General features: G+C 46.6%; 2 protein-coding genes and 2 long non-coding RNA genes across 6 annotated transcripts; 2 read left to right on the plus strand and 2 right to left on the minus strand.

Moving 5' to 3' along the window:
• Positions 23,060-87,191, minus strand: LOC102158473. 2 transcript variants are annotated; one of them, XR_002338949.1, is made up of 8 exons: positions 87,033-87,191; positions 72,975-73,073; positions 66,615-66,776; positions 64,738-64,803; positions 62,083-62,223; positions 40,461-41,309; positions 32,753-32,861; positions 23,060-24,474 (listed from the first exon to the last, which is right to left on the minus strand). It is a non-coding gene; the product is annotated as an uncharacterized LOC102158473 (long non-coding RNA). The 2 variants fall into 2 exon arrangements; XR_002338950.1 differs by lacking the exon at positions 72,975-73,073.
• On the plus strand, positions 73,886-78,221 carry LOC110256878. Its single transcript, XR_002338951.1, has 3 exons — positions 73,886-75,057; positions 75,580-75,700; positions 77,787-78,221. It is a non-coding gene; the product is annotated as an uncharacterized LOC110256878 (long non-coding RNA).
• Positions 106,847-107,720, minus strand: LOC110256820 (translation initiation factor IF-2-like). Its single transcript, XM_021073692.1, has 2 exons — positions 107,315-107,720; positions 106,847-107,253 (listed from the first exon to the last, which is right to left on the minus strand). Exons 1-2 carry the CDS (start codon positions 107,718-107,720, stop codon positions 106,847-106,849), a joined length of 813 nt encoding a protein of 270 aa, XP_020929351.1.
• IRF2BP2 (interferon regulatory factor 2 binding protein 2) lies at positions 107,627-112,966 on the plus strand. Of its 2 annotated transcripts, none has more exons than XM_021074287.1 (2): positions 107,627-108,769; positions 109,359-112,966. In XM_021074287.1, exons 1-2 carry the CDS (start codon positions 107,719-107,721, stop codon positions 110,072-110,074), a joined length of 1,767 nt encoding a protein of 588 aa, XP_020929946.1. In that variant the 5' UTR covers positions 107,627-107,718; the 3' UTR covers positions 110,075-112,966. The 2 variants fall into 2 exon arrangements, with proteins under 2 accessions (XP_020929946.1, XP_020929947.1); XM_021074288.1 differs by having other exon boundaries at positions 107,627-108,721.

The raw sequence follows: 144,179 nt of genomic DNA on the forward strand, positions 1-144,179 counted from the left end.
TGGGATCCCACCTCTCTGTCCCTCTCCAGCTGGTCCAAACCAGCTTTGTCATCATCCCCCTAGGAGACAGCGAATCAGACACAGTGGGGGTCCAATCTCAGCTCTACTGTTTGCTCAGCAAGTGGCTTTGGGTGTGCTCCTCTTTGAACCTCACTTTTCCCATCTGGAAAGTGGGGATAACAATGCCCTTCTCCACAGAAGTCATGTGAGAATGAAAGAAAGTGCAGGGCACCTGACACTCCCTAGGAGTTCAGGGTGTCATAGGAGAGCCTGAAAGCGTGACAGGCCAGTCCCACCCACAAGAGAACCAGCACGCTGAGGATTTTTCAGAAGGAAATTGCCAAGTAATTGAACAGGCCTTGTCCAGAAGTGGTGAGGTATTCAAGGAGAAATTGGACCACTACTTACTAGATTGAATGGCCATCACTTCTTTTGGCTAAGATCAAGTATAGACTGAATGGCCAGGCTCTTACTTAGGCCTCTGTCTGTCTAAGGTCTGTGACAGCCATGAGGTTGCCCTCTTCAACAACCACCCCTACTGTAAACTTGACCAAGCTCTTGGCATTGCGGAGGCAGCTCTGCCCTCTCATGGTTTCTCTCGTGAGATGAAGGCACAGAACAAAGACAGTTGCTCAAAGTTTAAATGTGATGGACCCAGGAAGTTTAGTAATTCCCTATTATAGATGCAAGGTTGAGTACAGCAATATCAAATACGTAAGTGTAATTAAAGCATGTTTGGAGGAAACATGCAACAGCCTCCTGCTTTACTTAGGAAAGACAGACCTAGAGAGCCACACTGCATAATGGAAAGTTGTGAGCATGGGAAAAAAGACTGGGAACATGCCTTCCATTTGGGAAAGTGTGAGAGTTTTGGACATGTTTCATGACTGCTGAATATGCAGGGGTAAGAAATGCATCTGTACCAAGAATGCTTCCAGAAATACAGAAAGACTCGGCCCAAACTCACACTGCTGTTTTCCTGATGCATCCCTGTGATTCTTTGCACCATCCGCCTCCCAAAAGTGGTCCATAACCAGAGTGTGTTGCCATAGCAACAGGCACAGTAGGGGAGCCGCTCAGCAGTACCCAGTAATTCACATCTGTGCTTATGTCTCTCCCCCTCTCTCCTCTCTCCCCTCTCTTTTTATCTGTAAATGGAAAGCAGCTCATGAGTGATGCCACCTCGAAGCCGACAGTTCCTAGAAAAAGAGAAGACTTTCTTGGAGGGGGATATCCCACCCCCCCAAGAGAGTTCTTTTTCCCTCTTCCCTCTCCCTGGGTTGCACGCCCACACCGGGGGTGGAGGAGCTGCCTCGGAGAGGCCCGAAGCTGTGGGGGGTGTGCAGGCCCCCAGGGACAGCAGGGAACCTGCCATGGCATCTGACCTTTGCTGCAGGAGGCTCGCCTCAGAAGGCTAAGGAATTGGCCGGCAGGCTTTTACAAGCTCCTTTGGCTTCAGGTGGGGTCACGCACATGGAGCTGAGATAGAGAACTTTTACCCCCTCCCCCCACCGGCTATGTCCACGACCTTGACTTGATGGCCTTGACTGCTTGCTCTTGCCTCTCATCTTGATCTTTTTCTTTCCTTCCTTGTTTTTAAATTCTCTTCCTGACCTCCATACCAAGGCCCAAAGCAATGGACGACTGAGCAGGCTGGGTCCGGGATGGAGCCATTCAAGGCTGACTTGGGGGGATGCCAACTGGGCAGCAATTGTTCAGCCCTTGCTCCCACCGCCCCTCTGTTTTCACTGAATTCTGTGAGGTCACAGGCAACAGTTCAGGGTCAACCCACCCACCTCTTCTTCACCACTTTTCCTTCCATTAATTCTGGTCTGTGCCCGATGGATCAGGATAAAGGCCACCCAGCAACTCTGAAAGAGGGGGTCCCTATATCTATCTATTTATTTATTTATTTGTCATTTTGTCTTTTCTAGGGCCACTTCCCACAGTACATGGAGGTTCCCAGGCTAGGGGTTCAATCGGGGCTGTTGCTGCTGGCCTACGCCACAGCCATAGCAACACAGGATCCGAGGCGCATCTGCAACCTACACCACAGCTCTCAGCAACGTCAGATCCTTTACCCACTGAGCAAGGCCAGGGATCGAATCTGCAACCTCATGGTTCCTAGTCGGATTCGTTAACCACTGCGCCACGACAGGAACTCCGAGGTGGTCACTATAGAAAAGTATTTGAATATGCCCTCCAAATCTGAGTCTGATGGGGTCGTCATTGTGATGGCCTGTGTTTTAGGAAAATCATGCACTGGTGTGGTCTACAACTTGGATGATTTCACATCTCTGTTTTTGTTTTAAAAAAAATCCCATCTTTTCTTCCTAAATAAACTGCTTAGTCATGTGAGCAAGATTTAAAATATTCCAAAGACTTGATTGTGAAAAGTCTCCCTCCAACTCATGCCCCCAGACACCAGTTCCCCTTCCAAGAGTCAACCAGCGTGACCAGTTTGTACCAGAGGTACTTACTGTGTTCACAAGTGAATGCATTTGTATATTTCATTTTCTTTTTTCCTTTTAATATGGGTTCCTAGAAAGGAGGGTCTTAGGATTTAGAAGGTCCTACCCGGTGAGCATACCTTGACCTGTTTATATCTAATTTACCTCCCCGATGAAGTCTCTACTTGTTCAGGTATCTGTTTAAGGATTAAGTAAGTAAATTCTTGGGTAATCCCAGATCGCTCTCCTTTTTTAAATGTTAAGAATCACCTCCCTCCCAGGATGACAGAAAAGAAGCTCAGAGAGCCAGGTCGTGTTTCTTCCTTTCTGCCAGGTGAGGAACAGGTGTGCAGGACTCTTGTCAGGTGGAGGGGCGGGATGGTGTGAAAACAGCCATCGGAAGCCTTGAGCCAGCTCAGTTTGGAGAATCAGGATCCATCTGGCAAATTCCAGAGAGAGCGTTGGCTCCTTTCTGGGAAGAGCTGGGGCCTTTGCAGCCTTGCCTTCCATTGTGAAGGAAAGATCCCACAGGAGAAAGAATCCCCGGCTGCACTGGGAACGGGGGTGGGGAGGAAGGAGAGAATCGACCAGACTGCTTAATCTCCTTCAGCGGACTTTGTTCGTATTTCAGTCAAAGCTGCTCAAAATGGTTCATGTGGGCAGACAGGGCCTGAGTCAGCCAGTCGATAACATCCACCGCGCGTTCCCCGGTACAGAGCACCGAGTGTGGAACCAGAAACAAGAAATCTATGGTTCAGTCCCTCCCCCAAAGAGCTGAGAAGCTGAGGGAAGCAGAAAGGGCAGCCTGGAGAAGGGATCCAAAAGCCCTCAACACAAACACAGTAACCAGGAAAAATGAACACAGAGGAGTGGGGCCAGCCTGGGGTCCAGGCTGGGCCTGTGATGATCTTCCTTCTGTGGAATTTCTTAGGGAGCAGGGAGCAAAGATGCTCTGCCACATTCCCATGTCAGAGCGGTGTAGGCAGTCACTGATGGAGCTGCTGTAAGGAGGAAGGTTCAGGCTTTGCGGAAACGGCCCTGGGATGAATTGCTCTCTGTACCACTAGTTGTGCTCTCTTGATTTTCTTCTAAAGCTATCTGAGATCTCTCTCCCCAGTCAGAACTGGGGGGCAAGTCCTCACCTTACAGCTGTGGTGAGATCTGAGGATGCCCAGTGCTTGCCCAGGCTAGCCTAGGATGGGCACTCAGGGACTGGCCACGCTCATCATTATTCTGGCGACTGTTCTAGAATCACACCCACTAGATATCCACATGGAAAAGCCTCTCTCTCCTCTCTTACCCCCTTTTAGCGAGTGTGTTTCTTGCCTTCTTCTTATTGCCGCCTCAGCAGGGATGCCCACCAGCTAGGCCAGTTCAGGTGAGCCCTGCCTGTTTGGACAGGGCCCAGCATTGGCACCATCAGGCCAAGTCAAGCAGGAGGGTCCTGAAAGCCACTGGGCTGAGGGAGAGAGCTGAGCTGAGAAGGAAGCCAGGAGATGGAGGCAGCCAGGGTCTGACCCCCTGCCTAGAGCCGGGCTTCTCCCACCCCATCCCTGAATGCCCATTCCCTTTATCCTGCTCCATTTTTCTCATCACCTCTTAACAAATGATTTTATTAACTCTTAAAAAAAAAAAAAAGTTACTCCTTTGTGTGTCCTCCGTTCTAGACAATAAGCCCCAGAGGTCAAGGATTGGGTTTATTTTGTTCCCTGATGTGTCCCAGGCATCTAGAACTTGGCACATAAGAAGCTTGATAAATATTTGTTGAATGAATATTATTTTATTTCTACTACATTTGGCACTACCACTGAGACTTATTTTGATTTGCCAGGCTCTGTGCTGGGCACTTTAACATAATAGTTCACACTCAATTCTATGAGGCAATGATTGTCCTCATTTTTATTTTAGCCTATTTTATTTTATTTTATTTTTTTAGGGCCACGCCTGTGGCACATGGAAGTACTCAGGCTAGGGGTCGAATTGGAGCTTCAGCTGCTGGCCTACACCACAGCCACAGCAAAGCAGGATGTGAGCTGCGTCTGAGACCTACACCACAGCTCACAGCAACACCAGATCCTTAACCCACTGAGCAAGACCAGAGGTCGAACACGCATCCTCATGGGTACTAGCTAGGTTCGGTACTGCTGAGCCACAGCGAGAACGTCCTAACTGTCTTCACTTTAAACAGGAGGAAACTGAGGCTCCAGGAAGATCAGCCTCTTGATCAGGACCACTGAGCTGGGAAGTGGCTAAGACAGGCCCTGAAGCCAGTTCGGCCAGGTGTCAGGGTCCCTGTCCCTCCAGGTAGAGCATCTCTGTGGCAGGAGGGCCAGAGAGGATGTCACATGGGTAGGCGCCACCTGCATCAGGTGATGAGGGCCCCGCTGAACACACTCCAAGCCCATTGAGGTATCGCCAAGGTCATGTGAGAGCCCCTGCAGCAGCCGCTGCTGTGACCCTGCCAGTATCCTCTCCCTCACTGGGACCCCAGGAGGAACCTCCTACCGGGCTTCCTGCCCACATGTGGGCTTCCCCTTGGACACTTCCACGTAGCAAAGTGACATCTCACCCTTGTAAACCAAACCCTCACTGCTTCTCTAAAGCCCTGTAACAACTGGGTTCCCAGCCTGTTCAGAACGTATACTGAGAGTCCTACCAGCTCCCACCAGCCTCCCACATCCAGGGTCTTTCTCGTACACACCAGACTCATTCTTGCCTCAAGGCAGTGGACCAGCCTTCCCCCCGGTCCCTCCCCCCTCTGGATTTGGCTCCCAGAGCTGGCTCCTTCTCCACCCAGGCCTAATGGTCACCTGTCCAGGGAGCCTTCATCGACTGCCCGATGCCTTCTCCTACCCACCTGGTTCTCTGCAAGGCAGTCAGCATTGGGTGCTCTTCCCAAGCTGCCAGGTGTGGTTAGTTATTTGTTCTCGGAGTCCACCTGCTAGAGGGGGAGCCCCCTGGAAGCAGACACTTGGTGCTCTGTGCTGTCTCTCCAAGCCCTGGGGCAGTGGGTGCTAAATAAAAGAGGCCTCCCTACCTGAGGAGCCATGGCCCCAGGTGCTCTGGGCGGAGGGAGAGAGTGAGGGTCCCGGGGGGTATCTTAAGTAGCCTGGAACAGGGACAGCATGGCATCCACTGTGTCCTGGGAAGCCTCTGAGGGCCCAGGCCAAGAAGCTGGGTTTCCATAAGGAGGCCTGGAAGTGGGAGCGAAAGCCTGCGCAATCAGGAAATGGGAAGTTTTGGGAACACAGGTGCAGGTAGGAACTGGGCAGATGGAGAGGAGGCAGAGCAAGAGGGCCACCCCTGACCAGGTCCTGAGCCCTGCACAGGACTGGCTGGGCTGGGGGCTTCATGTCCGTGTCAGGACCCCCTCCTTCCCCAACACCTTCGACACACAGGTACCTTCTCCCCCTTGTCAACACGCATACAGAACATGCTTTGGCAATGAAAATTTGAAATTCCTGTCCTTGGCATTGTTCTTCCAACTTTGAGATTATTGATTCTAATTACAATCCAGTGTTTAAATACTTCTGTGAGTTCTAATGGATCCCATAGATGTGAATATATACAAATGGACCCTTTCTTGTGTTTATTCCCAAGGGAGGACATCAGAGAGAATGTCGGTCAGATTTTCATTATCTGTCACCAGTTAAAGCCGCAGGCCCAGGTCATTGTAAAAGCATGACTCAGCACCAGGAAAACACTACTAGTCTCTCCTGGTGGCTCTAATTCTTTTCATTTTTTCTCCTCCTGCTGGTCTTACTGCATTCCCCTTTGATGGTAAAAGAATCAGATCAATGCAGGCATCAGCGGATTTGTCTGGAGGGGGCCTTCGTCACTGCCTTTGTCACAGCTGATGTGTGTCTGATGTGAAGAGCTGGGGGGTGACTGAAGCCTCCTTTGTTTCTGGCGCTTCCTTGGGTTTTATATTCACATTCCCAGCAGTCTGGTTTTGAGCAGCAGGAATGGTGTGTGGCAGGGACACGTCCTCCCGTGACTGAGCTCGCAGCTCCTAGAGCTTTGGGAGATGGTGACGCGAGTGCATTGCTGGAGTTTGGTTGGAGAAGGTCCCTTCCCTCTGGCCATTGTCTGGTCCAGCTCGACCCGTTCTTCTCTGCGTTGTAAGGACCCCTGATTTGAGTGCCTGTCTGCTCTGGGGCCTGCATCTCCAGGAGAAGCATCCTGGGGCTTCCACGGCTCTCACTGGAAGGAAGCCTGTGAGCACCCTGAGGCGGTGCACAGAGCTCTTGGGAGGGGGGCTGTGGTTGGGTGAGCCTGTCCCCAGGGGGAAGATGTCCTGGAGGAAGGAGACATGCCTCCTTGTATCCCAAGTAACCAGTCATCGGCTCAGAAACTGCCATCTCTGGTCTGCAGGCTCCCAACACTAGATGGGCTTCCCTACCACTCAGGCTCCTCGGCTCCCTGCAACATCTCCAAAAGTAGCCTCAAGCCTGGATGGCCTAATGCAGAGCTGTGGCATGTCCCCTGAGAGGTGGGCTAACCATCTCCAGCTTGGGGTGTGTGATGGGTGTCTTCTCCCCCACCCACTGCTGCCTCAGGAGAGTGAAGTTTGCCCCAGGGCCAGGCAAGGCAGGGGGGCCGTGGACTGTTGTGCAGGGTGTGCACTAAATATCTTGGGGCAGGGGTGGGTGGGGGCGCCACCAACAGGGATGATAACCCTGTTCTACCACACCTGACGGGGTCTAGGCAGGAATCAGCACCTGGAGACCAGTCCCCGTTCTCCTTTCTCACACTTTCATATCAGCATCCTCCCCAAGAATCAAGGCAGGCTGTCTTCATCACTTTCCTTTTTCTTTTTCTTTTCTTTTTCTTTTTATGGCCACACCTGAAGCATAGGGAAGTTCCCAGGCTAGGGGTTGAATCAGAGCTGTAGCCGCTGGCCCACACCACGGCCACAGCAATGCCAGATCCGAGCCATCTCTGCAACCTACACCACAGTCCACCACAACACCAGATCCTTAACCCACTGAGCAAGGCCAGGGATCAAACCCGCATCCTCATGGATACTAGTCAGATTCGTTACTGTTGAGCCAACACAGGAATCTTCCCTCACTTTCCTTGCCCCCCTACTCACCTGTGACCTTCCTCAGGTCACATTCCCTGCCGGGTGGCTTTGCACATAGGGGTGTGTAATAAATGCATACAAACTGGGCAAAATCCAGGCAAAGCCAATTCTGAAACTTTTGCTGGAGCCTCTTTACTCACCGGAACTAAACTGCAGCAGAATCGACCCAGGCACAGAGGTGATTTTTAACTTGGGAAACCGGAGCCCAGCCCAGCGTGATGAGCTGGGGGCTGGGTGTGTCTGTGTCTCCCAGCTGCTCACCCTCATCTGCCCTAGGGTATTCCTAGAGCAGGCAGGGGCGGGCATGCCAGGGGCTGAAGAGCCTGCGTTTATCCTTTTTGCGGGATACTTCCTGCAGTTTGACGTTATCTCATGCCGTTTGAAAGGGATGAAGATAAACATACGTGTTTGCCTTTTCCTGATTACCAACAGAATCACTTGGCTGAACGTCCACACCGGCCATAAGGATACATTCTCGATGAAATATGACAGACTTTTCTCATTACCTTTAAACACACAAAAATAAAAAACCCCAGCCTCTCTACTGTGATGACACATCAAGTGACCTGAATGTGCCAGCCACTGCCCTAAAAGCCACAGTTAGCAGAATTAAATGCTCCAGAAGGGGGCCAGGGCTAAACAGCATCCCAGAATGGGTGGTTTTCTGGTGTGCTTGCATGCCCAGGCCTCAATGGGGCAATGGATGGCTGGTTGACCCCTGCAATGGCAACTGTCAGGTGGTTCCACATCGCCCTGAGGCCATTTGCATTTTCGGCCACCTGTACAGCTAAGCTTGATTTTTCTGAGACACTGGCATGCTGAGCCCAGCGTGAGGACTTCCTCAAGTCTAGACTATGTGCTGAAGATCATGTGTATCTCATAGGGGATATGTCTCGTCTCTCAGGGTTCAGTCTACCAGGAAGAGATTTCTGGAGTTTCCAGTGAGACCCTGGGTCCTGCCAGGTGCTATGCAGCTTTGGCCCCGCAAGAGCTCAGACACGGATGGGGTTGGAAGCCAGGAAGCATTAGACAAGTAGCGCTTGGATAACTGCTCCGGTGTGACTCTGCACCTGTGTGGCTTGATGGTGCATCTGCACGTGCGTAGGTAGAATGTTCAGGAACGGCACCCTCGCCCCAGTGGTGCAGAGCTGGGGAGGGCAGCCCTGGAACCAGCAGGATTGGGAAGAGCTTTCTGTCCTGGGAACGCTGATGGCCCCCACTACTGGTCTAACTCTGCCACGTTGCCATGGGTGATTTGTGATTTAAAAAATATATATTATTTATTTATTTAGTCATTTTAGGGCCACACCCACAACATTTGGAAGTTCCCAAGCTTGGGGCCAAATCGGAGCAGAAGCTGCCAGCCTGCGTGATAGCCAGAGCAACACGGGATCCGAGTCAGGTTTGCAATCTGCACCACAGCTCAGGGCAACACAACGAACGATCCTTAACTCACTTAGTGAGGCCAGGGATCCAACTCGCATCCCCATGGATACTACTCGGGTTCGCTACTGCTGAGCCACCATGGAAACTCCCAATTTGTGATTTTTAAGTTTCTCTGCCACCTCAGTCATCTGACAGTGGAATCGTCACATGCTTTGGAGACGTCACACACCAAAATGGGGACGTTGAGACAACTGGAGAGGCCCGTGATACCCCCAAGGCCACCAGTTCTCCCTTCGTCTAGGGGCTGGGCTGGAGGAGGAGCAGTCAGACTGTGGTGTCTCAGCAGGGGCCCTGCCATCTCTGGAAAGGGGCCAAGTGACCCCTTCAGCTGAGCCTCTAGAGCCCCCAGCCCCTCTCTGCAGACAAGTGAGAGAAAACGGCCTCTTTCCCTTTAGGTCCTGTCCTGAGTTGATCACCAACAGGCCAGTGCAAGTGTGTGTGACATCAGCACAGATTTATGCCCCAGGACTCGTTCTGTGGCAAGAAAGAACATTCCTGGTTTTAAGAGACGCCTTCTTGAATAAATAGCAAAGGACCAGGAAGCAGTCGAAGAATCAGTGCCACGATTGCAGTCACAAGACACTCCTGCTAGCCTCTGAGCTGGGCTTTCTGAGGGAAGGAGCTGGGGCCTGAAAGGGTTTTCAGTGTCGCTCGGGCCCACCTTGGAAATGGCCCCCGGGCCTGCACAGGACGCCCGGAGACTTGGGTCCAAAGCCCACCACTGCCACTCCAGTTCCATGGCCTTGGCCAGTCAACCTGAACTGGTGGGAGTGACAGCAGCTGCCCCCATGGCCTCTGTGACGTTGGGAGGGTCACACACACAGGCGACTGTCCCTGACACACAAGGCTGGTGGGGCTCTTCCACTCTCCATCCTGCACTGGGAGGCCTCGACACACCGGTAGAAAAAGCCGTAGAGCCAACAAACACATGAAAAAATGCTCAACATTGCTGATTATAAGAGAAATGCAAATCAAAACTACCATGAGATACCACCTCACACCAGTCAGAATGGCCATCATTAATAAATCCACAAATAACAAGTGCTGGAGGGGCTGTGGAGAAAAGGGAACCCTCCTGCACTGCTGGTGGGAATGTAAACTGGTACAGCCACTATGGAGAACAGTTTGGAGATACCTTAGAAATCTATACATAGAACTTCCATATGACCCTGCAATCCCACTCTTGGGCATCTATCCGGACAAAGCTCTACTTAAAAGAGACACGTGCACCCGCATGTTCATTGCAGCACTATTCACAATAGCCAGGACATGGAAACAATCCAAATGTCCATCGACAGATGATTGGATTTGGAAGATGTGGTATATATACACAATGGAATACTACTCAGCCACAAAAAAGGATGACATAATGCCATTTGCAGCAACATGGATGGAACTAGAGAATCTCATACTGAGTGAAATGAGCCAGAAAGACAAAGGCAAATACCATATGACATCACTTATAACCGGAATCTAATATCCAGCACAAATGAACATCTCCCCAGAAAAGAAAATCATGGACTTGGAGAAGAGACTTGTAGTTGCCTGATGGGAGGGAGAGGGAGTGGGAGGGATCGGGAGCTTGGGCTTATCAGACACAACTTAGAATAGATTTACAAGGAGATCCTGCTGAATAGCATGTCTAGATACTCATGTTGCAACAGAAGAAAGGATGGGGGAAAAACTGTAATTGTAATGTATACATGTAAGGATAACCTGACCCCCTTGCTGTACGGTGGGAAAATAAAAAAAAATAATAATAAAATTAAAAAAAAAAAAGAAAAAGCCGTAGAGATAAAACGATGGACCTGTTGACGAATCCTAGATGTGTCCGGGTAGCATGATTTTAACATGACTGCCCAGGGTCCATGCATGTAGGCATCACCTCACCCACTGCGAGACGTCCATATCAGAACACAGAAATCTCATGAACCTCCACATGTTAGTGCAAACCTCCAAGTTTCTAAAAATCCTCAATACTTGTTTCCCAAATGGCAGGATTGTTTTTTTTTTTTCTCCTTTTTTTTTTTTTGAAATTGAAGTAAAGTTGACTTACAATGTTGTATTAGTTTCAGGTGTACGGCAAAGGGATTCATATACATACATACACATATATACATATGTATTCTTTTTTCAGATTCTTTCCCCTTATAGGTTATTACAAGCTACTGAGTAGCGTTCCATGTGTTATACAATCAATCCTTGCTGGTTATCTACTTTATAACCAACAGTGTGTATCTATTAATCCTAACCTCCTAAAAATGGATTTGTTTTCTTTTTAGGACTGCATCCACGCCATATGGAAGTTTCCAGGGTAGGAGTCGAATCGTAGCTGCAGCTTCCAGCCTACACCACAGCCATAGCAACACTGGATCCAAGCTGTGTCTGCGACCTACACCACAGCTCACAGCAACGCTGGGTCTTTAACCCATGGAGCGAAGCAAGGGATTGAACTTCCATCCTCATGGATACTAGACTAGACAAGTTCTTAACCTGCTGAGCCACACTGGGAACTCCAAAAGGGCTGTTTTTCTAACCCCTCCTGCTAGAAATAGCTGGAGCAGGCTTCTTAGGGCCCAGCCAATTCTGCAAGCTCCACACTGATACTGCACAGAACTGCCGCCACCTGAATTAGTCTTCAAATTCTCCAAGCCTACCTGGGTGGAACTAAAAAGACCTTTAGTGAACATGGCCACTGTCCTTCCCGCCCCATGCACACAGCCCACCCTAACCCCCTGGGGAGAGCTGCCTGCATGGGGGGGCTGTGTCAGTGGGGGTGAAGGGCGCTGGGGCCCCCAGGGCCTCACCAGTGTCCATTTATGTCCCTACTTCAGGCTTAGGCTCCAGGTAAGGAATCCTGCGCCCATTAAAGCAGCAGCAGCACCTTGGAGCTGGCACCTCACATTCGAGTGTTTTATCCTGGTCATCATCCTAGCACCCTTCTCTTGGTGAGCACACAGGCCCTGGACTCTATGTCAGCCTGATGGGACTTTCTGATCCCTGACTTGCCTTAACACACAAAGGCTTCTCTCCAAGAGCTAGAAGGCTGGTGACAAGTTTCACTCATCTGTCTACCAAGAGAAATATTTCAAATGCTTTCTATTTATGGCTGTGAAGTCTTGTGATGACCCAAGGCGAAGGTGGACTCTCTCTGTACATTGATTTTTAGTGCAGGCTTCGTGTCTGTAGGTAATTATTTTTACCATGCAAGTGAAGCAAGAAATTAAATTGGGTTTCTTTAATGAGGGGGAAAAACTAGCACCAGAAATGAAAGATCACAGGAGAACCTGAGCAGGTAACCTGTTTGCAAATACTGTTCTTGCTTTGGGTCTCTGTGGCTGCTAAAAAGGCATTTACCATTTCTCCATCCCCCTCCTCTCCCCAACACACACGCACAAGTGCACACATGCAGCGCTGTTTTTGCTTTCTCTTGGTTTCTCAGGAAAGAAAAATCCCCTAGGATCCTCCTTTTCTGTCTGCCTGACAAACCCAATAGGCAAGCTACATTAATCTATAAGTGAAGGTAATGGTTTTTCTGCTGTTTCATACATGCAATGTCAAATTCATGGATCCAGAGGCAAGAGGAGGCCCTGGGAGGGCAAATCCTCCATTTCATGGTTACCCGCCAACCCGCAATGCTGGAGGGATGTCCAGGAGCCCTCTGGTTCCCCCACCCCAGGAGGGAAGAGACTGTTCCCCCCACCACTCGCCCTTCTCCACTTCAGGACTGCGGAAGACAAGGCTGGATCTCTGAAAACAAAGGCCCAGAGAGTCAGATTTCCACCCTTATCCAAAGTGCCATGGCAGCTTCAGACATCCTGGCCAGAAGTGGCTTTGCAGGCTGCCCCTCCAGGAAGGAAGATGAGCGCCCAGGGTCAGAAGGCTGTGAGGTTTCATAGGCTCAGACACACCATTACTGTGACCTCAGTCTCTCTTATGCCAAAATGGACAGGGAGCCGTCTGACTCAGTGCTGTTTCTAGAAACTCGCCAGGGAGCATTTTCCTTCAAGTCAGCTCAGAACACAGGGACGTGGCCCAGCCAGGTCCTGCATGGGGTGGCAACTGCAAAATCCATGGCACCCTGGCCCCCATCAGGGCCACTCTCCTGATTCTGAGTCACCAGTTAAGGCTAGGGGACAGGAGTTGCCCTTGTGGCTCAGCAGATTAAGAATCTGACTAGTATCCATGAGGGCACAAGTTTGATCCCCGGCCTTGTTCAGCAGGTGGAGAATCTCTGGTGTTGCCGTGAGGGGCGATGTAGGTTGCAGATGCAGCTCGGATCTGGCATTGCTGCATGGTGCTGTGGGTCGGCGGATGGAGCTCCGATTCGACCCCTAGCCTGGGAACTTCCATATGCTGCATGTGCAGCCCTGAAAAATAAAGGGAGAGGGGGGCTGCTGCGGTCCTCCTGCTGACTTCTCCCCTGATGCACCCTTGGCTCTTTCCTCCCTGACACCACCACTTCCAGCCCAGGACGGGGCAGTGAGCACGCACACTCCTGAGGGGCCATGACCCCTCTCAGAGGGCCCGCGTGGTCCATCAGAAGGAAACGTTTCACAGTGAGGCCGCTGCGGGCCTGGGAGAGCAGTCCCTGCCAGAGCCTGGCCTTCCTCCAACAAAACGGCCCGGTTCGCCCCTGCTGCAGAAACTTCTAGAACGAGAAGAGGCCCTTCCCAGCATCCTGCTGCACCCAGGGCTAGGAGTGTCAATTTATACAGTGAGGGGAGCCAGCAACCCAGACCCCGCTTCTACGTCACCTGCCAGCTCTCGGTCTGGAGACTTGCCTGTGGTCACCATGTGTCACCTCCCAGGAGATGTTCCACTTTCCAAGCAGGTGAGACAGGAACCCTGTTAAAAATAGCTGGCTGGACTCTTCACAGAGTCCCCCTTATAAAGCAAAACCACTGGCGCTCCTCCGTCCCTGGCCTCAGGTTCCCTCTGGGACTGGGTGGGCCTGGTTCCCGCTGCACTGAACCATCACCACCACCACCTCCCCCTGCCAGTACGCTCTGGTGTGGCACCCCAGCACAGTCCAGCCAGGAGTCACCGCTTGTCTGTGTCCCAGCCGCCCACAGGGCCCTTGGGCTGTGGCCACTGAGCAGCTTTTGCTCCCTGGGTTCACCTCGGTGACCGGGGGCCGCTGGGACGGTCCACACCCTCTCCCTGCCTTCCTGCTCCCTTTAGTGTTTGGCGGGCCAGGCTTTCTGGAGCTTTCTCAGAACTGTGGATGCATTCCCAGTGGAAATCATGACATTTTCCGTTTCACATTACGCACTCCACAATGCCTCAGGAAAAGAGAGAGAGAAAGAGAAGGAAAACAAGGCCTGGGAGCCAGCCCCTCTCTGTCAACAGCCGGGCCAGGCCCTCTCTGTTTATCCTGGAGTCACCTCCCGGAGCTTGACAGCCAGCGCTCCGTGTTTGCTCCTTCCGTCGGAGGACTGATGAATAGGTGACCTGCCTTTTCTATCTGCTCCTCTGCTCCCGTGGCACCTCTGGGCCCAGGCATGCCTCTCGACTTTGTTGTGTGTGGCTTTTTTTTTTTTTTTGAAACTTTACTTTCGACTGCCATGGTAACTGCTGCATGTTTGGCAAAGGGAAAGAGGAAAGAAAAAAAAAAAAAAAAAAAAAAAAGCTGGGAGAGAAGAAAAGGAGCTCTCAGCGCGGGGCTGGCGGCCGTCCAGGGTAATCATGCCGCAGAGCTGAAATGAGGCCTCTGGCGGGCAGCCAAGTTACAAAGAACAAAGCTGTCAGTTCCTAATGTTGACGGCAAAGCCTGCTTGGCACCCTTATATGGTTTCCCAGAACCCCCTGCCTTGGCCGCCATCCATTCCCTTCAGGGCAGCAAACAGGATTAGCCCAGCGCCGAGTTGTTTTTCTCCCTCTCCTCCAACTGTTCCAATGACATCATCCCCGCTGCATTCATTTGCCAGCAGGGTGGTTTTTCTCCCTCTCTCTCCACCTCCCGCCCTCCCTCGCTCCCTCCATCTCTCTCTCACACACACCTCCACTCCCACTTCCTTCCTGTGGCCGCTCCCCGCGCCTCTGCCTCGCTTTAAACGCAATGTTTTAGGTCATTCCCCTTGTCCGGCATCCCTGCAAAATTAAAAATGCCCTGGTGCTCGTACATTTCGCTGAATCAAGCCAGACGTTGTATTTTATTTTTATAACTGAATTCCTGTGAGATAAAAATCTCATTTTCCTTAGCAGGCTGTAATCAGCACTCGCAGGGCTGTGGTTTCCAACTGCCTCGTCTTGTGCTTCCTTATGAAGCTCCGCTGAGAAATGAATTTGGCTCCCATTCAGGTTTAAAGGGCCCGAGGCCGGTCATATGTTGCTCGTTCACACACACACACACACACACACACACACACACAAAATGTGTGCACAAAGACCATTGCACACGTGCGAGCACCTGCACACACACCCACAGCCACGCAAACAAAGGGTACAGAGATACCCACTGAGACAGACGGACACGCAATCAGCACCCAGGGTCACTCTTTTCCTTGCAAGCAGGAGACCAGGTGAGTAAGTAGAAGCCAAGAGCGTCTCCCCCGCCCCTCCCCCAAGGCTGGTTTCAACCAGCAGGCAGGCAAGCATTATGCAACTAACGGCTGGGTTCATGAAAGGAATGGAGGTTCTCCGACTGCACAAATGGGCCCCCGCCCCCCCACCTCACTCTGATTCATGAACTAGTTTTCAGATTCATGAATCACTCGGGAGCCAGCAAGAGAAAAATGAGTAGTATTGATCTCATGGCGATGGAAATGGACTCATTTATGGCCGTGCTGGGTGCGGACAGCTTTCCACCAGCAGACACTCGTCAGCGTCCAAGGGCTGCAGGAGGTGCCTCCACCTGGAGGGGGCAGGGATGCTTGAGGGCTTCTGAGGAGGCTCCCCTCCTCTGATTGTTTAATGGACATAGAGAGACCTACTGGGACATGGACTGTGGCTAGACGCCTCTGTTCTCCTTGGGTCGGTCAGTGGCCCTCTTTTGAGTATTTGCCACCTTTTTTCCTTTTTTTTGGTCCACTTTGAATGAAATCTTTTAAGAGGCATCTCAGAGCAAATTCTTTTCTGGATTTCTGGTGACTTCTCAAGGACTACCTAAAATAGAAATTCACCTTCTACTAGGTGAATTTAAGTTCAAGTTCAACTAGGATGTCTTGGGGTTTGCTTCTTTTGCAGCTTTAAGGCAAAGAGGTAGCTTTGACACTTTTCAGCCCCTTGCACGTTCTTCAGCAGAGAAGCCCTGGGGATACAGACTCTCTAGATTTGGAGTGATCCCATTTATGTCAGGAAAGGCCATCCTCCCACTGGACGAGTGTCATCATACAGATGGGGCTCCGGGATTTCACAAAATCATTCTTTTCCTGCCCAAATGGAGTGATGGTGCTCTGGACTGACTTGGGGAGGTGGGCACTGAGCTGGGGTCTGGTGGCATCACAGACAGGGCCCTCCAGTCCCTGGCAGGTTTGTGAAAGGGGACACTGCTTTCCAAATACTTTCGTTGGGCCCCTTGAGTTTCAACTCAACCACTTTCTCTCTTGACACATGCCCCTCAGCCCAGTCCTGCTCAGCTTGTTGGACTCACCTTCAGGGGTGGGGAAAGCTTCCTTTCCTCTCTAAAACGCTGCAGTTGAGACTGTCATGGGTAAGCAGATCATGATGGCGATTGGCTCTGATTTGCAGCTTTGAAATGGGATTTTGTGTGGTTTTCTGTTCCCAGGTCTCTCCAACCACCCCCACCCTCCCAGCTCTGGGAGATTTAAAACAACCAATTGGACATAGACTTTTCAGAAACTGAACAAATGTTGGCAGCCAACCACCAGAAAAGGATTCGATCCTGAGCTGCATCATTTTGGATCAGGGGTTTGGAAATTAGATTCTCGCCCATTGACTTCAGATGGACAGTCGCGCCATCCAATGCATTTAACTTGGCAGGGATTCTGCGTTGTGACCTTGCCCTCATTTATTTCTGCAGTGCCCAGAGAAAGCGGGAGCAGCCCCGAGAAGGCCGAAGAAGATGCATTTGTATGAATTTCAATAAGCTGTGGGTGCAGAGGTGGCAAGGGCGGCTTGGCATTTCATGAGGTCCGTGAGAAGGTGCCTTTCAGCTCTGAGCAGCCCCAGCTTTCTTGTGCTGAACCTGCAGCTAACTGGAGTCTCAGGCCTGCCGGGACACTGCGGGTTAAAATCACTCCCATGAATGTGCTGGCTGGCCTCGGAGCAAGCGGGGATAGTGGGTTGGCTCATGTTTTGCATTAACTCGTTGGCTTTTTTTCCACTGCAGCCTCACATTCTCTGATAAACTTGAGTTGCTAGGAAAGCTTTATGTAACACCCACTGGCCTCGGCTCCTCAGAGCAGCAAGTGTTCTGTTTCCAGAATTCCCCATAAACCTGGCAGCACATCAAAACCTCTGTTTCATAACAGACCAGAAATAGGATTTTCTAATAACATTCTGAGCACTGGACGGATGGTGCAGGGGTCTGGACTTTGATAAATCATTAATAGTTCACTAAACAGAGACCCCCATGATGCCCAGCCTGCTACCTCTGGGGCAACGGTGGGAGGTAGGGTCGGAAGAAGCCTGCGGTCTCTACATCCATGATCTGTTGGCTAGTGACCTGTGGTCCCTTGCAGAGAATTTGCTAAATAATCTCAAACATATTGAGGATCTTACTCATGTTTAAAAAAAAAAAGAGAAGGTGGGGGGGGACTACCTTCCTCCTGCTCCTTCCTTCATTCATGAAGAATGTGGTTTCCTTTTATTTTGTTGCCAGGCAGGCTGACAGTTACAGATTTAACCCCCAGCTTTCCCCTGGGAGAGGGCAGAACTCTCTTCAATGGACACACCTAGTGTGGGGATTCAAGGATCCTCGTGCAGTAGACGAATGGCACATTTAAGCCTCAACCCCGTGGGTCATGGGCTGACGAGACAAAGAAGCGGGGTGGCCCCGCCCTCCCCCTGACACCCATGTGTTGCCACCCCTCCCAGTCCGGTCCTGGTTTAGATTATGACAAGGGATGGGAGTTCCCTCCAAAGGGCCATTTGCAGCCTATTTAGATGTCACTCGGGAAAATTCTTCCCGGAGGTCCCAACTACATCTCCTTTTGTTCCACTGTATCTGTCCGTGCCTTCCTTCCCGCTCTGCCCTCCATGCACTGTCAGCATGTGGACATCATTGCTGAACAAAAGAAGCTCCAGGTATGGCAGGACTGTTGAGACTCACCTTTGGGGAGAAGTCAGTGTGACTCATGGCACAGCTGCCTCCAGCCCTGAGGATGCTGCTCTGTGGACACCCTGCATCCTGGGCTGCATCCCCACCACCTCCCTCTGAGCCTCCCAGGGTCAGCTGTCTGGATTCATCTCAACCACTCAGGGGAGCCTGGGCTGACGGCCCCTTCCCTGAGCTCCTCACTATCCGTTCTGGTATGTTTCCCTGTGTTAAGCTTACTTGTCATCTTTCTCTCCCAGATCCCACCAAACAATCCCTGCATTGTTCACCTTCTCATTTGGGACTCTCGGGCCCCCAGAAGTACTAACTCCGGGGTTCCCAGGATAACCCTCCCCAGGTTCTTTCCTCCACTGCCACTGACATAATTTCTCTGGTCTCTCTGGTGTTTGCAGCTCTTTCCCATTTGGTTTCATCAGTGTCTCAATGACCTGTTATTTACCCTTTCTTCTGGGTCATTAGTAAACATAATCAAAAAAATGCTCCTCCGCCATCCGGCTGTCCCTGTGCTAAGCAGGGCCCTAGGGAAGGCCACCCATGTCCCCTGGACCCACCCAACAGCCCTCATCCTAAAACAGCGCCTCGGAAATGGCAGTCGGGCGGCGGGGTGGGCTTTCCTTCCCAGGCTGAGATTTCATATCCCCATGATCCATTTAGTGTCTGGACACCTGGTTGCTATGGAGATGGTTGTCATAAAAGCACACTGATCTGTGGAGAGATATAAAACCGAGCCTGCGGTACACGATCATCGGGCGCATCAGTTCAGAGAAATGGCGGGCTGCTTATCACTCCTCTTTGTTGACACAGGGCCTCTTCCTTTCAAACGCATCCTGGGTGACCTTCTCAGAACGAGGCCAACGCCAATCCATTTCGGTTAATATTTCGTAAGGGACAATCAAGGGCTTCACCAAATGCCAGATGCCCCGGTCTTCCTGTCCCAAGCTGAGTCAGCCCAGAGGAAGAGGACGTTCTTCTCTGGCACAGCTTGTTCTTTGCTGACTGTCATCGATCCACCAGCACAAGAGAGCAGGCAGAGTGAAAACACTGTCCCCAAGGACGCTTCAGATCAGGTGGCTGGGATGAGTAACAGGTGTGAGCAGGGGAGACCTTGCATGCACTGCCCAGTCTGGAGACGCAGAAACTGGAGGGACCCCCAGAGACCGATCCAGGAGGTAACCCTGTGTCTGTCACCTGCCAGCTTTGGACAGAGTGATTCAGCAAGACACACACACAAGGTGTGTAGGGCCGTCCGCTAACCACCATCACCTCCTTCATTTGACTTCTCAAAGCACACTTTTGTTGTTCACTAGCTTAAGGTTAATTTCTCCCTTGGTCTGGTCTATGTGCAGAAACCACTAAGGCATTTCCCTCCTCTTGCTTGGCTGTGCAGCTCTGGCAGGTGCAATTCACAAAGCATAGCTAGAGTCCACCTGAGATTTGCTTGGAATGGGGACTGAAAGAATGAGCTGGTGTCCTGATTTTTAGCTCTGCCACCTGGGAGCAGGAAAGGGGCTGGAAAAACCAGCTCTGGCGGTGGCCGAGTCGTGGATGCAGACCAAGGTCCGCTTCCAGGCTGGCTCCCTGCGCTGGTGGCTTCCAGTAGTGAACCCATCTGTATTCGCACCTGAGACCCAGCTTACCTCTGTGCGCTTTCTTCTTTTGGAAGATGTCTGAATTCTGGAAAATGGGTCATAACTCAGTCGTTGACTCAGTCTTGGATCTTTCAACCATTCCCTTGATTACCCAATGCCTCAGTTTCCTTTTTTTTGGGGGGGAGGGCAGGTTCTATTTAATACTAAACAGCATTTTTAAACTCCTTTTGCTTTAGTTAAGCCTCTCATATTGTTACTGAGAGAGGAGGTAAGGATAAGACCCAGACTAATATGTGTGACTCTGAGAACAGCAAATGCATTTATCATGCATCACAGCAACGTGAGATGCAATGTCGTGTTAAGACACCTGTGTTTAGTACCCCCTTTGCACAGGATGGCATTAAAAATAATTGCCTCTAGAAAACAATCTCACAGTTACTAAAGGGGAAAGGATGGGGGAAGGGTTACATTAGGAGTTTAGGATTAACAGATACACACCACTATATATAAAATAGATAACCAACAAAGATTTACAATATAGCATAGGGCATTATATCTTGTAATAACCTATAATGGAAAATCATCTGAAAAAGATATATATAGAAAGATATATCTATATAAATATAAAAGATATGTGTAAAAAAATATATATATATATAGGAATCACTTTGCTGCACTCCAGAAACTAACATAACATTGTAAATCAACTACACTTCAACTAAAAAAATAATAGTAATTGCCTCATAGTGTCGCAAATTCTTGAGCCTGTTCCACTAAATACCCTGGGATGCATGTGTTATTTCAGCCTCTCATTTGCATATCTTCAATTTCTCTAAATACTCCTTTAACCCCTCCTTATCAATAGTTTATTGACAACATCTTCATTATTTCCCAATTGTCCTTAGCCCTTATCTTCATGTTCCTGGTTTAAGATACTTTTTAAAGAGCCATCTAGAAGCTCAGCTAATGTGGAACCGTCTGTCTAGCTTTCAACCCTCTCCTCATTCATGAAATGGCCCTATTTTTTCTTTTTCCACACTCCTCCCCTTGAACAAAAAAAGAAAAGAAAAAAAAAAGCAAATGTGTTTAAAAAAACATGTCCTCTTCCCCTTACTTCCTTTAGCTGTTCTGCCTGGTGTTTTTTTTTGTTTGTTTGTTTGTTTTGTTTTTTTCTCTTTCTTTCTTTCTCCTGCCCTGTGTTTTTCCTGAAAACTTTAACTTAATCCTGGTGATCTTCCTCATTTTCCTCGCCCTCTGTCTCCATTTCTTGAACACGCTAAAGAAGGAGTTGCTCTTTTGATTTTTTTTTTTTCTCTCCTGGCTCAGCTGAGAGCACATGGAGCTCTCTTTTTTTTTTTTTTTTTCCCCCGCTTTTGCTATGTTTCGTCCTGTTTTTGTGGGGCCTGCAGTCTTGGCCCTGCAATTATGGCCTCTTTCATGTTATCTTTCTCCCAAGGCAACAGCTCACATCCTGGCAAAGCAGACAATGGCAGTGTGTGTCTTTACTTAGCTTTTATACCTTTTGTTTCAGAATGCAGGATTTCCTTATGGTTTGTTTGGGCTTTTCAAAAAGCCTATTTACTGATCCAGAGAGGTGCCAGACTCACGCCCTGAGGAATACAGGCCAAGTTTATATGTGCCTGAAAATACGCCATCATGCCCAGGCCCATTTGATGTTTGGGGCCAACTTAGAGGCTGATTTGATTGCAGTGTGTTCTGTCCTGCTGTTTGCCAAAAAAAAAAAAGAAAAAAAAAAAAAAAGTGGCTGTTAAAACAGGCCAAATCCTTAGCTCTTGTGTAGAAAGAACAGGGCTAGAAATCAGACCAGGATAATGGCTGAATGGAGAAGAATGATGATTACATTTTAAATTATGATGTTTATATATTGGTAGGCAACTCTAATCATTCATTTGTTTAAATTAAGCTCCTTTGCCTTCATTCAAAGTTGGGATTATAAAAAATCACCCAACTCTTTTTTTTTTTTTTTTTTTTTTTGCTTTTTAGGGCCGCACCTGCAGCATACGGACATTCCCAGACTAGGGGTCAAATCAGAGCTGCAGCTGCCAGTCTACCCCACAGCCACAGCAAAAGGGGATCTGAGCCACATCTTCCACCTACACTGAAGCTGATGGCTCACCAACCCACTGAGCGAAGCCAGGGATTGAACCTGCATCCTCATGGATACTAGTTGGATTCGTTTCCACTGAGCCACAACGGGAACTCCCTCATCCACCTATATTTAAAGTTCACATTCCTCTTTTTTTTTTTTTACCGAGGCCCTGTCTTTCTACGAAATTTTCAATATAATCCAATAGTTTCAAAAAACCCTTAAATCGAGACGTGAGGTCTTTCTAAAAGAGAGACGATAGGGTCTTTGTGATGGAACTCCAAGCAGGACCCTGCAACATGAGTATATCATAGGGTTGCTTAATTACCTCTCATCAGTGTAGGCTGACATGTTTACTGTCCTTGAGGCCAACAGGACATTTTGCCCAAGGATGCACTAGGGGAGATTCGTGGAAAAGACACACACACAAGCGCCCCTCACAACAAAGGGCAGGCTTGTTCTACTGCCTTCATCACAGAGCCATGGGAGGATGAAATGTTAATGAAGTCTCCTGGGTGTGGAGCCAGCCTTTGGTCTAAGAGCATTTAAGGAGCCTGAATCTTGGTGACCCAAGAAGACATAAAAGGCTCAATTCTAGGAAATTTTCCAAGAAGCCTGTCTCTGTGTTCTAGATTCATCCTTGATTCCTACTCCTGTAAGTAAAGACAGTGTGACCAAAAGTTTCTCCTAAACCTTCTCCTAAAACATCACATCCTCTGCCTGAAGTGACCCTCTCTGCTATCCCACTAGCCTTCATTCCCATTGTTCAAGGTTTGAATCAAATGCCACCTTCTCAGGCAGACCTTCCTCAAGCTTCACTTAAAAGGTATTTGATTTTTTTTTCTAGGTACCCAAAGTACAATGCTCCTCTCCTAAAGCGTTGTCCCCTGTGTTGGGGGTTAAGGTTAGGGTTAAGGTTAGGGTTATACTAACTATAACTGCAGACACATTATAACTGTGGACACACTAAATGGCTGTAAGGGAGTTCCCGTACTGGCTCAGTGGAATCTGACTAGCATCCATGAGGACACAGGTTCAATCCCTGGCTTCACTCAGAATCTGGCATTGCCATGAGCTGTGGTGTAGGTTGCAGACACAGCTTGGATCTGGCGTTGCTGTTGCTGTGGCTGTGGTGTAGGCCAGCAGCTGTAACTCCGATTCGAACCCTAGCCTAAGAACCTCCATATGCCATGGGCATGGGCCCTAAAAAGATGAGAAAAAAAATGGCCATAAGCTCCTTGAGAACAGGTTTGTGTTTTTTCCCTCCTAATCCTGTGCTCCATCCGCCTCTGTCCAGAATGTATGACTTTGCATTTTGATATGTCTGCTCATATGTCTCTCTGGAACCACAGATGGAATGCTCTTTGGGCATGTGGACTTTGTCTTATTTATCTTGATATCCCCGTGGCTGAACAGATTGTCACACTGAAGGTGCCTTAAAGCCCACGGTATGATTGAAGCAGTCCGCCCCGCAGACAGGAGCGCCCCATAGTCCACACAGCTTTCTCGACACTGCCTCTCATACACACACCTTCCTTGCTGTTTCCACTCATTCCCCTCCTTTTTAACTCACTGAAATCTGGCTTCTCCCTTACCTGTAACTGCTTCATTATAACTGCTCTTGCTCCAAAAACTGCACCTCCTAAATGCATCTTACATTGTTTTGCAAGTTTGGTTCCTGATCCTTCTTCTCACCTAGGCTATGGGCCCTCAAAGGCACAGTCCCCTTCGGTCTCCATTTTAAGAGTTACCATCTTTTACTCTTCTCTCCTTAACAATCGGGGGCACATGGCCAAAGAGAAGAGGAATGTCCAGAACCCCGGGACCCTGTTTCTCTGGATCCTCTTTGCTGTTACTTGGTTCACTGGAGTGAGAAACCAAATTCAGCTGAATTCATTACAGGCTCCCTTGCTGTTGATTTTGGAGTAGCTTGACAAGAAAAATGCAGTCTTCTGCGGAATGTGCTTTAAGAAATCCTCCCAATTATTAGGCTGGAATCTCCTTTATCCTTGCTTCATGCTGAATTGGAGGCCAGAGAGGAAGAACCCAGAAAATCATCTCCTCCCAGTGCCTTCAGTGTATTTATTCACACCTACTGAGCTCTACATCCAAATCTTTAAGGGCCCACCTACAAACTCACCCTAGGCATGGTTCCTCCCCATGATCTTGCCATGTTTCTCAGCCCTGACAGTGGCCAAAGCTGTGAATCTGCCCACGTCCCCTACCTGAGAATTCCTAGAACTCCATCTGCGTTTTCTGTTTTACTCCTGTCACCAAGGGGGAGCAAGCATGAGGGTCTCCCTTTTACACACATGCAACCTGGAAGTGACCAGGCAGAAGCAAGACAAGGACAGTCCTCAAGGGAAGCAGAGGAAGTGAAGAACCAGCAGGTCACCAACAAAGCCTGAGTTTTGTGTCCTACCTTACGGTTGTCTCAGGCCATCCTGCTGAGTCCTGGCGTGCATACAATGAAGAGGTCAGCAGCATGTGCTGGGCCTTTCCTGATCCTGGGCAGTGGCTCCACATGGCTTCACTATCCAGGAGTGCTGCACCTGCTGTGATTAATGATGAGGGTTGAGACGGGACAAAGAATCCAGTGGAGGCCTGGGAAGATACCACCTCGGCCTTACGCTGAGGTAGAACCTGCCCTTTTTGGGTTTTATCAAAGAAGTATTGAATACATTCTCCCTGGCTTTCAAAGATTCCCCAGTGCATTTTTCTAATACAGCAGCTATTTCCATTATACTGTATTCTTGATTCATCATTTTCAAAGGCAGCCTTGTAGGTTTAAGGGCTGAGAAGAAAGACATAGGGCTGGGGGATGGTGAGGAAGATTACTTCAGATGAGTGGCACTGCTATAACTCTTGAAGTAAAATTATCTTTGTGAACTAAATGGTACCTGCATTTTTTTAAATGGCCATGCCCATGGCATATGGAAGTTCTGGACCCAGTACTGAATCTGAGTCCCAGCTGTGGCAATGCTGGGCCCTTTAGCCCACTGTGCCATGCTGGGGATTGAACCTGCACCTCCGTAGCAACCCCAGCCACTGCAATTGGATTCTTAACCCACTGCACCACAGTGGGAATTCCAGTACCTGAATTTTATTTCGGGTGAAAAGCTAGGCAATTGACTGCGATTTTAAACCATCAGTTTTCTATCCTTCGAATGTTCTGAAACAGGGCTGTTGTTGCTGTAATATCCCAGGGAACACACGCAAACTGATGTCATTGCTTTGTCTGAATAATTAAGGGCTGACTGAATAATTGGTCTGCAAGTATAAAGCATTCTGTTGGGGTTACCTACCATTCTTTACCACTAATAGTACACAAAATTAAAATAGACTTAAAGTGTGCAGGAAGCATGTAGGTTAGATAATAAAAGAGCAAAAATCCTAAAATATCTAATGCTTAGTGGATTTTCAAAGATTTTTGGGGGGGGAAGTAGGAAAAAATCTGAGGGAAAAATAAATAGATTGGAAACTCCCTTGTGGTTGTTCACTGGAAGCGTAGAGGCTGTACCACAGGGTAGAGGCTATACTACAGGGCACAAGCTCTCAGACTGTGGTCTTGGGAAGTGTCCTGTTATTTGCTTCTTTTAAGATGCTGCTCTGCTCTGCCCGTGGCTACAGAGCCTGATGTAGGTTTCTGATTGGCTCAGAAGGCTCACAATCTAATTTCCTGGTCTGCACCCTGAAGACACCAGTAGAAATTAAGCCATGATGGATGATTCCACTATGTATCCCCTTTCCAAGAGAAGATGATGCTGGTTGGGGCCCTGATGTGTTGAAAACACACACCTTTCTTCTTTGTATTCTTTTCCTTCAGAGGACCCGACTCATGCTCTGGGAAGGAGTGAGTGTCACCACCTTACCACTATGGGGGGGGGGCCTAGGGAGAAGCAGAACAGTTGGGGGGCTGTCACCCCCCTACATGCATCACACTCTTCATTGAGGGGGTCCTGGGGGGTGCTCTACTCTGAGATGGGGCAACGGTCTATGAACACATCTTGTAAGGTTCTAGAAGTATGAACCAAGCTGGCAGGTGTTGGCACAACTCCCAGCAAGAAGGCCAATGTGGATATTTGCTCATGCCCTGCTGCCAACCACCAACCTCTGCCCCCTTGGAAAGGACTGGTCTCTCCACCCTCAAACCCTTGTGGCCTCTACCCATGCCTGGGTATCTGCTAACTGGCAGTGAGTGATGGCAACACCAGCCAGGCATGTATAGAGTCTGTGTTGAGCTGGTAGCTAATTTCACAACCTCCATATGCACATGAAAGTGGCAGCTACCTTCTGAGCAGCCAAATCTTCTGTGCCATGGAATTCCCATTACGGGCCAGCGGGTTATGAACCTGACTAGTACCCACGAGGATGCAGGCTGGACCCCTGACCCTGCTCAGTGGGTTAAGGATCTGTTGTTGCCATGAGCTATGGTGTAGGTCACAGACGAGGCTCGGATCTGGCATTGCTGAAGCTACGGTGTAGACTGGCAGCTACAGCTGTGATTCGACCTCTAGCCGGGGAACTTCCATAAGCTGCAGTGCAGCCCTAAAAAAAAAAAAAAAAAAAAGCAAATTTTCTGTACCTCTATCTAGGTTGTTCTCAACACTGACTGCAGAGAGGAATTTCCTAGGGAGCCTGGAAATAATACCCATGCCTGGGCACACCTTTCCTGGCCAATTAAGTCAGATTCGCTGGCAATGGGGCCTCTTAAGAAGCTCATCAGATGATTTTAACGTGCAGTCTGGGTTGAGAATCACTGAGAACTCCTGATTGGTGGCCATAATCCCAGGAATAGGCCCCTGCCAAGGTTTGAGCAAGTTTTCACAACATTAAGGAGCCCTACTCTGCACAGCTTCCATGCTTGGGCTCCTCCGGCAATACATCAGTGCAGCCTGCATGGCACCTTGGCATGTTCATGAGGGATTCAGAGATAAAGGCTGGTTCCATACCGGCAGGGCAGGCTCTGAGCCACATTCAGGGAGCATGATCAGGTAGGTGCAGGGACTCTGCCATCCCAGAGAGAAGTGAAAAGTTCCCTGCCAAGGTGGAAGCCAGAACAGCTTGTATTACGAGTGGGGGTCTGGCAGAGGGAACCTGCCAGCGGAAAGGACGGTGTGTGGGGGTGAAGCAGCACCATTTGTCAGGGGACTAGGATGGCAGCGCCTGGAGAGCTGGCTTTCTGGGTCCTCTCTGCTCTTTCCCAAGAGCCTTGACCTGAGCTGGACACCATCCGGTACATAACAAATATTAGTGGACTGAATGAATGAATGAACACATGCACCTGACCTTCCTGAGCGTGTATGGGATGCTGGGAGATGAAGCTGGAAGACCAGAAGGATTCCCACTGAGGAATCCTGCACCACGTTAATTAGACTTTACCCAGAAGCCAGTCCTTCTCAGCGGGTTCCACAGTGAGGACCCAAACCGAGCAAGGAAAAACATCCTCTCAGACCCTCCCATAGTCAAAGTAGTACTTTTAGTGACACTGATTGGGAAAATGCATCTAGACTAAAAAATTACTGCAAATTTTGTGATTTTTTTTTTAAAAGTGAATTTTATTTGTGATCACAGCAGAAACATACAAGTAATATACTTCTCAGCACTGAAGGGTAAGGAATGTTTTACCTTTATTTTTCTAAAGCGAATCATGACCATTTGAGCTCCTTCTAACAAAAGTAGATGAGAATGTCTTTCTTTTTTTTTTTTCTTTTTTCTTTTTGTCTTTTGTCTTTTTTAGGGCTGCACCTGCAGCATATGGAGGTTCCCAGGCTAGAGTTCGAATTGGACCTGTGGCTGCCGGCCTATACCATAGCTACAGCAACACTGGATCTGAGGTGTGTCTGCAACCTACATGACAGCTCACAGCAATGCCAGATCCTTAACCTGCTGAGCGAGGCCAATGATCAGACCTGTGTCCTCATGGACACTAGTCAGATTCGTTTTCCTCTGAGCCACAACAGGAATTCTGAGACTGTCTTTCTCAGTCACTTGTCTGGTTTAGAACTTGTAAAGAACTCCAGGTCGTGTGGTCCAGCCTGGACCCATCTCCTGGAGGTTCCCAGAAACGTCTGTCCCTCATGGTCATCTTCTAACCTCTCTGCAAAGCTCCCCACAGAACCCCAAGACCAAGGTTCTGAGGATCCGGTCTCCCTCGGAATTCACAGATCCCTCGCCCACACTGGGTCCTGAATGTTCTAAGTCATATATCTCTGTTACCTGCAGAGTTGCAACTCCCTGGCCCTCTTCCCAGTCTGTCTGCCCCCACCTCGTCCCCTACCCCCAACCCACCCACCAAACCCAAACAAACAGCACAAGCCATTTTCCCACTGGAATTCCATGGCTAATTTGGAAGCCTGGGTGGTTCACAGTCTACCTTTTCTGGGGCTAGGAGTGTTCGGTCTTTCATGGTCCAGAGGTGAGTTCCAGGCTTTTACTAACATTATGCACTAATACTTACGGAGGGCCCTGGTCATGTTATCGAGGCATTTCATCCTCGCCTCCACCCAGTGAGGTAGGCACTGTTCTTTCCTCAGTCTTACCAAGAGGAGGAGCAAGACCAGGGGAATACATGGCGAAAGCAGTCTAAATTGATGAAAAGCTGGGTGGAGGGAGGAGAGAGGAAGAGCAGGGTCCAGGAGGACTCCCAGGCTCTCCTTCCATCTATGGAGAGCTGCTACCAGAGCTGGGAGCACAGGGGACCAGCTTTAAGCCTTGTTAGTAACTTCACAGTCTTTGACCTTCCATACTTATTCCTTCAACTCCCATTTCTCTCATACTACATTTCCTACATCCACTTATAAATCACCCATCAGTAATTAACCGAAGTATTAACTATCGATTAAATTAAACCCAGCCAAAGAGATAAAATTTTGACACGGACTCTGAAAAATGGATTATCTCAACTTCATTCTTATTCTAGTTTTTCACCATGACTATGGTTCATTAGTGTCAGTCTTTAACTCAGCCTCAGAAATGCAAGGAGAAAAATCTATGAAGCCCAGGGTGTGCTCAGCCCAGGATACCAGCTGTGCTACAATCTGGCCCCAAGGACCTGCTCCCAAGACAGCTGTGTGGTCACTGGGTTTCCAGGTAAACAAGAGCATCTTGTACATTGTCAAGGGGCTCTCACCCCACTGCTGAGCCAAGACCATGCTGTGACCAAGAACCAAATGCAGCACAAAGTTACTGTTAAAATAAAAGCTTCTGGGAGTTTCCTGGTGGCTCAGTGGGTTAAGGATGAGGCGTTGTCACTGATGAAGCTTGGGTCACTGCTATGGCTCAGGTTTGATTCCTGGCCCAGGAACTTCTGCATGCCACGTACATGGCCAAAATAAATAAATAAATAAAAGCCTCTGAATAAAATAAAATAATAAAGCAAAACAAAATCAAATTTAGGCTTCAACTGTTCCTTGCCAAAGCATTTCTACAATTCAATTTATCAATCACTCGGAGATTATTATTTGCCTTTTCTGTGCAAGCCCCTGTGCTATAAATGACCATAACAGAAAACTGGAGTGTGGGAGACATGGTGGAGTGAAAAATAAAAGCAGAGCCTGACTTCTGACAACTATGAGTGCATGCCCAGGAGCTCTGGCAGCTGTGATGCTTGGGCTGAGAGCCGTCCTGGGCACTCTGGAGGTAAGGCAGCCACAGGTACAAGGTGAGTGATCCCTGCCCCCTGGGAGGGCATATTTCGCTCAGACTGCCCCACCGTTAGAGGAGTAACTGCAGCCTCCCTGCCCCCTGGCTGTAGGGCCCCTGGCATTACCTCAAGTAGGCCCCCTCGCCCCCCACCCCCTGGCCTTGGGAGGCCTGGTGGGGGTTTTGAACATGTGCCTGTGAGTCCTCTTGTAGCCCTCTTGGCCTTGCTGCTTGGTGGCAAAACCACCTGAGGGCAGTGCCCAACACCAGAGCCCCTGGTGAATACTCTGGGCGCCCCCTATGAACGCCTTGTGCTCCCCCATGAATGCTTCGTGCCCCCTCAAGAATGCTTTGTGCCCTCCTCCCTGGTCAGTCCCTGGCCTGGAAATCTGCTGGGTCCTGCACAGGTTCAGGAGGCTGCTCCTCTTTCCAGCCCACACTCGTCACTTGAACCCCAACCAAGGCTCATGCCTTGTGGAAGAGCCGTGGCTTCAGCCTCTGCCCTCCATGCGCCCCTCCACAGGGCCTGCTCTGGGGTACCCCTACAGGCCCCTGCACCTCCCTACACCCCGGGAGCCTTCCTGCAGCTGCCTGTCCCCCTTCACACAGTCATCGAGTGCAAACACCCCAATGAGGCTCAGGCTGAGGCTGAGGCTGACTGGGGAACAACCAGTGTTGGGCCTGGTGACGATAACAAGCAGAGACTCTCCTTGACCCTGACCTGCCTCTGCGTCAAGAGGCGCAGTTATGGGAGGGGCGGGGCATGGAGAGAAGCCCGCCTTAGGCCTTCAGCCTGAGGCTGGAGCCCTTCTCATCCTGACCCAGTGCAGGGAGCTGGGACATTAACTTCCACCCCTTTTGTTCAGTCTCTCTCACCCTCAGGGTGACCCTACCCAGTAACCCTTTGCCCTTGGACCCATAACACCCATCTCAGCGCAGGAAGCCCCGGGCACAACTCAGAGGCCAGAAAGGAGCAGCTGGACGGGGCCCCTGTGATCCCCACTGCCCACAGGACCAGGACCCAGTCCTCAGCTGGCCCCTCGGGTGCAGGCAGCCAGCCCCCACTCCCCCCAACTCCATGTCCCCATCCAGGCTCTCCCCTCCAGGCTTTCCCCTCCTGACCACGCCTCCTCCGCCTGACTTTGTGTGCTGCAGTCTTCCTGGCTTTGTTTATTGTATTTCCTTGCATGGAGTAGACTCCTCACCGTCCTTGACACTGAGAGGAACCGTCCTCTGGCTTGTGAACTTCCCTGACACACATCCCATCTGTGCGGCTGCTTCTGCAGGTTCCCTTTAGCCCCCTCTCCATGCAGGACCGGAGCCATCAGAAACCACATTCGGGTGTCATCATCTCCCTTCCCAATGAGTCTGCATAAAGCCACATAACCCATGGCCATGGTCCTGCATCCTCCCATCCCCGCCCCCTCTGTATCCCCCCTCTTCTGTCTAGCACCATTGCCTGCTGCTGGTTCTGGGTCTTCCCTCTCGCCCCAGGTCCTTTGCACAGGCTCCCTTCTCCTTTCCTGGTATTCTGTTCTCACTCCTGGCATCCAGGTCTCAGCCTCCTTCATGCCTCTCTGTCTATGGGAGGCTTCCCCCGTGGTTTCAGTGCTGCACTCGGCACCCCTAGTCCTCATCTATTTCCTCCTTTGTGTACCTTAATTCTTCCCACCCCCCCTTATGAGACTGGGCACAGCGAGGACAGGACCGTCTGTATCACAGCAGAAGTGTACCAAATGTGTGAAGCATTAGTTACATAGTCACTGATGCCATAAGGAGCGTGTTTCCCCAACTGCACTGCAAATCCCTTGGACCTGAGACCCTGCATTAGGAATCTTTGTGACTTCCAAGTACATACATATTGTGGCTGGGCCCCAAGTCCAGATATTTACCAAATATTTGAAGAGAACGTGACTCATTTTTGGAATGAACTGCAGAGGAAGCCCTCAGTGCTTGAGCCCTTTTAACTAAGCCTCTGGAGTAAACCCAAAGCAAGCCCTGGGCCAAGGGTCCGGGGCACTTCCTGGATGTTGCAAGTGACTGAAGGCAGCTGTAACCACCCTGAGCAGAGCTGAGGGGACAGACTGGGCCTGGGACAGCTCCTGCCTCGCCTCTGGAGTTCCTCACCTCTGATGCCCCTTCTTCAAAGCCAGGGCAGCCCATGGGGCCAGTACAGGGCCTCCATGCCTTCCACCAACCCACAGCCCAGCTCTGGTAGGAAGTCCTGGTTTCGTGGAGTTTGTTCCCTCCTTCTGCATTGTTTCCGGTGAATCCTTGCCAGCAAAGCGAAGGTGGCCAGGAATCAGGAGGACACTCCAAACGGGTGATTAAAACAGACAAACAAGGAAGTTCCCATTGTGGCTCAGGGGTAACGAGCCTGACTAGTATCCATGAGGATGCAGGTTTGATCCCTGGCCTTCCTCAGTGGGTTAAGGATCCAGCATCGCCATGAGCTGTGGTGTAGGTCACAGACATAGCCTGGATTGGGCGTTCCTGTGGCTGCGGTATAGGCCGGCAGCTGCAGCTCCGATTCAACCCCTAGCCTGGAAACTTCCCTATGCTGCACATGCGGTCCTAAAAAGCAAAACAAACAACCAAACAAAAAACCCACATAAGACAGAAGAGACAGAAGTTTTCCCCCAAACAGAGATGGCGTGCTGGGGGGTCAGGATCACAGGCTCAGCTCAGCCTCTGAGGAGGTCTCATGGTGTGAAGAACTGGCCCCCAGGCCTCTTTCCCATGACCAGGCCTAACGAGCACCATGTTTAAGCTCTGTACAACCTGAGAACAGCCTCATGCCCTTTGCACACATGCTCCAAGATTGGGAGACAATGAAATGAGTGCCTCCTGTTCATGAAGAGCTAAAGCCCCAGAGAAGGTCTTCTTGGAAACCAGAAGCCCCTGCCCTCACGCATACCCTCATAGGGCACTTTCATGGAGGTGCCAACAGTTCAGTCTCTCGCCAAGGTGCCGAAGGGGGCTGGGTCGGATATAATGCTGTCACACTGACAGGAAAGCAGATTTACTCTCAATGTTCCAGGATCCAGAAGGCACGGGGTCAGCAATGACACCACACTGTCCCCTAATGATTTCCTGGGGGTTCACTCAGGTCCACTTTTGGGAGGTGGAACCCTATGCCCCACCCCCTGTACATCCATTCCACTGACCAGCCACACAGGAAGTACTCACATGTTGTGTCCAGCGGGTCACCCCCACTTCTAGGCTCCACATCCTAAGGTGAATTCTCTGTTCTGTTCCAGCTTTGTTGATGCCTTCTCCGTAGAGGAGCCAGTCAGCCCTAGACACAAGAGTGGAATGAATGATGCCAGCCCTCGGAGGCATCCTCTTCCCTTTTCTCCCCCTCATCTGACTCTGTATATGCTCTCTCCCTTGAGGGCCCAGGGTTCTCTCGCAACTCAGGCTCTTCATGGCCTACTGACACCCAACTGTGTATCCAGACCCTCTGCAGACCAGCCCTTTGGCAACCCTTCATTCAAACACAACAGTCCCAGCCCTATTTCTGCTCTCTGTTGAATTAGGTCACTGATTCCACTTCCGATTCCTTTTCTAAAGGATGATCAGATAAGGACCAACACAACTGAAAGTGCCATCTGCCATATTGGTGTATTGAGTGACAGCAGAGAATTTCTAAAGTGACACTGCCCACATCTGGACCCCGGCGTTGATTATCTGTTTGTTTTCTCATCTCCAGGGTTTGGCACACAATTCAGACTTCAACATAAGCAATTCTCATCTTTTGGGCTATTTTCATATGGGTTATTTCTGTCTCTCTCAATAGATTTTAAATTCTAAATCTACTATGTCTTAGCTCAGGGCTAAAACAGTGGTTCACTCCTAGGAATGATTCTCTAATGTGCATGGTCAGGAAGGGACCAAGACCCATTAAATACTTGAAAGTTTGAGTGGGGAGGACCTTACAGAATCTAATTCAGCTGCCTCATCCTGTAAGTGAGAAAGCCAAGTCCAGAAAAGCATGAACACATGAGACAGTGGACCATTTACTCCTCCAAGAACAAATACGCATTCAGTGTCTAATCCAGTTGCTGTGATAGGAACATAAAGATGAATCAGTTATGGACCTTGTTCTCCAGGAACTTGGGTTTAATGTGTAAAGGAGATAAGATAAGAATGAACATCAATGACTACACTATGAGACGGGAAGCTATAAGCACTATTAAGGTGCGAAATGGACTATAATCAGGTGCAAACAATGAAGAGGTGCATTTTAAATGTTGTGAGTGGGCAGGAAGGGAAAAGCTGAGCCCAGGTGGCTACAAAGAGGAAACTTCCTAGCAGATCTGTGTTAAATATCGAGCCAAAGCCACGGGATGAAGCCAAACAACACCCTGCTCTTTGCTTAGCTGGCGAAAGCTCACAGACTCACTTTAGCTGAATGTTTATGGGAAGTATACTGTGTGCCCTAACAAGACTAATAAAGAGACATGGAGGGAAGCTAAAAGAGCCAATGGGCCAAACTGACACCTTAGGTCCACCCAGCTCAGCCTGACTCTAAACTCTAAACAAGATAGTAACTTAATGCTGTATGATCCAGCAATTCCTCTCCTGGGCACCTATCCAAAGAAAACTAAAATTTGAAAAGATACACGCACCTCAATGTTCACTGCAGTCCTATGTACAATAGCCAAGACATGGAAGCAACCTGAATGTCCATCAATAGAGGAATGGATAAAGAAGATGTGGTACATATATATAAAATGGAATATCACTCAATCATAAAAGAGTGAAATAATGCTATTTGCAGCAACATGGAGGGACCTAGAGATTATCGTACTAAGTGAAGTAAATCAGAAAAAGAAAGACAGAGAGACTATATGATATCACTTATATGTGGAATCTAAAATTTGTATCTAAAAGATACGGATGGGAGTTCCCACGGTGGCTCAATGGATTAAGAACCCGACTAGAATCCATGAGGGTGCGGGTTTGATCCCTGGCCTTGCTAAGTGGGTTAAGAATCTAACATTGCCATGAGCTGTGGTGTAGGCTGGCAGCTGCAGCTCCACTTTGACCCCTAGCCTGGGAACTTCAATATGCTGAAGGTACAGCCCTAAAAACAAAGCCAAAAAAAAAAAAAAAAAAAGGACACAAATGAACTTATTTGCAGAACAGACTCATAAACTTTGAAAAACTTATGGTTACCAAAGGGGACAGGTCAGGGGGAGGGATGGACTGGGGGTTTGGGACTGGCATCTGCACACGGAGATGTATGGAATGACTGGCCAACAGGGACCTGCTGTACAGCAAAGAGAACTCTACCCAGTAGAGCCAATGGACCAAGTATTCTGTGACAGCCTATGTGGGAAAAGAATCCGAGAGAGAATGGATATGTATATATGCATGACTGGGTTACTTTGCGGTACAGCAGAAATGATCACAGCCTTGTAAATTAACTATACTTCAATGAAACTTAAAAAATAAAAATATGGAGTTCCCGTCGTGGCGCAGTGGTTAACGAATCCGACTAGGAACCACGAGGTTGCGGGTTCGGTCCCTGCCCTTGCTCAGTGGGTTAACGATCCGGCGTTGCCATGAGCTGTGGTGTAGGTTGCAGACGCGGCTCGGATCCTGCGTTGCTGTGCCTCTGGCGTAGGCCGGTGGCTACAGCTCCGATTCGACCCCTAGCCTGGGAATCTCCATATGCTGCGGGAGCGGCCCAAGAAATAGCAACAACAACAACAACAAAAGACAAAAAGACAAAAAAATAAAAAATAAAAAATAAAAATATGACACAAATTAACCTATCTACAAAACAGAAACAAACTCACAGACATAGAAGACAAACTTATGGTTACAAAGGGAAAGGTGTGTGTGATGGGGGAGAGAGCTAGATTTGGAGTTTGGGGTTCTTTTACTACATATAAAATAAATAAACAAGAAGGTCTTATTGTATAGCACAGGGAACTAGATTCAGTATCCTGTTATCAACCATAATGGAAGAGAAAGTGAAAAAGAATATGTAACTGAATTCCTTTGCCATATACTGAAACTAACACAACATTGTAAATTGACTATATTTTTTGGCTGTGCCTACAGCATGTGGATGTTCACAGGCCAGGAATCGAACCTGTGCTACAGCAGTGACCCAAGCCACCAAAGTGACAAATGCAGTTCCCTAGCCCTCTGTGTCACAGGAGAACTCCAGTAAATAAACTATAATTAAAAAAAAGGCATATAAACAAGATAGCAACTTAAAAGAGAGGAAACGCTTTCTTTCTTTTAATATCCTTTCTTTTCACTGAGTAATTATTATTTTTCAACTGTAAGTTGAGTTCTTCTCCTCATCTTATTCCTATTAAATTCACTCTGGCAAAGTGTGCCAGGTCAATACAAATAACCTTTAAAGGCACAGCCCAGCTCTCAAGAGATGAAGAGTGACTGGTACTCAGCGCTTTGTAAAGACTTGCTTGGATAATCTTTTTTGTTGTTTTTATGGTCACGTCTCAGTATATGGAAGTTCCCAGGCCAGGGACTGAATCTGAGCTGCAGCTGCAACTTACGCTACAGCTTCAGCAATGTTGGATCCTTTAACCCACTGTGCCACAGTGGGAACTCCTTGCCTTGATAATCTGAGATCTCTCTTTCTCTCTCTCTCACGCCCCTCTCACACACACACACACACACACACACACACGGTCCTAGGAGCAGTGGTGTGTTTATTGCTTGATGGCACTACCACCTTGCCCAGCTTCTCATCCATCCTGCAAGCCCTCCCTCAGCCTCTGAAAATGAAGGGTTGCGGCCCTTTAAAGGATGCTCTGCCACCTGACCCCTCGCCAGCCCCTCCCCCAGACCTCCTGCTCCCTGCCATCATTTCCACTATTTTGAACTTTCAATGCTGTCTACTTGTTGGCTCCTTTCCCATGTCCTTGGAACATGCCAAGGACATCCTGCTCTAAAAAACCCCTCTCAAATGACTGCTCCATGTCATGCCTTCCCTTCACCATCAAGCTCGTTTTTGAAGAAGGGTACCTTCATGGCCTCAAGGTCCCCTCCTCCACCTGTTTCCCTGCCTCTGAGATTCAGCGTCTGCACCCACCCCGCCTCCCCAATACATGGCTCTCTCATACTCAGAGCCGCTCTTGGGACATGCAGGATCCCTATGTTTTGGCCTTGGGACCTGCCAATCACCTTCTGTGGTGACCGTCTACACTCCTGGCGGATGACCCCCAGATGCAGTCTCCAGTCTTGATCCGGATCCTGGGGTACAGAGGCTGTATTTCCAGTGACTCCCTAACCAGTCTATTGGGTCACCCCGTGAAAACCTTGACACTCAACTTGCCCCAGAGGGACCAGCCCCTTCCTTCTCCAGCCTGCCCCTCCCCTAGTCTGCTGGTTTATGTTACCAGGCGCCTTGCCAGGCCGCCTCCAGGCTAGAACCTCAGGATTATTTTAGATGCTTCCTTCTCCTTCCTGCCTCATAATCAGTTGCCTCCTAATCATCTCCTAAATCTGCTATCTCTTGTCATCCTGCCCCTGATCTTTGCAGTCTAGCTGACCCATCTACAAGCTTAGTCCTGGCCTCACCCCCGCCCCCCCCAAGCTGTGAGTAGTAGCAATTTTAGGCAAGAGCCCCAGCTTCCGCTTCACTGGTCTCAGCTCTCTGCTTCCTGATTTCTGCTTTGTGTACCCCCCCACCAACACCAGCCCCTGCCGCCCCCACTTGAGTTTTCCATTTCTGGCCACTCAGGCTCCCCTGGTTTTAGATTTCCAGGTGCTTTTCCACAGTGACTCTCCACCTGGCTTCTACTTCTGGTGTGAGGTATCAAGTCACACCTACTGTCGCCTGGGTAACATCTTGGTCCATTTCTCCTCCTGTGGAGCCTACCAGCCAAGCCGGCCTTGGGTCTCTCACCTCTGTGCTGTCACAGTAACGTTATTCTCTGCATGCCTGTTCTTTCACTGGACTGTAAGTCCCCTTGAGGACAAGAAGGGGCCATTATTTCCTTGCCTCTGAGTTTCGTTCCAGGCACAGCGTAGGATTAGGAAAATGGAAAGAATGTGGTATATACAGGAAACATTTAAGAATGATTCAAGGCAATCCATGTCCTGGAGAAGGACAGGGAGGGAGGGGCTGCTGTGGACTGAGTCAGTCTAGGAAGCTGGATCCCAAGCTGAATGCAGACATTGTAATTATATGCCCTAAAAACAGGAAAGTGCTGCTTACGCTGATGAAGTCTATCTTTGAACTCCGCCCAGTGCCCTGAATTCTCCACTTACTCTGTTACCTTTTCTTAACCCAGCTGGGATGACTAGGGCCTGTAAGGCCAAGAAGGCTGTCATGAGAGGTGTGGCCCAGCCAATAAGGGGCCAGAGGCCAGCAGCTTCCTGCGTGTTAGCGCCAGGAGTGTGGGAGGCCGTCTTCTGTTTACTTGGGGACCTTGGGACCTTGGGGCTTCGCTTGGCCCCAGAGGAGCTCAGAAGTGTGCATCACTCCTCTGAAGACACATCCAGGGAGTGTTTGATTGTGACTTCTCCCTAGAGCCGGCCTCCAGCCAAATGTGAATAGCCCTTGTAGAATCCTGGCTGGTGCTCAAGGCCTTCTTGGGTTTTTCCAAAGAAGTGTCCTGGGCCTTCTCATTGGTTTCTCCATTTACTGTTTCCTGTCATGCTATCATGTGATTGGAAGTGCTGTCCTTAAGGCTGTGTCCCTTTGGTACCATGAGCTCAAGCTCTGCTCCCGCCTAGCCTCACCCCTAGCCAATCCCTTTGGCTGAAAGATCCCTGGACTTCCCTGCAGCATCAGCCTGGACTGCGGTTTTCCCTAAGACCCTCTGCTAAGCTGTGCATTACAGGTCGGGGAGGGCCCTGTTTGGATCTGGCTCATTCTGAAGGAACTCCGGCCCTTAAGAAGGAGGGGGGGTCATGCTGGCCATCTTCTCAGTTGAGTTTTGGCAGCCTGGCCCTTCTTCATCACCAGTCCCTTCTTCCTTTGGACCACTCCACTTGCCCAGCTGCTGCAAGTCCCAGATGTTCCAGAAGAGCTGCTAGGAGCTGAGAGTTTGTGTGGGCAGAGAGACACGGGCCAATCCCACCACAAGCAGTCTAAAAAAATGGTGCCCAAGGGAAAGCATGTCTTGACTTTGGCCCTCTTCCACATGGGTCTGTCCCCTCAAAGATGCGTGTGCCCCCTGGATTTCACTGAATTCTTAAGCTTGCCGCAGAGGTATTTATAGCCCAAGAAAGTTGCTCAATGGTCTTATTCATGGCCTGCATGCAAGCTCTCACGAAACCCTCTGCTGGATTCCTTGGTTCCTGGAAAGCCTGGGTGAATTTCACGCAAAAATCATTTGAGCATATAGTCGCATATTAACGTGCGTGTTCAGAAGCCAAAATCCAAGTCGTAATAGGGTTGCTCACACTTTGGGATTTCCAAACCTAAAAGAAGGCTCTTTAAAAAGAAAGAAAGAGGGAGTTCCCTAGCAGCCTAGTGGTTAAGGATGTAGAGTTGTCACTGCTGTGGCTCAGGTTCGATCCCTGGCCAGGAAACTTCTGCATGCCATGGGCCAGACCAAAAAACCAACCAACAAATAAATAAAAAGGAAGAAAGAAAAAAAAAAACAATGAGACAAACACATAAATAACAGAAAACATTCTAAGATTCTCAAAAGCTTCTGTGTCTATATTCAATGCATATCCAGGTAAGTGCTTTCTTTCCTTGCCTGACCCAACCTTGTCTTCAGCAATAGACAGATTAGATGGAGAGAGAGATCCAAAGGGAAAAAAAAAAAAATCGCAGTCTTGCTCTCCTTAGAGTAGTTCATCACGTTATGGAGAACAGCCCAGCTTTTTCACATATACTGAACTTGCTAGGTGATGGCTTGGAATTTGTACCCTCTCAGTTGATACAGTCACCAATCACCCTGAGTGAATCCTGGAGACATCAGTCCCTTGGCAAATGTTCCGGGGATAATGCAATTCATTAATGTGCCACTGGGCCGGCTGCTATGTTAAGCCAACCCGGGCCAGGTCACCTTGAAGAATTTTCATGGCTTTTCCGCAGTCTGGCAGCAGAGCCTGTCCTGACCCGTCTTCTTCAAGCCTGTGGACTTGGAGCTGCCCGCCTAGTATGGAGGGGTCCAGAGCCTCGTTCTTCGTCCTGGTTCTGTGCCCCTCAGCCATCTTTCAGTCCCCCCTGCTCCCAGGCTGCTTTCCAGCTGCATCAACAGGGGTTCCCCCCAAGAACCAGTCTTAGATCATCTATACATGGCTGGGCCTGCAAATCTTGACAAAGCACTTTCTATAAGCCACATGAGCGGGGGCAAAAATAACAATAATAAATAATGCCTCTGAGTCATCCATTAACCTCTGCGATGCCGCCTCCATGTCAGCTGTCATTTGCTAACAGTGTCACCCAGAATCCCTGACTAGGCCAGACAAGCTTTGGCATGTTCCCTCCCCAGCAGCGCTGAGCAGCCTCTCCTCCCTGCCCATCTGTCCTCTTCTGCCGGGCCGGGCCTGTTTCTTTCATGACTGCTCTGAGCTGGGCCCACCTGATTCTCACTTCCATGTCCATGAAAGTTTCCATATCCTCTGTTCCCCTCCGGTCTTGCCTGCAAACCACAGTGTTCCCTGCTTGATGATGCGCTGCTTTGCTAGCCTGCCTTAGGAGACTTCTGTGCCCTGGATTTTTCCAAAGTCTCTGGGTGGGGTGTGTCTTGAGAAACCTCCACCCACCAGGGCCATGGGGCTCCGCCCACCAGGGGCGTTGCTGCAGAACCCAATGGGCCCGTGCCTCCCTTTTCCCACCTGGCTTTGCTCTTGCTTAGCTTGACTCTCAAGGCTTATCGGGACGTTCTTCTCTCTCTAGGGCCTGGACCAGAACAGCCTTGGTAATGAACACACATCAGCAACTCACCTACAAATGGTGGCAAGGTCTTCCTCTCCGGGAGGCCTTGCATTTTAGTGAGCTGAGCACATCAAGCCAAACGCAGGCCTCATTTGCAGCCTCTGGTCAAAACCACCAGTCTGGTCCAGAGCATCATTTCATCCTGCAGCTTCTGGTCTTGCTCTGGTTCTCGGCCATCTTGAAGCATAAACAGGGAAGGAGGGGCCACGTCTGCAGAGTGCCACTCACTTCTCATGTGGTTCCTCAGCCTCTGGGCTCAGAGGCCCCCAAAGCATTTCTTCTCTCATTTTATGAATTGTGTACCACACGGCATTTGGTCACCCAGCGTGAACCCGGCCCATGGGGTGCTGAGGCTCCCACAGGGTTGAGATCATGGTCACTGGGCCTTCTATACCTGAGGGGAAGTTGTGGGGTGTGGGCAGGGAGCTGTGGGCCCCTAGGGAGGGTGTGGGAGGGTCTCCACAAATGCAGTGACATTTGCTGTGAGTTTAAAGGCGGGATGAGGAGTTTGACAGTGAGGGGGCCAGGGTGGTCCAGCCAGAAGTGCAAGAGCCCTGAGGGGCCCTGGGGGGCTCTGATGTGTGCAGAGCATGGAGGGGAGGCCCCTGTGTCCAGCCCAACTATGATGGGCCTGGCCACCAGTGGGGATGTCTGAGGCCACGGGAGGTCCCATGTGCCTGCTAAGGCAGCCGGATGTGTCCAAGACACCACAAAGTCATTGAAGGTGTTCAAGTGGAGCTGGCAAGAGGGGTGGATCAGGGAGGCCAGGCCTGGGCAGGGAGATAAGTCGTGAAGGTCCTGGTCAGAGACGGTGGGAAGACTGGCTTTAAGTCTGCAGAATCGACTACGCCTGGTCACCTGTTGAGTAGAGAGAGAGAGAGAAAGCCTTGAGAGTCACACTGAGATTTTGAACTTGAGAGGGTAGAGTCAGGAGGCAAGGCAGGATGAGACCTTGCTCAGTGGGTTAAAAAATCTCTGTGGTATAGGTGGCAGATGCAGCTCAGATCTGGCTTTGCTATGGCTGTGGTATAGACCAATAGACTGGCAGCTGTAGCTCTGATTCAACCCCTAGCCTGGGAACTTCCATATGCCATGAGGGTGGCCCGAAAAAGAAAAAGGGAAAAAAAAAAAAAAGACCTGAACAGATTCCCATAGGTAAGACATTTTGTAAGATGAACTAAAATGAAAATGAAATTTACCAGGGATTATACACAAAGTTATGCACCTCAGTTTTGATGGTTAACACCCTCCTGAGTACAGAAGGAGAGAATGAGAATAATGAGAAGTGGAATCACAAGGTAGAAGCAGACTCTCGTACAACCAATGCAATTTATCCATAAGGAAAATTAAGCCCAGTGAGGTTCAAAGACTTGCCTGAAATCTTAGCAAAGATTGTTTGTTTGGAACCAAAATCCATTTGAAGACTCTCAAATTTAAATAGTTTAATATTAAAAACAGAGAAACCTTGCAGAAGCTAGTTGCAAGAGATTTAGGGGGACCTTGTGGCAACTGGCAAGTCTTTGGTTACCTTCTCTGACTCTATTTCCACCCCCCGCTTCCAGGAGCGTCCACCAGGCCCTCTGCAGCCTGTCTTCCCTGCTGGCTCTTAGCCATCCAGAGAAGCAGGTTCATTTCCACATCTCCATGATCTTCCAAGGCTCCTCAGAGCTAACTGACCTGGGAAGGGTCTCCTTGGCCCACCCAGTTTGTGGCCCAGGACAGTGGTAGAGGGTGGTGCTGGCAGAGACTGATAGTCTAAGGAGGGGTAAGGTTGGGAGGGCAAAACCAGCCACTCTAGTGCCCCCAGGATGGCACAGGCAGATCAGAGCCTGGCAGTCTGACTCCAGGCCAGCATTCTGTCCATGACCAGAAGGATTGAGTATAAAAGTGGGAAGGGCTCTGAAGCTGAAGGAATCATAAGCAAAAATAGAAGGCAATAGGGAGTTCCCATTATGGCTCAGTGGGTTTAGAACCCAACTAGTATCCATGAGGATCACTGGCCTTGCTCACTGGGTTAAGGATCCGGCGTTGCCATGAGCTGTGGTATAGATTGCAGATGTGGCTCAGATCCTTTGTTGCTGTGGCTGTGGTATAGGCCTGAAGCTGCAGCTCAGATTCAACCCCTAGCTTGGGAACTTTCATATGCGGCAGGTGCGGCTGTTTAAAAAAAAAAAAAAATCTGACTGCAGCGGCTCGGTTTGGTTCACTGTGGAGGCACAGGTTCAATCCCTGGCCCAGTGCAGTGGGTTAAAGGTTCGGGCACGGCCACAACTGCAGCCTAGGTCACAGCTTGAGCTCAGATTCAATTCCTGGCCCAGGAACTTCCATATGTTATGGGTGTGAGTATAAAAAAAAAGAATAGCCTAGAGACAATTTAGAGCACATCCAGGGGGAAAAAAAAAAAGTGACAAGGATGGTGAAGAGATTCAAAATTATGTTACAAAAGACATGATTAGAGGCTTTGGCATATTTAGCCTGGAGAAAGAGATTTAAGAGAGATGTAATTCTTTTGTCCAAATATTTGAAGGACTGGCTTCCTTCTTTAAGAAATCCTACGTCCGAATATGTCTACAGAGGTTCAGAACTACAGCCAATGGGAAAAATCTAAGAGGAGGTGGAACTCTGGCTTAAAATTAGGGTTAACATTCTTTCCAAAAGAGTTATCTAGAAATAAGGCTGTCTCATTCAAGAACAGATGAGGTGAGGCTGTTCCCGTTGGGGCTCTGGGGTAATGAACTCAAGTAGCCATGGAGATGCAGGTTCAATCGCTGCACTCACTCAGTGGGTTAAGGATCCAGCTTGCCGTGGGCTGTGGTTTAGGTCATAGACATGGCTTGGATCTTGAGTGGCTGTGGCTGTGGCATAGGCCGGCAGCTGTAGCTCGGATTCAACCCCTAGCCTGAGAACTTCCACATGCTGCACATTAGACCCTAAAAAAGCAAGCAAACAAACAACAACAACAACAAAAACGCAGATGTGGTGATCATCTGTTAGGAAAGCAGTAGAGCTGACATGTGAATTAAGAGATTTCACTTCTTAAAGTCTATTCCAGTTCTGGAATTCCACAACCCTGTGGCAGGTACATCTGGTTGGCTGCGATGATTGCTGTCACAGGATCGAGGGCCCCTGTGTGTGGTCAACTCAATTAGAGGCATCAGCAGAGGCCAGGTGGCTCCCCACCGGGAATCAGCAGGTTGCCTTGACCTCAGGCTGGACCCCTTCTATCCTGGGCCTGCTCAGGCCTGGTTCAGACAAGCCTCCTTTGCCTAAGATGCTCTGGATAATTCAACCGTCCCTACCCTCTGCAGGAGTGGCCAGTGAGGCGGCGGTTTGCCCACTGAACCCCCATGATACGAAATTGGCATTGATAAGGTACTTTAGATATAGCTCACCTGATGGAAGAGATCAGCAACCTGTTCAAAGGAGCTCGGGTTTTACAAAGAATAAGAGAAAGATGTAAAGGCATGCATTTTAAGGATAGAAATAGGTTTCTGTAGAAAAGCAGGAAAAGTTGAACACCAGGGGAGTTTCCGTTGCGGCTCAGTGGTAAAGAACCTGACTAGTATCCATGAGGATGCAGATCAATCCCTGGCCTTGTTCAGTGGGACCAGGATCTGATGCTGCCATGACTTGTGGTGTAGGTCAAAGACGCAGCTAGGATCCTGCATTGCTGTGGCGGTGGTGTAGGCCTGCAGCTGTAGCTCCAATTTGATTCCTAGGCTGAGAACTTCCATACGCCTCCGGATCGGCCCTAAAAAAGAAGGAAGAAAAAAAAAAATAAAGGTGAACGCCAGGAGCAATGCAGGGCAGGACTTGGAGGCAGTGGGGCAATTCTTCCCCTGTGACTTCCCTCTGAGGCCACTGATTGCTGACCAGCTGATAATCTGTCTGGTCAAGTCTCTAACCATCACCAGACTAATAGGCTATAGACCGTGGAGCCTGATTATCCAGGGGCTGTGATTAGAGCAAGTTAAGCTAGAATGAAACTGAGCTTGGGAAAACGAAGCAAATCATCCGATATAGAGATTACCAAGGGTTCCGAGCAATCCCACACAATGTGCCATCAACCAATCCATATTAATCTGGGGTTTTTTATAGTTTTACAGATTTAACTCCATTCTTCTTCCTCCACTGTGCCTTCCTATGCATGCTACAAACTTCTATGGCTCCCCATTGATTCAACAATGCCCCCCAAAGTAGGCCTGGTAGGCCAGATACGTGTTCCAAAGAGTTTAGGCAAGGAGACTGAATATCCAACTTTGGTTACTCATTCAAATTAACTCACTCATTAATGCATGTAACAAATAATTATTGAGGGCTTAATTATGCACAGAGCTGTCTACTAGAAACAAATAGGTATAATCTATGGTTTCTATCCTCAGGCAGCTTGCAGTCTATCTGGGAAACCAAGACATGCACCCTTAAGCAAATAAGTACAATTTAAGGTAATTCCTATTATCTCAGATCTATGTGGGTTTTAACCAGTCTCCTGCTGAAAGGAACCAGGTCCAACTTATTCAACTGGTGCTAAGCACAATCCAGTGTCTCTATTGAGCACTGAGAATCCCCGCCTCTCTAAAGCACTTAACTATAGAAACTTTGATGTTGTCTATAATTTATGATGCTGAGACCAATTAATCAACATGCAGAATAAGACAGCTCCACGGAAAAACAATAAGGTCCTACTGAAGAGCACAGGGAACTATATTCAACATCCTGTGATAAACCATCATGGAAAAGAATATGAAAAAGAATGTGTACACATTTATAACTGAATCATTTGCTGTGCAGAAAAAAAATCAACCCAACATTGTAAACCAAGTATACGTAAATAAAATAATTTTTTTTAAAAAAGATAGAGCTCAGAGTTCCCTGGTGGTCTAGTGGTTAAGGATCTGGCATTGTCAGTGGCTTGGGTCACTGTGGTGGTATAGGTTCAATCCCTGGAGTGGGAATTTCTACATGCTGCAGGCGTGGCCAAAAAAAAAAAAAAAAAAAGCCATAGGGAGAAAAAAAAACCAGTGCTCCAGAAAAGTCAGCATACAATCTGGGTGACAGATGCCAAGCAAGGACAGCTTCTTCCCAGCTCTCCACACTGCCTGCTGTTTTTAAGAAATGACATTATCACTCTCATCATCCAGAAAAGGACTCCGAGTAAGACTGTCTAAGACGGTCACTGGCCACAGTACATGGAAGTCTTAGGCTGAACTTAGCACGAACCCATAGAACGATGAGGAAAAGAAGCTCTTGGGTGGAACACTTCTAACTGAGACCAGTATAGATGGATTCTGTTCTTGTTTTCTTTATTTCTATTTCTAGAAATGGGACTACAAAGGTCACTTGTCCTGCGCCCTCAGAACAGAACCCTTACTGTCTCTCCGTCCTTCCTTTAGCCCTGGCTGCCCAGCTCCACCACCAGGCCTTGCTGCTGCCTTTTAGGTGGCCAGCTTACTAAGTGGCATCCTCCTCCTCTGCCCTTGGCTCACACAGAGTCAGTCAACAAGCACTGGCGGCGGGTGGGGGGGGGGGTCCTGCTCTGAGCTGGGCTCTGGTTTCTGTCTCTAGAAATTTAATTTTAAAAATATATTCTATAGGAATTCCCATCGTGGTGCAGCGGAAACGAATCCAACTAGGAACCATGAGGTTGCAGGTTTGATCCTTGGCCTCACTCAGTGGGTTAAGGATCTGGTGTTGCCGTGAGCTGTGGTGTAGGTTGCAGATTCGGCTTGGATCTGGTATTGCTGTGGCGCTGGCGTAGACTTGTGGCAACAGCTCCGATTAGACCCCTAGCCTGGGAACCACCTTATGCCGTGGGTGTGGCCCTAAAAAGACAAAAGACAAAAAAAAAAAAAATATATATATATATATATATATATATATTCTATATCTTCCTTAATGTTTTGAGTATATTAAGGAACACAGTTATAATAATTGCTTCTGTAATCTTGTCTGTTTATTTTAGTATCTGTGTTAGTTCTAGGTGGTTACCAAATATCATTTCTCACTCACCAGAATCAAAGCTCCTTGGAAGAAACAGCCTATTACAAGTACGGGACAAGAAATGTCCAAGATGGCTGTGGAACATCTTCTAGTGCCAGGGGAAAAAAAGAAGTAATCAAATATCCATTGCTACTGACTTTTTATTTTTGCTAGGCCTTTTCTCCTAAGAGATAAAAGCAAATCAGGAGTTCATGCTAATAATTCAAATCCAAGTTTAACATTATAGAACTTTTATTTAAATTCCTCGATTTTATGTTTACACCTCTTTTTTCTTTTCTTTTTTCCTTTTTAGGGCTGCACCTACAGCATATGAAAGTTCCAGGGCTAGGGGTTGAATTGGAGCTGCAGCTCCTGGCCTACACACAGCTACGGCAATGCCAAATCCAAGCCACAACTGCAACCTACACTGCAGCTCAAAGCAACGCAGAATCCTTAACCCACTGAACGAGGCCACTGTGCCATATCCTCATGGATATTGGTCAGGCTTTTAACCAGCTGAGCCATGATGGGAACTCTCAGACTTATTTTATTATGCGGTTTAAAAAATCTGTATTTTTTAGATACACACATAGAGTGAATTGACATGATGACTGAGATGATGTAAAATACTTCAGCAAGGATAAAAACAAGGAAAGATAAATGTAATTTTGCAAAATTCTGATCAGCTCTGTTGAATTTGGGCAATAGGTATATGGAGGACTCACTCTTCCATGTGAATGTGTGTGTGAAATTTTTCATCCTCTGACCCCTCGTTCTCTTTCCAGGCAGTTGCAACAGTAGCTGTGCTTTACCATTTTGCTATTCATAGTCATCTTCCTTTTTCACCCCAGGGATTTCTCATACCTTCTTGGAATTCAAATGATGAATTTAAAAGGATGTCATAGGTTTTCAGCATTTCTAGGCATTCTGTAGTAGGAGAGATTTCAGGTAACCTAATCCATCCTATTTTTAGAAATGGAGGTTTTCAGATGTGCTTCTGAAATAGTTTTAATTGATTTTTAATAAACATGGAGGCAGTCTATTAAGTGACTATCTCTGTATCAAATATTATATTACAAATACATATTATTGGTGCCCAAACAATATAAATGAATGATGGTAACTCCTATCCTCACTCGTAGAAAAAAAAAAATCAAAACATATTTCCTACTTTAATAATCTTTGTGTAAACAAGCTAACAGTGATTTTATTTTGGCACTACAAAATATTTTGCTCAATTTTACCTCAAGAGCAGTGAGTGTACAGTACTTAGCTAAGTATGGAGGGGTATCTTAAAGTGCATAGAGTCTAAGAGGTTACACAGCATTATCTCATTTAACCCTCACAGCAACCACACAATATAGCAGGTACCACCATCCTGCATTTACAGATGGAGAAACTGATAGCCAAGGCAATGAAGGAACATAGCAAGTCTTACACACCAAGTGTCAGGGCCAGGACCGGACTTAAGCCCTTGGAAACACACCACCCCATAGCAATTGTCCTCCAAAAATCAAAGCTGTTTTTTTTCACAATGGTTATTATTGTATTCGTTTTTAAGGTCTAAAGCAGCTACGCCTTAAAAGAAAAAAAAAAAAAAAAAAAGAAAAAGTATTGATAGCTTCAAAATCCAAAGGGAATGGGCCCTCTGTTTGAGACCCCAAAAAAGTAACAGTAGGTGATGGAAAGATTACATTTGAAAGGAAAAAGTCACCTTCCCAGGTTTAGGGAGGTAGTCAGATATCCGCATCCCTCCCGTGTCTTAGGGAAACATACTGCACACACAATCTTCAGACAAATGTGAACACTTCTAATGGGTGCTCCGCTGTGGCTGGCTGGCAGGCTTTTGTCCTCTTTGTCATTTTCATCCAAACAGTTAAATCTGGGGCCGGGTAGATATTAGTGGCTGGGTCAAAAAGATAGTTTTGGTATGAACTATTTATATTTAATTGGCCTCTGTGTCTGCCTGTGTAGTTTTGCCAAGCATTTTAATAGTTTTCATTGAGTATTCTTTATTCTTTTTTGGGAAAAAAGCTATTCAGGGTGGGAACGGGAAGAGGACAGGGCATGAAATGCTGCCTCCCCTAAAGACTTTGGGCACTCTTCCCGAAGCAGAGGCAGAAGGGAACACTGACCTCTGACTTGCAAATAATTTGAGATATTTTTCTTGCAGTTCACCATTGTTATTCTTTGCCTTTTAGACTCTCTGATTTAAATTCCAGTTTAGTCCTGATTTAGTAGAATAATCAAGTGTAATTTTTTATTTGCACATGTTTATAATTTTAAAGCACATTTCTTTTAATGTCTTACCCAATACTTCAAAAAGTCTTTACTTTTATCATTAGAAAGTAAAATATAGGCTATTGTCAAAAAAAAGAAAGTACACAAAAATATAAAGAAACAAAATCTACTCATATTCTACCATATCAAAAAAAGTTTATTAATTTTAAGTGTATATCCTCCCATTATTTTCTGTGTCTATTTTCTTTCACTTCAAAACTTGGATTTTATTCTATATATAAATTTAATAAATTTATATATTAAATAATATTTAATATTTAATGTAAAATAAATATAATACATTTAATTATATTTTATTGAATTATTATTGAATATTAAATAAATTTATTATAAATACAATATTAAATACAAATAATATTAAATATTAATGTTTCATTTAATAAAATAGATATAAAATAAAATTATATATCTAATTTTTAGACCATGCTTTTTTATTAGTATTATAGAGCAAGCATTTCCCTGCCATTCTTGCAAATCATGATTTTAGAAAGTCTTCATGTAATTCCCAAGTATAGATGTGTCATACTTTATCAGGCAAGTCCCTTGTTGCCTGATTTATAAATCCTAAATTTTTAAGATTTATTTTGGTATATTAATAAAGTCACAGTATGCACTCTATACTTGTATCTTTGTCAACAAGTTTGATTATATCTTTACCATAATTTCCCAGAAGAGAAGTTATTTTTATTTATTATTTTCTCAGAGCACCTTATAATGGAAATTTCTAGGAAAACATTTAAAATGGCTATGGTAATAAACATACTTACTGGCTTTTTTACTCTAACAGTAATATCTTTACTATTTTATTGTGAGCTGTGATGTTAGTATGTGTTTATTAATTGGTTTTACTGGGAATGAATGTTGAATTTTACCAAATGCCATTTAAATATCTGTTGAGATTAGCTTTTTTTCAAATCTGTCTGTGTGATAAACTGTATTATTAGATCTTCATACTGAACCATCCCTGCATTCCTGGAGTAAAATCTTTTCAGTGTGATATGTTATTCTTCTAACATATTACTAGATTTCATTTGTTGAAACATTTTAGTCTTTTAAATCTGTATATTTATAAATGAGATGGGTGTGTAGTTGCTTTTTTTGTTCTAGGTTCCCCAGGTTTGGTAATAAGATTACATAAATTTATAAATTGATTCGGGAAGCTTTATACATTTTGCTGTGTTTGGCAATTATTTATTTAGAAAATAAATATCACAAAATTAATATCAGCCAAATTAAAATTCAAGGCTGGAAGAATTCCTGGGCCACAGAAGGTGATTTGTTTTGTTTTGTTTTGTTTTGTCTTTCTGCCTTTTCTAGGGCCGCACCCACAGCATATGGAGGTTCCCAGGCTAGGGGTCTAATTGGAGCTGTTGCTGCCAGCCTACGCCAGAGCCACAGCACCCGCATTTTTGACCACAGCTCATGGCAACGCCACATCCTTAACCCACTGAGCAAGGCCAGGGATCGAACCCGAAACCTCATGGTTCCTAGTCGGATTCGTTAACCACTGCGCCACGATGGGAACTCCAGAAGGTGATATTTTGATGAAGAACATCATCTTCCAGGATGCAACAGTTAACAGGCATACATTCTAAGTCCTAAGTAACATAGCCATTACATATATAAAATAAAACTCGCTCAAAGTAGAAGTATTAATTGACAGGAAAAAAGCAATAGGAAATTTTAAAACTTTCAACTCACTTCTTAACAGATCAGGTGGCAAAACAGAAATAAGGTTAAGGAGGTTGAACACATTTCTCATGCCTTCAGGTGAAGAGTAGACTAGCCAAGCTGTCCTGTCTCCTGTCCTAGATCTCAGGGTCTAGCAAGCATCCACCCAACACAGCTCAGATGTACAATGTGGCTCCTCTGCCTCTCCAGCTTGGTGACCCCATGGAGTACATGAGAATGACACCCCTAGCACTGCTATCAGGTGGCTTCCTTCCTGGACCCCACCCAGAGTCCTCTGTTACCATCAGCCTCCATCTGTTTATCTGGTAACAGAAATGTCTCAACATCAGGGAGAGAGCTAGGAAGACACAGAGCTGGAAGGTTAACATGGAAGCTCCTCATAGAAACGAAACCCACTCCTAGAGGGTGAGAGGCCCTGTTTTTCTGACTGATACAGTTTTGGGGTCACTGAACCAGAGCAGAAAGAGAGAAGGAGACGAATGTCAATCATCTTCCTACCTTTACTGGAAGTCACTTGACTCAGTGTCAGGAAATGAGAGAGGGTAGGCTCTTCTCTTTTCAAAATCAACTCTATCTCATTTTTAATGGAAATTCCTCCCAATTTCCCCAATGGTGCTCTGGAGCGAGATGAAGACAGTGACGCAAACCTACAAGATAACAGCCCCTCTGACAAAGCAGTGAGGGCGTGGGAAGAGCAGTGCAAGGATAAGAAGGGTATCAAGGACCTTCTCCTTTGCTGTCATCCACCCCTTTCCAGGTTCCCCAAAGCTTCAGCATCGGCCAAGGTTGCTACTACTGGGAGAGCCTAGCGCTCTGCACAGGAGGAGGTTGCTGAGAACAAACTCTCCTCCCTTCCAAGATGTGGAGGTCAAGCTGGAGTAAGGAGGGGGAGAACAGAAAGGGGGAGAGCGTGTAAGTACAATTAACTCGGGATGGTGTCATCCTTCTAGCCAACTGTTTCAAGGCTGATGTCCAAGATGCAGGAAAAGAGGGGAGCAATTTCAATCCAGTAGAAAACCTTTCTCTGGTTCTCTTGTTTATGGCAAGTAGGTATGTTACATGAGGGCCTGGCCCCATACCAGCCTCCTTCAGGAATTGGCTTTCTGGGATCCTTTAATTAAAGTACCAATATTAAGATGAAAGGTTTGGCAGATCTGTGGGCTATGCTCAGCACTGCAGGTGGTCTGCCCGGAACTAGTGAAGGCACAGGAGGGTGCTGTCCCAGCTCGCATGGGGGTCTGTCTCTAACACCTGCTTGGGAATTAGTGGGACAGTGTCAGGTGAGCCAGGACGCCTGGGTGGGAGCTCCCAGAGGCTGAAGCACATGCCCGTGACATGTGTCTGTATCGGGGGGCCTGCAAAACCACCCTGGATGCCCATGCAACACAAGGGAGCTCCCCAGGATCAGTGATGCCTGGCACCTGCCCAGGTAGATGGGCCACTTCCTCAGCTCACCTGTCGTCAGTCTCCAGGTGGGTTGGCTTTCCCAGGATGCCTGCTACTCCTATACTTACTCTGCAAGCTTTTATTTCTCTGAGTCTGATAAGTACAGGTTTCTATTCTCAGAGCTCCTATAACTAGGATCATATCCATGATTCTGGAACTAATGAACCTAAGATAGCTTTTTAAAGGGAAATATGGGGAGTGCCCATTGTGGCTCAGCAGGTTACAAACCCGACTAGTAACCATGAAGATGCAGGTTTAATCCCTGGCCTTGCTCAGTGGGTTATGCTCTCAAGCTGTGGCACAGGTCACAGATGTGGCTTGGATTCAGGGTTACCATGGCTGTGGCGTAGGCCAGCAGCTGTAGCTTCACTTCAACCCCTAGCCCAGCACTCCCATATGCCAAAGATGAGGCCCTAAGAAAAAAAGGAAGAAATACATTCCCTTTGACTTTGCTAAAGCAAACGTTCTTCAGAAGAGAATTGATGAAACTAGTTAAAGTGGATTAACCATTTGATGCCTATCCAGAGACGTGCCTATTAACAGATGTAAAATGGAATTGATAAATCAATGGGACTGATTCATATTTATGAATAGCTGAACTAGGCAGAGTGAAAAAGGCTTATATATTGGAAAAGAAGAGGAAAAGATCTCATATTATAGATACTACAGAATGGATTTGTTTGGATAAGTTTTCTGTTTTGATCACTGAGCAATCTTATAGATCAAGAATGCAGGATAGAAAACAAAATTTATATCTAGAAGTTATTAACTTTAAGCACAAAAGTGCTACTGGGGCCTATTTTTGTGGACTGTTTCATCTTAAAAATAAGTATGATTTTGGAGTTCCCTGGTGGCTCAGTGGGTTAAGGATTAGGCTCAGGTCACTGCTGTGGGTTAGACCCCTGGCATGGGCACTTCTGCAGGGCTGAAGGTGTGGCCAAAAAAGTATGATTTTGTATAGCTAGTTGTGGTGGAAAAGGAAATACAAAGGGTAAGCAAGTTTCCTACCAGAAAAATCCAAGCTATTAAAACTACAATTAAGAAATGTAGGAGTTCCTTGGAGTTCCCGTCGTGGCGCAGTGCTTAACGAATCTGACTAGGAATCATGAGGTTTCAGGTTTGGTCCCTGGCCTTGCTCAGCGGGTTAAGGATCCAGCGTTGCTGTGAGCTGTGCTGTAGGCTGCAGACGTGGCTCAGATCCCACGTTGCTGTGGCTCTGGCATAGGCTGGCGGCTGCAGCTCTGATTTGACCCCTAGCCTGGGAGCCTCCATATGTCACTGAAGTGGCCTTAGAAAAGGCAAAAAGACAAAAAAAAAAAAAAAAAAAAAAAAAAGAAAAGAAAAGAAAAGAAAGAAAGAAAGAAAGAAATGTAGGCTTTCCTGTCGTGGCTCGGTGATTAATGAACCCAACTAGTATCCGTGAGGACACAGGTTTGATCCCTGGTCTTGCTCAGTGGGTTAAGGATCCAGCGTGCTGTGAGCTGTAGTGTGGTTGCAGACACAGCTCAGATCTGGCATTGCTGTGGCTGTGGTGTAGGCCGACAGCTACAGCTCCAATTTGACCCCTAGCCTGGGAACCTCTATATGCCGCGGGAGCGGCCCTAAAAAGACAAAAGACGAAAAATAATACATAAGTAAAACAAAATGTAAAAAGTTACTGCTTTTACTTATTTAAATGAAAGGAAATCTACAAGCAGGAGAGAAATTATAGATGAGGCAAGTTCTGAGACAGGAACTCTAATTACAGCAGGGCGAGAAGAGTCTGCTTCAGGAAATTTCTGAAAGGTTAAATAGGAAGGCTGAGGGTCAAAATCATACTGTGATGAGAATAGAGAAAATGCGTTTGCAAGGAGCTAAGCTGGGTAGTCACAAAAGGAATGACAAGTACCAAGAAGGAAACCTGAAGCCCCAAGTAAATAACAGAACCTCACCCCAAAAAAGATGCTGAGTATAGTGCACAAATATTCAGAAGGTGCGGAAAGATAAGTCAGAAGCCAAAACTCAGTTACCGCTATCGTGAAAAGGAACAACAGAACTCTTAGCAAAAATAAATGACTTTGCAGAGAGACTCACAGACAAGAGAATAGACTTGTGGTTGCCAAGGCGGAGGGGTTTAAGGGGAGGGAGAGGGATGGACTGAGAGTTTGGGGTTAGTAAATGCAAACTATTACATTTAGAATGGATAAGCAATGAGGTCCTACCGTACAGCACAGGGAACTCGCTCCAATCTCCTGGCATAGATCATATATATATAAAACTGAGTCACTTTTCTGTACAGCAGAAATTAACACATGGTTGTAAATCAACTATACTTCAATAAAATAGATTTTTAAAAAGAAACAAAAAAATTACTCTGCATGTGACTAATACTGCCTTTCTTAGGTAGCTTGGCCTGCAGAGAAAATCACTCCTATCAAGGGTTCTCAGTCCATTTAAGTGAGCCCTAATAAGTGCAAAACCCAACCATGAGGGTGAACCACTGTTATCGTTCAAGGAGTGGAAACCAACAGACAGGACACAGGGGAGTTCGTTAGGACTCTTCAACGCCGATTACAAAATACTGGGAGGAATTCTCCCGAGGACATTGAGTAATGTTTGCAAATGTGTGCAGGTCCGTGTTGACTGTCTGATCCTCTGGACCGGGAAATGCTTCTCAGCCCATCACGGCATGATTTTCTTTTTCCAAATTGAAAATGTGAATATAACTGTAACCAACTCAGAACAGGAGACAGCAGGCACGGCAGGCGAGACAAGAGATTCTGCAATTTGTATGAGAAGAAATAGAATTCAATCTAGGAATGCCTATTTACTGAGCCTCAGAGTGCACTAAGCATCAGGAGCCATAGTCACCACAGTTGATTAAAAAAAAGTATGTCTCCTGTTAATTCACACATTTCCAAGAGGTGGGTGTTGTTAGCCCTCTTTGTTAATGGGAAAAAAATGAGATTCAGAGAGGTTAATTGAACTGGAGATCTCCCGATTTCTAGTCTTAGATCCTTCCTGTGCACTTTCTGTGTTTAAATTCTGGTCCCATCCCTTCTTAGCTGAGTTAGTTGAAGAAGTTATTTAGCCTCTGTAATTGTCTGTTGTTAATGGAAATACTAATTTCTGCCACATAACATGGTTGTAGGGATTCAATGAGGGGACATATGTAAGAATGCCAGCCATGGTGCCTGGCACATAGTAGGCCCTCAGCAAAAGCTGGTGTCTCTCCTTTACTGATGCACAGTGGTGAAGGGAGCAGACTATCCAGCCAGGGTGGCACAACACAGCAGCAACAGCAGAGTGATGCCCCAGTGAGGTGCAAGATGGCCTGCCAGCTGCCCTCTGGGGTCCTATATGGGTACTCAGGCTCAGTAGGGGCTTGCTGTGTGGGTCTGGGAGGCACAGGAACTGGGGCAGAGCCCCTAAGGAGGAAAGGGGTTTATGTGGGTGGAGAGATGGGCAAGGGTTGAGCAGGCAGAGAACAAGGCACTGAAGCAGGAAGATGGGGTGGAGGGAGGGGAGTGTTTGTGAAGGACCCAGGGGGGCTCCTGACCAGCAGGCTGAACAGTGAGCTAAGGCTGGGAAGGGGAGGAGAGGGAAGTCGGAGGTGGCGGAGGCTCCCAGTGGGCAACTTCCACTCAAGGATTTCAACCCATTCCTATAAGAGAAGGGTTACTCGTAAAGGCCTGTCAACTTGGAGTATCCATTATTAAAATTAATTTATGCCAGTGTGTAAACTGGACTGTCAAGGAAAAGGTGAAAAAACAGGGAATTTTTATTATTTTATTTTTATTTATTTACTTGATCTTTTTAGGGCCACATCTGCGGCGTATGGCAGTTCCCAGGTTAGGGGTTGAATTAGAGCTGCGGCTGAGGCCTACACCACAGCCAGAGCAACAGTGGATCTATGTCGCATTTGAGACCTACACTATAGTGTGCAGCAACACTGGCTACTTAACCCACTGAGTGGGGCCAGGAATCGAACCCACATCTTCATGGCTATTAGTCACATTCTTAACTGGCTGAGCCTCAGTGGGAACTCCCTGAATTTTTACATTTTATACACACACAGCCCTTTTTATTACAAAACATATATAGTCTACTTAACCCCACTTTAAAGGGCTTGGGCATTATTTTGACTCTTGCAATCAATTAAAAAGGTTTAAAACAGCTGTGTTTTTACTTTTCTGACATATTATGGTCATATCTAGAATTCATGTGATGTTAAATCAAGAATAAAACTTTTAATTACATCGCTGTTCCTATGGTAAAATATAATCTATTTCAAGGCAATTCACTTTGTCATAAACTTTCCTTGAATAAAACTTGATAAAAAGCAGAGACCCACTGCATATGACAATAATTAAATCTATACTCAACAAGTACAAAAGAGTGACTGTAGGGATAGGTAATTTAGAACAACAACAACAAAAAAAAACCAATCTGAAACATGTTAGGAAATCATACTGAGGTTTGTTATCCATAATCTCCTGAGATATGGATTGTGGTATATATTTAAGAAAAAAAAAAAAACTAGTAAGTACCCAAATTATGAAATGAATTGTATTTTCAAAAAACAGGTTAAAATTCCAAGATCAGGGTATCAGCAGGTTTGATTTCTCCCAAGGCCTCTCACCTCAGCTTGCAGATGGCCGCCGTCTCGCTGTGACCTCATGTGGCTTTTCCTCCAGTCCTATACGCTCCTGGTGTCTCTCTCTTCCTCTTCTTATCTTATGAGATCCCTACCCTTAAGACCTCATTTAGCCTTAATCACCTCCTTAAAGGCCCCATCTCCAAGCACAGTCACAGTCTGAGGTGCTGGGGATTAGGACTTCAAGGTGAATGATGGGGTGTGCACGATTCAGCCCATAAGAGCCAGGGTTGTCCACCCAGACGGGGATATGAGAGTGGGGCAGGAAGGATCTGTTAGTGTATTCACACACTGAGCCTCGGCCACAGCCCAAGCTCAGGGCCAAGGGCACTCAGGAGTCTGAATCCCAGCGCCTGGCTCCTGCTACTGCAAACAAGCATTCCTCTGAAGCCTGGTTGCTTACTTGGAGGTATTGGTAAATATACCAATTTGGGGAAAGGGAAGTGAGCCTTTCCTCTGCCCCAGCACCCTGTTGCAGAAAAAGCATGTGATGGAAAAACCCATCTGGGCTGGGGACAGCGTGAGGGCAAGCGAGCTCTGGGACTGCGAGCTGATTTATGTTGTGCTTGGTGCCTGGAGTGACTCCTGGGCGATCTGGAGCTTGACATTGTTAAGGACAGGTTTTCGTGATGACTTCAAAAAATAGAGTGACTGTAAATAAGAGGGTATTTGCCTGTTTTTAATTTTATGCAGCTCGTTATATCATGGTCAAATGAAAACCTTGGTATTTGGGGCAGGAAGCGTGTGGCCAGCGGCAGGATGGTGCGGGGTGGTGGAGCTGGTGGTGGGGGTGGACTTCAGGCAGGGCTGTGACACCACATGAAAGTCCTTCCAGGGTCTCACAGGAGGGAGGCACACAGAGGGATCTTTAGGAATCAACACAGGTGACTTCTTCTTCCCAACAAAGTTCCCTGTTCTATATACACCTTCATCTGCCGGTCAATGAAGAGATAGGAACAGCGGTGCGGGGGCTGGGAGCGTGACTGACACATGGAGACAGACGCAGAGGGCTGGGCAGCCTTCTGGGTACAGGAGACACACTGCCCTGGGCTCTGCGGCCCTGGGTCATGATGTGAGATGGACCCAAGGCCTTGACATCCCTGAGGCCAGACTGTCCTACTCAGGCAAAGCTCTAAGCAGATCTCTGGATGGGTCAGGAAAAGGCAAGGAGCTTTCCCAAGTTGCTCCACACCTGGCCGGAAAAAGCAGTCACCCACAACTTGAACGGCAAAAAATTTAGAGTCTTAGTACATAATCTGTGTTCCAGTTGAAAGAGCTTTGCACATCACATGTTTTCCTGTAATAACATCCCACTGGAAGCCTAGCCTCTATTTGAAAAACTACAAAGTGAAAAATGTGTAACAGAGAAATCGTTAGAATGGTCTTCTGGCGCAAAGGATGGGTTTGGATCAGGTGACCTGGGTTTAAGTCCAGGCTCTGACACACACTGGTGGTGTGACCTTGGACAGGTGAGGTAACCTGTCTGTGAGTGATGACAGCAGGTACCTCCTGGCAGTGTGGTGAGAAACATACAAGGGCTGGGGTCAGTGAAAGGCACACAGGACAAAGAGAGCTTGTGATCATGATGACTGAACAAAGGTTCTTTTGGAAATTTCACTGGGTTAGGGGAGAGAGAGAGAGCGAGGCTGTGTACACCTACCTGTGAATGGGACCGAGCAAAGCAAAGGCAAACCAGTTCTTATGAAACACTGCTGTAAACACTATATAATATTAAAACATCTCTTTCTAAGTGTGGGCCCATGGCATAGCTGACAGACAACATGTCTGTCTTGAAACAGAATATGTCACTAACAAGGACCTACTGTGGAACACAGGGAACTAGACTCAATATCTTATAATAACCTATCATGGAAAAGAATCTAAAAAGAATAGATATATGTGTAGAAATGAATCACTCTGCCACATACCTGAAACTAACACCACACTGCAAATCAACTACACTGCAATAAAACTTTTTAAAAATAGAATATGTCATATTCCCCCCTCTCTGAGACTCTATGGTCTTGAAAAATCCAGGAAATGGCTTTCCATGCCTTGGCTATCTCACCTTCCTCTCCTTTCAATCCTGACAGCTGTCCCTGGTTTGGAGTTATCAGCCATCAGCCCCAGCCCTTGCCACTGAGACTTGCCACCAGCGACCAGAAATCTTCCCTCTGGCCAGTAGGAACCTCAGAACTTCTCAGAGTTTGGCTTTGAGAAATCCTCTGCTGTAGGTCTTACAAAGATACTGGCAGATTTGAAAGAGATGTCCCTTCCTGCCTTGGGAAAAGGAGGCTTGAAATGAAGGTAAGCTGGAAGAAGCTAGAAAGTATTAGGAAAAGAAAGGAAGGAAGGAAAACAGGAGAGGAAGGAGAAAGAGGAAAAAGAGAAGCTATCTACGTTTTCAAAGTTTGCTATTAAGGAGGAAAAAAAGCAAGGAAGTGGGCCTTTTCATGAAATATATGTAAAAACATGAACATTTGTAAGAACCAGGATAAATTTAATAGAAAGAAAAAGAGACACAGCAGATGCTCACTGCAGCACTGACAGCAAACAAGGTGTGGTTACAGCAAGGCAGGAAAAACGACTTGACAACTACTTCCAAAGTGTTAGCTGCAGGGATCTTTGGGAGGCTTGGGGAATTGCATTCTCTTTTTATGTAAACGCAAAGAATCAATAGACTGATTTCAAAGAGAGAGGCCTCTGGCTGCACCGACTGCCTTTCCACCAGGAAGAGCCAGGGCGCGCCACCCCAAGAGCTGGGGGCCCATCTCCTCTTCTAGTTCCTTCCCAGCACCAGCTTCTATCGCCTCTCACCAAGTTCAAGAGTTTCCAGGTAGACCTTGAGACCTCTGAGCATCTCCTACCCTGTGGTTCCTGAGTGTAGCCAGCCGCTTCTACCCCAGCTAACAACCCCTTCCTTTTCCACCCCCACTGTCCATCTGCCTCCTCTGTTCCTCCCATCCCGCCTGCCCTGCCCCGTCCCAGGTCCACCCTGGCTCCCGTGCCTCCCTCCACTGCCCTCAGGAAAAAGCACAAGCTCTTGCTGCTGCCTACCCTCCCATCCCTGGCCTCCCGCTCTCCACATGACAGGCTTCCAGCCACGTCCTTAAGCTCTGGCCCACAGCACCCCTGCTCTACCACCTCACGGGGCACGTTTAACTGAAAGTATCTGTTTCTTATCTGTCATGTCCCCCAAAACTAGGACACCTCTAAGGGCAAGGACCATGTCTTGTTCATGCCTGAACTCCCAGGACCCACCATGATCCCCAGAACAGGGTAAGCCTCAATAAACACTGCCTCATTGAACACACCTCCTTACAAAACTCTGTCCTGGCTCCCCTCTGAGACCAGGCCAACCCCCTCACCTGACCTTAGAGAACATCCGAAGGCTGCTTGCCTTGGCCACCTTGTTCCCCGCCCCCTGCCCTGTCTGCCTGCAAGTGACCTCTGCACGTGGTCTTTCTGCTCCCTTTCCAGCCATGCCCAGCATACCCTTGCACCTTCTGAGTCCTAATTTAGGTCTTGTTCCCATTCAGCCCCAGCTCCTCTCAGAGCCCACCCTACACCACCCCCACTGAGGGCCAAACCCTTCCATGTTTCTGGAAGTTCTGTGCCTCGATTCCTTCCTTCAACTCACACCAGCCCCAAGCCATGGTGGGCAGGCCCTCAACTCCCCAGTGTCCTGCACACGGAACCCGTCAGTGAACACAGCTGACTGAGATGCTAGCCACTGGCTGGGGTGGAAGTGACTGTGCTGGGTGCCCCTGTGGGGTCCTGAGCTGTGGGTCCATGTCTCACACAGGCTGCCCTAAGGGAGGCCCCTGAACCTAAAATCAGAGGGCAGGTCACCACAGCCCTCCCCCAGCTGCCCTGTCCCCACGTCCTTATACCCTTATTTCCTGTCACAGGACACAGATAGGGTAGACAGCCAGAGGCCCTGCCACACCTCGATGAAGGCCCAGGATGAGCCCAACAACAAAAGACCCACCCCTCAGCCAGCATCCCATTCTCAGAATCGCTCATCAGCCACATCAGAGACTGTCCACTGTTTGCTGAGACTGTAGGCAAACCCTTAACATCAGCCAGAAAGCATTAGGAATGAGAAGATGGTGTTTGTTCTCCTTTTAATATAAAATTCCAATGACTCCACTCTGAATACCGTCTGAGGCATTTAAGACCTTACAGTGTTTTTATCAAAATCTGCCTCTCATTAAAACATTTTAGGAGTTCTCGGTGTGGCTCAGTGGATTACTAACCCAACTCTTATCCATGAGGATGTGGGTTCAATCCCTGGTCTTGCTCAGTGGGTTAAGGATCTGGAGTGGCTGCAAGCCTCGGGATAGGTTGCAGATGCAGCTCGGAACCCCAGTTGCTGTGGCTGTGATGTAGGCTGGCAGCTGCAGCTCCAATTTAACCTCTCCCCTGGGAATTTCCACATGCCGCGGGTGCAGCCCTAAAAAGGATAAAACAAAACAACAATAGCAAAAACCCCATTTTAAGTTTCAGTGTACTCCTTTTTAGTTTTATTTTTCTTGTGTACCTGCATTTTCTAATATGCATTTTGGAATGCACTCTGGTTATATGTTTAAAATCGATTGCTATTATCAAAAAATGTAAAAGATTTTTGCAGAAAAAACAGTTACCTAAACAAACAAAAACAAATCTGCCCTTCATTAATCAAATACCATCCAAATCTAGCCTGTATCTTTCACTCATTTGGAAAGAAGTGAAAAATGCCTCACTAAAGGCATGAATAAATTAATTCATGCACTTATGATGGCTGGACATTTCATCTCATACGTCCTTTGCATTTGCTAATAAGTGAGGTCCCAGGTGTGACTTTACCCCACCCTGCTCAGCAAACTGGGGGCTCTGGCTTGAGCAGGCACCAAGGAATGCAGCAGCCCTGGCCAGAGAACAAGCCTCCTCCAGCTGTAGGAGCACATGGCGACACCCCTGACTCACCTCTTCTCGGTGTTTCTCCTCCCAACCTGGATGTGACGTCCACAGAGGCCCTTCCCAGCCCTGAAGGTGGGACTGGCCATGTGTGGCTGGCTGAAGCCAGGTAACTTAGACTGTCTGGACTGAGGGAAGCTGAACTTGCAGGGCTCAGAGGTCAGGGAAGCAGGATGGGAGTGTGGGGCAAGGACCTGGAGCCTCTGGGCTGCCAGGCAGGGGCTGGGTCCTCAGATCTAGAAGCTAGACTGCCCTGTCCCCATTGTATGCAGATCAGGGCGGGCTCCTCGCCCTCCACCTGCCAGGGTTACAAAACCGGGGCAGGGCCTGTGCTTAACTAGAAACAGGCCTGGGCGGTGACTCATTCTAACTCATTTGAGAAGCTGCAGCTCTTCGGCTCCGGCCCCCACCACCTGTCCCCCACCCCCACCCCCACCCGCCAACTTCCATCTTCTGGAAATGTCCAAGCTGCCTGCCACGCCCAGGAGCAGCTTGAGCGCCGAGCTTCTGCACTGGGAGCTGAGTGAGAGGAAACCAAAGGGGCTAAAAGGAATAGCCACTCAGCCTTCCATACCTGGGTAGAGACAGGGTGTCCGTGTGTATGGGAGTGGGACTCACCATGAAAACAGATAAGCTCAGTATCAGTCCTGCAGGAAATGCACTTGCTAGGACTTCCGGCATCAGAGACTCGTCATCTGGGGCCAGCCCTTGAGGCCCACTGTCTTCACATTCCCCCACACCTGTGCTGTGTCTGGGTTCCTGGAGAAGGAAGAAATGTTTGCAACTTTGAGTTAATCTATCTGGGACCCATCCAGAATTCTGCAGCTGTCCACTGGGAATGAGAGGAAAGCCAATGAAGGCTATGAAGCCCTCCTGTGCCACGTGGGTACTCCTGCAAAGGTGGCCACTATGAAGGAGGTCACCCATCTGTCAAGTGCCAATAGAACACGGGGCAGAACAGAGGTTAGATGTACTGCCCACTCAAAGGACTGACAATCCAAATGCTGTGGGTGGCCCCTGGGGACATTTCCAATTCCCTTCATACTTTAAAGGAAAATAAATATTCCTAGACAATCATCTCCCGTTCTTTCTCTTTGATAATGGAACCAACCCTTCCCTTCAAGATGTCAGGGGGCCATTTGGAGTCAAAGGCCACAGATCCCAACTCTACACTATAAGGCTGGGCTCATCCTTGAAACGGTGTTAATTGGAGATCCTACTGTTGCCAAACCTCTCTTTGCTTCCAGGCTAGGCCTGTAACAGGATCCAGATCCGTCTTCACCAGGGATCCCCAGTGGTTCTAGCTACATCAGACCCAAGATAACGACAACTGGAGTCTTTCGCTCAAGAGCCTTATGGAAGCCTGCACTTCTCCACGGGAAACGGGAAATGGGAGCTGCAGGAACCTGCCTACGCCTGGGCTGCCACCCAGTGCCTGGCACCCCACAGGTCTGCCCGGGCCTCCCAGCCTACTCTAACCCTGAATGAGCTGGCACCAGCCTCGCCCTGGATCCCTCTTGGGCTTGGCCTCTGTCAAGGAGGCAGGGAGCTGAGGAACTGGAGGGTTAAGCAACAGCTTCCCAAGGGCAGATTCCTGTCCAGCGCCTGGTATCTGGTTTCTGAGCCAAACATGGGTGGCTCTGTTTCTGCTGATTCCTGATTGTGGTTGCAGACTGCACACTGGTGCTCTGTGCCTACCTGGATATTCCTTCCCAGAAGAAGGATCTCAGTCAAGAGGGCTGGAAGAGGCAGGCCCAGGTGCAGGCCTTATACACAAATGCCCCCACCAACTGCATTCTCAGAAGATGCTAAGGCCCTCTGGAGCCAAACCAAGTTCTGTTAGCCTTTCATCTGGGCCCAGCCTAATCGGCTTGGCCAGGTGTTGTTTTAGAGACTTCAAACAGCCAAGTGCTTGATAACGGGGTGGGCTACGTACAGGTCTGAGGCTGGGACTTACAATAAGCAGACAGGAGCCTTCCTTGTCACCCTGACAGCTTTGCCCAGCTTCACCTACCACTTCTCAGATGGCCCTTGAGTGCTCTGCCCGATCATTTTTGCCCGTGGGTTAGAAATGTAGGAGAGACTGCCTGACTTTCCCGCCCCCCTCTCTAAGCACAGCTAACAGCAGAGGCTGAGCCAAGCTGCTGTTATTCTGTCTCCACAAGCCACAAGGTGATAGGCTAAGGAAAGCCTGCACCTGTCCCAGGTTTCACCTGGGATTCTAGAATCTGCTAGGGGCAAACCCAGAACAACGAGCAGCACCCCCTGTGGCTCTCCCGAGGGACAGCCAGACAAGCAAGCAGTCACCCCTTGTACAAAGGCCATGACGGTCAGTCTGGCCGTGTGGTTTCAGGATGTGCAGAGAGCCTGGGGAGGCTGGCGTGGCTGGGGGTAAGAAAGGGAAGTGGCTTATCCGCGCTCCCCTGGTGAGTCAGCAGCAGGACCACTCAGAGAATCCAGGGGCTTTGACTAACAAGCTAGTCACCCTGCCCTGCCCTGTTGAAGGGAGTAGAAAGGAGGGAACGGGTCGGCCAACAGCACTTGGGTGCCAGGACGAGAACAAACCACGGGGAGAAGACTGGCGACCAGGAAGCAACCGGAAGACACAAGAAATCCCTTAGAGCAGCAGCTGAGGCGCGCTGGCCCGCGTGCCCGCACGCAAAGGGGCGTCAGACGAGTTACAAAGGGGCGGGGGCAGAGTAACACTGTGCTGTGCTCCTGGCCCCGGGGAGTGGGTAGCAGCCAGGTGATGGTGGTGACGAGTTAGGAGCACCACGGGGAGAAGGGACTCTCGAGGAAGGGATGGCAGGTTCATCAGGGTGCCCAGGAGGCCAGCAGCGAGCTCCCCTGGCTGGCAGGAGACTCAGGGCCCAGGCCGCCTCCTGCCCTAGCAGAGGGTTACTTAGCAAGGTGGTGCTGAGATGGCCTCCTGAACAAGAAGTCTGACCAGGAGAAAGGCCAGGCAAGGCCTGGCTGGGGCCCAGCTTGTATGAGGGGTATGTGGGGACAGTGGGCAGACAGGCCTGCCTGGGGCAGAGGGGCTGGGGAGGGGGTGGGTGAGAGACAGGGAATAAAAGAAACAAAGAATGTCTGCCCAGCATCCTCATTTTTTTGGTTTTATGGGAAACATGGTGAAACTCTTTCTTACAAGTGGCGATTATAGAGGGTGGGGGTAAGAGAGAGAAACCACAGTGATTTTTTTTTTTCTTTCTGGACCGAAAAAATGTTTTCCCCAAACTAAACAAAGTTAAATTGAGAAATGCAACATGGTACCTTGGGGACCTGGTGGCTCGGTGCTGCCCTGACCCGCCGGCGCCTGCCTCAGACTCGCGTGGCCTCCTGAGGAGGAAAGGGGACGCTTCAACTTTTCAAGGTCCAAACAGTTACGGTTCTCTTTTTGCAAAACAGTTTCTGTCACCTCCTATAATGGTACTGGAGTCCTTTGTGGTGGCACATTTTGTGGCCTCAGCAACACAGGTGAGTGGGCGCCCCTCCCCAGCCACCTGCCCAGGGATCCGCCTCCTCCTGAGAGTCGTGAGGTGACAGCAGCGTGGTGCCCTGCATTTAACACTTGGCTCTGTGGCTGCTGTGTGAACTAAAGGTGATTTCCCTGGCAAGACAGGGCTAGAGTATCTATGAAGAAATAAAGGGATCCCCTAATGAAAGGACCAAACTCTGTCTTCAAGGTGACCCAGGAGGAAAACTGGTGCTGGGCGCCTGGGGGTGCAGTGGGATCTTTCTGGCATGAGCTCTACTGCAATTTGACTCAATGAAGCCATTCATTTCAGAGCTGCTTTTCTTAAAAAAAAAAAAGTTGGAATCATTCAAACTTCTTCAGCAAATTGCAGTGATTTTGAAGTGAATAAAAAAAAAGTCGGCAGCCCCACCCACATGCTCCTCTGTCAGAAACCATGTTATCTATGACGGGAAATATCTGCAGCCTAGAAAAAAAATTCACTGCAACGGCTCAATTGCACGTTGCGGGGTCATATCTTTACTTACATGAAATTCTTGCTCTCCACCATCTGATTTAGGTTAACTGCTGGATCTGAATCTAGCCAGGTCTTGGGTCTACAGACCCCTTTAATTAACATGATATCTTTTTTTTTTTTTAGGGCCGCACCCATGGCATATGGAAGTTCCCGGGCTAGGAATAGAATCAGAGCTGAAGCTGCCGGCCTACACCACAGCCACAGCAACACCAGATCTGAGCTGTGTCTTCAACCTACAACCATAGCTCACAGCAACACCAAATTCTTTAACCCACTGAGTGAGGCCAGGGATCAAACCCGAGGCCTCATGGATACTACTCTGATTCATAACCTGCTGAACCACAACGGGAACGCCAGTATGATATCTTGCATTGGTTTTAAACTGGGTGGCCTTGCTTCTGTTTCCTATCTGTGGAGCGGAGGCCCCAAGGGTGGGGTTTCCCCTGGGGCTCTTCCCTCTCTCCTAGGACACACTGGGCACTGAGCAAGGAAGCCTGGGGCAGAGAATCTGGGTTCAGAACCCAGATCCCATTTCTGCTGCATGTGCTTGCTGGGCTGGCTCCTGTGCTCAGTGGGAGGGCTTCACTGTCCTGCAAGAGGCAGGGGCTGGTCTACTCGGCTTGCACCTTTCAAGTGTGGCAAGGAGGCTCCCAGGCTGCTGGCTTGGGTCCTGACCTGGGCAGTCCCAGTACAGATATCTATGCTAGTGACACCAGCAGCTGTCTGCTGGTTGGAACTGAATCCCAGAGCCAGCATAACATTTTCCAAGCAGTCTAGGTGAGGCAATTGAAAAAAAGGTAAGAGTTCCCTTGGTGGCTCAGCGGGTTAAGAACCTGACTAGTATCCCTGAGAATGCAGGTTCGGTCCCTGGCCTCATTCAGTGGGTTAAGGATCTGGTGTTGCTGTGGCTGTGGCGTAGACCAGCAGCTGCAGTTCTGATTCAACCTCTACCTGGGACCTTCCATATGCCCCCCTAAAAAATAGGAGAGAGAAAGAAAAAAAGGTGAGGTGAAGATCCCTTCAGCTCAATTGTAACTTCTGTCAACAGAGGCCAGGAGTGACATCTCACCTGAGGATTCCTCCCACTGCCCCACACCCCACACCGCACCACCCCACCAAGGCAAATGAATTCATGACGCAGGACAAAGTGCCTTGTACCTTCTTCAAGACCAGGGCCAAGTCCATACCAAGTCTTCCAGGTGTTTCAGCTTCAAATTCCATTTTGTTCATTGGTAGCTTTTCCTGAGCAGTCTCCTAAAGTGCTCGGTGAAATCAACGTCACGGTCGCATTGATCCCAAAGATGATCATATGGGTAAGAACTGTCAAAAAGACAGAGAAGAAACATTCTGAGAGGCATGGGGCGTGCAGGTAGCAGAGCTGGGGGCCAGGAGTGGGGGGCATGTAACTGCTTGTAGTGAGAGTTTGTATCATGGGCGCTCTCACCTGTCTCTCCTTCCTCCAAAGCCAAACAGTAGCTTCTACCCTAAACCAAGGTCACAGTCATCATCTACTAGAGTGGCCAGAATTAAGACACTCAGAGAGAGGGGGTCAGGTTAACGGAGTAAGAGTTGCTTGAAAGTAGTAAAAAGAGGAATTACTTAACAAATGGTTCTAGAGCCACTGGCGAGCCATTTGGAAAAATAAATTAAAGTTGATCCTTATTTTACTCTTTACTCCCAATAAATTCCACGTGGATAAAAGCCTTAAAGATAGATAGTTCCCAAATCTGACTAGTATCCATGTGGATTCGAGTTGGATCCCTGGCGTCACTCAGTGGGTTAAGGATCCGGCATTGCCATGAGCTGTGGTGTAGGTCGCAGATGCGGCTTGGATCCTGTGTTGCTGTGGCTGTGGCGTAGGCCTGCAGCTATAGCTCCAATTCGATCCCTAGCTTGAGAACTTCCATGTGCCATGGGTGCAGCCCGGAAAAACAAAACAAAACAAAACCCTTAACCATAAGATTTAAAAATCATGAGTGTGTTTATTGATCACCTCTGCCTGGGGAAGTCCTTTTTAGCAAAGAAGCCATAGATTTAAAAATCATAAATTTCATACCATAAAAGAAGACATAGTTTTGTGTAGTAAAAGTACATTAAAAAAAAAAAAGACAAACCAGAGAAAATACTTGCGACACACATGAAAACATAATCTCATTAAATTACAAAGACCTAGTACACATCTATAAAGAAAAAGCAGACTAACACAATAAAAAATTAGGCAAAGAATAAGAATGGACAGTTTGTAGAAAAAATAACACAAATGTCCAATAAGCACTTTCACTGGAAATTAAAAGACACAGACCCAAGTGATAATAGGATACCATTTTTCACCTAATTGTCAAAAATTGTTAACTTGGATAATAATTAGTGCCTGTCAAGAAGAAATATAGAGAAACAGGTGTCTGCAGATATTGATATGGGATCTGTTAATTGGTGGTCATTTTGCTAATATTAAGATTCTTCTGAAAGCAATTTAGCAATATCAATCATAATTTTAAATGTCTACAACCTCTGATCCAGGAATTTCACTGCCTGAATTTAGCCTATGACTGCAGTTGCAAAATTATGCCAAGACATACTGCACAAGCATATCCATGACAGCCTTGCTAATAGCAGAAAAGCTGGACTCCACCTGAAGGTCTATTATTGAGACTGGCTAGAAAGTAGAACTCGAAGAAGTAGTTTTTAAAAAGGTTAAAAGTTGATTGGTAGATCTTGATATAGAGGACCTTTGATTTTTTTCAATAAGTTAGGGAAAGAAAGCAAGGCTCTGAACAAGGTACTTAGGAATATCTACGTTTTTAAATTGTGCACCTTGTTAGTAAAAAAACTTTTGAACAAATGCCCCTATATATTAATTGATTGATTGATACGTATACGAATATGTACAAAAACAGCACAAAAGGAGTAGATTAAAGCAAAGAAATACCAGCTCTCATATTTTTTTCTTCTCTTTTCCCCCAGTGTTTTAAAGCTCCCCTTCAGTGCATGTACTTAGGACACATTAGAGTGAGTATATTTTAAAGTATATTGAAAAATTGGTGACACTCTTTCCATTGGGAGGTGTGGTCCATGCCTTGTTCCCTGCAAACCAGACAAGCCACCAAGAAAGAGCAAAAATGACAATGAGTGATCTGAGTCTAGATGATGACAGGGGGTGCTGCTTCTATCTCGTCTCTAGAACACATGATCTGAGAGATTTCACAGCTCTGAGGCAGTCGGACTGCCCTGAGGTTACCATGCTGTGAGGGAGCCCACACTAGCACACATGGAAAGATCAAACAGAGAGAGATGGATGCCTGGTCAGTCCCTAGTGGCCCTGTCCACGTCTCATGGCAGCTGCACAGGCAGTGACAAGCTAGACCGCTGAGCTGAGCCCTTCCCACCTACTAACCCACAGAAAGCACAGGAGATAAGACAACACCGTTGTTGCTGGAAATCTCTACATTCTGGAGTGAATTGTTACACAGCAACAGCTAGGAGGAGCAGATCATGATCCCAAATGTTCATATATGGATGTGCATGTATATACTACAAATTATATTCCCATAAAATCAATTGTATACGCACATTTGCTGTACTTTGTATAATTCTGAGGGGGTTAAAGGACAGAAGAAACTGCCGAGGAGGCCCCATTGTGGCTCAGCAGGTTAAGAACCGAACATTGTCTCTGTGAGGATTCAGGTTTGATTCTGGCCCTGCCACTGGGTTAAGAATCCAGCAATGCCTTGAGTTGCAGTGTGCGTCGCAGATGTGGCTCAGATCTGGCATTGCTGTGGCTGTGGCTGTGGCTGTGGTCAGCAGCTACAGCTCTGATCCAACCCCTAGCTCAGGAACTTCATATGCTGCAGGTGCGGCTGTAAAAAGAAAAGAGAGAGTTCCCACTGCAGCGCAGTGGAAATGAATCTGACTAGTAACCATGAGGTTGCAGGTTCGATCCCTGGACTTGCTTAGTGGGTTAAGGATCCAGAGTTGCCATGAGCCAAGGTGTAGGTCACAGACCTGGCTCAGATCCTGTGTTGCTGTGGCTGTGGTGTAGGCCAGTAGCTACAGCTTCGATTTGACCCCTAGCCTGGGAATATCCATATGCCTCAGGTGTGGCCCTAAGAAGCAAATTAATTAATTCATTAATTAATTACAATAAAGAGGAAAGAAAAGAAAAAACAACAACAACAATAACTGCTGAGAGTGATCCCTTTTGAAGAGGTGGACCAGGAGACATCTTTGTTAGAAATGGAATGATAATGCTCTATCATTGCTTGCCTGATCTATAATTTTTCCCCTTGGTATCTTTCCAAAAATGTTACCTGACTTGGGAGGAAATGTGTTCTAGCTTTTCCAAAGTCTGGGGACATTAAGATTCTGCACAGTCTGGCTGAACAGTAGTGATGTGTTTAATGCCATGTGAAACTGACCTCAGTCATTAATCATGTAGCCTCTGAGGTCAGACTATGTTCGCCCACAGCCTGGCTCTATCACTTCCCATCCTCTCTGAACCTCAGTCTCCTCTTCCATAAAATGCAAATTATACTAGTACCTAGTACTACTATTACTTATCTATGCTGCATAAGAAAGTACCCCAAAACCTAGAAGCTTAAAACAATCATCGTTCATTATCTTGCGGTGTCTGTGGGTTACGAATCCAGGCATGACTTTGTTGGGAGCTTCCGGCTGGAGGTGTCTAGGAGATTGCAGGCAACTATCATCTGGGGCTGCAGTCCCATCTGCAGGTTTGACTGGGGGAGGCTCCTCTTCCAAATCCATGCATGCGGCTATTGGCAGGATGCCATTTCTTGCAGGCTAAGGGTCCCAATTCCTGGACTGGCTATTGGCGAGGGGGCCCCCTCAGTCCTTTGCCACACAGGCCTCCTGACAGGGCAGTTCATAGCATGGCAGCTGAAGCTCCCAGGATGGAAGCCAGTTTTATAATGTCATCCTGCAGGTGACATGCCATTACTTCGGCCACACTCTATCCACTGCAGGTGAGTCTATGAGTCTCACCCACACTTAGGGGCAGGATTACACAAGGGAGTGGATGCCAGCAGGTGAGGACCACCAGGGAACATCTTAGAGGCTGTCAGCCATGGAACCTACAGGGCGGTTGGGAGGATTCAATCAATTAATGTCTGAAAGGTCTTATTCATGTAATGGATTCCTGTCCTTGTTAACATTAACTGTCCACGTGTCCTTTTCTACAACAAATTTATGGGGAGATTTCAGTGAGGGCCTTTTGCCAACAATGCACTAACTCATCCATAGTGAGGTCTTCTTGGAACCCCAGAGCGTTCACTTAGGGAGTCCCTGCCAGGCCCTGATATGGGCTGACCTGCTCATAGCTTTGGGCCCCTCACTATACTACGGCTGGGCATTTATTCAACCCTACGTATGTGTTTAGCACCCACAACAGGACAGGAACTCAGGGACCCAACAGTGAACCAGGCAGATGTGGGTGTTGCCTTCACAAAGCATACAGATTAGCAGGGAAAAGGCAGCTTCAGACATCCCTGGATTCTTTTAATACCTGTAACAGTGAAGGTATAAACCTAAAATGATTATTGGGGATAAGTGGGACATTGGTCATTACTTATTATATTTAATTTACCAAATATTTAATTTATTGAATTGAAACACATTTACTATGTTATATTTATGAAATTTACTGACACCAGGGGAGGGCAAGAAAGTAAACTTCTTGCCACCCAGGTAGGACTGGCTTCACAAGGCTGGTGACAGCCTGGTTCCCTAGGAGATTCAGCCTGGGTCAGGGAGGGCAGAATTAGGACTCCCGTGAGTACTGTCACCCTCCAAGGGGGTTAGGCTGCTTCTTTGTAGGAGCATTTTTACAGTCTCAACGGTAAATATTCATGCGTTGAACAACTATTTTATGACAAGTAAGCAACTGCTACTCTCGGGTGCCCGTGAGGGCCTGCATGTTATAGACAAAGCAAAGTAACAGAAAGTGTGGATCCTGCCCTCATGTAGTTCATTATTTCTTCATAGAGACCACAGATGCCTACAGCAGAGAGTCCATCTTTGTCTTCTGTGAGATCCAGACCAGCATGGAATCAATTTGTAAAAGGGCAAAAGGTCAAAGTATCCTTCTGGGTGTCCACAGCCTTAGTGAACAGAAAACCTGGCCAAGGGGCCTAAACAAAAAGGTGTCTATTATCTCGTAGAACAGGAGGTTTGGAGGCCAAGCGGTTCAAGGCTCAATTAGCATAGAGGTTTAACGCTGATACTGAGGAGCCGGGTTCTCGCCACCTTTCTGCATCTCCAGCCTCAGCATCATTGGCTTTTGTCTTCAGTCTTGTCTCCTCGCACTCACAAGATGGCTGTGCCAGCTCCTGGCATCAGGAGTCTTTCACAGCTGCCTAGAGAGGCAAAGGAACCAGTCTCCATGAGCAGCTGCGTGGCTGGCACCAGGAACTGTATGACAGGTCACCTTCGAGATGCGGGATTCTGGTAGGAGAGAAAGTCAGCGGGGAAGGGACGAGTATGCAGCAGTGAATCCTCTTTTCTACCTTACACTATATGAATTAAGTTCTGAGCTTACTTTCAGGGAACACTGATCGTGTATGAAACACTATCTGGATCCACCCATTTCTAGATTTCAAACAGCATGTTCTCTAGAGTCACTGTCCTCCAATGACCGTCTTTCAAGAACAAGCATCAAGATCTTCTGTGCACAGGCATGGGGGGCAGAGCAGAAAAGGAGGTGATCGGAGTGGGTCTGAATCAATCTCAAGGACAATAAGCCCAAAACACTCAATAGGCAGAGCAGAAAGGCAAGAGAATGTTAATTACAAAATGCAAGAGGTCTGCAAACCTTCTTGACATTTTTATTTTCCTTTTTTTAGGGCCACGCCTGTGGCATATGGAAGTTCCCAGGTTAGGGGTCAAATCAGACCTGCAGCTGCGCTTCCGACCTATGCCATAGCTATAGAAACTCGGGATCCAAGCCGCATCTGTGACCCACACTGCAGCCTGAGGCAATGTCGGATCCTTGACCCACTGAGCAAGGCCAGGGATCAAACCCACAGCCTCATGGATACCAGTGGGGTTCTTAACTGCTGAGCCACAATGGGACCTCCTGATTTTCTAAGATTCTTCAACAAATGTTACGCAATGTAAACTATACGTCCTTTAATGTTTATAAACTAGTCCTTACTGATTTGAAATGTAATATCTTCTTGCATTCATATTCTTCCCTGTTTTATTTGTGCAAATCTCCACAAAATCTCATGCAACGGTATTAGCCAGCATCAGTACATAACAACCAACGCCAGATCTCAGTAGCTTCTGTCAATGATTTATTTCTCACTCATGATATATGGAGGCTATGGGTTAGCTGTGGCTCCATCCCTTGTGTTTTCTCACCCTAGAAGGCAGCTGAAGAACTGGTCCCTATGTGGAATATGCTGCTCTCTTGGAAATGGACAGAAAGGCAAGAGATCAAAGTGAACCACACAATCACATTTAATGCATCTGCTCATAATAACATACATTATGTCTACTTACATGTCATTCCAAGTGAATCACAGAACCAAGCCTGACAACAAGGCAGGGAAGAATACTCTACCGGTAAAGGAGGCCTGGCATGGGTAAAAATGTATAATCCTTTCAAGAAGAAAAAAGGAATAATTGTGAACAATACTATATAATCCATCCCTGTGACCACCAACCCATTCCTCAAAATACTGAGAAACTTAAGAGCACATTTCTGTCCATTCATTGAAGGGAGAAGTTCCCCAATCTTGACACACATAACCCAAGGAAAAGGAAAGTCATCATTGCCAAGGGGGCTGAACCAAGTCCAGCATTTGCTAAAAGGTCATGTATTTTGAATTTTAATACACAAAGACAAAGCCACATTTTCACAACATCGGGTTTGTCAAAGGATTGCTGTAGTTTATTCGACGTTATGCTGGCAACTTCACTTCACTGGTGCCCAGTTTGTTTTTAGCTTTCTGGGATGTAAAACAAAAGAAGGGAAAGGAATGGCCAGCGCCGACGCTAATACTTGTGAGCACTTCAGACTTTGTTTAGACAGCACTTCCGCTGCTATGAATAGTAGTTGCAGAAATGATGAACACAGCTAAGACAGACGTGCTCTACTTGAAGAATTAGAACTGGAACTAGGAGAGGCTGGATAATATTGCTCTTGTATGAGAAGTAAAATTATAGTGTTCATGTGATTAATCACTGCAGAGACTTACATCATTGCTGGTATCCATTTATGCCATCTGTTAGGAAAAGCTGCGACCTGATGCCTTCCTTCCCCCACTCTCCTCCCTCCCTCCTTCCTTCCTCCCCTCCTTCTTTCCTTTCTTCCTGCCTTCCCTTTTTTATTTTTTTATTTTTGGCTGCACCCACAGCATGCAGAAATTCCCAGGCCAGGGATGGAACCCATGCCACAGCAGTAACCAGAGCCACAGCAGTGACAACACTGTATCCTTAACCTACTGAACCACTAAGGAACTCCTTCCTTCCTTTTCTTAATATTTTTAACCATCCGTTACATGCTGGACACTGTAAGATGAATATCTCACATTTACATGTACGTGTACCTATTCTTTCCACATATTTGTGATTTTTCACTATAGCCAGGAATTTACGTCTAGTCGTAAAAAATGGCTTACCTTACATTTCTTGTCATAAAGCTCCTTCCCTCTACATGATTTCATGTGTTCTATAATTAACTTAAAAGTCACATTTTATGATGAGAAAGCTAAAATGAAGTCTTTTTAAAGACCTGCCCTAAATGCAGTTAACTAACAAGATGACTACTTCACTCCTCAATCTATGGTCCACTGAGATGATAGATAGACGGGTAAATGGATGCATGGATGGGTGAATAGATGATGGATGGATGGATAGATAGATCATAGATGGATGGATGGATGGATCAATGAATAGATGAAGGATGGATGGATGGATGGGTGAATAGATGATAGATGAATAGATGATGCATAGATGATGGATGGATGGATGGATGGATGGATGGATATAAAAGATAGGTGAATAGTTCCCCACATTCTCATACTTGGTATAAGAAGAGATAGGGAAGAAGTCAGACTAAATAGTGGTTTCGGCACTATGTCTCATCATCATAGTATCCACTTCAAATTGGAGAGACTTGTCAAACCAATCATCCAGAAAAAAAAAAAAAAGTGCCGTCTCAATTTTGTCATTCAAATAAATGTCCATTTGAGTATTGTCTCTTTTTAAAGAACACAGAGCTCATTTTGACATTTTGCATAATGGCTAAAATATTTTGGCCATTTTGTAGATGCTACAGGCTAAGCTGTGTCCCCCCACCCCATATTTATATACTGAAGTCCTAACCTTCAGGACCTCAGAGTGGAACTGTATTTGGAGATGAGGTTTTAAAAGAGGTAATTAAGTTAAAATGAGGTCATTAGGGTGGGCCCAGATCCAATACGACTAGAATCCTCCCAAGAAGAGGAAATGAGGACACAGACTCAGAGGGAGACCATGTAAGGACACAGGGAGGAGGCGGCCATCTACAGACCAAGGAGGGCGGCCTTGAAGGAACCAGCCCTGCTGACACCCTGATCTTAAACTTCTAGCCTCCAGAATTGTAAGTAAATTTCTGTTGTTTAAGTTGCTTAGTCTGTGGTACCTTTTTGTGACAGCCCTAACAAGCTAATACAGCAGATATTTTTTAAAATCCACTTTGGTTCAGTTTGTTTACACACTAGGACAGCGTCAGCAGGGTAGGCTGCATGGTGTGGTGTTTCTGCACTTGCCCCACTTGGGTCCTGGGTTCAACTCGCTTGCTCCATCACTTACTAGTAGTGTGGCCTTGGACACACGACTTCATCTCTTTGTGCCTCCATTTACATAAATGCAAACTAGGGTGATGGTACTTATCTTACTAAGTGATTATGAGAATTAAATGAGTTCATGTTTCAAAGCACTTAGAAGAGTGCTTAGCACACTGTGACTGATCCACAAATATGAAATAAAGAGGTTGGAAAGTATGATGAACTCCAATTTTTAAAATCCTTTTAAATTCTAACACATTAAAAAAAAAATTCTAAATATAGAGGCTTCTTGTTACTGGGCAGAAATACCTGTTAACAGCATTCGGGGTTTCCAGCTAGGTGCTGAGTTTCGGTGGATGTTCAGATGAATGTCTACAGTCAATGGATGAACGTGCTCTGATGGTGACAAGGAGAACTCCCAGGCACCTTGACAGCAGTGACTGTGAACCATTTCTGGTGAATATTTTAACACTTGCCAAAGATTTGACCATTTCTGGCTTTCCCACCGACAGGCGTCGCAACAGGAAATAGGAAAGGGGGGGTGGTCCAGCATGTGTGCTGAAAATGTTCACAGGTGCTATTTGCACATGACTTGCCATCAAACGGGGGTAAACACTGCTTCGTTTCTATTGGTAAAATTTTAACACAAGATAAACTTGCTGACTGCAAAGGGTACCACATGACTGCTGTGTGCATGATAGCTAATATAAACAGTCAGGGTACCAGAGGCCTCCTGGGGTCCAGGGACCAGTGCGTGGATCTTTCTGGAAGGCCAGCCAGCCACAATCTGCTCTGGGTCCCAATCCACACAGGAAGGAACAGGCCAGGGGGGTAAAGTAGGAGCTTCGCACGGTTGAATGTGATGGTGTTTGGTGACTAACTGCTCCTAACCCCTGACTTTGAGTACTCACTACACTTTCTGCCAGGAAAGCCTGAAGCCATGGCCACTGTCTAGATTATGTTTTTGACCAACAGAATCCTAAACAGAAATGGCCAGCCATGGAAATGCATCTTGTAAACCAATCGGGAAAGGAAGAAAGTGTCTCCAGTAGGGAGATGGCACCTGAGATTTCTGAGGATATTATTTCTCTGTGATCAAAAATTGCCTTGGATATATTGAGAATACTTTTATGAGCATAAAAATGACTGAAGGAGACTTGAAATATTTTTCTCTCATGTCAGTTCAATCCACAGAGCTATTAAAATTTTCAGAACTTCAGGGCACTGAAGACATATATTATCTGAATATAAGCATTTGGTTAACTGATAACCAACCTGGTACAACTGGTTAGTGGGTAGGTTGCTAACACTTTCTATGTTTTCTATTTACACAGAACTGAGTTTTTGCATCACCTCACTTATCCAGAAAACAGTTTAGAAACAAGACATTCTAAAAATTAAAACAAAACTTGAGAAATAATTTTCTTACACATATACTTTTCTCGTAGGAGAAATGGCCCTTAGGCCCAGACTCAAAAAGTAGTCATGTTTATTGTACACACAGCCCTAATCATTGTGATTTTCTCAAGTTCATGCCCAGAGTACTTTAGAAATAGAAAATGAGAAGTAGGGAGAGGGTTTCCTATAGACAGGCATATTAGCAAGAAGTAACTGCTGACACCCTAAAGAAGGGAGGAAATAGAAAAGTGTAAAAAGCAGACAGAAGAATTCTAGAAGGCCCAGTAACGTAGGGCCTCCTAGTATGTCTGCATATATACCCATCTACCTCCACTGCCTAAGCACACGACTTTATTATACAATAATATCAGAACGGGTTCTCATTATGACAATGTCAGGACCAAGAAAAGAAAAAAAGATGTTAAATAAAGCCTCCAGACTCTTTCAGAAAGCTGGAGAGGTTGAATTGCCTTTTTGGGGGGCAGCACCTGCATCATATGGAGGTTCCCAGGCTAGGGGTCTAATGGGAGCTGTTGCGACGAGCTTACACCACAGTTACAGCAATGCGGGATCTGCGACCTACACCACAGCTCAGGGCAACACCAGATCCTTAACCCACCAAGCGAGGCTAGGGATGGAACCTGCAACCTCATGGTTCCTAGTCGCGTTCGTTTCCACTGCGCCACGACGGGAACTCCTGAATTACACGTTAGAAAGTTTTCTGCTCAAAATGTCTTTCCTTTCCTTTCTTTTCCCTTCCTTTTCTTCCTTCACTCCTCATTCTTTTGCTTTGAACGTCAAGCTCTCAATGGCCCAGAACCCCACTCTCTAGAACGGTTACTTTCTCAAAGAGAGATGGGATTTCACGGTGGCCATGCTAATAGGTGCCATATATAGATGTGTGATTATTACATATTGTGTGATTAGTATTAGTTCATATCCTTTAAAAGTCGTCTCATAGTTGTTCTATTTCTGAACAGTTGAACCATTGTTAAAGATACTTTTACTTGGAAAGAGAAGAAACAAAGCAAAACACGAATGGAGGGGCTAGGTTGGAATGAACATCACCTTACTAGTGCAGCGGGAGGAGGGCTTACTTAAGGAACACACAAAATTTCACTGTCTCGCTGGTTTGTACTTTCAGCCCAGCTCACAGACAGACCTCCACAACGGCTCACTGCCACCAGAGCTTTTCTTTCAACTGATGAAAAACTGAAAGAAAAAGCTAAGTCTCCTCCCCATGTGATATAGAAGAGATGTTGGCACATTCGCATTTTCATAAGGAAAAACAAGTTGAACTGCGGCAACTCTGGAAGTCAGTCTCATCAACTGCACCCTCCTTTCGCACACGGCAGACTCCTGCGCGCACCCACACTCCTTACGTGGGAACCTCGTCATGTATGGAACGTGTAATATCTGTCAGCGCTGCCCTTTAATGAGCGATTCCTATGAGCCAGGCAGGGGGTCAGAGGGCAACATGCCCCCTGCCTCCCGTGAGGAAACTGAGGCTTGAGAAGTTTAAGCACATGTTTTTAAAAACATGAAGCTCACAAAAAATAGAGATGGCATTTTATTTATTTATTTATTTTTGCTTTTTAGGGCTGCACCTGCAGCATATAGAAGTGCCCAGGCTAGGGGTCAAATCTGAGCTGCAGCTGCCAGCCTACACCTCGGCTACAGCAATGTGGCATCCTTAGCCCACTGAGTGAGGCCAGGGATCGAATCTGCATCCTTATGGGTACTAGTCAGCTTCATAACTAGCTGAGCCACAACGGGAACTCCTTCCCCCTTCACCCCATCCCAAAGTCACTTCTTAACCCACTGGGCCAGGAAATCTCCCAGCGAGGCTTAAATGTTTATCTCTGCCAATGACTCTCATTTTCCCAAGAGCAGGGAGGGTTGGGAAAACAGCCACTTTACAGGTAAAGACCTGGGATGTGCAGTGTGATCACCAGGCACGCTGCTGCCATGTGAATGGGCACGTGGCCTCTCTGAGTGTCTGGGAAAGCCACATGCCAGGCCTGGGAAAGGCCACAGTGGGAAGAAGGCACATCCAGGGCGGGTGGCTTTTGCAGCAGAAACCACCTGCTTAGATGCCTCCCTGCCACTCAGAGGCTCTCTGCAACAGTGGGGAAATGTTGCCAGTCAGGCGCATGCTTTCCAGTGGCAGCTGCCCGTTAACAAACTATAGTGACCTTGGCAACACGTCCTGAACACAGGCCACCGGCGTCATACAGCAGTCCTCTGTGACGCAAGGGCACAGCCAGCCCTGACGACTGTTCAGGGACTGGGCAGGAGAATTCCAGGGCCCCTGCTTTTTCCTACTTTGAGATACTTAGAAGACGTAGATAAAGCAACTGGAAAACAGAAATGTGTAAACTGGAGAGAGAAAGGGAGAGGAGAAGGGATTGACTTTGGAAATCATCAGCCTGTCCAACTAACATACAGAGAAATATAACAACCATTGATCAAAGTATCAAGTTGTCAGCGCTTAAAGAGAAGGCTATGAAAGTCCAGAGCTGTACAGCTGTATAACAAACCAAGCCTCTTGGACTAACCGAACTTCCTTCCGAGACAAAACAACAGAAAATGAGGCATCCAGGAGATCATGATGGGAACTTGCAAAAACTTTGCCCCATGCTTCAGTGAGGCTGGGCGAGCAGGTGAGCCTGGGTCTTACACACTTGGGCAAGGCTTAGATTCCTTGGCAGTTTGCTTGGGCAAATGTGCCCAACCTTTAGGCATGTCTCATTCCTCAGTGATATGTGACATTCACGAGTACCCATAACAGGATCTTCTTGCCATCATTGTCCAGACAAGATGGGCATGATTTCATTTTGGGCATGCATTCAATGGCCAGCACATAAAAGGGGGTAGATAAGCATTGGTCGAGTGACTCACACGGGCTCTGTAAATATTCGTTCATTGACTGAGTCATCAATGAAATAGTATTTAATCATAATTCTCCAGCTCACTACATTAAAGCCAAAACTTGGTGTCCACGTTTCTTTTTCTTCTTTTTTCAATGGCTGCACCCATGGCATATGGAAGTTCCCAGGCCAGTGACTGAATCCAAGCTGCAGCAATGCTGGATTCTTTTAACCAAATGTAGCAGGCCAGGGATAGAACCCGAGCCTTCGAAGTGACCCAAGCCACTGCACTCAGGTTCCTAATCCACTGCACCATAGTAAGAACTCCTCGGTGTCCAGGTTTCTGACTTATGGAGAAAGAGTCTATCATTTTAAAGGAATATACATAAATATAAGAACCTTAAAATTAATATTTCTGACATTAAAAAGTAATACAGGCTCACTGTAGGAAAATCTTAAAATACTAGAAAATGTAAATAACCAGAAACAATCGCTTGTAACCTCATAATCCTGCCACGAGAGATAATGAGTTAACATTTTGGTGTAGTTCTTTTCAACCATTTTCTATACATATACATAGACAAACTTACACATTTAAAATTATAACTATGTGGACTATTTCATTGTGAATCTGCCTTTTTCAATGCTGGGCATTTTCCTTTATCAACAACTATCTCTGAAAATATGATTTGTAAATATGTATACAGCATTCGTCACATAGATGGACTATGATTTATTTAACCATTTTCTTATTTTTGTACATGGATTTTGTTTCCAACTTTTTCTATATTATAAATAATGCTTCAGCCAACATACTTATTTATAAATCACTTTTGATAATATACTTATGATTATTTTCCTAAGACAGCTATCTAGAAGCAGAATTTCGAGAGCAAGGGATATAAGTACTTTCACAGCTCTTTTGACACAGTTCTTAAAAAAAAAAATTTTTTTTTGTCTTTTGTTTTTTTAAGGCCATATCTGTGGCATATGGAGGTTTCCAGGCCAGGACTTGAATCGGAGCTGTACCCTCACAACAGCCACAGCAATGCAGAATCCAAGCGGCATCTGCAACCTACACCACAGCTCACAGCAACGCCAGATCCTTAAACCACTCAGCGAGGCCAGGGATCGAACCCATGTCCTCATGGATACTAGTCAGGTTCGTTAACCATTGAGCCATGACGGGAACTACTTAAAATATTTTTTAAAACTCTTTTTACCACATGTAAGGACTAAGATCTAAAGGAAGTTATGGGGAAATATGACAGGTTTTTGGTTTTTAGTTTGCTTGTGTTTGCCTCATTTCCGTTAGCTCAGGCCAGGGTAGGGATTTGTCATCTTTAGAGTTGAGAATCCCTGCTGCTCATCAAGTTTCCCCCTGTGTCTCAAGACCACTCGCCCGAGAGGTTCCTCTGTTGCCTAGGGGCTGTGTTGTCTTGCCCACATTTGGGGGCCTGGGACCTATGGTTCAAGGTCACCCTGGTGGACCCTCCGCAGAACCAGGAATTTCTCTGCAGAGCTGATTTCAAGGCTAGACACACACTAAAACCAAAAGCCAACTGTCTTAAAAAAAGCAAATAAAAATACACAAGAAACATTGATTCTGTTGAATTAAAAACTAGATTATTTCCTGACTTTTGTATTTCTTTCTACCCGTTCTTCCCAGCATTCTGGCAGGTTTCCGGAATTTCAAGGGGGCATTTTAGTCAAAGCTGTTGCTTCCAAAAAAAAAAAAAAAAAAACAATGGTCATTTTTTTCCTATGATGTTTGCTTTATACAATTATAACTTGAAGAAAAAGCTGTTATTTTACACAGCAAAAAATTAAGGTTGCCATTTACATTTAAAAGGCACCTAGGGGAGTTCCCTCTGCTGCTCTGTGGTTAACAAACCAGAACCTGATGAGTATCCATGAGGACAAGGGTTCGATCCCTAGCCCTGCTCAGCGGGTTAAGGATCTGGCGTTGCCATGAGCTGTGGTGTAGGTTGCAGACACAGCTCGGATCCCCCTTTGCTGTGGCTGTGGTGTAGGCTGGCAGCTACAGCTCCGATTGGACCCCTAGCCTGGGAATCTCCATATGCCCCAGGTGCGGCCCTAAAAAGACAAAAGATAAAAAAATAAAAGGCAGCTAGGGTTTCTAACTGCATTTAAAGGCAGCTTTTGCTTCTCTGTTTTTTTAAGATTTTCTTTGCAATAAGCACAAAATATATTAATCATAAACACACTCTTCCTCTCGTTTCCAGGTAAATTGGATTTTAATTATTATGATGGATATATTCTCCTAAGTGCTTCTTGTTATATTTTCTCATGTCCTACTTTCCCCCTTATTTTACTTCTCAAAAAAACTTTGTTCTTCTATATTATACAAAATCTATTCTGAAAAACTTATGCAAAATAATTTAATATTATATACCAGAAGAGTCACCAAATATATCCTCATATTTTAGGAACACATATATATATACACCCTTGCTAACAAATCAGAGTCAAAGGAAAACAAATGGATTTAGCTGGGACCCTGGGATAGTAACTAATTCCCTCATTTGGATAAGGAAATTGTGGTTCAGAAAAGTAAAAGGTTGGTTACTGAGTCTTTGGGTTTGTCTTTTTTCTTTTCTTTTCTTTTTTTTTTTTTTTGGCCATGCCCAAGGCATGCAGAAATTCCCAGGCCCGGTATTGAACCTGTGTCATAGCAGTGAAAACACCAGATTTTTAACCCGCTGAGCTTACAGGGAACTCCATGGGTTTGTCATTTAATCAAGGATATAGAACAGGAAAATAATAAACATAATATCTACTTTACAGCCCTTTGTAGTTTATAAAAGACTTTCACATTCAACATTAAAAGGTACTTCAATTCTGGGGTTTCGGCAAATGACACCCCTCATGTGTTCTATTGACTTCTAGGAGACCAGTGTGACTGATTTTTCATCTGGTGTTGTTTCATTTAGTGGTTGTTGCTGGTAATGGCACCCTTTACCTAGCGTCTCCAAAAGGTATTTAAGATGAACTCATGCTCAAAACAGCAAGCTATCATTTTGGATGGGCTGATTTTAAATGGAGAGTAATACACCTTGCCCTGAAAGTTAAGAAACTGTGGTCACATCTGAGTTGCAGAATTGCAATATCAGCTGGATATTTAAAAAAATAATAAAATAAAAAGGTGTTACTAGTCACATCTGCCATTTCCGCCACACTGGGCTCCAGGGACCAAATTCGATCTCAAAAAAGCCCTAAGGTTATGTCTTTCAATGCCTAAGAGTGGATTTCTCCAGTGAGGACACCTGGTCTGTTCTGTATTAATGGAAGATGATGGTACTCACTTAAAGATGTCATAAAATAATGCCAATCTCTCATCTGATACACATTCTCCTGTTAATTCATTCACACGTCCAACCTTTATCAGGCCCTTCTGGGGTCAGGTACAGAGGAGGGATGCGGAGGAGAATGGGTGTGGCTCCTGGCCTCAAAGCAGCCTCGCCCCTACCCCAACATCTTGGGGCACAACTTGCAGCCACATCTAGGCGAGCTGAACCTCCTCTAGGGAAGATGGCATCGTTGACTCTGACTATTTGGGACGGCTCTCGGCGACCTTGTTATCTGTGGGGCGGATTTCACAGTGTTGTGCACTTACTTTTCACCAGGGTGTATTAGGTTCCCAGGGCTGCTGTCATCAAATTACTGCCAGCCTGATAGCTCAGTGCAAGAGGAATTTGCTCTAGAACTTCAACATCAAGGTGTCAGCAGGGCTACCCTCTCTCTGAAGGTTGCGGGGCAGAACCTGCCCACACCTTTCTCTTACCCTCCAGGGTGGCGGCAACTCTTGGTGGTTTTTGGCCTGTAGACACATCACCCCAGTCTGCTCTGATGTCACATGCTCTCCCTGTGTCTTCCTCTCCCATACAGACACCACCACTCTGGATTAGGCCCAGCCGAACTCTGTGTCACCTCAGTTTCTCCTGACTGCCTCTACAGGGACTCCATTTCCAATAAGGTCACATTCATGGTCCCGGGGTTTAAGACTTCAATGTGTCTTTTAAAGGGACACAGTTCTACCCATAATGCAGAGGTTTGATACATCCATCCTCTTTTCTCAGTAGAGACAGTAAAATGCACCAGTTATGCCCTTTCAGATGGAAGTGCTGGTTTCACGTGTCTGGGCTCGACAAGAAACCAGAAAAGCCTGAGTACCTTGAGCTCCGGAGTAGGCCATGAAGGTTCGAACGCTGTGAAGTGTGCTTGCAGGGGTAAGAGAGGATGGAGCAGCCTAAAGGAGACCTTCAAATAAGTGACATTTCCTCCATCCCCCTCTCTTTCATCTTTATGTATCCACAGCACATTATCCTTCATCCTAATGTCTTTCTCTCCTTGTTCCAGCGAAGCAGCAAAGAGTGTAAACGGCTGAGCTCCCACTGTAAATGAGGTGCCACTTGGCGCCCCCATCCATTTGGACCACTCACCGTTCATTCTCTGTGACAGGGGTTGTAGCCACGGCTCTGATGGATCCTGTTTGCTGCTCTTAATTGAGTTTGAATGGCCTACCTGGGAAGGCTTTTATTTGGGCGGCACAGGCACATCTAGTCTCCAATTCAATCGTCTGCCTCAGAAGTGTTTTCCACCAGTGAACACACAGTCGTAAAGAATCCAGTCTGGCCTGTGGCACTGTTCCCACTCACATCCCTTGGAAGGTTGGCAAATAATCCCAGCTGGCAGAGCCCAAAGCTGTCAGCCTTCTATGATGCTCACTTGTGCCACAGCCCTTCCCAGAGGTGAGCAGTGCCTGCTCTTCCCTCACACTAGGGCTTTTCTGCTGATGCTGTATGATGCTCTGATGGACCCCACATCATGAATGGACAGTAGTGGGGAAACCCCTTCAAAGAGGATGGGAGAAGAAAAGCACTTTCTTTCCCAGGCCAAAGGTACTAGCACCAACAGGAACTCATGTCTTCCTAGAAAAGGACAGCTCAGAGCTCCCATTGTGGCTCAGCAGGTTAAGAACCCAACATGGTGTCCATCGGGATGCGGATTCAATCCCTGGCCTTGTTCAGTGCGTTAAGGATCCTGTATGTCTACAAGCTGCAGCGTCAGGTCCAGCATTGCCATGGCTGTGGTGTAGGCTGGCAGCTGTAGCTCTGATTCGACCCCTAGCCTGGGAACTTCCATACGGCACAGGTATGGCCATTAAAAAAAAAAAAAAAAAAAAAGGACAGCTCTGAGGAAGAGGCAAGAAGGCTTTTGCACAAAACTATAGGAAGAATGACTGTCTTTTCTTGCCGTTGGAAATCATTTCTTAGCTTCTTACAGCAAGCAGCACTTTGCTGGGTATTATAAAAACATGTTCATCGCAGTCCCTGCTACCTGATATGAATTGAAAGGATAGGACAAGTGTGTAAGAACATTCAGGCAACTAAAGAAGTACATTTAAAAATCTTTAGATTGTGGGAGTTCCCATCGTGGCTCAGTGGTTAATGAATCCAACTAGGAACCATGAGGTTTCGGGTTCGATCCCTGGCCTTACTCAGTGGGTTAAGGATGCAGCATTGCCGTGAGCTGTGGTGTAGGTTGCAGATGTGGCTCGGATCCCACATTGCTGTGGCTGTGGTATAGGCCAGTGGCTACAGCTCCCATTAGACCCCTAGCCTGGGAACCTCCGTATGCCACGGGAGCGGCCTTAGAAATGGTAAAAAGACAAAAAAAAAAAAAAGAAAAGAAAGAAAAAACTTTAGATTGTGTATAGGCAAAAGGAAATGAACATAAGTCCTAAGAGATCCTCTGGGGAGGAATAACCACACTGCTTCAATTAGAAAAAGTTACATGAAGAAATTTTTAAAACTCTCTATATCCTAATAAGTTTAGTAACAAATTAAGTGTAGACCAAGACCCTCAGTGGAAAGTGACAGAAATACAAGTCAAATAAAAGCCAAAGTATATGCTCCCGTGCACAGGAAGATTCAGGAGTAGGCTTTCAGGTCTAAATGGCCCCAGACCTTCACACAGTGCTTTCAACAATGTGTCTTGAGCCCTCAGCTTTTCTTTCCCTGTCTTGCTTTCATTCTCATTCCTTGTTTCTGACATACCAGAAGCTTTAGGCTAACTTGCTACTGCTTTAACTACCCAAGCAGCGAGTTTGTCTTTCTCCAAACTTCTAGCACAGCTCCAGGGGTTGACAATCTTGGCTCTGATAGGCTCGTTCCTGAAGCACACAGCACAGTTAACATTCCCATTGGCCAGACTTAGACCACACGCCCACCCTGGGGTGCCGCGGGCAAGAGGAAGCCCCATCATGACCACAGGACTGAGAGCAGGGAGGGGTATTTCCCGAAAAGAAAACTAGGGTTCCAGTATCACAGGAACAAATGGATGTTGGGCAGGCAAAAGCAACAGATGCCCATGACACTATATCAAAATAATATAAATTGTTGTGAAATTCTGACCAAGAACTGCAAAATCAACCTCAGCTTTTAAAAGAGGTCAACTTGCAGTTTCTTTCATAGAAGTTCTAATTACTTGGCCACTGGTACCCAACTCAGCAATAAATTCTGTTTCTCTTGCAAATCAAAGTTGTCCAGTAACATTTCCTGTTAATCTCTATTTTATCTTACTCTTTTTTTTTTTTTTGCCGCAGCCATAGCATATGGAAGTTCCCAGGCCAGGGACTGAATCCGAGCTGCAGCTGTAGCAACGATGGATTTAACCCCCTTTAACCCACTGTGCTGGGCTGAGGAACAAACACACAACTCCGCCACAACCTCAACCACTGCAGTTGGATTCTTAACCCACTGCACCATGGCAAAAACTCCTGTTAATCTCTGTTTTAGAATATTATGTTATTCTTCTTTCAAGAATAAAGGTGACAAACAGATGTAGATTTAAAAAAAGAAAAGAAAAGAAAGATGTTAGAGTAAAAATTTTCTATTTTCACATAGCTTCAGTAGGAAAACCTATTTGGCTGGGTTATTTTTGCACAGAGAGTGGACTGAAAAGGAAGAAACAGAACTGTCCCTATTGGAGATGGTATGAATGTCTACGTAGAAAATCACAAGGAGTGTTCAAAGAAAACTCATAGAACTTGTAAGTGAATTTCATACGCTTGCAGGATACAAAATCAACACACAAAAAAATCAATCACCTTTCTACACATTAACAATAAACATCCAGGAACCAGTAACATACCATTTACAATCATCCCCAAGAAAATGAAATACTTAGATAGAAATCTAACAAAATACGTACAGAACCTATATGCTACAGGTTACAACGAGCTGAAGAAGAAATCAGAGAAGAACTAAATAAAGTAACAGATATACTGTGCTCATGGATTGGAAAACTCAAGATAGTAATGATGTCAGTTCTCCCTAAATTGATCTACAGGGTTAATGCAGTCTCTATCAAAATCACAGTGAGGTTATTTTTAGACATAGACAAGCTTATTCTTGAATTTAAAGGGAAAGGCACAGAACCTAGAACAGCTAAAACAATCTTGAAAAAGAAGAATAAAGGGTGAAGCGTCACTTTACCTGATATTAATGTCCACTATACATCAGTGTGGCATTAGTGGAAAGAAAGATCAGTAAAACAGAAAGTGAAACCACACAAACATGGCCAACTGATTTTCAACAAAGATGCAAAAGCAATTCAATAAAGGGATATAATAAACTTTTCAACAAATGGAGCTGGAGGGAGTTGCCTTTGTGGCTCAATGGTAATAAACCCGACTAGTATCCGTAAGGACGCAGGTTTGACCTCTGGCCTCACTCAGTGGGTTTTCGTTGTCATGAGTTGTGGTGTAGGTCGTAGATGCAGCTCGGATCTTCAGCTGCTTTGGCTGTGGCATAGGCCAGCAGCTACAACTCCAATATGACCCCTAGGCTGGGAACTTCCATGTACCACAGGTGGGATCCTAAAGAAAAAAAAAAAAAATGCTGGAACAACTGGATAGCCATAGGCAAAAAAAACCTGAATCTCAACCTTAGCCTCACACCTTATGCACAAACTGACTCAATTTTGGATGATGAACTTAAATGTGAAACATAAATCTTTAAGACTTTCAGAAAAAAACCTAGGAAAGTAATTTTGAAGGCTAAAGCCAGGCAAAGAGTTCTTAGATTTGACACCAAAAGCATGGTCCATAAAAAGAAAAGTTGATACATTGGACCTCAAATAAAACAGTGGTTTAGGAGTTCCCGTTGTGGTTCAGCAGGTTAAGGACCCGATACAGTGTTCGTGAAAATGCGGACTGGCCTCACTCAGTGGGTTAAGGATCTGGCATTGCCCTGAGCTGTGGTGTAGGGTACAGATGCGGCTCAGATCTGGTGTGGCTATGGCTGTGGTATAGGCTGGCAGCTGCAGCTCCAATTAGACCCCCAGCCTGGGAACTTCCATATGCTTCAGGCACAGCCCTAAAAAAAAGATAAAAATGAGTGGTTTAAATAAGAGAGTTCACTAACACCAAAGTGTTGTAAGAGGGGTTAGGGGTCCAAGACTGGTCCAGCAGTTCCACGCTCATTAGAAACCTAGTCTCTCTGTTCCATTGTGTTGGCAAATGATTTCCATCTGCAAGGTGGTAAGATGGCCAGTGGAATTTCTGCCATTGTGCCTGAGTTCTAGACAGCAATAGCAGGGAAACAAAGGAAGACAAAATGCTCCCCATCCATCCAAATCAGCTTCCTTTGAGCTACCTCCTACAAAGTCACACAAAACATTTCTGCTTACATCTAACTGGTCAGGACTTGGTTACCTGGCTACACTTACTTAGAATGTGAAATTAGGAAATATGGTCTTCTCCTTCTGATGTCTGTGTCTGTAAGATACTTTAGGTTTATTATTGGAAACCTCAAATGATTAATGGCTCAAACATGATATGATATAAACATGCCATGATATAGTTTATTTCTCATTCATAGAAAGTCCAAAACGATGTTCTCAATCGGTAGGGGTTCTTCCCCAGTGATTGAGGGACCCAAGTTTCTTTCATCTTGGGCCTCTGCCATCTTCTACCCTCATCTTCCAAGGTATTCTTATTTGTCTGCATCAAGCTGTAGAAGGGGAAAGAGCATGGAGATCTTGAAAGGGAAATTTCTGTGGGCCAGAGCCAGAAGTAACACACACCACTTCCACTCACTATGGCCAGATTCGAGCACATGGCTGTGTGCAAATAACAGCTAGGGAGGCTGGGAAGTGGTGCCCAAGAAGAAAGCATGGGTTGGTGACCAGTGACTAGGGCAATGAGCCCAGCTAAAAATGAGGGTTCTGTTACAAAGAAAGAAAAGAGGCCAACGCTGGGAGACAGGATGCAAGAGTGGGAACAAGATCAGTTGTCCTGAAGAGCAAGGAAGCAAATACTTCCAGCAATGAGATGGGATGCCCTAGAGCCACAAGCTGGCATAGTCTTACTACTGATTTTGTTTTGTGATGCCTTGCCACAAATATCTCAAGGTGTTTTCAGCCCCTAAAGTGTTCTTAAAATAAAGTTACTATACTGTAACCAAGCAATTTAATTTTAATTTGTTATTTTATTTTCTTAATGTTTATAGAAGACTTTTTAATGGTCTAGAGGTGCTCCACAATCTGATGTTAAGGATTTACAGGAACTTAACCAGATCAGGGTGTATAGAAAACAACAGAGAAACAAATGAGCAATGACTTAACACTACTGCAAACCCAACTGAAGAATTCTAGGTTGTGAACATATACTGTGTTCATTTTGAGATACTACGTTATGTACTCAGTCTCTGTTTCCATTGTATGCTTACTAATTTCTTTGTTTTTAATCCTGAGCTTTGTTCAATGTATAGAACATACTACATTGCAAGAGAGAAAAAGGTGGAGGAATCCTCTGTGAGCTCAATGCTTATGACTATTATCTATGTATCACCAAATAACCATTATCCGGTGGACATTTATAATGAGATTCTAGAAGGGTTCAGTGGTTCTGATATAAATGTAAAGACCTGGTAGCATCTTTTAAAATATAAAGAGATGGAGTTCCCATCATGGCGCAGTGGAAATGAATCCGACTAGGAACCATGAGGTTGCAGGTTCGATCCCTGGCCTCGCTCAGTGGGTTGAGGATCCAGCGTTGCCATGAGCTATGGTGTAGGTCGCAGGTGTGGCTCAGACCTGGTGTTGCTGTGGCTGTGGTGTAGGCCAGCTCGGATTGGACCTCTGGCCTGGGGGCCTCTATGTGCCACAGGTGCGGCCCTAGAAAGACAAAAAAAGAAAAAAATAATTAATTAAATTAAATACAAAGAGAGAGAAAACAAACAAACAAACATAATTGATACTGGGAACAAGTAGATTTGAATATTTACAAATCGACCAAAAGTAATGTTAATTTTACAGAGAGCCTGAGGGCACTGTTTTTGATTAGGTCATGCCTAGACTTAAGTTCCCATGTAGCTATTTAACAATCACGTAAGCTCCACCAAGTCACTTAATTTCTCTGAGCCTCAGTTTCCCCATCTGTAAAAAAAGATGATAATAACCTTACAGAGATAAGTGTATATGAATACCTAGCAGAGTACCTGAGTCAGAGTATAGAAAGCATTGAAATATAGTGGTTACTATTAATAATCAAAGGGTTAGCACCACTAGCCCAGCCTTATGCTTGATGTCAGGTGCAACTGGGTGATTAAAAAGGGATATCAGGAGTAACCGTCATGGCTCAGTGGTTAACGAACCCAACTACTATTCATGAGGACACACGTCTGATCCCTGGCCTCACTCAGTGGGCTAGGGATCCGGCATTGCTGTGAGCTGTGTTGTTGGTTGCAGACACGGCTTGGACCCCGAGTTGCTGTGGCTGTGGTGTAGGCCGGCAGCTGTAGCTCCAACTGGACCCCTGGCCTGGGAACCTCCATATGCCTCAGTTGTGGCCCTAAAAAGTAAAAAAAAAAAAAAAAATAAAATAAAATAAGATGGGAGATCATCCATAATGATCATTGCTTTCACAAAACTCAGACAAACAGCACACACAACATAGTTAAGAAATCCATGCCACATATGTAACTAAGAGCTAGATCCAGGGGCTCTGTTTACAAGATCCCTGGGAGCGGAGGAAAAAGACCAGTTCTTTCGGGTGGACCCAGGGCTACGTGAATGGGGATGTGACTTGAATTCTGAAAAGGGATATTTAAGGCGACTGTGCCCAGATCAAGACTAGTTCCCCAAAGTACTGAATGAATGGAAGCACGTGGACAAAAGACAAAGACAGCAAACCCAGTTCATGGGAGGGGGGAGGGAGTATTCACTGTCACCTCTGGTAGGTTAATGCACTAATGCCTAGGGAGACACATTGGCCAAAATGGAGGAGTCCACCTGAGCGGGGCCTTAAAAAGTAGGGAAGGAGCCCGGGCTGAAGTGGTGGGACAGAGAAAGTCAGCAATAAAAGCAGTGCTCAGGTCGACTGGGGAGGTTAGGAATCAGAGGAGGAAGCTGGGCTGCAAAGAAGTCGGGCAAGGGTCTGTGCCAGGAACTCCGACGAGAGGCAAGAAGAGCTGAGCTGCAGGGGTGTGCAGCAGAGGGTGGGGGACCTCTGGCTCAACCAGTTCTTCAGACCAGGGTGCGAAAGAGGGGATGAGCTGGAGACTGGCTCTTGAATGACTACAAACTGGCAGTAGTGGTAATAGTTGGGAAAGCAGGGTGGGAGCTGATGAGCCGGGGAGCATGAGCTCAGGGGAAGATGTGCTGGTTTGTTCCGAGCCAGTGATGAAACACACAAGTGGAAAGGCCTAGTGGACAGTTCAAAGTTAGAGCTGGACAGGAGGATAGAGGGGAAGTGATTTGAAAGTCGTATACAGACAGTGACCACAAGCAATGAAGTGGATGGGGCCTCTGAGGGGTCAGTGCACATAGAGAGAACCAGAACACCAAGGACTAAGTCTTAGACAGTGTATAAATTTAAAATATGAAAGTATTCCCAGAATACTTATAATGAACATATAAACCTAAACAAAATCCATTGTCATTACAAGGGCTGCGTTATGACTTCCGTGGTTCCTGGAAATGCTGTGGGCATTAAGGAAAAAACATGTAAAAATTATATCCTACAACTGCAATGGCATAAACACAAATACAACCTACACTGAATTAACTATTCCATTATTTTCTCCCTTCTGACTTTAAAAGAAATTAAGATTAAAATGTTTTCGTGGGTCCCTAAAAGCATCATGAAACCTACTGTGCCTAACCATGTGAATAATCTGAAATAACGGGAAAATTTTTAAAAATCATGTACAGTTGACTTCAGAAAATGTATGTGTGTGTGTTGCTAAAGGAAGGTCAGTCTCTAATTTTAAAGTTATAAGGAAACAGTTCAATCAACCTTGATTCCCATAGGTATATAAACTGTGTTCCCTTGAAGTGACCCTGAACTGAGGTGTGTGACTGGGGAGAGTCAGGGGGAAACTGGACCAATGTTTATCGTATTTTACTGTATTTGAGACAGAAACTTGATTTATTTATTTTTGGCCATGCCTATGGCATGTGGAAGTTCCCAGGCCAGGGATCAAACCCATGCCACAGCAACAACCTGAATCACAGCAGTGAGAGCCCTTGATTCCCAACACTTGATCCTTAACTGCTAGGCCACCAGGGAACTCCCAGAAACTATCTTTTAAATGCCTATTCTGGGGTTCTTTTTTTAACTTTTTTTTTATTTATTACATTTGTAGTTGTACAATGATCATCACAATCCAATTTTATAGGATTTCCATCCTACAACCCCAGCGCATCCTCTCACCCCCCAAACTGTCTCCTTTGGAGACCCTAAGTTTTTCAAAGTCTGTGAGTCAGTATCTGCTCTGCAAAGAAGTTCAGTCTGTCCTTTTTTCAGATTCTGGGGTTCCACCTCTCAGAGAATATGATTCCTTTGTTAAAATGCATCTGGTACAACCCAAAAAGAGTTGTTTTCAAAAGAATTGTGTGTGGGTTTTATATTTGGGGGGCTTAATTCTTAAGTCTGTTTTCTGAATAAAAAATTTAGACCTTAAAAATGTCCATCAAAAAAAAAAAATTGGAAACATAAAACAGGTTCAACTTAACTATGAAGAATTTCCAAGCCTCAAATAAAGAAAAGGATGGATACGTCTGGTGATCTTGAAGGGTTTATTTCACTGTAGCAGAGATTCCAGGAAGAGCAAGGGGTCAAATATCAGGAAAATAACACAAAGGGACAGAGATGAGGAAGCACTTGAATGCCAAAGTTCAAGGCAGTTTATTGAGCATATACTGTGTACTGAGCACTGAAAACTTCAGCCTGGAGTCCAGCAGGGGGTGGAGAGTGGGCAGAGGGCAGATAAAACACACGCATAGGGGCTTCTTAAGTTCTTAACCTCTTTAAATGCAGCAGGTCCAGGATATTACTTTAAGAGCCAAAGTGAGGAAAAATTTAAGGAGTGATAGTGGTAGATGACTCAGAAAGGATTAGCGATAAGACTCTCTTAGACTTGGTCAAAATGAGGTCACTGGCAGCTTTGGTTGATAACTACTTCCCGGAGTGGTGGGTGTGAAGGGATGCAAGTAGCTGGGGTTGTTCCTGAAGTAGGATCCTGAAGTCTGGCCACAGGAGGTAGGACTGTTTGGTTCAAAAGGAGCTCCTGCTGCTTCAGCCTAGTGTGGAAACACCTAACATAACAAAAGCCAGTGTTGATGGAGGGCTTTCCTCTGGGCCTTACACTGTTCAAGGTACTTGACATGTTCCATTTAATCCTCTTAGAACCTCTGCAGGAAGCACGTTTTTAAACCCACCTCTCAGGTAAGGAAATTGAGGCACAGAAAGTTTAAGTAACTTGTCCAGGATCACACAGCTCCTAAAAGTGGCAGAACCAGAATGAGAGCCCCGGCTCTCTGACTCCAGCCCTGCGCTCTTATATTGCTGGGTGATATTTACCCACAGTGAGTGGTCTCTGGGCATGTCAGTAAAGCTCACATTTATCTGTCACTTGCCATTGTATCCATTTATAGAAGCAAGCGGGGTACAGAAGAGCAACTTGCCTGTGTTCACACAGTGATACGGCAGCAGAGGCAGAACCTGCACCCGTTGCAGAGCATGAGTTACTCTCCCACGACTTCAGGGGCTGTAGTCAGGAATGGGGAGCTCTGAGCATCATGTGAAATAGAGCCAGGTGGCTGGGGGAAGGGGTTGGGGGAGCGGGGACTCTGCATCCATTAAAAAGAATAAGCATTTGGCTTGTCTCCAGCCCATATCTGTCTCTGCATCCCCGATGCCACCCAGAGAGGAAAGCTTTACTTGAGAAGAAATGACTTTTTCTCCCTCTGGAAGTTCAGCAAGTGCTGTGGTCTGAAAGCCTTTTCCCATTAGGCCCAGTAGACTCCCCTCTTTGTCCAGATGGATGGGAAGCTCATTCTGAATCAATAACATACCACCTAACATTATTAAAAAATATATACTTGAATAATAATTATATATAATGATACGGTATTATACTAATAATATATGTATACAGAGACATACATACATAAACGGTCATCTTGGTTTTTGCTTTGAGTTCCTAAGAGGAAAAACACAACCTAAGCATAAAGGGCTGTAATTTGTAATTGGCTTCTTTTTTATCATAAGTTAATGACATTGCTTTATCAGCATGGAGTGTGTGTAACTGACCTATTGGCCTTTCTCTGTCCAGTAATGAAAATACGTGCTTGGAAATGTGTGTACATAGACAAAGAGAAAACTAGAAAGATAATTGTTATAATGATTGGGTAATAAAGTTAGGCCCCGATTTTCGTGACTACAGTAATTATTGCTTCTAAGCTTAAGGAAAATGGTGGTAAAACATCCATCAGAAAAGTTGGAAGGGAGACAATTATTACCTGCTGAAAAAAAATCATAGTGCCAGCTTTTGCCTACACTATGGATGCCAGAGATGAGAATAAAAAGTGGTATACATGCACCTTTCCAATGCAATCTGTGTGCATCTTAAAAAGTATGTATTGGTTACATTTTTTTGCTATTTCTTGGGCCGCTCCTGCGGCACATGGAGGTTCCCAGGATAGGGGTCGAATCAGAGCTGTAGCCACCGGCCCACGCCAGAGCCACAGCAACGCGGGATCCGAGCCGCGTCTGCAACCTACACCACAGCTCATGGCAACGCCGGATCATTAACCCACTGAGCAAGGGCAGGGACCGGACCCGCAACCTCATGGTTCTTAGTCGGATTCGTTAACCACTGCACCACGACGGGAACTCCACATTTTTAAAGATATAAACTCATAAGCATTCTAGAGGAAATTATTATTTCTTTACAATCTTGTAAATTACATGCTTTATAACGTGTTTTTTTTTCTTTTTTCTAAATAATTCTGCGTGATTGCCTCCTAGTTTACCTCTTTCCTAAGGGATACAGCATTCCATATAGAAAGTTTTTAAAGCTCAGTAACAGGCACAAATGCTTATTAGTAATAAGAGATGATTATCATGGAGAATTAACATGGAAAAATCAAGTATTCCTTTCCATTGTTTTGGAAATGACACTGGGCAGGGAGGGTCTGATGGAAAACCTCAAGGCTATGCCTTTGCCTGTGGAAAGCATCTCCTCTTAGCATCCTGGTCTAAAACTCAGATGGCCTGGTTTTGATCCTGGTGCTCATAAGTCACTGGGCAGCTCGAAAAGGCACTGAGTTCCTGCGTGGCTAAGACGAGAATTTACCATAGTCATTTTCTCTCCTGACGTACCCATTATAAAACAAACTGTCCACAGTGATTTGCAGAATTTGTTTATCTCAGGTGCCATCTCCTATGCTCCATCAGGGTAGGAAGGGAGAAGGAGGGGGCTGGCTGGAATCCTAGCCTTGGAGGTGGGCTGTGAGGTGGTGCTGTGCTGCAAGCCCCATCCCAAGGGGCGCCTGAGGATGCAGCGCTGGCTGCAGGCCAGGTAAATTGGAGGCCGTCCTAGAAGTAAGAACATCCATCATGCTTAGTAAGATCTTGGGTTGTAACGGCTGCCTCAAGCCTCCAGACGTTTTTTTATAAAGCTCCTGGTCATGAAGCACTCTTTCCGCCTCTGCTGCCATATGGTTTTTCCAGCTGGACCGCTGCCAGTCTTCTGCTCTCCAGAAAGTTCTCATTCATTCAACCCAAGGGTACCTCAATGGCCTTTCGGAGAATGGCTGGAAGTGTCAGCAGGAGTCCTGGCCTCATGGAAAAATCTAGCTACCTGAGCTCATAGATGGTCTCACACTGGGAGTCTGCAGCTTATAGAGTGCTGCACTTTCCTTATTCAATTTAAATTTGGAGAAATGTAAATAAACACATTTAAATAAGTGAAACTGTATAAGAACTTTCTTAAGAGCGTGCATTTTCCGTGGAGTCGAACTTCCTCACCAAACCCCACAGCAGGGAGATTTAAGAACAGTTTGTGTCCGAAGACTGGAATCCACCCACTTATTTACTCTGATTAGCCAGTGACCTCCAGACCTTGTTTTTCATTGTTCATCCGCTATTCACCTGGGGTACTGGGGTGTTTTCGCTCCCCCAGATGCCGTTTTTCAGACTGGTTGAGACAACAGCTGGAGCGACAACTCTGATACACTTTGGAATTCTGGCCCATGGGCCAAGGTTCATTCACTCGTCCAAATTCTAACCAAGTCGTTTGTGTTTTTTATGATTTAGAGTTGGTTGCTGTCCTCGTGGTCATTTTTCCTTTGAGTGAATTTGAGAATTCAGTTCCTCATCCTCAAAAGCCCTAACTGAAACAAGACCAGTCACACATTCTCGGTGGCAAACGCTCCTTGGAAAACCCTCACAAGGAACTGGGCTGTATGTAGAAAGCTCTTACTTCACTGATGTATTTATATTTGATTTACAATAAAAACTGAGCCCACTTCCATATTTTACTAGTGTCCTCTCAGCCCCCAACACATCACCCCTTTGCCCCACTACCATTCTCTTTTTTTTTTTTTTCACCAACCATCCCCCTGCTCGCATTTACACAGGCTGGAATTTTTTCTCATCACCTTCACGCTACAAAATCTGCAGGGGCAAAAATGATACCTAGGACAACCCACACAAGCAGTACAGAATCCAAAATTCTGACAGTATTAGTTGGGGAAGACCAATTATATTCGGGAATAGTTATGAAATTGTGCAACCGGAATCAATAAAGTATTTTTCAAAGCAGGCAACAGAAAGCAATATTATGAGGAAATCACACTGATTTTCACTTTCTTTCTGGTTTGCTGGTTTCACTAAATGCTTAAACAAGAATATAATTACAATATTTCTAAACTGATTGTGTAACTGCTCTGAAGCTTGACAATATACCTCCCAACACTCACAAAAATACAAGTGGCATATATCTGGTAGGTTACCCATTAAACGGCTGTGACAGATCGTATTTCTGGTTAATTGTTAGTTCCTTATGACCTTAGACTTTGCCTGTGTATTTAATAACACCATCTGCTGTCTAGGGTAGCAATACTACCTTTTTACATGAGGATTACTGTTCTTACTTCGTAAACAACAGTGCTCAATCGGAGGTGTTGAAACTCTACCATAGAATTATTTAAATTATACTACCTATGGAAAGCTTTAAAAAAGAAACTGGCTTTCTTGCCTATGCTGGCTTTATTGGCTTCACCTAAAATGTCATAATTTATATGCCACAATAAAAGCATAAAAAAGATTTACAAGTTGTATTCTTGGTCTGCAAAACGAAGTATTTTAAAAGAACCCTGGGTGTTATACCTGTCCTGCTTGTCTTCTTCCAGACTGGTTTCTCATTGCATATCTCTGGGAAATTTCCCAATAAAACAGACAATTAAAAAATAATTCCCACAAAGTGAAATGAGATTTTTTTGTTGTTGTTGTTGTTGTCTTTTTAGGGCCGCACCCACGGCCTATGGAAGTTCCAGGCTAGTGGTCTAATCAGAGCTGTAGCTGCCGGCCTACACCAGAGGCAGAGCTAGGCAGGATCGGAACCACATCTGCGACCTACACCGCAGCTCACAGGAATGCCGGATCCTTAACCCACTGAGCGAGCCCAGGGATCAAACCTGCATCCTCATGGATACTGGTCAGGTTTGTTACTGCTGAGCCATGACAGGAACTCCCATTTTTTTTTTTTTAAACCATCACCTAAGATCATGCCTCTCTGTTCTGGGGCATGTTAAGACTCCTGCTGGGGTTCAAGAAATAGCAAAACATCTGTTACCGTCTATGGCTCTTGGCTTCCTTAATCAATAGAAATTGATAAGAGGCGAGGCAGGAAAATTCAGCCAAGGCTTTATTGGGGCCCCTGTGGCAGCAAGGCGGAGCGAAAACAAACAACAGGTCCCTTTGCTCCCTCACTCCCTGAGGAGGAGCAGAACTGGCTACTTATATGGGGCAAGGGTAGGGGCGGGTCCAGGGGTCAGGTCAGAGGCGTGGCTTGGACAGCCGGCCCATCCCCTTAGTGGTGTTATGTGCAGGGGGCATACGCATAACCCTGCTTTTCCTCCTGACACCCTGCTTTTGCTCTCAGCTCTTTAGAAGCAGCAGTTGGGTTTTTAGTTTTTTGTATCTTCTTGCCTATAATTTGCCCCAACAGCACATGTATGTATTTTTAGTTCCTTACAGTTTCTTTTTATTTTATTGCTTAAGGAGTTGTTTGTCAAGGGGCAAGCACTGCAGCCACTGCAGCAAGAGCCCCAGGTCCCAGCCTGGGACTCACATCTACTAACATGTGGTCTAGGATAAGGTAAATGTTGAAGGGGTTTTAAGTGGGCTCCCTTTGTTTGGGATTCACAGGCAGCAGTGCCTGTGAAATGAACTCTTGGTGTTCAGAGTGTGATGTACAGGATATGAATTTAGTGCAAGTCTCCAATCCATGAATCGGAACTTCCTAAAACAGAGGCTCTATGGAGTGGGAGAACTGGCTTGCATCTTAACTTCTATCTCCTGCCTGAGGGGAAGGCTACAACTTTGTGAGTCCACAGAAACACCATTTACTTGTTCATTAATTTATTTGCCCCTTTATCCATTCCCAGGCTTTGTCCAAAAAGGAGCTGAGATGGATGGAAAATATTGGTTAATTTTACCAGGGAAATGACAGCTCCTTCAAAGTGAAAACTTTTTCACAGTCACTGTAATTTTTCATTCCTCTACATGGCGATCTTTTAAAGAACAGGAGTAAGCTCTGGAGCATGAAGCATTCTAGGTGGTATATGACTGATTCCTTTTCTTTCTGTCTGTCTGTCTGTCTGTCTGTCTGTCTTTTTAGGGCTGTACCCTTGGCATATGGATATTTGCAGGCCAGGGGTCAAACTGGAGCTGCAGCTGCCAGTCTACAACACAGCTCTCGGTGGTGATGGATCCTTAACCTACTGAGCGAGGCCAGGGATCGAACCTGCATCCTCATGGATACTGGACAGGTCCGTTACCACTAAGCCACAATGAGAACTCTGGATTTCTGAATTGACTTTTGTTATGAACCATGCCAAGGTTTATAGGTCTGATCATTATAAGTCCAGCACTCACACAACTCATAACTTTATGCTAAAGTATGGACACTTCCCAGAGGTTTTTTTTTGGTTTTTTTTTTTTAATTACTTGGAATGGGAGAGGTTGGCCTGAACAGCCACCACATGAAAATAATCAAGAGGTCATCTGCCAACAGAAAACAACTTCAAAAGTACGAGGAATGTAGAATTCTGAGCCTAAACCACTTGACAGCATCCCAAAAAAGCATGTCCTAACATGTTTTCAGTATAAGAGGGCTTCAGCATTCCAGGCTTTTAAAAGAATGTCTCCTGTTACAGCTAAAAGGAGCTGCTTATCCTTTTCCACACTCTGAATTCACAGAATCTGGAGGTCTGATTCTAGAACACTCATTCTAAAATATATTGAGTCATCTCTATATGAAAAGCAAAGAACATGGCTCTTTCTTTTTTCTGATTTTTGAAGAATAGTTGAAATATCTACACACAAATGCTTTCCACCACCATTTTTGAAATACATAGAAGTGAAGAAGCTTCATTAATTTTTTTCATAATCAAACCAAAATCCTGAATATAACATTTTACTACAGTTAACAAAGTAACAACAAATTTCAAAACATCGGAATTCCTAGAACTTACTCTCCTAACATTCTTTACAAACTCAGTATATAGGCAGCAAAGAAGCCACAGAGGTATTAAGCCATGCAATCCTGGGTAAGAATACAAAACCCTTCAAAACGAGTTTCCACATCCTGCTGACCTATTTGGCCAAATGCTTTCCAGGGTATGGAACTATTTTTTTTGGCGGCGGGAGGGGGGGGGGCGGATTTCCTTCTCTTTTCCTCAGGTGTGGCCCTCTTGAATAATCTGAAAGGCCTATGGATAGTATATTGAGTCTTTGCCTATTTTATATATATATGGCAGTCACTTGGGGAAAGAAATATTTTTCCATGAGCTTTGAGACACTTTAGTTGGACATATTAATGCTGACACAGATGCTTTTGCCCTGGCTAACTTAAACCAAGTATAGACTGTGGTTTAGACACTCCCAGCCTGGGATCTGAGCCCAAACCAAGCAGACATAATGTTCTCATATGATGTGATGATCTGGTAGCCATTTAACCTCACAACTTTATTTGATGGCACAATGCCCCCAAATAATGGGCTGGCACTTACAGTCACATTTCTGCATTGTTTTGTGATACCATATGTGTCAGAAGAATGCTGGGCCTGAGTTTGACATGCACCCCTTGCTCCCACTACCCCCACCCACCAAATGAAGGGTCACAACAAAAATGGCATCAGGCTCAACGTCCCCGCTTCGGCTCAAGAAAAACCCAGGCCCAGTGGCCCAGGGATCCCCTTCAGGTCATTCACCAGCTGCGCAAAGAGAACCTATGGTCCCACAGCTGTCTCCTGTGCAGATATGTACATATATGTAAAAAAGAACCTGTGAGGAAACTAGAAATAGGAGGTAGCCCACCAGTGGGCTAAAGAAAGAACTGCAGTTTGGGGAACCTAAATTCTAGCTGTTGTTCAGCTGCACATTTTCTTTGTCTCTAGGCAAGTTCCTTACTGTGCTGGTATCTCAGTTTACCAAATTAATAAAGTGAACAAACACCGATGTTTTAGTCATTATTAAGAATAATGAGTTGGTCCAATAATGCAAAGATAGATAGATAGACAGATAGAAAGTATAAAAGCAGCCTGAAAAATGTTCCCAATCTAGCTACTTCTTAGATGCTAAGCGATAACAGCCCCTAGGAAGTTCACACATGCTAGTTTCCAGGCATGTTTCAGAACCAACTTTATCACTCAGGAATTTGCTGGAAGGGCTGAGGAGGCTTGCCAACAAGTCCATCAAAGTTCATTCGTATTTGCATCTTAGCTGTCTGGGACAAGCTTTTTAGTAAAGACGCTATATTTAGGTAATCATTTTAAGAAATCTACTTCTCTTTTTCTGTCCACCAGGGCTCTTTTGCTAGGGCTCAAACCCAGGCTATCTGCTCCCGTGTATTTAGTTTTCCTCTTCCCTGTGTGCACTTCAGCTCTGACTGTGAATTTTGTTTGTTTGTTGCTGTTGTTGTTGTTGTTTTGGTCTTTTGAGGGCCGCACCTGCAGCATATGGAGTTCCCAGGCTAGGGGTCTAATCAGAGCTGTTGCTGCCGACCTACACCATAGCCACAGCAACGCCAGATCCGAGCCGTGTCCGTGACCCATACCACAGCTCACGGCAATGCCAGATCCTTAACCCACTGAGTGAGTCCAGGGATCGAACCTGCAACCTCATGGTTCCTAGTCGGATTCGTTTCCACTGCACCATGACGGGAACTCCCCGACTGTGAATTTTAATGCTCTCAGTGATTGTGCCCTCCCCTTGGCAAAGAGGTATTACCACGTGGGCACAGGAGCGGATGCGCCGAAGCATACTGACAATCACTCAATTAATACATTCCGGGTCACTGATCGTCTTTTAAATTTTCCCTTCTTTTTCTCCTTTTGCAAGAAGTTCTCTGTGTCTCCTTTACACAGAAAACTGACCAAAGCAAAAAAAAGGTTTGGGGAAAAGTTTATTGTTAATGTTTAGATCTTTGGATATCACTGGGCTATCACCTACAAAATATTGTTTTAAAAAACATAGCTCTGTGTGTGTGTTTGTGTGCTAAAGACATTAGACCAGAGCAAGTAAGTTATGAGAACAGATTCTTGAAACTTCATTGGTAAATGCCAAAATCTCCTGCTGATCGGCATTCTTTTGCAAAATATATTTGCATCTTATCAAGAGAAAGTCAATCTCGTTCATATCAGCTAACTTCTATTTCAGAAGTACAAAGAACAATAAAAGTTTATTGGAATAAGTTATGATCATTTTGCTTCCTATAGCCCCTCTATAACCATGAAATTCTATGAAATATCTGACTTCATGGCTTTTCCTCTCCAATGCCAAATAAATGCACACTGAATTTACTTGTCTGAGTGCAAAGTAGCCAGTACTGGGGTCCTGCAACAGGATTTCATGAGATTTTCCTCTGTTTTTAAGGAAATAGGTAGGAGTTGGAGGTGCAGTATTCCAATCTGGTGAGTGACAAACCAGTTCCTCATACAACTAAATCCCAGAATTGAGTTTTTTATCCAAACACCAACATTAATTTCTACCTATGGTTCATAAATTATATCTAAGTTTCATCAACCCAAAATGATCTGCCATTTGAGTCCCATACTAGGCATGGCCTGGTGGCAACTGCCTCTCTACCACACCCCTCTATCTGTTGTCATTGTTTATTTTCCTTTGGAACGCCCATTCTATGAACTATACTAGAATTTTCTTTTTTCTTAGAAATACAGGTATAGATAGGCAAATCTTAACACTCTTATTAACACTCACAAATGTGAACACTTTTCTTCCAGGCCTCTAAACTGTGCTTACATGATTTTTTTTTTTAAACGCAATATATATACATATATAAAAACACTCATACCTGGATTTCAGTTCGGCACTCACCTTTAATGCTATCGCAGGCAAATCACTTAATCTTTCACCGTCTCAGGTGTTTAGTTTCTGAAAAAAGTTTGACAAGAATCAAATGGGATGCTCGAAATAACTCTTTGATGGTCCATATGAAAGATATAATAAACACAAAGCTATCACATCCTTTTTAGAATTGTAACCTCTTCTATTTTTTCAGTTCCCTTACTACTGAGTGCATATATAGGAAAGTTGCCTTCTTAAGTAGAAAGAAAGAAAAGTTACCATTTTATTATTTTCAAACATTATCCATGAGGTTAGTTTGCTCTTTTGTCAGCATTTTCCTACTGATATCTTTTAAAGGATTTTGGCGAGTGTCTTAAACATAAGTGAAACTTGCATCCAGGTATTATTCCAGAAAAGTACACTTCATCATGCTCTTTCCAAAAAGTCAATAAGAGGGTTCTGGCATCAAATGGCTGTTGAATTCCTTCCAGTGCTCCTACAAATTTCCTTGCAGACTGAGTGAGTGTGTGACCTCAATCTCTCCTTTGTCTGTAACTTTCACTTAGCTCTTTACATCTGACATAGTCAGGCGCTAACCTACATCAAGACCCCAAAATTTACTCTAAAGGGGGACCTGCACATGTTTACACGTAGGCCGGTAACTAGCAGCTTCCGTGTAGAATACGTGCATGATTAAGAGCCCCTGTGATTTACTTGGCCTGATTCTTAGACCCTCCACAGAGAGTTTATCTCCTCCACGGGCAAAAATCTCTTTAATATCCTAATGTTTTCTGTGCACAGGGGAGGCAGGTCACAGGGAGAGGTCAAAGAGAGGGAAAGTATTTCTAAAATAGCATATCTGCATTTTGGAAAACAGTAGAACTGTCTCGTAAAATACTATAACAAAAGAGAGGCTCTGACATCTATTACAGAAGCTTCCTTTATGTCACGACTCTCCATAGTACGTGGAGATATATTCACATAAATAAATATGTTCAAATATATATTTATAACTTTTCAAAGTGGAAAGCCCTGAATATCATACATGCTTGTCTAGTCTCATGATACTTCTGCCCAAGTACAAGGAGCCCAGGATGGTAGCCACAGAAATTCAGATGACATGTGGCTGTAGTTTTTTCTCCTTCAAATATGCCAGGGTCAGAATTTAAGAAGCAGTAGTATGGCTGCAACATCATGCTATTAATAGAAAATGCGCTCTAAAGAATGAAGGCTGCGATTCCAAGTGGGGCTATAGGGTGACATGCATGAACTCAGCAGTCCCCAGGAACACCACCTCCTAGAGGGCACCCACACGTTGCTGGGGGCATGGGGTTGCAGCCCTCCCTCAGCTGCAGGTGGGGTTCCAACAGGATCCTCTGGCAGGAACCATTTCCTTACACTGCTCTAGGGACTGCCAGGACAGGGCTGTGGCGTGTTAACAAGCATCTCCTCTGGAATGAGCTCCAGGGACCAGATTCAGATTTTAGATGTTTAAGGCTCACACAGCAGAGACTCATGTAAATCTCAGTGTCGGGGGCAGAATTGTTCTACCCATTGAGCTACTGTTTAGAACTGCTCCCTTTGGTTCACCTTCCAATCACTTCTCTTACTCCAGCTTTTGACAGTGTCACATTGAATGGCTTTCCTTTTGCTCCTGCACTGGGATTTACTTTTCTTTTCTTTTTTTAATCTCAGCAATTAGAGCTGGAAAAGATTGTTGCTTCCCCATAGGATATCTCTTTTGGTTCTTAAGACAAACTGCAGCATTTGAGCGTTCTGGTTAAAAGCCAGCCTCAACCCACTGCCCCACCAACACTTTAGCCAGCATCCGCCTGCCTGTCCACATGCGGTTGTGTAGGAGCAGACTGCAGCCAACCCTGTAACCTTGACTCCAAGTGGCCAAGATGATCATAATTCTCTTTTGAGAGGACCGGGAGAGCCTTTTAAGCAGAAGGGCAGAGTCTACGTGACTAAAACATACCAACTTCCTCTTTCATAAGTCATCACATGATGAACTACAATTACAATTCCTGCCTTGTCTCTGCGAATTGCAGACGCATTGCCTCACCCTAGAAACCCTGCTCCTGTGTGTGGAGGAGGCGGCTCTAACTGCTGCAGCAGCCGCTTTGGAAGGGATCCAGCTCCAGTCTGTGCCGGGAGGGAGGGCGGTGGGTGGAAGACGAAAACAAAGCTATGTTTACTTAGCATACATCGATAAAGCTGCTTCAGAGCTACATGAAAGGCCAGGCAGCATGAAAGACTTCAGATACAATATAAGGAATTGCTGCCCTGGATCCAGGGCCAGCCTTAACCCTCTTGATCCTGGATCCTTTTATGGCAAGAGAAACCAGAACTAAAATAGGCTTTCCATTTTCCAGCGGGCATTTCATTAAGGGAAGTTACAACAACTCAGTTTCAACATTAAACTGGCAGTGTAAAATAAAAAGGAAACACTCTCCATCTGGAGAAGAAAAGCTCTGTTCTACAAAAATCCTCACTGAATACCTCTCAGGGCAGAATTTGGATCTCGGTATTTCTATTTTGGGATGGAGCCACAGGCCTGCCCATGAGGATATTACAGTGCCCTGGCAGGTACATGAGTATAATTAGGCCATGACTCTAACCCCAAGTTGTTTTCTTTTAATCTTTCAGTCACTCCTAGTGGGGCCATTTCTTAGGGGTGAGATGGCTCATCTCTCTGCAGCACAGAGACTGGGCCTCATCCCCTATGGCAGTGGCCTAGTGGGATCAAGTCACGTGCTAGAATGAGTGGCACAGGGTCTCCCAGGAGAGTGGCAGGTCTTGAAAGAGGTGTGGGACACCAGGGACCAGGAATGACCCAATCCGCTGGCACCAGCTGCTTGGGAGAAAAAAAATCAGGGTCCTATTTTTCCAAGCAGGAGAGGGTGAGGCAGGACTATAATTGCAGGGCAAGATCCGGGAACAGATGGGGAGACCTTTATGGCAGGCGCACCCTCTCTGGAAATCCCCAAGAGAAGACATTCAGGGTTCGCCTATAAAAACATTTAAGTCTGGCATTACGTTTTCTGTGCCATTTTCAGACAGGTTTTTTCTTGTGCTTTAAGCAGCTCCCTCCACTGTTTCTCTAAGGGTGTTTTTCCTCTTCCTTGTGGTTAATCCTTTGAAGCAACCTGGCATTTTCAATAGCAACAACTAGAAAAGAAACGTCAGCAGGATTTTTCTTCTCTCTCCACCTACCAATCCAGTTGTAGGGAAGATAATATAATTAGTACCCTGTTCTTCCCACACTTAACCAGCTCATTCCAGTATCAGGGAGAGATGTGGGCCTGTTTTCCAACAAAGGAAGCTCCCAAGGCCGCCCTTACAGACTTGAAGTGTAAAAGTCCCAACTGCGAGTGACTAAGCCAGCGTCTATTAGTCAGTTAAGACTAACGACCAGCCAAAAGTAATTTACCATAACACACGCCAGCTCCTCCTCCCGATAAAAGTGTGAAACTCAAGTGCTCATTTCAGTCTGGGCAGAGTCTGTGGCGGCCTACAGTGGCAGAGCGCGGCCAGGCTCTGCGGCCACATCTCGCCTTCGCGCCAGGCGGGTTCGCACCCACCGGGGTTAAGCCCAACCCGGGCCTTGCCAGGGGCGCAAGGCTGCCACTGCCCCACCGCGGCGCCGGGGACGCCAGAGCAGCCAGCGGGGTAGCCGGTCGCTCGCCCCCACGGCGGGCGCGGGCCAAGCCCCGCTGCCGCTCGTGCCCGCGCCGCGCGCCACCTGGAGTCCAAGTTTGGCTCCGAGAGGCGGGGTCTGGAGCAGAGTCGCGGCGGGGGCGGAGCCTGCGCGGTGACGCGGCCGCGTTGGCCGCTGACCCCGGATCCCTGGAATGTGCATTCGTTCAATGGGGCCGCCAGTGCCAGCGGCGCCGAGTCACGTCCGCGCGGAGCGTGCGCACTCGGTGGCGGCGCACGCGGCCCCGCGCCCACGTCACGCGCCCGCCGCGCGGGCCTGCAGCAGGCGACCGGGATCCCCGCGTGGCCCGGCGGGCTGCGGACTGGGGAAGAGGGGGATCGGAACCTCCTCGGGCAGCGTACCCGCTCGCTCCCGGAAGGGCTCCGTAGAAGGGCGGGTGGACGCGGCCCTAGGCTTGGGCGCGCACCCTCCTGTTGTAAAAGTTTAGGGGACCGGCGGCGCGTGTGTCCTTCCCAAGACATGCGGGTGTAAAAGCACTCACCGAGGAGTTCAAATAAAGCTCCTTACAAAACTGTGAACAGCACTTGACTGAAAATCCCCATCCTCAAGATGCTACTAACAGAACCAGGTTACAGAGTGGCCTGGCTTTTCAAAACATGAGTTCTAGCACGGTTTGGCTCAAACAGCCCTAGACGAGAAGGAACTGCCTGAGCAGTCGAGGGAGCCGAGCGGGTGGAGGAAAGCAAGCCACACCAGCGACGGCTTCACGTCGGGGACACGAGCCGCGGCGCAGGCGGGTGGTGCTGACCCGCGGGCGGGCGCCGCGGAGCCGGCTCTCCCGGCAGCGCTCGTTCTCTGGCGGGGGGAGGGGGAGGGAGCGGGGGAGGGCGGGCGCGCGCGCGCGAGGGGAGGGGGCCCGCGCAGGCGCCTTGCGAGGCTGTCGAAGAATCAAGTCTGTAGAAGTGGAGCGGCCGCGGCGGCAGCAGCAGCAGCGACGGCGGCGGCGGAGCTGAGGCGGGCTGGGCGCTGAGGCGGGCGCTGGAGAGCGGCGACGCCAGGAGCTGTGAGAGAGCAGCGGAGCGACCCGGGCCCGTGCCGCGCCCGAGCTCCACGCCGCACGGCCGCCGCCGCCGCCGCCCCGGCGCGGCATGCCCCGCCGCTCGGGCTGAGCCTGCCCCGGCGGCCGCCCCCCGCCCCCCGCCCCCCCGGCCTCCCCGCCCCCCGCCCCGCACTCCGCGCCGGCCGCCGCCGCGACCTGCTGCGCTCCCCCGCGCCCGCGCGGCCCGTCTTCGCCCCGGTCTGGAGGCCCGCCGCGGCCCCGGCCGAGCCCCCGCCGCCGCCGCCGCCGCCGCGCCCGCCGCGCCGCGCCGCCCCGCCGCCCACCCGCGCCCGCGCCGGCCGGGGGGACGTGCTGCCGCGGCTGCAACCCCTCGCCCCGCGCCCGCCGCCCCTCGTGCACCGGGGGCGCTGCGCGGGCGCCGATCCTTCGCGGGCTTTGCCGCCGCCGCCGCCTTTGCGGCCGCCGCCGCCGCTGGTGGGGGAGACGCGGGGTTGGGGGGGGAGGAGGGCGCGCGTGGTGCCGGCGGGGAGCGGCGGCGCCCCCTCCTCCTCCTCCGGCGCCGCGGGCTCCTCGGACATGGCCGCGGCGGTGGCGGTGGCGGCCGCGTCCCGGCGGCAGTCGTGCTACCTGTGTGACCTGCCCCGCATGCCCTGGGCCATGATCTGGGACTTCACGGAGCCCGTGTGCCGCGGCTGCGTCAACTACGAGGGCGCCGACCGCGTCGAGTTCGTCATCGAGACGGCGCGGCAGCTCAAGCGGGCGCACGGCTGCTTCCCGGAGGGCCGCTCCCCGCCCGGCGCCGCGGCTCCGGCCGCCGCTAAGCCGCCGCCGCTCTCCGCCAAGGACCTTCTCCTGCAGCAGCAGCAGCAGCTCGGCCACGGCGGCCCCGAGGCCACCGCGCGCGCCCCGCAGGCCCTGGAGCGCTACCCTCTGGCAGCCGCCGCAGCCGAGCGGCCCCCGCGCCTCGGCTCCGATTTCAGCGGTAGCCGCCCGGCGGCCGGTCTGGCCCAGCCGCCAACGCCGCAGCCGCCGCCCGTGAACGGCATCCTGGTGCCCAACGGCTTCTCCAAGCTGGAGGAGCCGCCGGAGCTGAACCGCCAGAGCCCTAACCCGCGGCGCGGCCACGCCGTGCCTCCCACCCTGGTGCCGCTCATGAACGGCTCGACCACGCCGCTGCCCGCCGCTCTTGGCCTGGGCGGTCGCGCCGCCGCCTCACTGGCCGCCGTGTCCGGGGCCGCGGCTGCCGGGCTGGGCTCGGCGCAGCCGGCCGAACTGGGCGCCCACAAGCGGCCGGCGTCCGTGACGAGCAGCGCGTCGGCGGAGCACGAGCAGCGCGAGGCGGCAGCCAAGGAGAAGCAGCCGCCGCCGACCTCGCACCGCGGCCCGGCAGACAGCTTGACCACCGCGGCCGGGGCGGCCGAGCTGGGCACGGAGGGCGCGGGCAAGGGCCGCGGGCCCGGCGATCAGGACTGGGTCAACAGGCCCAAGACGGTTCGAGACACGCTGCTGGCGCTGCACCAGCACGGCCACTCGGGGCCCTTCGAGAGCAAGTTTAAGAAGGAGCCGGCCCTGACTGCAGGCAGGTTGTTGGGTTTCGAGGCCAACGGGGCCAACGGGTCTAAAGCAGGTAGGGGCGGCTGTGGAGTGAGGTGATCTCGGGGCGAAGAGGGGACGGAGAGCAGAGGAGGGGGTGCCCTTCCCATTCACCATTTCTCCCCCGGCCGGCCCAGAAACAACAAACACCCAACTTCCTGATTTGCCCGAGGCGGAACCAGTGCTTAGTGGCAACGTGTTCCTGTGCTGAAGTAGCACAACAGAGATGAGTCAGACCGGGCTGATAGGCACTGACACCGGGTTTTCCTTTCCCAGCACATTCTTGGAGGAGAGCAGGAGAGCACCAGTCACCTTTTAACCTGCTGGGGGACGTTAGCAGTCGTATGCCCGGTTTAGCCGGGCTACATGCTTGCGTGTGTCAGAATAGGCCGTTGTGTAGGAATCGTTTTCTGTGGCTTTTGTGTTTTTGAGTGGCATACTGCCTCAGCCCTGTAAGTTAAGTGTTTTAAGTTACACGTGCTCTTGAAAGCTCACGTGAGTTTTTATCTACCAGCTTTCAGAGAATAAAAATGCTTTAGCGAATTTTGTTTCATGTTAGTAAAAGGCCTTTCCGGTGCACCTTTATTTATTTTCTCTTTTCCCTTTTATTTCTCTTTTTCCAGTTGCAAGAACTGCAAGGAAAAGGAAGCCTTCACCAGAACCAGAAGGTGAAGTCGGGCCCCCTAAGATCAATGGAGAGGCACAGCCCTGGCTGTCCACATCCACTGAAGGGCTCAAGATCCCCATTACGCCTACATCCTCTTTTGTGTCTCCACCACCACCCACTGCCTCACCTCATTCCAACCGGACCACACCGCCTGAAGCGGCCCAGAACGGCCAGTCCCCCATGGCAGCCCTGATCTTAGTTGCAGACAATGCTGGAGGCAGTCATGCCTCTAAAGATGCCAATCAGGTGCACTCCACCACGAGGAGGAACAGCAGCAGTCCACCGTCTCCGTCCTCTATGAACCAAAGAAGGCTGGGCCCCAGAGAGGTAGGGGGCCAGGGGGCAGGCAGCACAGGAGGACTGGAGCCAGTGCACCCCGCCAGCCTCCCGGACTCCTCTCTGGCAGCCAGTGCCCCGCTGTGCTGCACCCTCTGCCACGAGCGGCTGGAGGACACCCACTTTGTGCAGTGCCCGTCCGTTCCTTCGCACAAGTTCTGCTTCCCTTGCTCCAGACAAAGCATCAAACAGCAGGGAGCTAGTGGAGAGGTCTATTGTCCCAGTGGGGAAAAATGCCCTCTTGTGGGCTCCAATGTCCCCTGGGCCTTCATGCAAGGGGAAATTGCAACCATCCTTGCTGGAGATGTGAAAGTGAAAAAAGAGAGAGACTCTTGACTTTCCGGTTTGAGAAAAACCCAATGATTACCCTTAACTAAAACTGCTTGAATTGTATATATCTCCATATATATAAATATATATATATATATACACACATATATATATATATATCCAAGACAAGGGAAATGTAGACTTCATAAACATGGCTGTATAATTTTGATTTTTTTTGAATACATTGTGTTTCTATTTTTTTTTTGACGACAAAAGGTATGTACTTATAAAGGCATTTTCTTCTTTTGTTAACGTTATTAGCATATCTTTGTGCTTTATCCTGGTTACCTTTCAATGTAGGCTGTGACTTGCGCTGCTTTTTTAGGGCACTTGGCAAATCAGAACTGCTTCTAGCTGTATTTGTATGCACTTATTTTAAAAAGAAAAAAAAAAGCCAAATACATTTTCTGACATTGTAAGATTGCCTTACCGTCTGTTATTCCTTATTGCTGGCCCCTTTCTCAGGCTGGAGGCCAATTGGTGGAGAAGGAAAGGAAATGAGCGGAAGGGGTACTGTTGTGAAGTGGACATGCCACTGGGAAATGTCACCATGTTTCCCCTCAAACATTCTCCTAAGAGTAATAGGACATGGATTTCGAATCTTTCTCGATTTTGTTCTTAAAGTTCAGTTGTTGGGCTGTTGAGGACTGCCTGAGAGTTGCTGCTGAGAGATTTTCAGGACTGTGTGGTTTTGGGGGGACTTTTTTTTTTAAGGCAAAGTTGACCACTGTTCACTGCCCACGTGATCAGTTGTAAGATTACAATGCTGCATGCTAGTTGGTTACATAATACACAATCCAGTGACTCAAGGCAGTGATAATGACTGGTGGTGTGTACAAGATGGCACTGCCATCTTTGAACAGAGCCTGGCTCTGCAGCGCCACTTGATCTTTTGAAACACCCTGGAGCTCTGTCTGTTGTTGCTGTTACTGTTTCCTTTGAAAAGAGTCTGAAGAGAAGTTACAGTCCAGGTGAACTTGGAGATTGTGGGATTGGTTTCATTTCTGTTTTGTGTTTTGTTTTTTTTTTTGTTTTTTTTTTAAATCATTTAGTGTTATTGCCGTTGATACTCTAACCTCCACCCTGTTTTCTAGTGAATGCTAAATACAGTATGGTACCATGTCAGTAACAGCGCGTGGTGCTGCCAGCACTGCCTTGGGCACAGCAGTGACAGCCCAAATGGGGGTGGAGGAAACCTGTAATTTCCTTCTTATATGTGTTTGAAATACCAAGTGAATAATACTGTTCTTCTGGACAAAAATGATAAACTAGTGAAAATTAAAGAAAGGGTTTTACATAATAGGCCCCACCTCTCAAACTATTTTTAGAAGCCTTTTGTAAACTAATTTCTTTTGATCACTATTTTGCATCAGTAAAATGATTTTTAAACCAATAAATCATCGGTTATTAGAAATAGTTGTCTCACAGTGATACTGGTTTTTCTTTTGTGCTGTTATGATTTAACATTGACAGGAGCACTACTTTAAATCTTTTTATGTTCAGGTGTTTGTAACTTGGCCCTATAATTAGGCTGAATCATGGCTTCAAGGTCTACTACAACATGTGTATCGTTCACAACCTGAGATTCTATTTTAATTTGAAGATATAAATTGTTACCCACTTTGGATTCTTTTTCAGTTACGTTTGTCTTTTTTAAATTGCTCAAATGTTTTTTAATGGTCGAGTTATTAACACTTGAAAATCAGATACTGCACCATATACAGTATTTTTCATGGTGTTTTTAATGAGTGCACCTATTATTAATGCTGTGCAAATTCATGTTACCAGTCATTGTTATATTACAAACAGACTTGCATGATTAACCAGTTTGTTGTTACACTTTTTTTTTTAATTGGAGTATCTCTGACTCAGATCAGACTGGTTTCTCTTATGTCAATGCACACATGCAGAAACAGTCAATTTTACATGCCCATAAAGACATCTGTAAAGACATATTATGGTCTGTTGTATAAATGTGTATCTAGGCACTTTATTATAAACTGGAATTTGACCTCATAGATATAAGTTGATCAGTCATTTGACCTAATTTGTGGTAGCTATCTGTATGTTTGGCAATCTTAATACAGACAAGCTTTCCAAAAAGATTAGTAAAGAACCATCCTGCTGTTTTGTATAAGTCTGTCCAGCTATGGAAAAGACAACCTCAGATTTCTCTGTGCTGGCGTTTAATAGGGAGAATACGAACTGCTTTAAAGGGCTGTGTGTTGAGGTTACTCTTTTTTAAAAGTAAGAGTCCGCCTGGCCCTTGGGTGGCCTTTGCAGAAGGCTTGCAGCTGGAGAGAGTGTTGATCTGGGTTATTTTTCTGGCATTCTCTTAAGTTAAAAAGTTAACACTGGGACATGGGTTTGATCCTTTTGTACCTGATGACAGTGCAGAGATTGTGCACAGCTGGATAAAGATGTCAGAAAGCTACTTACTGTACATGGGCAGTATCAGACTTCAAATCCTAATATTTCAGCTGTGCTTTTAATACTCAAAATGTTAGGGGATGGGGTGTTGAAGCTTTCCCTTTTTTGCTTTAACAATTTATAGAATTTAACAGATGTACTGTCTTTCATGTGGCCTCACATTAAAAGTTATGAGAACGTACACATGGTTTACAACTTTTACTATATACCTTTCCTTGGCCACCAAGTATTTTAAAAGTGTGCCACCTTTTAACCTTTACTTTTTTTAAGTTGAAGGTGATACTTTTTCTATATATGATGAAACTCATGTCAACTGAAGTGAGTGTAATCTCAGATATCAACATTATCCTATTTTAAAATCACGCTATGGAAATATCACCTGCATTCTGTCATTTGTCAGATTTACAGTACCTTTTTTTTTTCTTTTAACTTTTAGCATTAAATAAAAATAAAGTTGGGAGCACTGAACATTTTCTGAGGCCTTTTTTAATTTAAAGTAAGCTTAGAATGCTATTGTTTTCATCACTAGTGGCAGTGCCACTGAAGGATGTGTGGGTTTGGGGCTGGGGTTTGACTGGAACTGCAGGAGAGTAACAGGAGATAAAAGACATGGAACAAAAAGGCAACTGATGGAAGGGGAAAAAAAAGGGCTAGGGACTGAGGAAAGGCCAACTGGATAGGGGGAACAGATAAAGAGAGGAGCCCGATCAGAGTACAGCCAGAAAGCACTTGTTTACTTTTCAGCTTGCAACAGAGCCAGCCATTCTACAATAGTAGAGTGGAAGGAGAAGCTAGTGATGGCATTGAAAAGACTGTCAAGACATGGAGCTGCTCTCTGGAAAGCTTTGGGAAAATAACCAGCCGTGTTGGGCCAGATGACATGCACTGAAGACAAAAGAGAAAAAGGACTACCTTTTGGAAATCTTTGGAATAAAGTCAGAGCCAGAGCCATGTGTGAGCTTAACCAATGCCCTGAAACCTGAATTTATAAATAGAGATAAAAGGTGGGGAAGGACTGAGATCCTTTACAAGCTACTGTCTACTATTACACAGTAAGAAATTTCCTAGATGTTTGCAGCTCTTACTCTTTTTATGGATCAATGGCTTGGCAGATTTCTCTATGAAAGGAATTGTGAAACTTAAAGAGTTCTGAGATTAGGTACATATAGACTTACTATGTTTTGAATTCAATAGCAACAGCTAATACCTAGTTGAATATATGTTCATTAGAGGTGGTCTAGTAACATGGAGAACCCATCTCTATATGTATTTTAATGATTTTTTAATTAGCCTCCTTAAGGCAGTTTTCAAGAAACAGTATTCTTAATAATAGATTATAATACACAAATGATGTTTAACAATTAGGTTCAAAGAAATGTTAAACTGTTAGTTTTTTAACTTAGAGATGCTAAATTTTATGTTTAGCGAAATTTAAGAGTGCAGCTTGCGGAAGTCATTTTTAAAATTTCAAAAGCACCTCCCAAAGTAAACTTTAATAATTGCATTCAGTTTTCAGTTAAAAAAAAAAAAAAAACAGACCCTTGATGTAGCAGATGTCTTTGTTTATTCCCCAAAGCAGGGGAAAAGTTGAAGGGAAAACATGGCACTCCTTTTAATTCCTAGACTTAAGTCCCTCGTTACTCAAAGTTGTTTTGCATATGATTTATAGATGGTTTTATTTGGTTAGTGAAGAGTAAAATGTTTCTCTTCCTGATTCCAAAGTGTATACGTGGAATCATTCAGAAAAATGTTCAGTGGTGTGTAGGCCACTGGAAGTACTGAGTCACCCTCATTTGCTTGCCTTTTCTTCATTGGGAACAGCGAGAAGACACGCCTTTCCTCGGTCACAGACCAAGGGCAGAGGCACCAATGAAAAGAATACAGATTTACCTACTTCATCATCTGGGGTTCTAGAAATGGGGGGTGGAGTGGGATAAGGATGCTATTTAACTCCTTCAGTGCCGCTGGTTAGGCTTCTGACACCAATATTACTGATGACAATACAACTGGTCACAATTAAATGAAAATTCTGGGTGTGACTTCCCAGGTTGTCAACTATCCAGATCCTTTGTTGCTGTTTCTGTTGACAGCCTGCATTTTCCTCAAAAGTTAGCAAGCCCTCATAGTAGTTTAAAAGGCACAAAAATATTCAAAAGTTCACTCTGTAAATTACTTGAGGTTGGAATATAGAAAATGACTGAATTTGTGGATTATCTGGATTTCTCTATTAATCCCCAGATAAATCCATAATTAGGGATACCCACAACATCCCAATTTATTATTAACAAAATAATTTGTACCCAATTTAACTGAACTTTGTTTTTACTCATCAGTCTGCTACTTGTTTCTTCCCCATGTCAATACAACTTAAAATGGTTGATTTAAAATAACTTAATTTGCAGTAGAACTTAATACTTTTTTAAAAACTATAGAACATGAAACCTACATCTGCCCGGGTCACAGAATATCACAGCATATTGTATGCTTCTGTATGGGGCTGAGCAGCTTAAAACAATCCATGCAAAGCCACAGGAAAAGTATTTTAGGGTGAAATGTATACCGTAGGCAAATCATTTAGACACTGGGTCTTAAAGTTGTTCTTTGAAGAACAATGGGGTAAAATCAGCCTAATAGAAAAATGCTATTAGAACTGGTAGAAAAAGTCTCTAATACAATCTTAAATATTGCTCCGAAAAAAAATGTAAACTAGTTCTTTAAAATTCTAAATCATAGTGTAACAAGTCTTCAGTGTACATAAAATTTATCAGCAAATCAGCCTTGAAAGTCCTCCAGGAGATGATTTTTCTTCTAGGTTGGACAAGGTCTGGAAACTGGACTCTGGGATTCCTACTTTCAATTGCAGGCATCAGTGCCCTGGTTGATCTCATTCTTTGAATGGACTTTGTAAGTTAGGTTGCATAATCTAAAGAACCTCCTCCAGCGATTCAGCAGCAGCCCTTGTGCTGAGATAAGACATCCTGTATAGAGTAATGGGTCACATTTCAATATTTCTAAATATAGTTTAGATTTGGGGGGAAATGAATTGTTATATAATCTGTAGATCCCATCATTTACCACTTTTACCTAGCGATTGCTATTTCATTCTTTGTATCATTACCTTCCTTTAACGTTCGGAGGCCCATGAGGCATCTTTCACCACAAGTGAGTCATGTTTTGTTATGTAGGTACTCAGGTAGCAACTTCAGCAAATAAATATTTAGGTCACTGTATGTTTCTCTGCCATTTAGGAAACAGCTTTCCTACGCCAGTGCAAATCGAGTATTTTACACTGTAAACGTGGCTATATTGCCAGGAAAAACAAAAATCCTCAAACAACACTTCCCCCAGAGCTAAGGGCCTAAACTTATTTTAATGCATGGAAGGATTTTTTTTTTTTTTTGGTAACTCAAATTACTTTTATTATTTTTAAGCTCAAAATTACTGAGATTTTCTCTTATCCCACAATTTTAAAATATTAACCGTACTAGTAAGAGTTGTGCAGAGGACTGAAACGTCGGAGCAGGGATTTTCTAGGACTAAATAAATCAACATTTCTTTACACACAGCCTTGGGCCTTTCACGTTCTCCACAGCCTGAGAAAGCTGCAAAGCAGAAACCCGCTGCTGAGCGCCTTAACTCTGGCTCCAGCCTCCTATCCCACGTTGTTTTTCCTGCCTCCAAACACCAAATCGATTAGTTTTTCTTTTGGTGATAAAGATTTATGGTACCCCATATACAACTGAAATCAGAATTTCACAGGAGGGTCACAGTTATTAGGGAAGTTTTGGAATACTATTCTCTTAATAAGCACCATATGGGCTGTTGCTGTTATTATTTAACACCTATTAACTAGGCACATCATTCTAAGCTTTGAACAGCTGAGAGGCCATCGGCCCCAGCTTTCCACCACAGGTAGGGAACATCAGGTCGCTTGATGAAGGGCACGTACTGACATGGGTTAACCACGAGCTGGTTTCTTTGCAGGAGTTTGGAAAGTGTACTTAGAGCTAAATTCTCGCAGAGAATTGAGTCTCTTCTAGAACTTACATCGGAACTTCAGTGGGATTCTGACATAGGAACACAGTCCTATTTTCAAAATGCTTCATTGCGCCCAGCAAGCAGCCATCAAGCACGAAAGGGGCCGCTGGGCCCCATTATCTTCATACAAATCCAGAGGCTGGTTGAAAACCTCGAGGCTAGGTCGGAACTGTCAAATTGCAGCTTTTTCTTTTTACTTTTTATTGTTGCTCAGAATGGCGTTTTTTAAAAGGAAGAAAACAGCCGCCAGCTCTGCAACCCTGTTTACTCAAGGGGAAGGAAAGGGGAGGAGGCTCCCTGACTCCCCAGCCGCGGGGTAAAGGCCTGCACCCACGAGGGGCCCTTGGTGTGGTTTCCAGCACGGCCCCCTAACTCACGCCGCGCCAGTACTTATTCTAGAACTTTTCCCGGGGTCTTAGAGGCCGGCGCCGTGCCACCTCCCCGCGCCCCTACGTGCGCATGTGGAGCCGCGCGACCCCGCGGCGGGACCCGGCGGTGGGGCGGGGCCGGGGGTGGGGCTGGGGCGGAGCGGGTGCCGGAAACGGCGGCGGCGCGCCCGCTCCGCTCGGCCGGCCCATCAAGGCCTATCCAGGCCCATCCCGGCCCATCTCGGCCGCAAACGCTAGCCCGCCAGCGCGCCAGCTGCCGTGGCTATAATTAGAGGGGATCCGCGGCCGGGCGGAGCCTAATCCCCCGCGCCCCTGCTGGCGTTCCCGGGAGGAATGTGCGGGCGCGAGGGCCCTGTGCGTCGCCGCCACCGCGCTCCCTAGACGGTCACCGCGTGGTGGACCAAATAAAGTAAAAGGTCTCGCTCCTGCTGGGCGAGGCTGAGCGCGCGACCTGGGAGCCAGCTCTAGGGGTGTGGCGAGCCCTAGGCTGCCCAGAAAAGATCAAACACGCGTCAGCAGCAGCCGTGGCTGCCGCCTGCAAGGGTCCGTGACGCGGGCCAGGCTGTGCTGGCTGGATTGTCTGAGTTGGAGACAGAGCATGACAAGAGCTGCCCCAAATGTCACTCCCTTTTTGGAAATCATGGGGCTGTTTTGTTTTGTTTTTTTTAAAGACTGTGGCTATAATAAGGCAAATGTTCCATGCTGGTGGAGTAAACACTCAACATGTTTAAGGGGCATCTGTCTTAACAGAAATCACTCTGATGCACGGTGCATGTTAATTAAATGTATTTATTAAGCAAACCCCAGGACGTGCCTATGTGGGTACTACCAAATCAGAGTACTCTTAACAACTGACTGCCTGAGAAGGAGTTGCCTGATGAGAGAGAAACTTTTTAAGTTAGAAGAAAACAAGTCATAATACTATCGGGCACTTGAGGTGCCACCCAATTAATTAACTTCTAATTTTTGTTAATTATCAAATTTAATGCTCTGTAGTAATAGCTCTCCCAAGATAATAATAATAGGCATGACCTCTGTCCTTTTAACAAAATGACATTCATTACCAGCCTTGGAGTGGCAGTGGGGCGTGAGGGTGGACTAGTAATTTCACTGTGGTCTGTGCTGCATGTGTAATAGTTTTAGTCATTGCTTAAAAAGTGATTGCGGTAGATGGATGGGAAGCTGAAAAAATAAATCTGTGCTCCAGGGTTAAGAATACCTAGACACAACCATACTGAAAGACTTCCTTCACCAACATATTTTTCTTTCCAGATAACAGGCACAAAAACCATTTTAGAAGCTTGAGATGGAAATCATGCAAAACAGTCCACTCCTTAGATATTTTCACGAGGAACCTGGAAGGCTTTCCAGGTTGAAATTCGATTCCTGGGAAGTTATCCTTGCTCCAGCCTGTTGTCTTGATACAGCCAGCTCTGCTCCTTCACAAAGAGGAAACCATGCTGAGGGATGCAAATTCAAGGTTTTATGAAAACACACTTCAGAATGATCCAGTTTTGTCCCACATACACAAAAACACTGGAATAAAGGTTAGGGAATCTCCAGATATTCTTGGGCTATGTGTGGTCATTTTAGGTAATTCAATTGATCGTGTGTTTCAGTTTTGCAATTATTATTATTATTTTAAACGACCATGGACTTACCTCAGAAGAGGCTAAGGAATCAAGCTGGACAATCTCTGTGACAGTGTTTTGGTTTTTCATCTATCAGCCAGACATGAGACAGCCCTGACCCATGTGATACACATTAGGCTCTTGGGCACTGTGAATGCATGCATTTCCACTAAAAATGCAGTCTCTGGGTTGGTAGGTGAAAGGGGGTCATAGAAAACAGCTTTGAAGGGGCTCCCCCTGCTGTCACCAGAGAAGATTGATCATGTACCAGGCCAGAGTCCTGTACCTGGGACGCCCACTGCGGGTAAAGCTTAGTGTCTGGTGATCTGTGAAGTTATTCATCATCTTGGGGGATATACCGTTCTATTGAAAATAAAATAATAGACCACAAATAATGGAAATGAGTATTTCCCTTAAACGGTTCTACACTCAGATTCATTTACTGAAAGGTCCACCTACCTAAACACCACCAGAATGGTTTACCTCAGTCCCTTCTTGGCTTTAAAAGCGGGGATGGTATTTGTGCGGCTGGTGGCAGGTGAGTGGGCATTGGGATGGGTGGGGAGGTGAGGAGAGGGATGAGGGAGTGAGGATATGATTTTGCCTATTGGGGTGTTTTAAAAGAGTCAATCAATAAAAATGAGTGTATGATGAAAAATAAAAGAACACGTCTTCATTGAATTTTGAGCTCAGTAAAAATGTCGGATTTGTTAAAAAAAAAAAAATGTCATTTCAGGTCCTTGTAACTCACACTCTTCTGCACATGGGCCTTTAGATCCATAAGTAAGCCTTCAGCGGTCATGAACTTTGTAGCCCTGGCAGGAACTAGTTCAAGGTCTCAGTGACCAACATTGCCTGAGCTGAGTGACCAGGCTGAGCTGAGCATCCATGGTCTGTGCGTTTGCTGAGGGTGTTAAGGACTTCAGTGGAATTGGGTCGAAACTCTTCACAGACAACACAAATTGCAAGCAGTTAAGAAGGAAAAGAGATGCCGTGTGCAAGAGTTGAGCACTTGGAGGAAAAGAATTATCTAAGAACCAACATGGGTCAGAGTCATTCATGCATTCACACTTGGTTCACTTTTTCTTTCTCTCCAGAAATCAGGGTGAAGAACATGGGATCTGGAATCAGACTGCTTCAGCTGAAATTCCAGCTCCAACTCTTTTTTTTTTTTTTTTTTTTTTTTTTGTCTTTTTTTTTGCTATTTCTTTGGGCCGCTTCCGCCGCATATGGAGGTTCCCAGGCTAGGGGTCTAATCGGAGCTGTAGCCACCGGCCTACGTCAGAGCCACAGCAACGCAGGATCCGAGCCGCGTCTGCAACCTACACCACAGCTCACGGCAATGCCGGATGGTTAACCCACTGAGCAAGGGCAGGGACCGAACCCGCAACCTCATGGTTCCTAGTCGGGTTCGTTAACCACTGCGCCACGACGGGAACTCCTCCAACTCTTTTTAACAATACTGTTTAACCCTCTAGTCTCAATTTAATTATCTGTGACATGAGTTAAGGGTATTCCTTCCTCATAGAGTTGTTGAGGGGATAAATTGACAGGGGTAAATAACATGAATATCATGATGTCTGGCATGTGATAAGTACCTGCTAAATTAGGGTACATAGCCTGCAGAACTGGGCTGAGGGCTAGAATGAGATATTTATGAAAAAGTAAGTAGCACCTGCAGTTACCTTCCAGAAACCCCTTTCTTCATGCTCCCTCCCTGGCACCCCTTTCTCAGTCTCCTCTGCTGCTTTTTCATCTCACCTGTTGGAGCACCCCGTGTTCAGTCCTCAGTTTTTCTCTGTCTACTTCCTCTCTAGTAATCTCATACCGAACTGTGGTTTTAAAATAATATTTGTGTTGGAGTTCCCATTGTGGTGCAGCAGAAACAAATCCGACTAGGAACCATGAAGTGACGAGTTCAATCCCTGGCTTCACGCAGTGGGTTAAGGACCTGGCGTTGCCGTGAGCTGTGGTGTGTAAGTCGCAGACGCGGCTCAGATCTGGCATTGCTGTGGCTGAGCTGTAGGCTGGCAGCAACAGCTCCAATTAGACCCCTAGCCTGGGAACCTCCATATGCTCCCGGTACAGTCCTAAAAAGGCAAAAGACAAAAAAAATATATATATAATATTTGTGTGGATGGATGGGGAGTTTGGGGTTGGTAGATATACACTATTACATTTTGAATGGATAAGCAATGAGGTCCTACTGTACAGCACAGGGAACTATATCCAATCTCTTGGGGAAGAATACGATGGAAGATTATATGAGAAAAAGAATGTATGTAGATGTATGACTGGGTTACTAGGCTGTACAGCAGAAATTGATACAACACTGTAAATCAACTATACTCCAATAATAAATAAATAATATTTGTATGCTAACTCCAAGTACCTCTAGCCTGGATCTCCTCCCCTGAGTGCCAGCCAGCCTTGTAACCAGCCCTCCCAAACCTTTATCTTTCTCGTCTTACAAATGGCAACCCCGTCTTCTAATTTGGCCATAGACCTCGGAGTGCTCTTTGGCTTTGGCTTTTCTCACATACCTTCCACCCAACCTGTCAGCAAATCCTCTCGTCTCTACCTTCAAAACATATTCAAAATCTGCTCACCTCTTACTGTCTGGTCGAAGCCACCATCATCTCTTATCTAAAGTATCACAGATGCTTCCCCACTGTTCAAGCTTCTGCTCGATCTCGATTCAACAGCCAGAATAAATCTTTAAACATATTAGTCTCATCTTGCTTCCCGTTTACGTAGACCCCTCTGATTTTTTTTTTAGCTCAATTAAAATCAAATGCAAAGTCCTGAAAATGGCCTGCCAGGCTGTGCTGCCTCTCAAACTCAGTTTCCCTGCTAGTCCTTGGCCTTGCAAAGCATGCTTCTGCCACAAGGCCTTTATATTTGCTCTTCTCTGCTTAGAATACTCTTCTGAGGTGTATGCCCAGCTCCCTCCCTCATTTCCCTCTGGTCTCTGCTCCAGTGTCTGCAGTGAGGTCTTCCCTGACAACACTGTATCATTTCCTATTGCTGCTGTAACAAATCACCACTCAGAAAAACCCAAAACAAAACAAAACATCATTAGCTTACAAGTTCTGGATGTCAGAAATCCCAAATCAAGATATCGATATGGCTGGTTTTTTTTGGAGGAGTCGGGGAGAATCTCTTGCTTGGCCTTTTCTGGAAGCTGCCCACATTCCTTGGCTTATGGCCCCTTCCTTGCATCCCTCCAACCTCTCGCTTCCATCACCACATCTGATCCTGCCTCCCTCTTATACGGACTTTTGTGGTTATATTGGGCCCAGCCGAGCAGTTCAGAATCATCTCATCATCTATAAGATGCTTAACGTAATCAGTCCCTTTATCAGGTAATAATATCACATATACAGGTCTGGGGTATTAAATCATGGATGTCTTTGGGGGGCCATTATTCAGTTTATCACATGCCATCTATAAAATAACCACCACAACCTACCCCCCTTCTACAGTCCCCATCCCTGTTTTATTTTTCCTCCCAGCACTTTTCCCTATCAGACATCATATTATTTACTGGTTTATAACTTTTTTCTGCCTCCCACCCCAATGCCTGCATGTAGAGAGTAAACGCTATGAAGCAAGACAAAGCATCCCCTGTGTCATTGTGTGCCATATTGAAAGATCTCAGTAAATAGTTGTTAAAGGAATAAGTTTAGTCTCTAATCTTAATGTGGTGAAAAATAATAAATAATAAGAAAAGAGCCAAAAATATATATTTATAAGATGACAGTGGAAACAGTCAGTCTACCTGGAGAGAACCCACCCAGGAGGGCTGCACGGAGGAGGAAACTTGAAGGAGGCCAGTCATAGGGCAGCACTTGCCAGCAGGGATTGGGGCAAGGAGCAAGCACAGGGATCCTACAGACACTGTGGAGACAGGCAGGCAGGGCCTCACAGACAGACTTAGATCAGAAAAGCCAGGAAGAAGGGGTCAAGGGCATGTACCAACTAACCACACTAGAGTGGGAATCATAAAGGTGGTGTGTGCTGAGGTGGTTTTGCAGGGTCTGGAGTGTGGTTTCAGTAAAGCAGGAAGAAGGAGGCTCTCCTGAGGGGTGGGGTTGTTGGCTCACAGCAGTGGTTGGAAGGGGTTCTGATCACTGAACCAGAAGTGGGGGCTCCCTCTATCCTTCCCTAGGGGTGGGGGAAGGGCAGTGGCTTGATCACCTAATCCCTCCCAGGTGGTCTTAGAAGCTGGCTTTTTTTTTTTTTTTGTCTTTTTAGGACCACACCCATAACATATGGAGGTTCCCAGGCTAGGGGTGAAAGGGGAGCTGTAGCTGCCGGCCTACACCACAGCCACAGCAGCACAGGATCCAAGCCATGTCTGTGACCTACACCACAGCTCACGGCAACACCAGATCCTTAACCCAGAGTGAGGCCAGGGATCGAACCTGTGTCCTCATGCATACTAGTCATATTCATTTCCAATGAGCCATGACGGGAACTCCAACGGTAGTTCTTTTACGGAAAGATTCTGCCAAGAATGTGTTGAAGGGTTTAAGAGTACAACTGTCTTCAATCTGAGCCTGGCTCTACCCCAGCCTCGCTGTGATCCCTGAAAAACTCCTCGATGTCTTTACACCTAAGTCTCCTCATCTGAAGATTGGCAAGAATGATGGCACCTATTTCTTAATTTCCCTGTGAGGGCTAGATGAAGGGATATGTAAGGTCTCCTTCAGATGGTCACATAATAAACATAGAGTCTACCTGTCCCCAAACAGGAAGCCTCGGAGGGTGACCACCTCATCCCCTCTTCCCTCACACACCTGAGACCTCACCATTCAGGTCTCCCTGTGGGTCCTCTGTGGATGGAATCCCCCTATACATGCCTATTGAAACCACCCCCCAAACTCCTCTATCCAAGCCCCCACTCCATGGAACCCGCTCCCATCCCCCCTCCCACAGGAATAGATTTCCTACCTTTTATCCTTCTTGTGCCCAGAGTCTGCCAGCCCCACCCACCCTTGACCCTGAAAGAGGTCAAGTTCCCTTTGGTTGTCCTGCCCCCTCCACCCAGTGCAGTGGTAAGGACTCCACTGCTTGCCGGGTTTCCTTCCCCGCATCTCCTGGGGGAGACAAAAAAACAATCTTCACAGCGACGTCTAGACTGAGATTGCCCTGTGTGAGCTGCCCTTCACTGGACCAAATTACCAAGCTCAATGGCCTAGCCAAGTTGACACATAATCATCACGGCCACTTTCTCGGTTTTCTTCTTCTCCTCTGGCTGCCCCAGGCCATGATGTTTCCATCAGTTACAATATTTTCAAACGCAAACAAACAAACAAACTATTCACATAGGCTTCAACTATAAAGAACTTATTGGCTCTTGGAACTGAAAAATCCACAGGCAGGCCGGCTTCAGGTTGCCTCTCATCTCTCCCTGGTTCTCTTGGCTCCATCTTCTCTGGTGATTTAGCTTCAGGCAGACTTCCCTCGAAATTAGAAGATGGCTTTCTTATTCACATCTGAGAGGAAAAGACAGAGGGGCATCTCTCCCGGAACTGGGGGAGGAGAGCACCAAGCTTCTTTCTGATTGGCTCGTGTGATATCATCACGGAATCAAGGGAGGAGCCTGCTCTGATTGGCTTAGGTCTACCCACACCGTAACCAATACCAAAGCCAGGGAATGGGATTCCCCTGACTGGCACCTAGTTAGGGGTCTTCCCTGGAGCCAGGAATAGGATCAATCCTGGCAAAACGAGAGGCGTCACAGTGACCAAGGGGTGAACTGGATGCTGGAAGATAATCTTAGTTCTCCAAATCAGCCCAAATCCAAAGCACGTGCAACACTGCAGTTTATGGGAGTGATGCCCACTGGGGCTGAGCAGTTTCAAGCTGTGGGGTCACAGGCAGCAGCCCTGATCCCAAGAGAGAACAGCTGTGCAGAAGGAGGGGTGCTCCCCTCTTGGATGTCAGGGCAGAGTTAGTCCAGCATGGAGCATGGTGGCCGAGAGTCTGGCAGATGTGCACTCCCTTCAGACGTCCTTGTACCTAAACTGCCTCCCCGTCGTTGAGGGGGTGATCACAGGACTGAGCACCCTGAGCAGCCAGCTTCACAGCAGGCAGGGCCTGGGCAGAGCTGTGGGATGCCACTGAGGGAAGTGATCCCGGTCTAGCTGGGATGGCTTGGCAGGGACAAAGAGAGCAGCGGAAGGTGGCCGGAAGACATGTTGGGGCAGCGCAGGTGAGAGGGTTGTTTCTGAGATTCAAATCTGAAATTTGTTTTTTATTTTAAAAAGTGAAGGTGGCAGGACTTACATCTTAACCAGCGGTAAATGCCTCTTTCACCCCTAGCCCCGTCTGTGGCCCTGTCCTTGCCACCATGCTGCCACTGCAGTTACTGGCATCTGCCTGTCACCTGTCATCCCACTGGGGGATGCTGCACTTTATGGAAAAGCACATGGTTCTTTGTGCACAAAGTTGTCTTAACCTGAGCCTTAACCTTCCCACCAGCCACCTACCAAAAGGCGAGGATCTTCCACTGGTCACCGGGACACGTGTCAACATTGTGCTGAAGGGACCGAACGCCGGACCTGGCATTACAGAAGGAAAATCAGCAGAGTTTTCCTACTGTCAGAATATAATTCCAGGCTGGGGAGAGAGGCATCTGGGGCAAAACACCACTGGAATGAAACAAAGATGCTGTCACATAAAGAGACACATCATTCTGAGTTGTGCAGGGGGGAAAAAAAGCATTCTACTAAATACAAACACAATGCTTTCTGATTGACAAAGCCTTTTGCTGGTTTCAGGTCTTTGAATCCTCCTAACAGCCTAGAAAACAAAAGCACCCTCTTACAGAACAGAAAGCAGGCAGAGAAGTCCAGAGACTTGTTTCAAGTTATATAGTTACTAAGTGAAGTCTCTACTTAGATCCAGAGCTCCTGATTCTAAATCCTCACCATGTTTTTTTCAGTATTTAAGAGTAACACTTTTGGGGAAGGGGTGGATAAATTAGGAGTTTGGGATTAACAGATACACACTACTACATAAAGAATAGATAACCAGCAAGACCACTGTATAGCACAGGGAAATCTACTTGATATTCTGTAATAACCTATATGGGAAAAGAGGATCTGAAAAAGAATGAACATATGTATATGTATAACTGAATCACTTTGCTGTACACCTGAAACTCACATGACATTGTAAATCAACTGCACTCCAATATAAAATAAAAATTAAAAAAAAAGAGTAGCACTTTTGGGGGCCCTATCAGTATAGGGAATTTTAGTCAAGATGCACCACAGAATGGATTATACAAGCTCCCCCAACCCCTTTTTACCCATTGGTTTATTCTCATGCTTCATGCTTAGTTTGCTAATGCAAGAGTCACATGCTCCTGTTGTCTTTATTCTCCTGGTTTAATCAGGAAAACGAGCCAGAAGAGCTGCAATGATTAGCTTGAGATCATTAGAAGAGGAAAGAATTTATATTCACAGTGACTGTATTTCTAGTCCATTGATTAGCCAATTTTGCTTTTATGAATCAATTGTGGTGATTGCCATGCTGAATAAAATGTAGAATTGCTATCACAAAGAAAACACATATTATTAGCTTTAAAATACATTCTGTCTATGCCCACAGCTACATATCCTATGGAATATTTCTTACTTCCTCTTCCTGATTTCTCTCTAGGTTTTTCTCCAGGGCTGTGCTTACAGATTCCTTACCTCTGGTGTGGATATAACAGTGTGTCCGGCAACATAGGGTGCCCTGGCCTGTGACATTATTTAACATCCCTTGAAAGCCTCATTTGTAGATGCAGGGTAGGGTCCAAAGTCAACACAGAGCATTTTAGGGGTAATTCCTCTGCCACACACACTTTCCTTCTGCAGCTCCAACCCTGAAGACAAGACAATATTTAGAAATATATACAATCACCTTTGGAGATTCCACTAACAAATGGACCAACAATCTCATCTCTCATTAATGTGTTACATCCTTTTCGCTGGGTATACAAAGGTCATTTCATAAATTGCACATTTCACACTGATTAATCTCCGTGGATTGCCTCTTGCTATAGCAAATATGATAATGTCTAACAATTGTAATTAACAATCATGGAACTTTATTCCATAAGAGGATGTTTTAAAAGCTAAGTAATCACATTTAAGAGGACACTGGAAGATTGAAGAGGGCAGAATAAGGATAAAAAGAAGAGGAGAAAACATAGAAAAACACAGCGATGAGTGAAGGGCTCAGGGGACAGAAATGTTGAAAGGCTGGAGTTCAGGCTTTCAGAACAAAGAATGAGGCATTTGGCTTAAATCCTATGGGATTCTGTGGATTCTAGAGACTGGAAGTTTCATAAATTGATTCCACAAACATTTATTATATGCATACTATATGTTAGGAGACTGAGGATTTTCGATTGCTATAACATCTTTTTGTCTTTTTAGGGCCACACCTGTGGCATATGGAGGTTCCCAGGCCAGGGGTAGAATCGGAGCTGTAGCTACCAGCCTACGCCATAGCCACAGCAATGCGGGATCAGAGCTACATCTGTGACCTACACGGAAGCTCATGGCAATGCTGGATCCTTAACCCACTGAGCAAGGCCAGGGATTGAACCCGAGTCCTCATGGATACTAGTCTGGCTGTTAACTGCTGAGCCATGATGGGAACTCCCAAGATTGCTATAATTTTTTATAGAGATCTAGTAGTCTTGTAGCCTACAGAAAAAGGACTGAACCATGAGAAAGAGAGAGGTGACAAACCTAAAAGGAGAAGAGAGAGAGGTAGAAAGAAAACGCAGAGATGGAAGAAGACAACAACAGTAGCCAATGCAAACAAAACCCTCATGGCAAGCCCTGATTTTTCTCATAAAATGTGTGTGACATTTCTTAAACCCTTCCCTAATTTTCCCCTCAGCAAAGTCTGGCTGTCCTGGACACAAGCATATTACACAACTTCTGCAAGTCCTTCCCTCCAGCAGGTGCTGAGAGGAACAGGAGATGGACAAGATTCAGACCCTGTTCTCAAAGAACTTGGACTCTATTTGGAAATTTCAAGGTATTGCATGCTAAATCATGGATCCGATCTCAGATGGCATTCAAGCAGGAGCTAGCTGGCCGGATGCACACTCCAGGTTCGAAGAAGGGAGAGGGCTGAGCAGGAGCAGTGGGGGAAAGGTAAGCTTCATGGAAAGGATGGATTCCAGTGAGGCCCGAGAGGAGGCTCACCAGGGGGGAGACCAGGGGACAACATCAGGCAGAGCAGAAATGGGGGTCATATTCTTGGAGACCAAGAAGAATCTATGACTCCTGCTACTGAAGGGTAATTACTGGGAGGTAATGGAACATGAAGTTTATTTATTTATTTATTTATTTTTAGAGCCACACCCTCAGCACTCAGAAGTTCCCAAGCTAAGGATCGAATCAGAGCTGCAGCAGCCGGCCTATGCCACAGCCACAGCAATGCCAATCCTAGATGAGTCTGCAACCTCCTCTACAGCTCATGGCACCGCTGGATCCTTAACCCACTGAGCAAGGCCAGGGATCCAACCCGCAACCTCATGGATTCTTAACCTGCTGAGCCACAAAGGGAACTCCTGAAATTTGACTAAAGAGTGAGTATAATATGGGAATTCCAAGGGCTCGGAAACTCACACGCAGAGTGGCATTGGGGGTTCCAGGATGGCTGATGATGACAGTGGTGGGTGGGGAGCCGGCCCTGGCAGAGATGTTTGTCAAGGATGGGGCTGACGGGCCATTAGATTCTGAGAAACTGGCCCAGGATGGCAGCACAGACAGGCTAGTAGGTGAACTATCTCAACGAAGATAAGGCTTGGAGACTAGTCTGATTTAGGACATGGATGAGGAGAGGGCACGGAAGAGGATGCCCAACCTGCGAATATAGCCCATGGACATGAATGGGAGCAGGACTCCTCCTGGGAGAAAATGACAAATACCCAGAGAAATGAATAAAAATGACTTGCTGTTAAGGGGCAACCTCCGGGCAAAGAGAAGACCCCCTCCTCCCAGCTCCCAGAGTTAGGCAAGGATGGTAACAGGTGACACTAAGCACATCCGACAGGAAATGGCCAGGCCACCCTGGGGGCCAGGCAGGGCAGAGCAGAACTGAAGCTGGGAGCGCTGGGGGCTCAGGATGCTACCCCTTACTCCAAGGATCTCTGAGTATATTTGTGCTTCACAAGCACCATGTGTTCTTTCCTTCCTCCGCTGAAGCCCTCATTCAACGTGTGCTATTTGAACACTCACGTGCACCAGGTATGGTGCTGGGTGTCTCGGCAGAAAGAGGTGAGATGGAGTCCGGGCCCTGGGAAAGCTCTTCGTTTACAGGGAAGGCATGAGAAACAGAGAATGTGAGCCAGACATCTGATGAAAGCATTTAAAATAGCCCGATGGGGTATTTACTCACAGATGCTGTGTTAAATTGGGATTAAAGAGAGTAAAATTCCAGAGATCCTTAGAAGACTCCAGGAATTCTTGGCAGGAGCAGAGAGTGGCATGACTCAGGGTGAGAAGTTTGTCTCAAAGTACAACATATAAGAGGCGAGGGCTGTTGTCACAGCGGCCTGGGGATGCTAAGCAGTGCAGACTCTGGGAGGCTAAGATGCAGGGAACTTGCCTTTTAAATTGCAGGACCAAACTGAACAGAAGAAAATAGGCTAGTTTTTCTCTTAACTGATTAGGAGACATTGAATGCTATTCCATGTATCCAAATGTCATGAAATGCAGTTTTTCTGTTCATGAGCAAATGGCATATAGGGAGAGTAAACTCAAATCTCACGTGCAAGGTCACAGCTCTGCGCCCAGGCAGCATTTCTCCATCCACCAGGCATGGAGGAGAGACAGGCTCGGGGCAGAGGCGGGGGCTTCCATCTGCCATTCAGATGTTCCCGATTTAGGTCCAACGGGGCTGCAGGGCAATCACCGCAGGGAGTAGAGTTGAGAGACAGGAGCTCTGTCCTCCAGGATCAGTTCTTAGATCTGCACACATTGTGATCTCTCATCCCTGAGCTTCTCTGACTCCCCCTAACTTCCCCCACGCACGCCACTCTCGCCATCCCTGAGTCCCAGATGCATTGCAGAAGCCTGGAGGCTCGGCTGAGGGTGAGAGGCATGCAAAATAGGAAAGAAGTATAGCAAAGTTATTAACCGCCCAGGTTTGGGCATCAAAAAGTCTGTGTTCAAATTCAGTCTCCACAATGCAATTAGTTGCGAATCACAAATAAGTCATTTTCTTCTTTTTAAGCAGAATTTTTACGCTTGCAAAAGACTAGCATTAGTTGGAGTTCCTGTTGTGGCTCAGGGGGTTAAGAACCCGACTAGTATTCATGAGGATGCAGGTTCCATCCCTGGTCTCGCTCAGTGGGTTAAGGACCCTGCACAGCATAGGCCACAGATGCGGCTAGGATCTGTGTTGCTGTGCCTGTGGTGTAGGTCAGCGGCTGCATCTCCAATTAGATATTAGACCTCCTAGCCTGGGAACTTCCATATGCCTCGGGTGCAGCCCTAAAAAAAAAAAAAAAAGAAAGAAAGAAAGAAAGAAAGAAAAAGAAAAAAGAAGAAAAAAAAAAAAAAGACTAGCACTGGTCTTGAAGGGCTTTTGGAGTTTTGCATATTGAATGAAATACTCTACTTAAAATGTTTAGTGCGCCTGCTCTCCTTAGTACGTGCTCAGCATGTGGTCCTGGGTATCAGAATGTGCCTGTACCCATGTCCTGAGCCAACACTAGGACTAAACAGTGCTGTCTGTGCCCTTCTTTGCTTCTCTCTCCTAGCAACCCCAACTCAAACACTAGCTACTGAAATACTAAACCCCGTTAATAGGCAGCTTCATCTCTGAGACACCTCCACAGTGCAGCATGGACCCCACTTTGACCTCCACTGCCATGTTTTCCTGCTAATTTTCTGGTTAATCCAACAATTTGAACAAGAGTGTTATCCCTGCCCCCCACCCCCACCCCCCCATCTCCCACCGGAAGACAGACATGCCAGCAACTGGTGGGGAGCTAGGGTCATGGCAGCACAGAGGTAAATCTTGCCCAAGAAACCCTGTAGGAGAGCCCACAAAAGAAAGAGGCTCTTAGCCAAAGGAGATTTTATTTTGCAGTTTCCAAAAGGTAAGGGAACACTTCCAACTTTTTTTTTTTGTTTGCTTATAGGCTCGGAATTTAAACATAGGACACTGAATGGCCAGAACCTTGGCCCACCCCTGAGTACCCGGGGCAGGTTGCCAGCACCAGGAGTTCGAGTTTCTGCCCAGTAGGCTTGTAACCTGAACTTTCTATTTCTAAAATCCCAGTTCTCAGTAGCCAGCACACATTTTGAGCCACAAAATTCTGAGAATTATTGCCCTTGTCAGCTGCTAAGTCACATGCCCTTCAGTCTGCTCCCTGCTCCTGGTATAATAGTACTTCTGTTAGAGCCTATGAATTTCACTGTCACATAAAAATTGGCAACTCTTTTAATACCACCCAAGGCTTGCCATAATCACCCAGAAATATACCGTCGGGGCTGTCATAATTCATCCATTTTTAGGATCCCTCAGGATCTCCAAATACAATGACTGATAGCAAATTAATAGATACTTTGGATCTTCCCATTTAACTTCATCAAAGAACTGACCCCCAGGATGAAAATTTCGTTTAATTAGGATAATATTTCATATTTAAAGAGTGCCTCCAAGCCAAGAAGCCCAGAGATCTTATCTCTTCATTTTCTTTCTTTTTTTTTTTTTCTTTTTTTGCTTTTTTAGGGCTGCACCCTCAGCATATGGAGGTTCCCAGGCTAGGGGTCTGTCTAGTCGGATCTGCAGCTGCTGGCCACAGCCACAGCAAAGGGGGATCCGAGCCGCATCTTCAACCCACACCACAGCTCACCGCAATGCTGGATCCTTAACCCACTGAGTGAAGCCAGGGATCGAACCTGCAACCTCACTGTTCCTAGTCAGATTTGTTTCCACTATGCCATGACAGGAACTGCTATCCCTTTATTATCAAAGCCGCATTGCCCGTCACTCAGAGCCAACTCTTAGAGAACAGGCATGTTTGTCCCCATTTTGTGGATGAAAAGAGCTTGCACACTGCTGCACAGTAACATGTAAAATGACCATTACAGAGTTAGGGGCTAGGGATGTGAACCTAGTCTCCCCATTCACACTTCACTGCTGACTTTATTTCCTTAATTTATGTCTATGAACTATCAGCAGCACAAAAATACATACAGAATCTTTTTTTTTTTTTAGCACATGTTTAATGAATAGGGGATCCTGTGTACATGGCAAAGCTGTAAATAGATGTCAGTGGTGGAATGCTGGGCTGGACAAATATAGAACGCAGCTTGTGCTCAGCAATTTGTTGCGCGCCCCCCCCCCCCCCCCACAGAGCCCTGGGCTGGTATGTTAACTGGTCTGTTTGGAAGATTTTTTTTCTTTTCTTTTTTCCTCTTTTTTTTTTTTTTTAAAGGTTCGGTTCCATGATAGCACAAAGAGCCTTGTGTTACGTTCTCAACACTACTATTTATACCCTGTGACCCATTAAGCACTGATTCCTTGGTTGGGGTTCTCCCAACATCTTGAGAAAAAAAAAAAAAGGAAAAAATAGCCTGACTGGAAAAAAAAAAAAGAGCTTTCATTTACAATACTTGAGTCAAGAATTTGGAAACATGACCCCAGTCAAAGCCTTCAGAGGCCTTGGTATCAAATGTTGTTATTTTTGGGTGGCTTGAAAATAAGGCTGCTTGAGGAATGGACAAGGTGCCCCAGTGGCTGTGACAGGAAGCAGAGCGGAGCCGGGGTGGGGGGGCCTCAGCCAGGGGCAGCCCGGTGCTGGGCTGGCCCCACAAGAGGAATGGGCAACTTGGCCAGAGCAGAATATCAAGGGCTCTCCTGTCACCCTCCCTCCAGGCAGAGGGAGGCGTGATGGCCACATCTCCCTCCTGGTTTCCCAAAGGCAGCCTGGCGCGCTCTTCCGCCCAAATACCCTGGGAAAGAAAGCTTGGTGATGTCTAACCCCCACCCCCTCCTCCAGGGGATTTCTTTTTATTTAAATACACTGTTTCCCCTGAAAGGGAACTGCCTCCCCCTTTGGGGAGAGATGCCCACAGGAGATATTTTTATGCTCTGTCTGCAGTGGGTGAAAGGGAATCCTGGCTTAAGATAGCACCAGTCATGCCCTCCAGCCCCGCGGGGCAGAGTCAACGTCAGAGCTGAGGCATTGCCTATGTTTGGGAACACCACTCACTTGCCGTGTCCGCCAAGTCTCCCTTCCAATTCACGCGTGCCCATGCAAGCACACGTACACGCCTGCGCACATGCACACCTGTGCAAGAACGTACACGCATAATGAACAATATATCCATCCATGCAAGTACGCATACACGCACGCGTGCACGCACACGCATGCACGCACACGTGCATCCAACTTAGGCGCCAGATGGCCATCTGCCCGTGTTGTGGACACTTAGTACATAGTCAAAAATTATTCTGAGGGAGCGGGAGGGACCTGTGTGTGATACTCCTCTGCGAAAATAGCTAAGAAAGGCATCACATGAACTGCTTCCTGAGCTTCTACTGGAGTGAGAGGCAGGAGGTCTCAACCCCATTCCTGCATTATTTACAAGCCCTCGGAGTTACCTTCTCAGAAAAGGTCTTTAAAATATTTTAACTTGATTCCTCTTTGTAAGAAAACCAATGTTTAACTGCCTATGAACCCTTTAAAATATAAAATTGTCTCTTTGGGCCATAAGGGTCATTTTTTCATGTCTCTAAGGCTGCTTCTGTGCACCCACCGACTGGCCCATCCAGTAAAGTTCTGCTTGTCCCTTCATCTAACTCAAATACCAATTTCTTCACACGCAGTAAAGACACTCACTGTCCCAACTCTGAACGTTCAATGCTTGAGTTGGGATTGGATGGGTGAGGAGGGCTTAGCGGGTAACAAGGTAGTTGGGGTGTGAGTGCAGGTAGAGGAAACAATTGCTACAAGCCAGATAGAGCACCTTCTAAAAAGGGAAAAAAGTATGAGACCGCATGGGAGAAAAGATGGGAAAGTGGTGAGAGATGGGTTGGAAAAGTCATAAACCTACATTTCCCATGTTCTTGGAAGCCAAGTTAGCGGGTTCTATTTTAATTTAAATACAACGGGAGGCCATGATTTTCAGTAGAAAGGTGAGTCTCGGTTGCTCGTGTCCAAAGTAACAGAACTGACGTTCTGGCGCACGAGTGTGGTAAATGAATATTTATCATGACCATGGCCGAGGGTGCTGATAATGCCTGGCCCAGTGTTGGTTCATGTTACATACTATTCTGTTTGGAAGTTGTGCACTGAATGTGTACCCCCTCCTCATTCACCTGTTCAAGCCCTAACCCTCAAAGTGATGCAGTTGCAGGGTGATTAGTTTAGATGGGATCATGAGGGTCAGGACCCAAGGATAGGATTAGTGTCATAAGACGGAGGAAGAGGAACCCAAAAGTGCCTCTCCGTCCCTCCCTCTCTCCTTTTCTCTCTCTTTCTCTCTCCCTCTCTTCTCTCTCTCCCCTCTCTCCCCCTCTCTCTCTGTGCCATGTGAAGACACAATGAGAAGGTGACCATCTGCAAGCCAGGAACCAAATCTGCTGGCACCTTGATCTGTTACTTCCAGCCTCCAGAACGCTAAGAAAGAAATCTCTGCCCCATTCTGTGGTATTTTGTTATAGCTGCCTGGGCAGACTGATACAGAAGCCATCCAAAATGTGTTAGTTTAAGTAAAAGTGATTTTTCTATCGAGAACTTAATTCTTCATCAAAATAGGCACAGTATGCTTAGGTACAGACCTGAAGACCTGTGTGCTGCTCATTCTCCTGAAAAGGATTATTCTCATCTCTGTTTAATAGATTGGGCTTTTTTGGTCAGCCTCCCAGAACTTTCAATGAATCTACAGTCATTGGTGCAGAACAATCAGAGTTTTAAGTACATCCTAGAAAGGATGTGGTGCGGCTCAAGATGAATTAACGTGAATTTAATCCACAATTTTCAGCAAGTAATATGCTTTGCTTCTTTCTTAAAACAGAGTATGGGTTTTGAAGGGCTTCAACTTACTGTCACTTTGGTTCACATGTGTAACGTAGGTTGACTAAGCCATAGTCCTTCAGAGAGCAGTGTGGTTTTGTGCTTCGTTAGTGGGGCTATGTATACCACAATTCTTTGTCAACACAATTTTCAGGAGATTTTATCTCTCTGCCCCAGATATTCCCCCCGCCCCATGCTTGGTTGTTCAGTTTCCTTAGGAATTTTGTTTTGGACCTGGCTCTTTTGACTGATTCTTAAGGGTCTGTGTATAGCGTGGAGAGCAGGTATCTTCGGTCTGAGATATAAGAGCTTGATACCTTATAAATTGTTTCTTCCTAGACGATAGGAAAGAGAAACTCATTGTTTGTACTTGAACTCTTATCTGCACCTGCCAAAAAAATATAAAGCATGTTAGACACAGGGTTCCTCATCTGTGGATTCAACCAACTGTGGATCATGAACCTTAACTGGTTGAATACGTGGATGTGGAACCTGCAAATTCGGAGGGCCAACTATGAGACTTGAGTACCTCGTGGACTTTGGAATCGACCACGGATCCAGGAACCAGTCTCCCACAGATACCGAGGTATGGTGGTAACCTATAAAATATCTATGATTATGTGTCATTTCCTACAAAAGGAAGACATAGATCTTCAGCTCTGCCTCTCCAATCTCATAACTTCGAATGCCAAGAGTTGGTCGAAGCTTAATATCCTGAAGTATGTGCATCGTCGCAGATTTACTTTACTTAGGGAACGCTGGCTGACCTGAGCAAAAAGAAAACCTCCCTCTCAAAAAACAACAAAACCCACCATCTCCCTGCAATCCCTAAGAATCCTTCTTTCAGTTTCATTAGAAGAGGGAGGTGGAGGTCCCTGGACTTCCGGCCCCTGGGAGGCCTTCCTCTGTTCAGCGGCTGAGGGAGCCAACTGCAGATTTAGGAGGGAAAGCACAGGAAGAGGTTTGGTTTTCTGAGCCTGAGGGGAATCTCCCCCACTGGGAAGGCAGCCTTTCGAAACTCAAACTCGCTGGGTTGGGCCCAGGATGTCCACGTGATGGGAATGTTCCCATGCTCCTAATCTCCTGACTGCTCCTCCGCAGAAGCTCACCTCCACTTCCTCTTCTGTCCCCTCTCCTTCCCTTTCCGTCCCCTCTACAAAGCCTCTCAGGAGGGACTTTCCACTCCCACAGGCATCACTGTCTCATGACCCAGGCTCCTGCCAGTCACATAGACTTCCAGGGGATATTAAGCTGCAGTAGTTCCTGAAAGCTAAATAGTGACCGCCTAACTCTCAATCCTTTTATTTTTTTATTGAACTATAGTTGATTTCCAGTGCTGTCTTAGCTTCAGGCATACAGCACAGTGATTTGGTTATACATACATATATCTGTACTTTTTCAGATTCTTTTCCCTTATAGGTTATTACAAAATATTGAGTAAAGTTCCTGGTGCTATACAACAGATCCTTGTTCTATTTTATATATAGTAGTGTGTATATGTTAATCCCAAACTCCTAATTTATCGGTCCCTCCCCCCATTCCCCTTTGGTGACTCTAAGTTTGTTTCTTGTGTCTCTGAGTCTCTTTATGTTTTATAAGTTCATTTGTATACATATTTTTTAAAATTTAGATTCCACATATAAGTGATGTCATATGGTATTTGTCATTGTCTCACTTCACTTAGTATTATAATCTCTAGGTCTATCCATATTACTGCAAATGGCATTATTTCATTCTTTTTAATGGCTGAGTAATATTCCATTGTGCACCACATCTTCTTTGTCCATTCATCTGTCAGTGGACATTTAGGTTGCTTCCTTGTCTAAGCTATTATAAATAGTGCTGCAATGAACATTGGGGTGCATGTATCTTTTTGAATTATGATTTTTCTCTGGATATATGCTCAGAAGTGGGATTGCTGGATCATTTGGTAGTTCCTTTTTTTTTTTTTTTTTTGCTTTTTAGGGCCACTCCCATGGCATATGGAGATTCCCAGGCTAGGGATTGAATAAGAGCTATAGCTGCTGACCCACAGCCACAACAACGCCAGATCCAAGCCATGTCTGCAACCTACACCACAGATCACGGCAATGATGATCCTTAACTCACTGAGCGAAGCCAGGGATCAAACCTGCAACCTCATGGTTCCTAGTTGGATTCATTTCCACTGCGACAGGATGGGAACTCTGGTAGTTCTATTTTTAGTTTTATAAAGAACCTCCATACTGTTCTCCACAGTGGCTATACCCCTTAATCTTATGGTAACGACACTTGTAAAAAAAATTGGGCTTACCCTCCTAGAGTCCTGGAGGCCAGTGCTTCTCAATCTTCAGTGCCTATGACTTGCCTGGGGAACCTGCTGAAATCCACATTCTGAGTCTGTCAGTCACCTCCATGGCCTGAGAACCTGCATTTCCCACAAGCTCTGAGCAATCCAGGGGACAACCCTTTCACTGGGAAGGTAGAGGGCTCAAGCCATGTCTGATGTGATTCAGCATGTGGCAAGGTTGCTGGCACTCGGTGGGTTTTTGCTGGAAGGGAGGAAGGGAGGGGAGAGACAGAGGGGAGAATAGGAGTTTTCCTTTGGGTAGGTTTTTCCTCTTCTTGACAACATTGGGTAAGACCTTGGTAGTAAACACCACGACAGCTCAGGTGAGGCAGATGTGAACAAAGGCTAATGAGTCTTTTTAAATCCCAGCCTCTCCTGCGAGTTCCCTCCTGGCTGTTCCCAGATGGTCTCGTGGTCCTCAAGGCTTGCCTCCCGTTCAGCACATCCCATGAGATGGGAACCAGGACATCACCGTGCTGGCGAGGCGTGGTCACTGAAGAAAGGAGGCGTTCTGGTCAGGTGCTCTTATCTCAAGCTCGAGGACCAAGTGGTGTGGCTCCATGTCCCTGGAGAGCCTTTGATGGACAGCATTTCCTTTGGAAAGGGATAGAACTTTCAGTTTGCAGAGTTTGTATTAAAGCCCTGAAACCCTTGGTTTACGTCATCACTTGCTCCTCCTAATTTATAAGACAAAATCTAAAATGCTTAACCTCTAAACTGCATCTTGCCTACAGCAAGCAGACTCGTTGGGGGCCTCCTCAGCCATGGTGCAGTTGTGGCCAAAAAATTTTGTGGAGGGAACCAGGGAGATAGGCATGGCCTGCTGATAAGGAGGTGGTAGGTCTGTCACAAATCATGGGAAATTCTGCCAAAATTCATCATTATTGTTTTTAGACAAAATGCACTCTAAATCAATATTTTAAAATATGAAATTAACCAAGTCCCCAACCACTTTAAAAATAGAAAAAAATGAAAAGAAAAAAAAAATCAGGAGTTCCCTTTGTGGCTCTTCAGTAATGAACCCAACCAGTATCTGTGAGGATGAGGATTTGATCCCTGGCCTCTCTCAGTGGGTTAAGGATCTGGCCTTGCCATGAGCTGTGGTATAGGTCACAGATGCAGCTCAGATCTGGTGTTGCTGTGGCTGTGGTGTAGGCCAGCAGCTGTAGCTCTGATTCGACCCCTAGCCTGGGAACTTCCATATTCCGCATGTGCAGCCCTAAAATGCAAAGAATAAAAATAAAACCACTACAGCGTCAGCAGTCGTAGAGGTTGCAGAACTGTGCTGTTCTACCGTCTGCTGGGCCTGGGGCTTATACGCCATGTGTTTAAGTATTTAAAGGCTGTAAATCAAGCTAACAGGCTGTTAAACATTTTTTTTTTATTCTTCAACTTTAATATGCCTTCACACACAAAAAATGGAAAACTATATGTAAAGCTGTGGGTTTTTCTATGACTTAAAATTACTGAAATATTATCTGGTCAAGCGGAAGCCTGTCCAGGACGTTGTTTGGCTAGCAATGTTTGGATGAGTAATAAAGATAAACACGTACAGGAGTTCCTGTCGTGGCGCGGTGGTTAACGAATCCAACTAGGAACCATGAGGTTGCAGGTTCGATCCCTGGCCTTGCTCAGTGGGTTAAGGATCTGGCATTGCTGTGAGCTGTGGTGTAGGTTGCAGACGTGGCTCGGATCCTGAGTTGCTGTGGCTCTGGTGTATGTAGGCCGTCAGCTACAGCTTCGATTAGACCCCTAGCCTGGGAATCTCCATATGCCGCAGGAAGCGGCCCTAGAAAAAGGAAAAAAGACCAAAAAAAAAAAAAAAAAGAATAAACACGTACAAATTCATAAGCCATTATACGTATATTTAATAACATTCATTTTCTTGACTTCATTTCAGCAAAATCATTCATTATATTCTCATAATCAGGATTTTCACATAATCTGTGTTCCACTGATAGCAATAATCTAACAGATTAAAAATAAATGTAATTATATTAAACAAAATTTGAATAAATTTCAATCAATATGTAAATGAATGTTAATAGAAGCTATCAATTTATCGTGGCTGTTTTCAAAAAAATTACCTTTCTTCCAAAACATTCAAAATTATCCATTTTAACCAAAATGCAAGAATACATATTGATGAGTAAAGAGCAACAGTTAAAATAAAATTATTTAAATAGATCTGAAGGTTTTTAAATATTTTAAAGATTTAACTACATCTAATGCATATTTACACAAAAATGAAACTACTCGCAACTCTAGCAAAGTCCATTTGGTTGCTAACCTGAAGTACTCTCATATATCACCTACGTTACAGCTAGAACAGTATTTATGTACAGAGAAAGAGAAATAGGAGGTACGTAATGTTGCAAAATGTTCGCCAAACTATATGCCCAACTTTAACACACATGCTGTGTCATTTTTTAGTACCATCTGGATCCCTGACTTGGAATGTGAAGGGAAACAAGAAAATGGACTCTTGGCACTAATGGAATATAATTCTTCATTACGCAAGAATTTATTACATCCTTGCTATATGCGAGGAAGAACTTAACAAGGTAATGAATTTGTCTTTACTGTTATCTCAGCGCTTCTGCTCAGATCCTCTCTACACTCCAGGTGGTGGTCATATCTGAGGTCAGCAGTGGTGCACACACAGCCCCCCAGTACTCAGATGCAGGGCCTTTCATTTCAAGGACAAGAATTATGAAAGAGATAGATGTCCCTGTGGCCTGAGCAGGGTTGGTCACAAGAGTGGATGTTTAGGATTATAGGTTGCTGTGCCTGCCCTGAGCACTAGAGCTCAGGAGATGGAGTAACGTGTGTATTTTAATGTGTGTGTGTGTGTGTGTGTGTGTGTGTATCCCAGGGGCCCTTTAAAGACTGGGTTCTCTCTTGACCATCAATAAAGGCAAGTTGGCAACAAAGAAACAATGTTATTGGAGTTCCCTGGTGGCTCAGTGGGTTAAGGATCCAGTGTTGTCACTGCTGTGCCGTGGGTTTGATTGCTGGCCTGGAAACTCCTGCGTGCCATGGGCATGGCCAAAAGGGAAAAGAGAGAGAGAGAGAAACGAGCAATATTACAGACAAACATCTACTGGGATAAATTTTCCACAGTGTGCAAATCCTTCTTGCAAATAACATTATCCACATTCCTTCCCACATTGACTTTTTTTTTTCTTTTTAAGGCTGCTCCCGCTGCATATGGAAGTTCCCAGCCTAGGGGTCAAACTGAATCTGCAGCTGCGAGCCTACACCACAGCCAGGAGGGATCCAAGCCACATCTGCGACCTATGCCACAGTTTGTGGCAACGCCAGATCCTTAACCAACTGAAAGAGGCCTGGGATCGAACCTGCATCCTCATGGATGCTAGTTGGGTTCTTAACCTGCTGCCACAATGGGAACGCATTCCTTCCCACACTGACTTTGAATCTATTCCAGAGCATTTCTCAATACCTCACCCATCCTGGATGGCTTGAGTTTTAAAGACTGGACCTGTGTCTGTTGGGACATCAATTCGCTGGAGAAAGTAGAGGAGAGAAACCCTTCCTTTCTTCCCACCAGGGCCAGTTCCAGAGCTGCACTGTCAGCCCTGAAACCTAGAGGCCCTAGGACATGGAGCAGAGGGACCAAAGCCCAGAGGAGGGGGACAGGTCAGCTGGTCCAGATGCAACCCAGAGCCACCACTGTGTTCCTTAAAAACTCTTTGAATCTCACCCCTATTTTCATGTTCTCTAAAGCTCAGGAGAGCTTTACTTCTTACTGTTTGTCAAGGGAACAAGATTCTAAGGAAATAAGGGAGAAGTTTTGTTTTGTCTATTTTCTCTTTAGGGCCACACCCACATATGGAAGTTCCCAGGCTAGGAGTCGAATCAAAGCTATAGCTGCCGGCCTACACCACAGACACAGCAACAGGGGATCTGAGCTGCGTCTGCGACCTACACCACAGCTCACAGCAACGCCGGAACCTTAACCCACTGAGCGAGGCCATGGATCAAACCCAAATCCTCGTGGATATTAGTCGGGTTCATTACCCCTGAGCCACAAGGGTAACTCCCTAGAATTTTTTCTTGTTCGGCGACAGCAGTGACCTCCTTTTCTCTCCTAACTCTACCTTAGATTTTAAACCATCCTTCTTCCAAGCTATTTTTTGGGGTAGTATTTATAGATATATCTTTATTTTGGGAATTTGAAGGCTGGTCGGGGGGCAGGGAGAAGGGGAGAAGAATAAATCTGTGTTCCCCCTGGGAAACAGTAAATCACGTCAGCAAATCTCTCCTTCGAGCCCACCCCCGGTCTGACACTGTCCTGCTGCTGAGGTTGGAAGCCTTCTCCTGGGCTGCTTGTGATCCGGGAAAGAAGAGAAATCATGGGAGATTAAGGGACAGACATGAGAGAAGAACAGTGCAGACTGTCTGCCGCCCCTCGTTCGCATCAGGAAAAGTTTCTTGTTAATGGTTTAAAGCAAAGAGAACAAGCAGCTTCACAAAGGCCTGAAAACATTGGCTGCCCCCTGCCCTCCCCCCACCCCCGAGAATGAATGGGCCATGCTATTGCTCTCTGTCTTGCTGGGTGGCACGTGGGCAGCAGGAAGAGAGGGGTTTGGGGGCAGAGAGGGCATCAGATGCCAGCTTCATTTGGGAAGATAAATCTGGTAGCAGCGTGCATGACAGATTCAAGTCGAAAGGAAGGAGATAAAGAAGTGGAATGATGGCAGCATCTTGGCCTGGAAGGAGTGACAATCTGAGCTCAGAGGAAAAATGGGGACCTGGCCAGGGACTCCTGGACCACTTGTAGGGATCCACACCACCCTCAAAACCCCGTGAGTGTCTTCTCCCTGGGTGTTTATTTTATGTTTGAGGTACATAATTTCTAAGCACATCCACTGCCCAAAGGTGTAGGCTCTGTGGGCATAGTCAGCAGAACTTGGTCCCAGGTCAGGACATCGCAGGGGTGTTGGAAGAGTTGCAGGAAAAACACAGCTCTGATGAAGGCATAGATGAATGTTATCAACCCCTAGACGAACACTGGAAAATTCTAGTGGACCAAAGAATAAAAGGAAAAAAGCCAATATGAATGTGGCAGTGCCCAATGGACAATGGAAACAGTGGGACAGGTCTGAGAGCCTGGCTGGCGGGAGACCTCGCTCTGCCACTCGGGGGTGAGGCCCTGAGCAGAGATGGTTGGTCAGCGTGTGTGTCTCTTGGGCTTCTGGGTCCAAAGCTGCTGTGCGCATGCGGGACGATTATTGGGCCGTGCTCCTTGGACCACCTTCTGTGGGAATCAAGGCGGCAGAACTGGGGAAACAGGAGTTGAACTGGGAATGCAGGTACAGCCCTGAGGGCGCTCAGGAGCTGGGATGGCCCTTCGCTGAGGTTTGAAGGCTGGGCCTTTTTGTGTGCCACATGACCCATCATTGGCCCCGGGCACTGCAGCCCAGGGAAGTGGGCGGGGCGGGGGCGGGGGCGTGGCTTGTGGCTCACAGCAGGCAGCGCAGTTCCCAGAGCCTCAACTGGGAGTCCTCCAAAACCACCGTTCTGGAAGCTGGGGGAGTGAGGGCTTCTGAGAGGTGTGCCACAGATCTGCTGCCGGGATTCGCCCTGTCGCCTTTGAGACTCTTGGAGCAGAGACAATATTATCACCGAGAGCTCCAAGCCCATCACAGCAGAGAGGTGGTGCAAAGGCATCAGCAGAGGGGCCACAGTGTGACAAAGCCAGTGAATCCAAGAGGGACAGGGGTACCACCTGACCGCTGAGAAGTAGGCGAGTGTAGTGGTAATGGTGAGGGGTCTGGAGTCAGGCACCTGTGTTTTCAGGCCGTCACTTGCCAGCAGTGTGACCTTGGGGCCATTACTTCATCTCTTTGCCCCTCTATTTGTTCATGTCTCAAATCAGGACCAAAATAGTACTCACCTCATAGGGCGGTGGCGGGGCTCGATGAGATAATGCATGCAGAGCACTAGGTGCTGGTCCATAATAAGTAGGGCTCCATAGAGGGGGCTGCTGGTGTCCTTATTGTTGGTAATTTCACCAAAATAGAAGAAAGGCCTTAGACAAATACTGAAAACCAAAGTCCCAGCCTAAGAGGTCTAAGATTTTGGGAGATCAGATCAAATACAGAAGGGAGGAATTCGCTGTTGACTCAGCAGTTTAAGGATCTGGCCTTGTCACTGCTGTTGCTTAGGTGACAGCTATGGCACAGGTTCAATTCCTGGCCCGGGAACTTCTGCATACTGTGGGCACGACCAAAAAAATGAAAAAAAATAAAAAGCCCACAGAAGCTAAAGGTACGTGTTCATGAAGCATGGGGAGTCCCAACAAGTCCCCAAGAGAGGGCTACTGCCCCTTGATTGTTATGTGTTCTCCACTACAGGGTGTATGGCAGAACCAACCCTATCAAAAGGCCATGATTAAAACAGAACACATTTCTGGGGTGAAAGTTGCAGTCTTCTTCATTTTAGCCGATGCCTTCAGTTACATGACAAACAAATCCTTCCCACTATATTCCCTTTACCTTGAATTTGACTTGTCCGCCTCCCATATGGCCTTGCAAAATTCACACAACCTCTCTGAACTTCAGTTTCCTCATCTAGGAACTAAGAAGAATAATACCTGTTCTCCCGTGTTGTGATATTCAGATAAGATATTATATTTGGTTTGTAGTTTGGAACCTGCAAAACACAATACAGTGAAATATTATATCACTGATGAGAGGACTGTTCTGCTGATTGCTTTTTTTTTTTTTTTTCTCTTTGGATATGATGGTCATAGCCAAGAGAGGCTGGAGAGGATGGCTGCAGGTTCATGAACTTGAAAGAGTGAGAAATCCCTGATGCAAATAATGCATCCCAGTGAGGATGATACTCACTTTTGTCCCTTTGTGTAGTAAGAGCCCTTTTTGTGTGCCACACCCTTTCCAGGGCCCTGGAGACCTAGGGAGATATAAGTTATGCTCTGTTCCTTCAAGTTGTCGGAGGCATCAGTTGGTCATGTCTATTAAATTCTTTTTCCATTGGTAGCATAGGATCTGCACACATTCTCCCACACTCTATCCTCGTCCCTGAATCACCTGCATAAAGCCCTCATGGGAACATGAAGATCTTGCCAGGTGTGTGTCATCCTGAGTTATTGCCATGCTGGGTGTGGAGCAACCTTTGGGTGAACACCTCACTTCTGGCCTGGTGATACCCAAATGTGACACACAGCAACACACGTTCAACATCTCGCTTAAAT

This window comes from Sus scrofa, chromosome 14, assembly GCF_000003025.6.
Source record: "Sus scrofa isolate TJ Tabasco breed Duroc chromosome 14, Sscrofa11.1, whole genome shotgun sequence".
Taxonomy (NCBI): domain Eukaryota; kingdom Metazoa; phylum Chordata; class Mammalia; order Artiodactyla; family Suidae; genus Sus; species Sus scrofa.

What these genes read in the sequence shown, in the direction of transcription:
- IRF2BP2 (XM_021074287.1), top strand. Translation starts at nt 107,719, where the DNA reads ATGGCCGCGGCGGTGGCGGTGGCGGCCGCGTCCCGGCGGCAGTCGTGC. An exon ending in GGCCAACGGGTCTAAAGCAG is followed by an intron (nt 108,770 to 109,358) that starts GTAGGGGCGGCT and finishes CTCTTTTTCCAG; the next exon opens with TTGCAAGAACTGCAAGGAAA.
- LOC110256820 (XM_021073692.1), bottom strand. Translation starts at nt 107,720, where the DNA reads ATGTCCGAGGAGCCCGCGGCGCCGGAGGAGGAGGAGGGGGCGCCGCCG. An exon ending in GCGGCGGCGGCCGGCGCGGA is followed by an intron (nt 107,254 to 107,314) that starts GTGCGGGGCGGG and finishes CCGCCGGGGCAG; the next exon opens with GCTCAGCCCGAGCGGCGGGG.